Source organism: Amblyraja radiata, chromosome 20 (assembly GCF_010909765.2).
Source record: "Amblyraja radiata isolate CabotCenter1 chromosome 20, sAmbRad1.1.pri, whole genome shotgun sequence".
Taxonomy (NCBI): domain Eukaryota; kingdom Metazoa; phylum Chordata; class Chondrichthyes; order Rajiformes; family Rajidae; genus Amblyraja; species Amblyraja radiata.
In genome coordinates this window covers 19,488,907-19,633,085 of record NC_045975.1, presented here as the reverse complement: position 1 = coordinate 19,633,085, position 144,179 = coordinate 19,488,907, and the positions used below count along the sequence as shown (strand labels likewise).

The 144,179-nt window shown below is 40.9% G+C and overlaps 2 protein-coding genes across 4 annotated transcripts; one reads left to right on the top strand and one right to left on the bottom strand.

Moving 5' to 3' along the window:
* Positions 1–34,015: 34,015 nt before the first annotated feature.
* On the top strand, positions 34,016–94,335 carry LOC116984656 (choline kinase alpha-like). 3 transcript variants are annotated; one of them, XM_033038936.1, is made up of 13 exons: positions 34,016–34,254; positions 34,413–34,638; positions 41,877–41,985; positions 55,448–55,504; positions 74,399–74,512; positions 75,192–75,325; positions 78,592–78,696; positions 79,996–80,054; positions 80,277–80,361; positions 83,456–83,564; positions 87,509–87,615; positions 91,467–91,548; positions 91,698–94,335. In XM_033038936.1, the coding sequence occupies exons 2-13, from the start codon at positions 34,415–34,417 to the stop codon at positions 91,755–91,757; spliced, it is 1,245 nt and encodes a 414-aa protein (XP_032894827.1). In that variant the 5' UTR covers positions 34,016–34,254; positions 34,413–34,414; the 3' UTR covers positions 91,758–94,335. The 3 variants fall into 3 exon arrangements, with proteins under 3 accessions (XP_032894827.1, XP_032894826.1, XP_032894828.1); XM_033038935.1 differs by having other exon boundaries at positions 34,016–34,638; XM_033038937.1 differs by lacking the exon at positions 55,448–55,504 and having other exon boundaries at positions 34,016–34,638.
* A 33,692-nt stretch (positions 94,336–128,027) lies between these two features.
* On the bottom strand, positions 128,028–143,135 carry LOC116984398 (synaptotagmin-5-like). Its single transcript, XM_033038553.1, has 7 exons — positions 142,961–143,135; positions 141,365–141,492; positions 140,874–141,269; positions 137,760–137,879; positions 136,590–136,701; positions 130,087–130,170; positions 128,028–128,335 (listed from the first exon to the last, which is right to left on the bottom strand). Exons 1-7 carry the CDS (start codon positions 143,133–143,135, stop codon positions 128,028–128,030), a joined length of 1,323 nt encoding a protein of 440 aa, XP_032894444.1.
* Between the last annotated feature and the right edge of the window lie 1,044 nt (positions 143,136–144,179).

The following is a 144,179-nucleotide window of genomic DNA, read 5'->3' as shown; positions in this document are numbered from 1 at the left end:
ACGTTCCCCTACACACTTACTGATGATCTCTGTCACGGCTGTGGAGTACTCATTCAGTTTGGCTGCGCATTCCCTGAATAGGGACTCAAAGCAGTCCCATAGGATATTGTCCATTTCCGCACAACAGCACTGAATTATTTTCTGTACTGGATCTTCCCGCTTCACTTTCTGTTTGTAGGCAGGAAGAAGAAGCACAATTAGATGATTAGTTTTTACTAAATATGGCTGGGGAATGGAGTGGTAGGCATTTTTATGGATGTGTTGCCATGGTTGAGGGTGTTCTGGCCCCTGGTGGGACAAGGGACCATGCTGCTAATATTTTGGTACTACGCTCTTGAGATTGGCTTGATTGATGTCCCCGGCTACAATGAACAGGACTTCAGGGTGTTTAGTCTCATGACTATTGATCACATTGGCACGAGGAGGGATGTAGACTGCTGTCAGGATAGCTGAGGTGAATTCTCATGGCAGGTAATAGGGAAGGCATTTCACTGTTAGATACAGGACAAAATAGGCCTTTAAACCCATCATATATATGCCAAGATCATACCCACCTTTTTTTTAAATCTCATTTACTAGCACCTTTTCATGCCTTGGAATTTCAAGTGTTCCTTTGAACACTTTTTGATTGTTACAGTACCTGCCTCCTCCACCTTCTCAGGCAGTGCGTTCCAGATTGCAGCCACCCAGTGGATGAAAAAAAATCCTCATCCTTGTAATCTTTTTACTCCTCACTTTCAACCTATCATAGAATCATAAAAGAGCATAGCACAAAAATGGGCCCTTTCATGCCAAGTGTAATGCTAATCTATGCTAATCCCATTTGGTTGCATTAGGCATGTACTGTATCCCACTGACTTTCCTCTCCAAGTACCTGTCTAAATGCCATTCAATTATTGTAAAGTATCTGCCTCCTCTACTTCTATGTAGGAAGGAACTGCAGATGTGGTTTACACCGAAGAAAGACACAAAATGCTGGAGTAACTCATCGGGTCAAGCAGCATCTCTGGAGAAAAGGAATAGCTGATGTTTCTTCAGAATGAAAGTCAAGGGAAAGGGAAATGAGAGGTATGAAAAGGCACAGAACAAACCAGAGCCAGTAAGTATGACCCAGGAAAGGTTGAGCCCACAATGGTCCATTGTTGGCTATGGAAGAGGTGATAACAAAGGGATACGATCAGTGACACTAGCAGGATGACTAGGATGGGGAGGGATGGAGAGAGAGGGAATGCAAGGGTTACTTGAAAATCTGTGGCAGCTTGTTCCAGATATTAGTACACTCTATGTGAAAACCCTACCCCATAGACCTCCCATCTTACCTTAAACCTGTACCCTCTAGTGATAGACTACCTACACTGGTGTAAAGAAGTGTCATCAACACACTGTAGCTTTACTTCTTTTATTTATACTGTAACATTACAGAAAGCACTAGCTGTACGTGGTCTGTCACGGAAACTAGAGAGCGATCCGTGGGTGGGGAGGTTGTAATTATACTTGTGATATGGGGAGTGGTTAGTAGTGATGAGGTAACTATATTAAAGGTACATGCACATGTCATCTACATCCTTCCCCTTAGAAACGAAAGGCAAACAAAATAGTGACAGGGCGACCACGTCTCATGCGCTATAAACGGTTAAGCAAAGTCACCATAGCGGACAGGCGGCTTGACGACACGTCCCGACCGGGTTCGCATCTCGCCATCTTCCCTCCCTGCAGGAAGAAGTGGAACAGGTGCAGACGGCCGAGCCGGAACGGGGGAGCTGGGAGGGGATGGAGGAGACGGAGGTGAAGGAGTGGCTGCGGGCACAGCAGCGGGCAGCGCGCGGGCAGGCGAGGGAGGAAGAGCCGGGGGAGGAACGGACTGATAGAGCTGAGAGGGCAGAGACTGAGGCATGCGAGGAGCGGCGGGCGGAGCAGCGGCCGGAGGCCGAGACTGCAGCGGGGGAGCAAAAGGGTCCGCGGGCGGTGGTGGAGGCTCGTTGACGAGCCGCAGGTGTTGGCGGGACCGGCGATAGACGGTTCCTGCATGGTCGACAAGATAGGACCTAGGCGAATCAGAAGAGCCGATGATGGTGGCTAGCCTGGAGTGACCGGAGGGGGATTGCATGCGGACGACCTGACCGGGGAAAAAGCGCGGAAGGGGGCGGCAGGACTTATCATGGGAGCGCTTCTGGACATCGTGCTTGAGGGCAATGCGCTCCTGGACAGCAGCGGGCTTGAGGACGGAGGGCATGAGGGAGCGCTGGGCCACCGGGATCGGGGGTCTGGTGGTGCGAGACTTGAGCCACTGAGCAGGGGAGCCCATGGCAGGGTTGCGGGAGATGTTGCGAAGGTTAAGGAGGGCTAGATAAAAATCGGAGTGAGACAAGCGACACTGTTCCAGCAAGTTCTTTGCACTGCGGACGGCGCGCTCGGCCAGACCGTTGCTTTGCGGGTACTCAGGGCTGCTGGTGAAGTGGCGGAAGTTCCAGCTGGCCGCGAAAGCCCAAAACTCGGAGCTCGTGAACTGGCTGCCGTTGTCCGACTGCAGGCTGTCCGGGGAGCCGAAGGTAGAGAAGTGGCGGCGCAGCTTATCGACAACGGCCGAAGAGGTGAGGGAGTGCAGCTGGTCAACCTCGAACCAGTTGGAGTAAGAGTCGACAAGGACCAGGAAGTGTTTGCCTCGCCACTCGAAAATGTCAGTGGCAACCGCCATCCAGGGCAGTTCGGGAGCAGGCTGCTGCAGAAGCGGCTGTCGCTGTTGGTGGGGGGCGAGACTGTTGCAGGTGGAACATGAGGAGACCCTCTCCCGGAAGTATTGAGCAATACCAGGCCAGTAGAACTGGCTCTGGGCGTGAGACAATGTGGCCTCGGCCCCAGGATGACCGCGGTGAGCGGCCTGAAAATAGTGGTCGTGCACGCAGCAGGCACAACAACCTTGTGTCCTTTCACAACCACGCCGTCGTGCAGCACGAGCTCATCACGGACCAGGAAGTAGGGCACGGCACCAACCGGCAGAGCGGAACGACGGTCGGGCCAGCCCTGCTGGATGATGGCAGCAAGCTGTTGCAGGGCAGGATCATCGGCAGTGTGCTGGACCAGGGACTTCATCTGCTGCGAAGGGACAATATTTACATTGAGCACCATCAGGTCAGACATTTCATAGGGGTGGCGATCGGTGGACGTTAGCGGGGCGCGGGAAAGCGTGTCGGCCACGAACATGTCTTTGCCCTTACGATAGACGATCTCGAAAGTGAAACGCTGGAGTTGCAGCATCATGCGCTGCAGTCGAGATGAGGCAACATGGATCGGCTTGTTAAGGATGGTGACAAGCGGCTGGTGGTCGGTTTCGACGGTGAAAGTGTTGCCAAGAATGTAGTCCTTAAACTTTGAGCAGGCAAACACCACAGCCAGCAACTCCTTTTCGATCTGAGCATAGCGCTGCTCGGCAGGGGTCATGGTACGGGACGCGTAGGAAACAGGCAGTTGCAAGCCGTCATGGAGCTGTAGACAAGCGGCACCGAGCCCGAACTGAGAGGCGTCGCAGGTGATGATAATGGGACGCTGCAGGTCAAAACATTTGAGTGTGGGGGTACTGATCAGCCTGGATTTTAGGATGTCGAAAGCTTTCTGGTGCTGAGGGAACCAAGCCCAGGCCGTGTCCTTCTTTGTCAAATCCCTCAGTGGTGCGCTCAGCTCGCTGAGGTCGGGGATGTTCTGGTCTCCAACTGGAGGCGTGGGTTCGAATCCCACTTCTGACACCATGTAAAGATTGTCATCAACACACTGTAGCTTTACTTCTTTTATTCATACTGTAACATTACAGAAAGCACTAGCTGTACGTGGTCTGTCACGGAAACTAGAGAGCGATCCGTGGGTGGGGAGGTTGTAATTATACTTGTGATATGGGGAGTGGTTAGTAGTGATGAGGTAACTATATTAAAGGTACATGCACATGTCATCTACAACTGGGAAAACAATTCTGACTATTCATCCTATCCAAGTCACTCATTGTTTTATAACCATCTATGAGATTACCTCTTAGTAAATTTGCTTTCTGTGAGACTAAACTCAGCCTATTCAGTCTTGTTCTATAACCACACTTTTTAATTCCAGGCAAAACCCTGGTGAATCTCTTCCACCTTCTCTCTAATGCTAACACATCCGCCCTTTTGTGATGACCAGAATTATGCGCAATACTGTAAGCATGGAATAAGCAACCATTTTGCAGAGCAAAAAGGCAATCTTAAGCTTCTGGTTACATGGCAATTTAACTCACCTGCACAATCCCATACTGACCTGTCTGTCCTTAACTTTTTCTGGTGACTGTCATGGTAACACCTAGTGCAAACAGAAAGAGCAGCACCTCATACTCCACCTGGGTGGCCCAAAACCTAACGCTATAAGGATGACATTTTTCAATTCAGGTAACTCCCCTCCCCTGTGTTCCTTTCCCATTCCATGAGTCCACCCAGGGTCACTCTCTCATTTTGTTGACCTGTTCCATTCCTCTCCCCTTCATTATCAAGGCTCATTACCCTCCCCCACCTAGTTCCATGTACCTGTAATCCACATACTTAACAACCTGGGTTCCTTCTCCTTTCGTTCACCTTTCCTATCCTCTTTCCCTAAATATAAAAAATAGAATGTAGAAGAGTACAACACAGGAAGAGACTCTTCGGCCCACCACGCTATGCCAAACACGATGCCAAATTAAAATGATCTCATCGGCCTACACGTAATCCATATCTCTCCAATCCTTGCATATACATGTGCCTGTCTAAAAAGTCTCTTAAATGCCACTATCATGTCTGCCTCCACCACCATCGCTGGCAGCATTTTGCTTGCGTGTGTTTTTGTGTTTGTGTGTGAAAAAAAAAACTTGCCTTGCACATCTCCGTTAAAGGAGATCACATCATTTAACATCGCAATTCCCTGAGATAAAGGTTTTGTCTGTCTACCCTATCTTTGCCTCTCATCATTTTATACATTTCTTTCAGGTCTCTCTCAACTTTAAAAGTAGAGTTAATTTTGTAGGACCTGCAAACATCATAATTAAAGCCTTTTCAACAATACAACATTTTAATGTAATATTTGGCTTTATTGGAATTTGGGATGACCTGGAATGATCTTGAGTCCATAAATTGAAAATCTAAATATATTAGCTCTCAAAACATTTTTTTTCTTATGTTTTATTTTTGTTTGGGTTGTATTTAACGCATGATATAGATTGTACACAATATTTGGATTAAAGTTAAAAACTGTAAAACAGCTTTGCATTATTATGTGAATTACTCTTTACTCTGTTTTCTCACCTAATTATGCAAACTAACTGTAATTGTCAATGTGCTCCAGCACAATATCCTGGATGAAGGTTTTTCAGGATTAATATTTAAACTGATTAGTACTGAGGAAGACTAAAATATCAGTACTATCTATTCCCAAACTCCATTGGGGATCTGGTATCACTGTGAATCTGCCTTTGCAATAGAGGTGGTTCGATGGCAGGATTTTTATACGATAGGAAAATTGCAATTGAGTGTCAAGCCATCCATTTAATTGTTAATTGGAGAAAAGAGACAGTGGCTCTGTGGAAGATGTTAAAGGTGAGTATGAGTGGATGTCTGAAATTCAAGGCCATAAGGTCACTCATGTTTGTACCTCATCCTTCATTTGTGAAGCAGTTGACCACAATGACCATATCCAATGGGGATATGATTAAGTGCAATGCACTATGTTCAAGAGAGATTCGAGAGTGAAGAGTGTTTTCGTGTCATATGTCCCAGACAGAACAATGAATGGCCCGGTTGCCTTTGGGTCCATGAGGCATTAGATTTTTGTGCCACATGCATCACAGGTGTGTGCCCATCTAGACAGTGAGTTGGTACCAGTTTATTGCACATTGACAGCGGCTTCCTATAGTGGGTGATATGATTTTCTAAGAACTCTCAAAACAGGTTTTCCTGGAATAGGAATAGTAGTGTTGCTCTGCCTCTTTCACTGCAAAGCCTTGTGCTCTGAGGGGAAGAATAATGCTTGCAATACAGGGAGCCAGTGGATTGAACTGGTCTTGAGTGTTCCTGACTCTTCTCATAGTAGTGTTTGGATGCAGGCATTTGACCTTTCTGTGGCACTGCAAGGCCAGTTATAATCAACTTCAGGAATTTAATTTATCACATAAGTAACAAAAAAAGCTCAAATATGACACAGCTTTATCTAGGGAGCATCAATGTGCATGTTTATCCTATGAATCCCTTCGTGCCTATCTGGTTCTCACTCCTCACCCCTTATCTTGTGAGTTCGTTGGACGTCCTTTGGAATAAAACTAGTCTAGGCTCGCATAGCAGTGCAACCACCATTCCTTGAAAGGTCTGAGACCAAGCAAACGCCATAGAATAAATAATAAAATAGAATAGAATAGAATGCCATTTTATTGTCACTATGCACATGTACAATGAGATTAAAAGCAGCTCCTACTCAGTGCAGACATGTAATTAGTGCAAAAAAACAAAAAACAAAACAAAAGGGGGGGGGGGGGGGGGGTAAGGTGCACAGTTCTGCGGCGCTATATACATATCTATAAAAAGACAATGGATGAATAGAGTGAATAAATAGGATTCCTATAGACAGTATGGGTTATTGCACATATTTAAATAAAATTACAGTTACAGTACAAATTACAGTAGGTGGATAGATGGAAGTCCGGGGGTTAGGCTGTGAAGTCAGTACATGTTTGAGTTCAGGGAGGTTATGGCTTTTGGAAAGCAACTGTTCTTGAGTCTGTTTGTCCTTGTTCTGATGCACCTATAGCGCCTCCCTGAGGGCAGCAGGTCGAACAGGCCAAATGCAGGATGGGAGCTGTCCTTGATGATGTTCTTCGCCCTGCTGAGGCAGCGGGAGGTGTAAATGTCCATCAGGGAGGGGAGAGGGCAGCCAATGATCTTCTGTGCTGCCCTAACCACCCTCTGAAGCCTCTCCCTGTCTGCCATGGTGCAGCTGCCGTACCATGCTGTAATGCAGTATGTCAGCAGGCTCTCAATGGACGAGCGGTAGAAGGTCAGCAGCAGGTTGGAGTCCAGGTTGTGCTTCCTGAGGACCCTCAGGAAGTGCAGCCGCTGCTGAGCCTTCTTGATGACCGCTCTGATGTTGTCTGTCCAGGAGATGTCAGCGGAGATGAGGACGCCGAGAAACCGGAAGGTGTAGACCCTCTCCACACACTCGCCGTTGATGTATAGGGGGGCTAAGTCGGTGCTGTGCCTCCTGAAGTCGACAATGAGCTCTTTTGTTTTCTTGGTGTTCAGAGCCAGGTTGTTTTCTGAGCACCAGGCTGTCAACTTCAGGACTTCCTCTCTGTAGGCTGCCCCGTCTCCCCTTGAGATGAGTCCGACTACTGTAAAAAAGATGGCGGCGCGCACGGTCGCAGTGGCTCACGGCTCTCTGTCTCGGTGCTCTTTCTTGTTGTTCGTGTACGTTTTATTGTTCGTGTACGTCTTCACTATCGGTTCTGCGAACATCCGCTACACCCGCCAGAACCTCATGGACATCAGTGACCAGCATCAGACATCTGTTTCGAGTGTCTTTCATCGCACGCATAACACCCCAGACGACATAGCGAGACCATCGGGCTCCCCGTGGATTGTTGTCGGGTCTAGGAGGCGGCGCAGACGGAGGAGGGAGAGGAAGCAGAAGCGAGGCCGCAGGTCCGGTGTTTTGCTAAGGCTAAGAAAACAACCAGATAAGCCACCTCTACCGAGCCTGTATCTCTCCAATGCCAGATCCCTGGTTCATAAAATGGATGACCTGGAATTACAACTCGCTGGAAATCGATATGTTCGTGACTGCTGTGTTTTGATTATCACCGAAACCTGGCTTCACCCGGGGATACCATATGCTAGCATGCAGCTAGCAGGACGCTTTCTGCTCCGCGGGGACAGGACTATGGACTCCGGTAAGAGCAGGGGAGGGGGCCTCTGTATCTACGTGCATGAGAACTGGTGCAACAACGGGACAATCATAGACAAACATTGTCCCCCTGACCTCGAGTACATGTCTGTAAGATGCCGGCCTTTTTTTCTACCGAGAGAACTAACAGTAGTGATTGTCACGGCTGTGTATATTCCACCCAACGCCAATGTAAACACGGCGCTCTCTCTCCTGCTGAACACCATTAACGAACAGCAGCGGGCCCACCCCGAAGGTGTTCACATAATTGCAGGGGACTTTAATAAGGCCAACTTGAAGACTGTACTGCTGAAATTTTATCAACATGTCAAGTGTTCTACTAGAGGGGAGAACACGCTGGATCATGTCTACACCAATATCAAGCACACGTATAGAGCCATTCCCCTCCCACAACTCGGCCAGTCAGATCATCTCTCCCTCCTGCTCTCCCCAGCCTACACCCCCCTCAGACGCAGTGCCAGGCCCACCATAAAGTCTGTTACAACCTGGCCTGAAAATGCACTCTCCAAACTACAGGACTGCTTCATACAGACAAACTGGGACATATTCGAACACCAGGATCTGGAAACATTCACAGGAACGGTGCTGGACTATATCAAGTTCTGCATCGGAAACGTGACTGTGGACAAAAACATTCGGGTTTTCCCAAACCAGAAACCCTGGATGTCCAGCCAGGTCCGCACACTCCTCAGAGCCCGCGATGCTGCCTTCAGGTCAGGTGACAGAGCTCTGTACAGGGCTGCTCGAGCCGATCTGGAAAGTGGAATTAAAAAAGCCAAGGCGGACCATAAGAGGAGCATAGAGTCCCACCTGTCCAGCAATAATACACGGGAGGTATGGCGGGGCATACAAGACATAACAAACTACAGAGGCTGTGCCACAACGACAGAAGACCTGAGTGCGCCGCTGGCAGAGAAGCTAAATTGCTTCTTTTCCCACTTTGAAACACCACAACAGCAGCACTCATCTGCTGCAGCCCTGCTCCCACCCTCACCTGGCTCCTGTACTACTCCACTCACTGTAAGGGAGCACGATGTCAGACGGGTGCTCCTGGCAGTGAACCTCAAGAAGGCTGCCGGCCCAGATGGAGTACCTGGTAAGGTGCTCAAAGCGTGTGCCCACCAGCTCACCGTCATCTTCACCAGAATCTTCAACCTCTCCCTGGACCAGGCAGTTATCCCGTCCTGCCTAAAATCTGCCACAATCGTCCCAGTGCCGAAGAAGTCTCCCATCACTAGCCTAAATGATTACCGTCCCGTGGCCCTCACTCCGGTAATCACGAAGTGCTTCGAGAGATTGGTCCTCCAGCACATCAAGGACTATCTCCCTCCAGACTTCGACCCCCACCAATTCGCCTATCGCCCAAACAGATCCACAGAAGACGCCATCACCGTAGCTCTCCACTCTGTGCTGAGCCACCTGGAGCTGGGGCAGAGCTACGTCCGGATGCTCTTTGTGGATTACAGCTCAGCTTTCAATACTATCATTCCGGACATTCTCATCGACAAACTGGTCACTCTCGGCCTCCCCACTCTCACATGTGCCTGGATAAAGGACTTCCTCACCAACCGGCCCCAGACTGTGAGACTCGTCCCCCACCTCTCCTCCACTTGCATGTTGAGTACTGGCTCCCCACAGGGCTGTGTGCTAAGCCCCCTCCTATACTGTCTCTACACCCACGACTGTAGTCCGGCCCACAACAACAACCGCATCGTCAAGTTTGCTGACGACACTACAGTAGTCGGACTCATCTCAAGGGGAGATGAGGCAGCCTACAGAGAGGAAGTCCTGAAGTTGACAGCCTGACAAGCAGTAAAATAACGTAAAATATGGAAATGAAAATGAAAATTATTTGAATCATTCAACAAAATAGTATGTATTGTGTCTTAAGGGCCTGTCACACTTACGTTTCCTTGGCACGCAAATTACGCGACCTCGTGGTCACGTTGAGCCGCGATGGTCCCGCGAAGGTCGGGCGCGATGACATGCCCATTGCTTCTCTCCAGAGATGCTACCAGTCCCACTGAGTTACTCCTGCATTTTGTGTCTATCTTCAATTTTCTTGGCCTCGCTCTGGGAGTAGAAGTGGGGGCGGATCCGGACCGCAATGGCCGTGAGCCCCAGGCCGAGTTCGGCGATCGTTTGCCTGCTTCTGCTGCTGTTGAAGGTGAGACGTTGCGTTGCGCCAGGGTCTTGGGCCTGTCCCACTTCAGTCGTCAGTTCCGCGACAGGCCGTTGGCGCGCAAAGGTTTCGTTCACTACAAATATTTCAGAGCCCCGAACGATGTTGCGCACAACTACATATCCCTCCGCGCTTCTAAGTGGGACTGGCCCCGCACAGCCACACGATGCCCATGCGCCTCAATGTGACCACGAGGTCGCTTAATTTGCGTGCCAAGGACACATAAATGGGACAGGCCCTTCACTCACATGTACAGATGTGTAGGAAGGAACTGCAGATGCAGGTTTAAACTGAAGATAGACACAAAAAGCTGGAGTAACTCAGCGGGTCCAACAGCATCGCTGGAGAAAAGGAATAGGGTGATTTCACGAAAGGTCACTGGATCATAGATCCTCACCCACGTGACCGCAAAATCCAACTGGGGTACAAGCGTCACTTCCGGTACATGTTATTGATGCTGAAAACGCGCACTTTCACACCTGTTAAAAACCGCGAAAACGGCCCGTTTTTGAGTTGTAAATAACTGTGCCAGTCGGGGTGACCGTGAGGCACAGTTATCTTACTTTACAGTCCAGAAGATAGATAAAAACGAAGGTAAATACAAGAGGGAGCTGAAGGGGCAACAACAGCGGAAGTGGTTAGCGGACATTCGCCGTGGAGATATAAAGATCGAAAATATCGGGAATTATCGCGTTTGCTCGCTGCATTTCATCAAAAGTAAGGCATTATTGACGTTTTATCTTTATTCATTTGTTATATGAAAAGTTGTAAAAGTTATTGCACGTGCGTGGCGTTCTTGTGCACGTTGTTTATCCTGCTCACAGTGGGTGCCCAATCAGGATTGGTGACATCATTCCATGCTGCAGGCTTGTCTGTTATTAGTAGCAATGTCACAAAATTTTGAGTCTAAAAATCAAGTCTGCAATTTATCCCATCAGATAAAGCATAAAAAGAAGTTTAATTTGACACCTAATTCACTTTCATATCTCAAGTATTTAAAAAGTTATGGCCATTTTCATACTGGGAATCGTGGATCGTGGACAGTCAAAAGCACATAACTTTCTTAAAAATTAAGAGAACTGAATGAAATTTTCAGTTATCATAGATTAAAGCATTCTGAAACAAATATAAAATAATCTTACTTGGATGACCTGAAATTAAAGCATATAATTAGTTAGTAACCCAATTGTAGCTAATTTCAAACTTCAATTACTAGATCATCTAAACATCTATCCATTTCTTAATAAATGATTAACATTTTTAAATAGCCTAAGTGTCCAAATAATATTCACAAATAATTCACAATAAAACATGATTTTTAAATCTCATTTACATTAATTTATAGGCCAAATGGAAGGAATTTAGTGTTCAATTGCTGTAAATTAAAGTCCATTTAAATCAGCTTTCTAGTGGGTTCCTGTGAACGCGCTGTTTAGAACGTTCACATTACGGTAGATTTGTGCCCTCAAATGCCCAGAAAAACTGCGGGATATAATGGGCCCAAAATAGCTACTCGCAATATTAAACTTTGTATAAAGGGATCTTAAGAAGCCCTTTTTAATGTAAAAATAAACAGCCTACCTTCTGTTGTCCCCTGTATGAGATCCGGCCGTTTGCCGGCGGTCGCGGGTTTAGAGGTTAATTTTTAAACTACTATAACAATTAGATAAAGCCCTTAAAAGTAATAATAGCTAAAGCGACGGAATCTTCCAGCGATTTTTCGTTAATAATTAACTAGGCTGAACATCCTCGATTTGAACAGCCTAGGGAAAATCGCGTTTTAAACCCGCCCCCCTCTAAACGACGCCAAAATCGCGCACACGGGGGACAGATTTTCAGCGATGCTTCAGGTAGGCTTTGCAACATACCTATTATTAGACGATAAATAAATAAGTAGTTTGGGTGATTGTGCAGGCTTTAAACAAGAAACATTGAGAAATATATTTTGGCAAATAATTAAATGTCCTGATTTTGTCCAATTAACAGCTGACAATTATCCCATTCCTTAGCTTGCATCTGAGTAAAATTTATTTCAAAATGCATTGATAGTTTACGATTATTTAAATGGTAAATGTAGCTTCAGAAGCGTTTTCATTTTGCATGTTAAAACCCACCTGAGAACCATGGGCGATTTTGCAATTTTACTGACGGATTTTTCACTTTTACAACTTTTTATATAACAAATGAATAAAGATAAAACGTCAATAATGCCTTACTTTTGATGAAATGCAGCGAGCAAACGCGATAATTCCTGATATTTTCAATATTTATATCTCCACGGCGAATGTCCGCTAACCACTTCCGCTGTTGTTGCCCCTTCAGCTCCCTCTTGTATTTACCTTCATTTTTATCTATCTTCTGGACTGTAAAGTAAGATAACTGTGCCTCACGGTCACCCCGACTGGCACAGTTATTTACAGCTCAAAGGCTCAAAAGCTCAGAGGAAGGACATTCTTGCTATTGAGGGAGTGCAGCATAGGTTCACGAGGTTAATTCCCGGGATGGCGGGACTGTCATATGATGAAAGAATGGAGTGACTGGGCTTGTAGTCACTGGAATTTAGAAGGATGAGAGGGATCTTATAGAAACATATAAAATTATTAAGGGATTAGACACGCTAGATACAGGAAACATGTTCCCGATGTTGGGAGAGACCAGAACCAGGGGCCACGGCTTATGAAAAAAGGGTTGGCCATTTAGAACTGAGATGACGACAAACTTTTTCACACAGAGAGTTGTGAATTTGTGAAATTCTATGCCTCAGAAGGCAGTGGAGGCTGATTCACTGGATGCATTCAAAAGAGAGTTAGAGCTCTTAGGGCTAACGAAATCAAGGGTTATGGGGAGAAGGAAGGAATGGGGTACTGATTGTGGATGATCAGCCATGATCACATTGAATGGTGGTGCTGGCTCGAAGGGTTGAATGGCCAACTCATGCACCTATTGTCCATGTATCTATTGTCCTTTGAAGAATTTTGTAAGTTTCACTGAGATCTCCTTTCATTTTTCTTTGAGAGAATACCTTTAATCTATTTAATCTCTCCTTTTTTTGCAAACTGCCATCCCTGAACCATTGTTCCCCTACTTTTCAGTTTCCAGCTCAGGTTTAATGAGTACTGCAGAAAAACTTGAGTCGTTTATCACTTTATTCAACAGATGAAAACGACTTGATAACTGCCACTGTTAGCACTTGTTAACAGCCAGTAGTTAACACGTAGTTATGCAATGTGTCATCAATACATCGATCCACATTCCTCAGTAAATGTAATTGTGTTTTGACCATGTATTAATGACGCCGCGTTCCTTTGAATAAAATTCACGGGAGAATTTCTTAAACTCACTGTCATGGCTACCGGAACGCGAGCATGGGCTCAGGTAACGTCACGTTATTTTATTATTCCACGTTATTTTATTTGCCGCTCTGCCTCTGCCGCTGTGCCACTGTGCCCCTCTCACCACATAGGGAACCAGATGCGAAAGACAGTGGTGGAAAATATAATTCCAAAACAATCTAAAATGTCTATTATGATTGATGAATCTACTACTATTAATGGGAAAACTGTTCTAGTAGTCTGCTTGAGTGCAGCAGTTGGTGAATCTTCCCAACCTATATCATTCTATTTTGACTTAGAACATATGAACTTGGTGCAAATGTAAAATCTATATATGATGGGCTTCTAGGTTGCTTACAAAGAGGTGGTTTTTCAATACAGTACCTAAAAGAAAATGTGATATCACTTGTTACTGATGGTGCATCAGTAATGTTAGGATGAAATGCAGGGGTTGCAAAACTATTTCTTGATGATTTCCCTAATGCAACTGTTTGGCATTGTGCCAGTCACAGGCTTGAACTCAGTGTAGGTGATGCTATAAATGAAGTTGCAGGTTTGAATCATTTTCAGATATTTTGTGATAAATGTTATTCCTTATATCACAGGTCTCCTAAGAATCAGGATGAGTTAACTGCATGCAATACAATACAATACAATTTTATTTGTCATTTGAACCTCGTTGAAGTCCAAATGAAATGTTGTTTCTGCAGTCATAATCGCTGAGGCTCTTCACTGTCAACTGTTGAAAATTGGTCGTGATTTCAGTGTGAGATGGGTTGCTTCGTCTTACCGAACTGTAAAGGCAATGTGGCCGTCTTATAAAGCTATTTGGGAGCATTTTGGAAAAGCAAGCTGTGATGCTTCAAGATCTAGTGCAGAGAGAGCAAAGTACGAGGGGCTGAGAAAAGTATTAGAATCATCAGCTTTCGTAAATAATTTGGGCTTGTTGATGGACAGCTTGCTATAGTTGTCTGAACTGGCACTTGAACTGCAGAACTGAAATTGTACACTTAGGAATTGTACACTTAGGAATAGGCACATGAGGAAATTAAACAAACTATCAAGGTTCTTGAATGTCAAATAGAGAAGCCAGGAAAATGTTATACTCAAGTGGAGAAAGCAACAAGCCAGATGATAATTAATGGAATACATTTGAGAGCTGGTAAAGCACCTACTATACATAGACAACAGTTTTTGAGGAGTTTGGTCAATAATATGAAATCCAGGCTGCATGAATCTACAACAGCTTCCAATGATAAATGTAAAAAGTTAATAAACAAGTCGAAAGATTTAGATATTAACAATATTCCAAAAGATTCACTTTTTACCTTTGGGGATAATGATGTAGAAGAAATGGCAGAACAATTTGGCTTAAATGGTCAGCTTTGTGTCAGAGCCTTCAGAGAATTCAAGGAATCTAAAGGGAAGATAGTTTCTACGGATTTTCAGCAGCTGCTAATGGCTGTAAATACAATTCCGACATCAACAGTAGAATGTGAAAGAAGCTTCAGTGGCATGAATTTCTGCATGTCACCACAACGTGCAAGACTTCAAACTGATCATCTCTCAACTTTTCTGTTTATTAAGTTGGTGGGACCTCCTCTGTCAAAATTCAACCCCAAAGAATATGCGAGGACATGGTTTCTTTGTGGCAGGAGGCGTGCTGAAGAAAGGGCATGCAGAAAGAAAGAGGAGGTGACAGAAAAAAATGGAGATTATATACCATTATAGAACATTTTGTAATGTAAACACAGAGAGAGAGAGAGAGAGAGAGAGAGAGAGAGAGAGAGAGAGAGAGAGAGAGAGAGAGAGAGAGAGAGAGAGAGAGAGAGCGATAGAGATAGATCGAGAGAGAGAGAGAGAGAGAGAGAGAGAGAGAGAGAGAGAGAGAGAGAGAGCAGCTATGACATATAATACACAAGAAACTAAGTTATAATTACACAATAAACAAGTTATGCATTCTTGTACTCTTACATGGTTATGACTGCACATAAAAAAATCCCCCCCCCCCCCTCCCCCACTTCCTTCCCAATCTCAGCCTCACCGACCTTAGAGTGCCCCTAGTTCCTCAAACCCATTTCCATCACTGAAGAAACTGCAGGTGCTGGAAACCTCAGATGAAATGGAATAATGATGGAATTGTTTAGCAGGTTGGGCCGCATCTGTTCGGAGAGAAACATAGATACATTTCCAGATTGTTAACTTTTCCTCTAGGCGTTGTGCTTGCAGTAAAGTGGCTTTAAATTCCTGTGAAAAACCAGCTGCTAGAGTTGGCACAACCACAATAGGCTGAATATAGAACATAGAAAATACAGGAGGAGGCACGTTGGCCCACATAATGACAAGTTAAACTAATCTCATCTGCCTGCCTGCTCATGATCCATACTCCTTCATTGTTTGAACGCCACTATCAAATGAGGAAATATATAGGCCATGAGTGACAGTGTCCACAGTACATTCTGAGGGAACATAATTTGAAACTGCATCATGGGTGCTCTTGGCTATCATTGAGTACTTGGGTTTATCCCACCAAGATTATAATTCTCTCAGCTGCTTACAGACTGACAAGGGTAACGCCTGTCAAGAAATGGGCACAAGAACCAAGGAGTTCCCAGAAATATCACTGAGCCATTAGTTCATTTAAATAATTTATTTATTTATTGTATTTATTTATTTATTTATTCCGAACAAGTAAAGACATTAACGACATTAATATTAACAAAATCGAAATTATCAAACAATTGGACATTACAATCAATATTTACAAAGCAATGAGAAGAACAAAATCAAAGTTCCAATGTCCAACTCTGTGTCTGTACAAGCTCGAAAAGGAGTGAGAAGAAGAATAACTTATTAAATCTCACCCCTTTTCCCCAACACTTCTACCATATTTAAAAATCAATTCATTACTAATAATAATACTACCCTAGGCAATTTCCCATAATACCTACAGACATATATATACATACAACTATTATGTACATACAAACTTCATAACTGAAGTACCCAAACATAAGTAAACAATAGTAAAGCAATAGATAAACACTAACTCCCACTTGTCAACCATCCCCTCCATCCCTGTACCCCTTGAGAATTATTTTTTTATATATCATTTTAAAATGATTCATGTTTGTGCATTGCTTCAATTCCCCGTTCAATTTATTCCACACTCCTACTCCACAAACCGAAATACAAAAGGTTTTTCTAGTCGTACGGACTTTTTGTTTCTTAAAGTTAAATATTCCTCTTAATTTGTAACCCCCCACACGCTCGTTAAATAATTTTTGAATGTTTCCAGGTAAATTTTTATTTTTGGCCCTAAACATTATCTGAGCTGTTTTGAATGTAACCAAATCTTCTCATTTTAATAATTTTGACTCTAAAAATAATGGATTCGTATGACCCAGATACTTAGCATTATGGATAATACGAATTGCTCTTTTTTGCATCATGGTTAATGAGTGTATCGAATTTTTATAGTTATTACCCCAGACTTCTGCACAATAATTTAAGTAGGGTAAAATCAATGAACAATAAAGAATACGGAGTGATTTGTAATCCAGAGCTTGCTTGGCTTTGTATAATACAGAGATACTTTTTGACAATTTTAATTTTACATGTTTAATATGTGATTTCCAGCTTATTTTATCGTCAATTATAACCCCAAGAAATTTATTTTCATGCACTCTTTCAACTTCCACCCCATTTATCTTTATACTTACTAGTGTATTTATTCTACAATTACCAAATAACATTATTTTAGTTTTACTCAGATTTAATGAAATTTTATTCCTATCAAACCATATTTTCAATTTACCCATTTCTTTTATTATTTTATCCAATAGCTGTTTTAAATTTTCCCCAGAACAAAAAATATTTGTATCATCTGCAAACAAAACCAGCCTCAAGACATTGGACACATTACAAATATCATTTATGTACATGATAAATCATTTTGGGCCCAGCACTGACCCCTGTGGTACACCACACACAATGTCCAAGCATGTAGAATTATGACTACCCAGATTTACAAACTGTTGCCTGTTACTTAAGTAGCTTTTAATCCAGTCCAGTACTATTCCTCTAATTCCATACCTCTCCAATTTTTTTTATAAAATATCATGATTAATTGTATCAAATGCTTTTTTTATGTCAATAAATATCCCAGCTGCATATAATTTCTTATCAATGGCGTTTGTGATGTCTTCAATTAATTCTAGTATTGCAAGTGATGTTGATCTATTTGTTCTGAATCCATATTGACTTTCTGTGATTAATTTATTCTTTTCTACAAATTTGTCTAATTTATTATTAAACATTTTTTCTAATATTTTGGAAAATTGTGGGAGTAAGGAAACAGGTCTATAGTTTGTAAAATGATGCTTGTTCCCAGTTTTGTATATTGGTATTATTTTTGCTATTTTCATTTGAATTGGGAAAGTACCGGTTTGGAAGGATAAATTACAGATGAATGTTAAAGGTTTGGCGATCCCCTCAATGACCATCTTAACTAGCGACATGTCAATGTCGTTGAAATCGGTAGATTTTTTATTTTTACATGTTTTGACAATATCCAACAGTTCTTTTTCTTCTACTGCCGTAAGAAACATAGAGCAGGGATTTCTCTCCACTAAATTCTCAGGAGTTTCTCCAGATGTCCCTGAATCGGGGATTTGTTTAGCCAGGTCTGGTCCAATATTTACAAAAAAATTATTAAAACTATTAGCTATATCTTCCATATTGTAATTTTCCTTATCCTTATCAATAAAATACTTCGGGTAATTTGTTTTCCCCGGACCATTTCTGATAATGCTATTAAGTATGCTCCATATTCTTTTTATATTGTCTTTATTGTCATCTAATTTCTTCTTATAATAATCTTTCTTGCTTTCTCTTATGATGTAAGTTAATTTATTTTTATACTTTTTATATTTATTTTCTGTATCTTTAGTTCTCTCTCTTATAAAATCTCTGTATAGGGCATTTTTTTTTTTACAAGCATTTTGTAATCCCTTTGTAATCCATGGACATTTAGTATATTTTGATTTTCTATTATATTCTTTAATTGGACAATTTTTATCATATAATGACTTAAATATTGCAATAAATGTTTCATAAGCACTATCAATGTCTCTTTTTTGGTATATTATATCCCAGTTTCCCATGTCTCTGTTGCCTGTATTAACTGAAGTAAGCTTTATAGTACAGTTATGATTGTGATCTGGGTTTGAAGTCATTGTTTCCACACTGTATAATCATAGACTAATCGAGGGTGGGGGGGCAGCAGGAAGTATGGGGTGAGGAAGATCAGCAGTGGGATGACCAGGAAGATGAGGATCAGCTCTAACAACCAGCATCCCTAGATATTGGAGTTCCCAGAGAACAAACCATCCAAAACCACCTTGATCACCATCATTCTTACAGTTTTGACAAAGTGTCTAAGGCCTGAATCGTTAACTGTTTCTGTTTCTGTTTCTTCAGATGTCGCCTGACCAGCTGAGTAATTGCCACATTTCTGTTTTCTGTTTTAGTTTTAGATTTCCTGCCATCTCTGGAATCATTCCCATGAATCCTTGATGCATAACCACAAAGGCACGGATGTCCTTCCTAAGGTAAGCAGGATGTCCTTTTTTAGGTAACCAAGCTCACCGGTCTACAACGCTGACAAAAATCAAGAAACTGCAGGTATTAAGAAGCTCAGATGAAGACAAATAATTCTGAAATATTATCTGCAGTGGGTAGCAGAAAAGCAGATATGAATTATGAAATTCTTTGCCACAGGCAGTGTGGGGGCCAAATCATAGGATATTTTAATGGTATGGTACTTTATTTGTCACATTTACCGAGGTACAGTGAAATACATTTTTGTATACAGTTCAGAACAAGTTGATACTTAAGGCGGAGATTGACAGATTGGTGATTGTGTCAAGTGGTTATGGGGAAAAGGCAGGAGAATGGGATTGAGAGGCAAAGATAGGTCAGCCACGATTGAATAGCAGAGTAGACACGATGGTCCGAATGACCTACTTCTGCTCCTATGACATGGACTTATGCAGCAAACCTCAAAAATGTCAGAAGGAGCCTTCCCTGCGAAATCAACAATAATTTTGAGCACTGTGTCTCTGAACTTCTACCACCTGTGGGATAAAAGTGTACCTGCAATTCATCTTCTGCAATAAGCACAAGATCAAGCAGCAAGGCAGATTAGTTGGAAAAAAAGATATATTGTTTTCTGGGAGGAATTTGACTTTCACATTTTAAAAAATATTTCATATCTTCTTGTCGCCTCAATTCTATTGCTAATTTTTTATTGCATGATTTATTTCTCAAGAAATTCCTAAATGTGAGACTCCTAAGTGTGGCAGTGTGATTCCTTGTATGCAGAACCTGCTAATATAAACAGAATCAATTGTACCCCATGTCCAAGAAGATTATGATGAACTGAATTTTTTTTTTTAACAAAATAATATTGTCATAACAATTACTAATTAATTTGAAAGGCAGAGAAAGGAATTGATTGAAACACTCAGCACTATCTAATCCGTTTGTTTTTGCCCTCTAGATTTAACTGACCAGAAGCAATCTCAGTTAAATTGTTACATCAATTCCATTATCCATCTACTCAGTTCACATATAATGTTTTCAGAAAGAATCTTGCTAATGCCCAAAAAGATAATTTCATACTCATGTAGCCAGGCCAGCACCTGGCTAAACTCTAATGAATCCTTACTGTTAGTTTGTCAGCCAAACAAACAACACAGATGAACTTGGTATCTTTGTGGTTTTGGTACAGACAGGTTTTAACTTCTCAGGAAACAGTTTCTCACACTCATTATCTGAAATGCATTGAGAACAAACATATCTTTGAAGTTTACAGGTCTCTGGATACATGCCAATGGAAATTTAAGGCCACATGAGATTATTGTTGAAAAACAATTCTAGAAAAGAGATTATTAAACAAGAAGGGACAGAACAGCTATATATTGCTTGAATGGTTTGTGCAATTAAAATGGAACATTTTGATGAAGAATTTAAGATAAATGAATATTTGAGAAATGATAAAAGACAAAAAGATTCAATATTATGATCAAACTTTCATGTTGACTCCTGAGAGAGTACTTGAATACTTCCTCCCTGGTGTAAAGTCCCGAGCCGACATAAGTGCTGACATAAAGCCCTTGCGGCTTTCTTTTCCTTCCCCCTCACCCCACAATCAGTCTGAAGAAGGTTCCTGAATCGTCACCTATCTACATTACTTAGAGATGATGTCTGACCTGCTGACTTACTCCAACATTTGGTATCTATCCTTGGTAAACCAGCATCTGCATTTCTGTGTTTCTATATTTTTAGATTTTGTCTTGCTATTCTATAATTTGCGTATTGTAACTGGTTGATTTTAAATAAAGCATTCCATGAAATTTCCCTTACCATTGTAGTTTATTGGCAAGTCTTTGGAAAGTCCCAAGAATTAAAATGGTCAGTAAATATCAAAAACGCAGATGCTGGTAACCAAAATAAATACAAAATGCTGAAAGGAGAAGGTTGGTGAGGGTGCATTTGTGGAAAATAAAACAGGGCTAAGACTCTTCGACCCGAAACATCCATTTCTCTCTCCACCAATGCTGCACAACTGTAAGTGTTTTTGGCATTTTCTCATTTTAATTCAAATGGTGGGCAATAGCAAATCACAAATTATATTGAGGTTTTTTTTAACGTGACCAAGGAGGTTGTCGAAGGCAGTGTGGTTCATGTTTACAAGGCCTTTGACACGGTACCGCATGGTTAGCTGGGATGGGATCGAGGGCGAGCCAGCCTGTTGAATACCGTCTGAAGAAGAGGCCCAACCCAAAATGTGACCTCTACAAGTCCTCCAGAGATAATGCACAACCTGCTGAGTTACTTCAGCAGTTTGTCTTTTTTTGTAAACCAGTATGGACCCATGTAACTGCATCCAATTGCATCCATGTCCTCTCCCCCCTCCCCACTGTTCTACAATAGTTTTCCTTTCAGATACTTAGCCAGCTCTTTTTTAAATGATACCATTGAATCTGCCTACACAACAACTCCTGGTAGTGTGTTCTAAAGTCTAACTATTTGTTACATGTTGATTTTCTTATGTCACTTTTGGTTCTTTTGCCAATGTCCTTCATTCTATGTTCCCTGATTCTTGAAAGTTTAAAGTTTATTTCCATACGTTCTGTCTGTACTCTTCATGATTTTGAATGCATTTATCAAATCTCCTTGCAACCTCCTTTATTTCTGTCACTAGATTTCTTTTTTGGTCTCTGATTGGCCCCAATTTTCCAATTCAATTTTCATGTTTCTATGCCTGTATAATATGTATGGATTTCCTTTTCGGCTATCTGTCTTTTCTCATGATCTCCCAGTGTGTTCCTCATTTCTTTTTTCACTTTCCTCTGAACTTCCTGCAACTGGCCTTGGTTTCACATGTGTTAACAACCTGTCATACACTAATTTTTCTGCTGTTAGTTTACGCTCTCTCTATTTTTGATCTGCTCATGAGCTCTGACTTTAACGTTCCTTTTTTCTCAAGGGAAGAATGTTGATTAAACATCTTCATTGAAAGTCCCCCCCATTGCAGAATTACAGCTTTGCCTGCCAGGTATTGATTCCAGTTCTCTAGATCCAATGCGCTCTCATCCCATTGAAATTAACTGTTCAATTGACTGCGATTGACATCCTTTTTATGTACTGTTTTAAAACTTATGAGTTGATGCTTACCTTTTCTTGGATGTTCCACCACTGAAACTTGCATCACTTGACTTAGCTCATTGCCCAGAATATTGACTAGAAACATGCTAATCAACTCCTCCTGCTCTTTGCCTCTTGGGTTACTACTATTCCAGCCTATGCCTGGAAAGTAGAAACATGCATTGTTCCTACTTCATGGCCTCTGCATATCTCTCAAATTTTCCCCCATATTTGAAATATCAATCCACAATATCAATCCCACCAGCTTGTCAACTGTAGATTAGTCCCAGTAGTGAAATTGCGCATCCACTGATTCTAAACACTTTTAAAATAATTATTAAGTAGAGGTTCTGCCTGTTATTAAATGTACATTTGTATATTTTTATTCTGTTTATTTGGGATCTTATTTCTTTGTTTTACTTATGTGTAAATATAGCGTGAGCAATACTATACAAACCAAAAAATATTTGTATGGGAAGTTTTTCAAAAAATTGTTCAATGTGACGTGGTAATATGAAAAATGAAATTAGTGTGGAACTGTTGAAAGTTTTCATTTAAGGTAGGTTTATGCAAGAAACTTTTTAATATTTCTTATTCTGCCAATTGACAGTGCGTCTAAACAAGGCATTGGTCCTTGTGGATCTCTGATCATCGATGGTTTTGTTCATAGGAGTTGATATGCGCCATAACCAACCTTTCAAAATACTTAATCACTGCTGTTACTAGTGCCACCAGTTGGTAGTAATTGAGGCATATCGTCTTATTCTTCTTAGGCACTGGTATTAATGATGCCCTTTTAAAGCTGGTGAAAATCTTGGACCTTAGTAGTGAGAGGTTGAAGATGTCTGCAAAACCCCCAGTCAATTGGTCCGTGCAGGTTTTTTGAGAACACGACCAAGTACACCATCAGGACTGGATGCTTTCCAATGGTTCATCCTCGTGAAGGATCTTCTGATATTGGCCTCAGGGACTGATTACAATGCCATTGGGTGATTCGGGGGCCAAGCAGGCACATCAGTTCAAAAAAGCGACAAAAGAGCACATAGAGCTCGTCCAGGAGTTAAGCCTCACTGTCGCTTGAACTACCACTTGACTTCTTCTTGTTGAAAATGATGGCAGGCAAGCCCTTGTAACAGCTGCATAATGTCCATCACCCTCCAATTTAGAACGAACGTGTCTCTATGCCTTTCTGTTTAAGAAAGAACTGCAGATGCTGGAAAAATTGAAGGTAGACAAAAATGCTGGAGAAACTCAGCGGGTGAAGAACCGCTGAGTTTCTCCAGCATTTCTGTCTACTATCGATTTTTCCAGCATCTGCAGTTCTTCACCCGATGAGTTTCTCCAGCATTTTTGTCTACCTATACCTTTCTGATGGCCTTATTGAGGCTTAGGGGTACACCGGCTGGTATTTGTTGACTACAGCGGGCAGATCCTCCTATGCTAGACAAATGTCTGCCTGGGGTGGGATGTAGACCATGGTCAAGTAAATTTCCTCAAGAGATAGAAAGGATGACACTTCACTGCTACATGTTCCAGGTGCAGAATGCAGGTGTTAGACAGGAATGCTTCGTCTGAGCAATACGAAGAATTCATCATTCTTTGTAGCGCTCATGTGTAGTATTCGGTCAGTATGTTTCCTCCTCCTCCTCCTCTCCCTTTCCCCAATGCTGTTCAGTCCATTTGATGAACGGAGAAACCTTTGGACTCGTAGGGCTGAGTCTGGAGATCTGGAGGTGTACCATATATCTGAAGCATCTCTGAAACATATGATACGGTGCATACAGCATTCACTAATTTCCCCTTTGATGAAACACACTTGCCCTTACATCCTTAACCTTATCTTCTAGGGACTGTACAATGGCCAATAAGATGGTAGGGTGGGGAATCAAAGTCTCCTGCATGTCAATCTTATTTGCAGAGCTAAAAAAGTCAACAATTTGACTGAAATTAGGATCAGCCTACCCTGGCAGTTACTGGAGCAGGGAGAGGAGAGTTAAAGACTCACATGGTGGTATAAATCCATCCTGTTAGTATGTGTAAATGTATTATTTATTAGCTTGAGCATTTTCAACTTGATTTCAGAATATTGATTCACGTAAGTCTAATTATTCATTAATATTGCAGGAAAGGGCATAATTTAGGTTGAATTTTGCCTGAACAAGTTATTAACTCAACCTGGAACCAGAAAGGTAAATTACACTGAAGAAATGTACCGACCCAATGCAGTCTGAAAAAGAGTTCCGACCCGAAACATAGAAAATAGGTGCAGGAGTAGGCCATTCGGAACTTCGAGCCTGCACCGCCATTCAATATGATCATGGCTGATCATCCAACTCAGTATCCTGTACCTGCTTTCTCTCCATACCCCCTGATCCCTTTAGCCACAAGGGCCACATCTAACTCCCTCTTAAATATAGCCAATGAACTGGCCTCGACTACATTATGTGGCAGAGAAACGTCACCTATCCACGTTCTCCAAAAATGCTGCCTGAGCTGCCGGGTTACTCTAGCACTTTATGTCTTTTTAAGGTAAATTACAACCCAGGAACTAGTCACCCATCAGGCATGAAAGCTCTCTGAATTTTCCCCTGAATTTCTGATATTTGTGGAAGGACAAATGGGTCACTCTGTGCAGGTAGAATTGTTTTGGAGGGCGTTATACCTTTAAACAGGAGACCACATAGTTTGGTGTTGACCCTAACTGTGATCACATATAACAAGAGGCAATATGCTTTGTAACAGTACAGCCACAGTTTACCTGCTATGGATATGTGGCTGCAGCATTTTTGGTGTCAAAGAGCTCATACATTGCCTGATCGTTTTATGGAGAAATGCTAGCTTTGACAGCAAGCCGACTCAGTGTCCTTTTTAATGGCGTTTGTACATAGTACTTTTGGAGGCACCTAGGATAGGCCTTTTCAATTCTCTGTCGAAAGAAATTGTTCCCGTGCAATCCCATTTCACAAAAGCACTGAGATTTGCTAGCAAAGTTTAAGATTTGAGGACAGTTGAGTTATATCAGATGTGAAGCTGCCACAGTCAATTTCCACTCTGCAATCCAATACTCAACAAATAGGCCATCAAATAAAAGGGTGTCAAAATGATGCTGTAAATATATTTCAATTGGTTGCAAGTTCTGGACATTATAAATTTCCATCAAATGGGCAAACATAAGAACATAATGACTGCAATCGATGATAGATTACAAAGGCAAATAATGTAAAAATGGAGCTTAGAAAAATTATATTACTCAAAATTGAAGCAGAAACATTTTTGTTCGCTATTTAAATGAGCACACCTGCTTTTAACACGTTGTGCAAAGCAACTGATTGAAAATATCTTGAGTGATCCAAAATGTGTTAAATAATAGTTTATATTGTCATCAGCTCCCCTCATAACTTTCAGGAAGTTGAGGATAGACACAAAATGTTGGAGTAACTCAGCGGGACAGGCAGCATCTCTGGAGAGAAGGATTGGGTGATGTTTTCGGTCGAGACCCTTCTTCAGACTGGAGTCTTATTTAAATATGCTGGAACAGGAAGCCCTTTTTATGTTTTGTGTTTCAGTTCCTGTTTTTAAAATTTTAAATAGTTTTCAAACTTTTTTAACAGTACATTTAACTGTGAATATTGTCTGCACGTGTATAAATGTCAGAAACTGAAAAGGCCCTGCCTGCACTGAGAAGGCCTCTTTGATCAGATAGAAGCTGGATTTGTTCAGGAAGCTCTGTGAATTTGTCAATTCATACTGAAATTCACTTCACACTAGAGATTTGTTCATGATAACAACAAATCATTATAGTCACTGGTAGATTTATAAGAAGCAAAATGGATTTATTAAATGAATTACTTCCTGTACAAGGAAGTAATCCTTAACTCGGGAGAGTTTAAACTAGAGAGGCAGTGGTTGGGAACAGAGTAGTAGGTCTGAGATTGGAAGGAGTGATAGGAAGGTATAGGTTAGGACCAGTAAGTCTCTAAGGAAGGACATACATGGAGAGGTGAAGGAGTATGGCAAAGCTGATGGGCTGAAGTGTGTTTATTTCAATGCAAGGAGTATTGTGGGGGAAGCAGGTGAAATTGGAGCCTGATGCTTGCAAATTTGATGTAGTGACCATTGCAGAAACCTGGTTGTGAGAGACATGATTGGCAGCTCAATGTTCCAGGGTTTTGAAGTTTCAGATGTGATAGAGAGGGAGGGAAAATGGGTGATGGAATTGCTCTACTAATCACAGTGGCACTCAGAGAAGACATACTGGAGGATTTGTCCACTGAGGTGATATAGGTTGAACTTAAAAATAAGAAATGTGCAAGCAGTCTAAAGGAATTTTAGTATAAGCCCCCAAATAGCAGGTTGGGGAGTAGCGGAATAGATACTTAGACAGATTACTGAAAGAAGTCAAAGCAAGAAAGTTGTTTTAGCAAGTGAGTACTTTCCCCAATATTACTGGGTAAGTCCACATCTGACATTTGAGAGTTGTTTAAAGGCCGACTGATTAAAGTTCAGGTCTAGCAGGTTCTAGCAAGGTGGAAGGATAAGGATAGCAACGTTAGGGGACCTTGGATAACCAGAGGTTGTAAATATTGTCAAAAAGGAAAAGGAGATATATGCAAGGTTTAAGAAGATGGTGAAATCAGACAGAGCCTTTGTGGATATAAAGCAGGGTAGAAAATAATAAATGAGGGAACTTGTGTTTGGAGTCTGGATATGTAGATGAGGTACTAAACAAGTACCTGGCATTTAACTTCACCAAGGAGAAGGAAATGGAGAACAGTGGGATCAGTGTGGAGAATGCTAATATGCAAGGGCAGTTTGAGATGAAGAAGGAGGAGGTGTTGGGGCTCTTAAAAGGCATTAAGGTGGATAAATCCCCCGTTTGTTCTTGAGAGAGAAAAGACAGGAGATCGCAGGAACCTTCATGAAGATATTTGGGTCTTAACTAGCAATGGGTGAGGACCTGGAGAACTGGAGAGTAGCTAATGTTGTTCTTTTGTTCAAGAAGGGAGTTGGAGGTAATCCAGGGAATTATTGACTGGTGACCTTCACATCATTGATAGGGAAGCTATTGGAGCAGATTCTTCAGGATCGATATACTCACATTCAGTAGAGAATGAGTTAATTAGGGAGAGTCAGCATGGCTTTGTACATGCAGGTCATGTCTTACTAACTTGATTGAGTTTTTTTTAGGAGGTTTTGAAGGTGATATATGTCTATATGGGTTATAGTAAGGCATTTGATAAAGATCCCCATGGTAGGCTGATCCAGAAGATTAAAATGCATGGGATTAACAATGACCTGGTTGTATGGACTCAGAACTGTTTTATCGATAGAAAACAGATGGCTGTGGTTGAAGGACAATATTTAGGATGGAGGTCTGTGTCTAATGGAGTTTCTCTGTTGTTTGTGATATATATAAATGACTTTGATGTAAACATAGATGGGCTGGTGATATTTGAAATCATCAACAGTAAGTTAATTGTATGGATTCAGAACTGGCTTACTGATAGAAGACAGAGGGTTGTGTTACAATAACAAATAGATAGAAGTGGAAATGGGTTGTGTTGCTTGCAAATGTCACGATTGCTGGGATTGTGGACTGTGAGGAACGCTAATAAAGTATACAGTGGGATATAAATCAGCTCCAGAAATGGGCAGGGAAATGGCAGAAGGAGTTTAATCTGAGCAAGTGTGAAGAAGGGCATTGGGTATTAGTGTCAGGAAGTCACATTCCTGATTAAGTGGAGAGTGAATATGTTTAAGAATGATGGCTCTTAATACTATATGCTAATACGTATATACTGAGGTCATGCCATCTATGCAAACCAACATGGCCTGAGTTCAGTTTCAATTAACATGGAGTCCATCAATGACTTGGCACAGGGATTGGCACAAAGCCAATCCTTTCCACTGACTGTACTTGTGGGCCCCAGGTTAATCCAGCATGTGTAGGATGAGGGTGCAGCTTCCGTCACAGCACGTGGAAACCACCCACTATCTAATAGCTGCAGTGGATGCCCAGCTTGCTGAAATCATGGATAAATATTATTTCTCTTATTTTCTAATGACATTGAGGCCATGTGGCCCTTTGAGCCGATGCGGATCTCAGACATTTCCCTCGCCCATTTATGTCCATGCACTTTTTCACTTTCACATGCTCATCAACTCCTGCCACTGACCCAGATTAGAAGCTCAGCACATCAGAAGAAGTAGTGCACCAGCTACAAAACTATCCACCTGCCAAGCTCATAAGCATCCTGCCCCATGCAGGGCAGAGTCCATGGCTCACACATTGGCCTCACTTCAGAATCCACATAACAAGTGTCATCATCAAGCCAGAGTGTCTAGATTAAGTTCCCATGTATCCTCTGGTCCTGTCCATTATTCTCGCAGTGCCCGAAATGAGTGAGCCAGTGGTATGTCGATGTATTTGGTGGGGTAGCTGAGGAATTGTGCCACACCTAGTAATTTTTATGTACCTTTATTCATTTTCCTAAATATTTACCTGTAATACATGCACCTATTTATCCACAAAAGTGATAATTTAAATTAAAGTGTGCACACCTCTTATATGGTATACTTAGACATCAAATCAGGCAAATGCACTGCACTGCACTGCATTCTGAATTCATTATAGTTTGCAGTTTCCTGTTTTTGTTTTGTGAATCCTTGCGAATTTGGAAATTACTTTGACCATTTTAATGAAGGCAGAAGGTACGGCCAGGCTTTTGAATGTCTGCTGGTTTTGTGATGATTAGATTTGGAATTTTGATGGATTGCACATTTACAGTCATTTATATTTGTGTTTTATTAAGGTGAAATCTCCACATTTTGCAGCTCTATCTGACATGGGAACTGCACTAGATTTGGCTGTGTTGCAATCATTCCTTTGGTGTGCCCCACAGGGCTGAGAATTTCCAAGCTTATTCAACTTTGGAATTTGGAAACGATTAGAATAACAAAACATTAACTTCCTTAACAGATTTGGGAGAACAGCCAATTCAATGGATGACAAAACAATTTCTTCAAAATTAAGGGGCCTGCAAATTAATATCTTAAAAATCAAGCCCAGCTCAGATAATGCTGAGAAAGATCTTGTCAAATTCACCACCACACAGCAAGTTTAATTAGTGTTACAGTAGCTGCCAAATCCTGTCTGTGAAGCCTCATGAATAAATATTGTATGAGACGGGGCAGAAACTCCATTGCTGAATCATCCAGCATGGCTCAAGCTGGATTGATGACTAAATAGCCTTCTCTTGGTGAGATTATATATTCCTAAAGTGTCTCTTCATGCTTTTCACTATGACTCTGAAATCCCCATGGGATCTTTCCTACATCTCCAATGGTACATCCTGGTGCTTGCTCATCAATGCATCAAATGTAAATAAATGCAATTTGATGTATTATATATTTGCTCACGAGCATTTCCTTGAGTGCATGTTCACAGTCTGATACGAATCTTGAATAAACCACGTATATCTACTGGAGATTTTAAAAACTGTAGATGTTGGAAATCTGAAACAAAAACAGAAAATGCTGGAAACACTCATCAGGTCAGGCAGCATCTGTGGAAAGAGAAACAGAGTTAACATTTCAGGCCAAAGATGTTTCATCAGAACTGGGAAAGTTAGAAAAAAAATAAAAATTCTGGAAGTCTCTGTGTTTTCTATGTATTATTTAGCACACTCTATAATATATCAGTATAAACTAATACCCCACAGGTGCATAGGATGGGACGGAAAATAATTGAAGCTACCCAAAATAATAACGTTGTTGACTACATCAAGCAACCATATACTCTTGGGGGTATGGTAAATCTGAGAATTCAAGATGTGCAGAAATTGGGGGAGCTCCTTAAGAAAACAATGTTTAAACCAGGCCTCTGATCAGTTTCTAAGCAACATCAACGTTGTGTATTTTATTATATTCTGTATTAAAAGTATTGTTGTAAAATTATTATTTCTCAGTGAATTAATATTTTATGATAAACTATTAACTTTTAAAGGTACGATCATTATTCAGGTAAAGATCACAATTAAAATGATTTTAAAGTAGATCAGAGGACATAGGAGCAGAATTACGCCATTTGGCGCATTGAGTCTGCTCTGCCATTCATTGGTGGCTGATCTTTTTTTCCCTCTCGACCCCATTCTCCTGCCATCACCCCGTAACCTTTGGCTCCCTAATAAAGAACCTATCAATCTGTAGTTTAAAAATACCCAATGACTTGGCCACTACAGACGTCTGTGGAAATGGATTCCACAGATTCACCGCCCTCTGGCTAAAGAAATTATTCCCCATCTCCATTCTAAAGGTACATTCTTTTATTGTGAGGCTGTGCCCTCTGGTCCTAGACTTTCCCACTAATGGAAACAGCCTCTCCACATCGACTCCATCTAGGCCTTTCATTATTCAGTAAGTTTATCAGATCCCCCTTGATCCTTCTAAACTCCAGTAAGTACAGGCCCAGAGTCATTGAACGCTCCTCATAAATTAACTCAATCATCCCAGGATTATTCTCATAAACTTCCTCTGGACCAGCATATTCTTCCTCAGATATGGGGTTCAAAACTGCTCACAATATCCCAAATATGGTCGAACCAACACCTTATAAAGCCTCAACATTAGTGACTAAGTGGCTGAGTCCTGAAGGACATTGCTAGGTCTGCAGCAAGTAATGAGTGAACCAATATATCAACATGAATTCATCCTCACCAATTTATCTGTAGCAGATACATCTGTCCGTGATAGCTTTAGTATAAGTGACCACTGCACAATTCTGTGGAGACAAAGTCCCAACTTTTTCTCTGGGGTATTGTATGGCACAACCATTGTGCTAAATTTGATGGATAAATTTGATAAGATCCTATGACTCAAAACTGGGCATCCATGAGATTCTGTGGAACATCAGTAGAAACAGATATGTACACCGTCACAGTCTGCAACCTTATGGCCTGGAATGTCCCTCACATACCATTTCTATCAAACCAGAGAATCAACCTTGGTTCATAGAGGGGTGCAGAGGGGAACAGCAGGCAATCTAAAAGTTATGTGACAACATAGTAAAGCTGCGACAGAGAACATGCACTCTAAGCAATAAAAAAGGCATGTAATTAAAAGAGCAAAATGAGTCTTTAATTACAAAATGAGTTTTATTGTTCTATGTCCCAAAATGGAACAACAAAATTCTTACTTGAAGCAGCACAGAAGATATGTAAACATAGTACTCATTGGATACCATAGTAAACAGAAAATGTTCAATATATTTTAAAATACAATGTAGTGCAAAGACAAAAGAAAAACACCCAAGTTCCCAGTGCAATCAAGGCAGTCTGTAGTTTGGGGTTTAGTTTCAGTTCATGGTGTTCAATAACCTGATGGTTGATGGGAAGAAGCTGCCCCTGAACCTGGATGTTACAGTTTTCAAACTCCTATGCTCTCTTCCTGATCGCAGGAGTGAAATGATAGCATGGTCAGGGTGGTGTGGGTCCTTGAAGATGCTGGTTGCCTTTTACAGACAGTGCCTCCTGTAGAACCTTTTGATGACATGGGGTCAGTATCTATGATGGATTTGGCAGTGTTCACCACTTTTTGTAGTCTCCTTCGTACCTGGCGTTGAAGTTGCCGAACTAGGCCATGCGCAACCTGTCAATATGCTTTCTACCGTACACCTGTAGAAGTTCAAAGAAGAATTTGTGGCATATCAAATTTCCTCAATCTTCTAAGGAACAAGAGGCGTTGGTGGGTTTTTTAAATGATTGCATCAATATGCTGGGTTCAGGACAAATATTCAGAGATATGCACAGCCTGGAACTTGAGGTTTTTGATTCTCTCCACTGTCAACCCATTGATGAAGACAGGTTTGTCAATGCTCAGCCTTCCTCTTCTAAAACCAACAATCAGTCAGCTGATCGATCTCCCTCCTATACTCTGACTCATCATTTGTAATTCGTTCAACGACGATGATGTCATGAGCGAATTTAAAGATGGAATTTGAACTGTATCTGCCTATGCAGTCATGGGTGTAGAGTCGAGCTGAGGGGAAGGTGACAACCCAAATTGGAGGAGCAGCACCTCATATTTCGCTTAGGCAGCTTACAACCCAGCGGTATAAATTTTGATTTAGTTTAGTTTTGTTGAGAGATACAGCACGGAAACAGGCCCTTCGGCCCACTGGGTCCACGCCGACCAAATCCCCGCACATTAACACTATCGTACACCCATTGGGGACAATTTTTACATTTACTAAGCCAATTAACCTACACATCTGTAGAATGTGGGAGGAAACCGAAGATCACGGAGAAAACCCACGCAGGTCACAGGGATAATGAACAAACTCCATAAAGAGCACCCTTAATCGGGATTGAACCCGGGTCTCCGGCGCTGCATTCACTGTAAGGCAGCAACTCTACCGCTGCGCCACCGTGACTGCTTTCTCTAACTTGCTTTCCCTCTCTCTCTGTCCCTCTCCCACCCTAATTATAATTGTCTAATTATAATGGACAATTATCTGTCATTGTCCATTAATCAGGACAATGACAATTTTCATTGTCCTGATTAATTTTGCTGATTGTATGCCCACTGGTCACTTTCCCCATAGCTAACAATGAACCATTCTACATTTCCTTGAACATTGTCTGCTTTGATCTGTCGTTTTCACACCTTACACTTCCATACCTCTAGTCTCCCTCTCCCCTGACTCTCAGTCTGAAGTAGGGTCTCGAACCGAAACATTACCCATTCATGCTCTCCAGAGATTCTGCTTGTCCAGCTGAGTTACTCCAGAATTTTATGCATATCTTAGATGATTAAACAACTTGCGTGCTTATTTATGTATGGATTGATTATGATCTGGGCGTTGTTGGCAAGGTCAGCTTTTGTTGCCTATATGTAGTTGTCCTTAGATTGGAATAATAAATTGGGTGTTTGCTTTGCAGATCATCTGTGTACAGACCTTAGGGGTAATTCAGAGATTTATTTTGTTTTTCTCTTTAACTCTCCATCTGACTCCTCTGAGTCCCGACCTACCTGTTTGTGGCCTCCTACACTATTACAGTGAGGTACATCATATGCTTGAGGGACAGCACCACATTATCTTCTGGCTTGGCAGGCTGCAATCTTCCAGAATCGACATCAAAATCATTGACCGGAAAACTTGGCTTCTCTCTTTACATTGGAACTGGTCATTCTGCTGTAAACCACCCATCTGTGATAATGGCTGTTTTTTTTTGTTCCCTATTATCATAGGCTGAATTGCTGGGCAAGTCCTAGAGTGCTGCATTTTGCAACGTTTTCTATTCCTTTGTTTGGATTCACACTTTCTGACTGCTCCCATTTCTTTGCTTTTGTTCATTTTTGTTCTCTCCCTCGAAGTTCCCATTAACCAGATGACCAGTACAACGTATCCCCGCGTAACCCTGACCTAATCCTGTCAAAGATACTCCTTTTATTCTTCTCCACATATTTCCTGCAACACAAAACTATATTGTTCTTTTCGGGTTCTGACAAAGTCTTCGAAGTGAAATGTTAACTTTGTTTCTCTTTCCTCAGATGCCTCCTAACAACTTCATGTTCAGCACTTACTGTTTTTATTTCACATTTCCAACATCTGATGTTGTTTAATTCTCATTTTGTCAAAATTCCACACTAGCTTGCGTCATAAAAATCTCCTTTTCCTGCACGAATAACAAAAGCAGTGGACGAATCCTGATCACACCGGTCTGCTGAGGTGAGGGCGTCGATTAAAATGAAAGGCTTTCATCCATTGGCTGTTGTGAGGGCGGGGCGAACTGAGTTTCCAATCATGTTCTTTATGACTTTTGTTCCAAAGACGTGACGAGCGAGTTTTGTTCTGAGTCTCTCGGCGGGCTGCGCATACAGTTGTCTGCACTCCGAGAGAGCAGCAATCTCACTCATATTTGCAGCAATTAGGGAACAAAAGCACTGATTCTTTCAGGGGCCGGAGATTTTGCGTACACCGTAAAACTCCACTTTTCGGCATATAATTGAAAATCAACCTTGAGACATTTTTTGTTCTCCTCTTCCAGAGCAATAATTGCTCTGCTAGGTGTGGGTTACTTAAATAAGGTCCGCTATTTTTCTCTCTTTTTTTTTGTCTTTCAACTCTTGAGTTTCTCGACATTGCACGAGTAGGGGCGAGAGGGATTTATTTCCGTTGGGTTTCCCCCCCCCCCCCGTCCTTTTACAAACGCACTTTTGTTCTTTTTCCGAAACCTGATCTGTAGAAATGAAAACCAAATTCTCCAACAGCACGGAAACCACGGGGATGGGGCTCTTGATCGCACAGAATGGGCTCCGTGTTCAGCATGAAGAAGCCACAGACTACAAAGCGGGAAAACAGGACGAACCCGACCAACAGACCAAGCATAAAGCGTATCTGTGGTGTAAAGAATTTCTTCGAGGTGCTTGGAAAACCTTGACAGAGGAGGAATTCCAAATTAGTATCATAAGGTTTGTATGTACATGTGTATGTGTGTTTTCTAAACCAGTTTTTCCAGAACGTTCGGGGGATTTTGCAATGTTTTTTTAAAAATGAGGCTGCCTGCTGGGGTCTAAATAAACGGAATTCTTGACGGAGGATGTGAAAAAAGCACAAAAAAAAGAAACGAGTTTAAAAATGGAAGCTACGCCTCTCTGTCCACGAGTGATGGAGTTCGGATAAGATGGAGCCTAGAGTCGGAATACAATGCTGATCAATGATTTGTATCGAGTCCCAATACGTATTGCTATGACTTTCATACAATTAAAACATAGCGAAAAAAGAAACAATATTAACAGTGAAAAAGGTTTGGGATAATTGCGTTGTTATATGATCAGCCTGTCATTTTGTCCCGATCACGTATATGGTGAAGGAAATTAGATGTTATGGGGAGAGGAAGGGGGTGTTGGCGGTTTGGGGGAGTTAGGTAATAACTGGTATAGCAGGTGGAATAATTTGGCTAAACGTAATATATGGAACCCTTGTTATTTTTGCAGTGAAAATATTTAATGGGTGCATCGATGTAGCCGTAGATATTCAGAAACAAGAGCGGGCCGTTTAGTCAACTGTTCCATCTTCCAATGATATCTCAATTTATCAAACACCTTTGCTCCATAGCTCCCGACACACAGCCTAAAATAAATATTGTCTTTTGTGGTCTTAAACTGAAAATAGCTCGAGCAAACATTCGACAAACATTCATGTGAAATTTTGCTGTCTGATTTTGGTCATGAATTGTATTTCCATATTCTTGATAATCCTTTCAACGAGGGAAATTATTTTTCCACATGTACCTCTTGAAATCCTTTCAACATTTTAAAAGCATCTCTGATGTTTCTGAATCTTAGATATTCAAGGGGTTATGGACCAAATTAATCAAAGTTTTCATAATTTGACATTAATCCTCAGTAATTTATGTCATTTGACTGTTTAAAAAAGACCAAATTTGACATGCTCAATATTCATCTGGAGGTGAAAAGGGTTAAAACATCCATGCAATGCAGAATACATTGCAGCAAAATGCAGCAAAGGGAAGGGATTGGATTTCTCGATGGGTGTGGCTCAGTCTTCAGCAAATGGAACGGTTTAGTTTGAGGTTTGTCTGCTATAAAATAGTAACTGTACCAGTGTTGAATTAGTCCAAAAGATTTGCAGGTGATTTCTCAGCATTTAAATTTAACCTAATAGAATTTAATGCACATTCTTCTAGTGAAGGTCAAGGATTATGTTTTGACATTATTATAGTTTGAGTTTACTTCCAGTTCTTTTGACTTTTAGAAACAATAGTAATTCTCCCCATTGGAAGGTTAATTGTCCAATGAATTATAGTCTGCAATTTTAAGCCAAACCACAATTGCTTCTAATTTTGACAAAACGCCATGTGTATCTCCATTGTATACTCTTCTCGACTAAATAAATAACATACCACATAATCATAGTATTGTGTGCAGATTTTAAATAAAGTTAACCACAAATTAAAATGAAACATTGAGAAATAGTTTTGAGGGGCAGGCACTAATCAAAAATGTCAGCATGATTTTCGGGCATAAAGGTTTGATTGGTTTATTGTTGGAACTATTTGAGAAGACTTACTGAATAGACCGGGAGAGGGGTCAGTTGGGAGTAATGATGTTACCTGTCTGCATTTGAAACGGCTATTTGACAAAATCCCACTAATTATGGGCAACCGTCATGTTTACCCCTAAATTAAACAAATATTTGGCAAATGGGTGGGAGGTTTGCAGTACTAGCTTATGTTGAATATCAGTGTGCATTGGCGCAGAACAGATAGTATTCGCTGATTCATTGTAAAGGATATGGGTCTAAAAATCTAAATTGTTTTTTTAATTTTTAACAAGGTATTTGATTCTGGAGAAAATTGGCTTGAGGACTGATTGCATATTTGATGTTTTTATATTTCAACTAGTAATCTAGTAATTTGAGGGATTACATTTGCATGATTGATCCCAGATTTGGAGAGACTAGGAGGAGATGCACTGCAATGTTCAGATATGAAAAGTTTGGAGTAATTCAAAGAAAGAGTTAACACCCTTTTAGTCATAAATAAATCCTGTGTTATCTATACTGCAAATACAATAATTGGTGATTTTATTTGCAGTATTGATAACACAGGATATTTTGTTATTAGAAGGATACGGGAGTCAAGATCGTCCAGTCAACAGAGGGCTCGAGGCCCCTGATTGCGGGAGAGCTAAGAAGGGAAGAGATTTGAACTTTTTTTTCGCCTTCCATCACAGTGAGGAATGTGGAGGAGTCACTGTGGTGGATGTTTATGTTAAAATGTATTTTGTGTGTTCCGTTGCTTTTTATTTGTATGACAGACTTGGCAATTGAAATTCCTTGTATGTTGCAAAACATACTTGGCTAATAAAGTATTATTGTGATTGTGATCATGTGAAGTTGATCACTGGTCTGGGTGGTGGAACAATAAACTTTAGTGATCTTTATGAAGAAAGTGTTGCATGAGAATTTTTGGGGGGTTCTAGAATTTCCTGACCACAGGCAGTTTTCTGCATAATTAGAAATGTGCCAAGATAAACTCAAGAGTGGCTGGATAACCTGAATCTTTCCTTGCTGAAATGTTAGTTCGTAGATAAAAGGTAATGTAGCTGTTTGATCAAATCAGTGCATTGTATAAACTGCTGTTTCCTCAGCATGATGACTTAAAATGTATCTTTCAGCTGAAGTATATGAAATTTAAAAAATTCAAATAGTATTTATCCCATCTAACTTAAGGTACCAAATATTAACTCATAAATTTCCTTCATCTTTATTAATCACAGTCTATTTTTGAAATAGTTTTGCTTCATCTCAAACCAATTGTCCAGTCTTAATTAATGGATAACTGTAGTGACTTTTTTTGCGAATACATATTCTTCATTTTGAAGATAGACACAAAAAGTTGGAGTAACTCAGCGGGACAGGCAGCATCTCTGGAGAGAAGGACCAGGTGGCGTTTCAGGTTGAGACCCTTCTTCAGGCTGGTGAAGGGCCTTGGCCATAAACGTCACCCGTTCCTTCTCTGCAGAGATGCTGACTGTCCTGCTGAGCTACTTCAGCTTTTTGTGTCCATCTTTGTTTTAAACCAGCATTTGCAGTTCCTTCCTGCACATTTTTCCTTCATTTTTGTGTCTTTCATTTTGTTTTCAAGATCTATCTTCCTTGCTGATGCAGTTAAATTGGCTTCAAGTGCTTTCTGGCATGTAACCAATTGTCCATTATTAAAATGCATCGGTTTTGGCAAGCTTTTCAACTTTGGGGAAGATTTCAGCTGAGCCTATTCCTAAATTTATTAAACATGCACACTGTTCTCTTCCCACAGGACTCATCAGATATAAACAAAAATGTGAACTGTAGTTGATGTTCCTTCCATAATTCAGGCAATGGACAAAAGAAATGGAAGCAGAAGTATGCCATTTTACCACTTGTGACTGCTCTGTCATACAGTAGGATAATGGTTAACTTTTTACATCCATGCCCCTTTCCTGCACTAATCCTTTGTCCCTGATTGGCCTAACATACAAAATCTATCAATCTCATTTTTGAATATATTCTGTCAATGATGTTCCACAAACTTCTTGGGTGGAGAATTCCATGCATTTGCTAGAACTGGAATGCCCAACCCTTATTTTGAGACTGTGCCCCTGGTGTGGACATTGCAGCTGAGGCTATCTAGTTGATCACTACCACACTAGCCCTATTAAGTCTGTAAAATTAAATGAGATTACCTCTCATTCTTCTAAACATATGTCAGTGCAAGCCCGATATATTTAACCATTCTTGTACGACAAATTTGGCATCACAGGAATTGTCGTATTACTATTTCCATCTAGTCTGATACCACCAGTCCAATTGAGCTGTCTGCTTCTCCAACAAGCAGTGTTTTCCTGCACCTGTGAGCCACTACAATGGTAGGTCCAGATTGTACTGAACTGAGTGACTGGATGTTTTTCATGTTTGAGCCCAGTCATATCTGTTGAAGCAGCAACTCCCATCTATTTGAGAGGGGTGCTGAAATTCCTGAAAAGGTAAGATTAGATGAAGTATTTTTTCCACTTGCAATGGGCATTCATCATTCAAAATATCTTCAATTAAATTATTTTAATCATTTAAACTAATATATGAATATCAGTGGCATGTAAAATAATTCAAAAGGTCTTTTACAGTGTCAGACTGTTAAAGGCCATCAGGCTTGTGCTGAGGATGGGTCCTTGGTTCTACCGCCAGTCACCAATTTGCAACTCACATTGCCTTGCAGAAGGATCTGCAGGGCAAGATCTTCAGGCAGGCCCATCCCTCGCGTGTGGGTGGGAGCCGTGTGTGCACATTTTCCCTGTCGATGTTTGACTTTCTCCCAGGTTTTCTGGTTTCCTTCCACTGGTCAATGATATATTGCTTGGAAGGTTAATTGACTACTTTAAATTGCTGACTGGAGATGAGTGAGAGAAGGATTTAGGAGGGGAGTGGATGTAGTTAGATGGCAGGGTGTTGATGATTGGTGCAGATGTATTGGTCTTAATAGCTAGTTTTCATGCTGTTATGTCTCCATAATGAGTGCATAGAAACAGAAATAAGCCATTTGGCCCCCTTACGCTTGTGCTGGTCAAAAAGATCAGAGCTAATCTTTTACCATAGCTGTGCTTTCCAGCACTAGCCCCATGTGCTTTTCTTTCCTTTTATGTCCGAACCTATGGATCTGTCTTGGATATACCTGGTGCATGCCCCCACAACCCTCTTGGGTAAAGGATTTCAAAAATTGCATCCCCTTCTGAGTGCGGAATTTCTTCATATTTCAGTCTTTAATGGTCAACTTCTTATTTTGAGAGTGTGACTGGTCAAGAAAAATGTCATAACTTTGGATGTTTCAATGAGATCTCATTCTAAATTCTAGTCGGTGTATGCCAAAACAAACTTAATACAATATAGAAGGATGCTATTTAACTTGTTGGGTTAATGCTGGTTCCCAACAGGGCCATGCTTTACTCCCTCTTACTTCAGTTTAGTCTTGCATCATCATTATCGTCTATCAAGGATTCCTCTTTAATTAGTTTGCTACTTAACTGTAGCCAATTAGCCTACCAGCACATCATTAGGATGTGTGGACATAAGAAACTGCAGATACTGGAATCTTGAGCAAAACAATGCTGGAAGGTCAAGCAGCATCTGGGAATGCACAGGCACACTTTGGGTTGGGACCTTTCTTCAGACTGATTGGAATGGGAGGAAAAAGAGGTAGGTGGGGCAAAGCCTGGCAAGTGATAGGTGGATGCAGATGAGGGGGTTGGCAGATGGATGGAGTGAGTAACAAAGACTAGACGTGAATAGAGGGGCTATAAAAGTGAAATGGGAGTCCCAGGGATGAGATATGAGTGCAAAGTAAGGAAAAGAAGCAGGTGGCACGGAGGAATGGGAGCACACCAGAGTGGTGGTGGGCATGGGAAAGAAAGTTGGGGTATGACCTGAAGTCGAAGAATTCAGTTCATGCATTAGTGTAAGCTACCCAAGTAGAATATCAGCTGGAGAAACAGCGGGTGAGGCAGCATCTATGGAGCGAAGGAATAAGCGACGTTTCGGGTCGAGACCCTTCTTCAGACTGATGGGGGGGGGGGGGGGGGCTGGAAAAAGAAAGGAAGAGGCGGAGGCAGTAGGCTGTGGGAGAGCTGGGAAGGGGGAAGGAAGGAGAAAGCAAGGACTACCTGAATTCTGTAAACTACGCAAACGAAATATGAGGTGCTGTTCCTCCAATTTGCGGTGGGACACTCTGGCCATGGAGGAGGCCCAGGACAGAAAGGACGGATTCGGAATGGGAGGGGGAGTTGAAGTGCTGAGCCACCAGGAGACAGGTAGTCCTTGCTTTCTCCTTCATTCCCCTCCCTTTTCCCAGCTCTCCCACAGCCTACTGTCTCTGCCTCTTCCTTTCTTCCCCGCACATCCCCCTCCACATCAGTCAGAAGAAGTGTCTCGACCTGAAAACGTCGCCTATTCGTTCGTTCCATAGATGCTGCCTCACCCGCTGAGTTTCTCCAGCTTTCTTGTCTACCTTCGATTTTTCCAGCATCTGCAGTTCGTTCTTAAACACATAGAATATCAGATGGTTTTCCTAAAGTTTCCAAGTGGCCTCACTCTGGCAATGGAAGAGATCAAGGATAAAAAGGTCAGCATAGGAAGGGGAGTTCAAATAATTAGCAATTGGGAGATCAACTTAGTGTGAGGTGTAGACTAGGCAACTGTATCACCTTTGATCTGCCAATAAAGCTACTCTTGCTTGTACCCACCAGTCACTTGCTCAGCCTTGTTCCCCTCGCACCTCCTTTCACAACTTTTCTACCTGTTTTTGGAAGGGACCTGACCCAAAATGTCATCTGTCAATTCCCTCTCAAGATGCAGTCTGACCGACTGAGTTCCTCCAGCACTTTGCGTTTTGCTTAGGATGTGAGAGTAAACTGGAGAATACCCATATGGTCACAGGCAGAATGCAAACAAACCACATAGACAGCATAGAGGTCAGGATCAAAAACAAAGCTCCTGAAACTGAAGTAGCAGCATCAACTGCTGCATCAATGTGGGATTACTTGTGTGCTTCATGTGCTATTATTATTTTTAATAACCTCTTGTGTAGTATCTTATTAATTGCCTTCTAATAGTCCAGAATACAATAATTTCATATCTATTCAAAACGTAATGACCTGAAAAAAAACTAGTAGATTTACAAAACGTGATTTCTCTTTCATAATTCCATGTTGACTCCTGAATCAATTTTCTAAAGGTCCAACAAATAAAATCTACCTCCATTACTAATTCTTGCAGACTGGAAGCCAGTAAATAATTGGTGCAGTTTAATTAAAAGAAGCTCGACGTGCTCACAAAAACTCATGTCCAATGAAACTTGTGAAGATGATTAATTCCGCTTGGGTGTGGCCTTAAACATGAGCAGATTACTTAAATCCTAGACAAACTTGGCACAGAATTTGTGCACTTAAAAGTTCTCAATCTTAGCATGGACTATCCTGAAATTCTACTTCACGTACCTCAACCACTTTTTGGAGTAACTGCCATTCTGACTTTCCAATAACTATATAATGTAATTGTTCTACAAATTTTAGAGAAGTTGATAGAAATATTTAACTACTTTATTTTTTAATAAATGTATTAATTAAGTGGATTATTTATTTTGCTGATTATTTTTCAGGGGTGGCCTTAGTAATCTGCTTTTTCTGTGTTCGTTGCCTGATACTAAAAGCTGTGTAGAGGATGAACCACACTGTATTCTCCTTCGATTGTATGGAGCAATTCTTCAGGTGAGATTGTATTTCTGATGGTGGGATGTTAAACTGTTTTTGAGAGCCGAGATATTTTCATTCAATGGGAAACTAATGTTAAATTGGACTGGAGAAAATGATTGAATTATTTTCATTTTGGTAACTAAAATTGTATGTGACAAGATGTGAATTCAAGCCAAACTGTATGAACAATTCAAGTTTTACCATGTTGAAATTATATAAACGTTTTTGCATTGTTCTGAGCAAGAGCAAATAACTTTCATTCATAAAATTGGAATTAATGTTTCTCATAAAACCTAAGTTGCAAAACAATGTACCAACTATAGTTCAATTGTTAATTTACAATACCAAAAGAAATAGAAACGAGCCATAGCAAATTAGAGATACTGGTTACAACCTCATGAGAAAATGCACATCATATATTTCAGATTTGTTTAACCTAGTGAGCTGTGAAATGCAGTTTAATCATCATTTATAACATTCAATATTTTATCCAACAATTGTGGAAGGTATAGAATAGAATATAAGGTAAACTAAACTGAAGGTATGGAATTGGATATAAGGTAACCAAAAGCTTTTAATGAAAAATTAATAATTAACAGGAATTGCAAAATATTGTAGCTAATAAGAACTTTGCTTATTTTCAGAAAATGTACAAGTGAAAATGACCACTTACCCAGCAGATTATGAAACATTAATCATGGAATTGCATATAAAGTAAAATCACTTAATTATATTTAATTTTGATTACTGGAAACTGTTAGGCATGTCACTTGCTTTTCAAACTTCAGGTTATTACAAAATGGTTTGGCTTAGTTCATGCTCTTTAGAACAAATGTTAGAGTTTAGAAGAGACATCTGTTACAAATGGGTCAAAAGGTAGGATTCTACATTTGTACAGTCACATCTGTTAAACCTAATGGTGAGTATCCAAAACTTAATGATGGCTATGCACATGTCATTGGATATATATAATTGAAGATGATTCATTCATCTTATGAACTTTGTGTATTTCTACAGTAGTTAATCATTACAAAAAGTGCAATTGCTGTTGACATACAGTGTTTGTCTTGCAATTGGGAGCTAATGCCAACAGATGCGATTTCAGAAGATTTTGAATGTTCAACTTGTAGATTGAACTGATCCAGACTGCCACACATTCAACCCTTAAGTCAAACAAGACATAGATATGTCACTGAACCATATATTATCAGTTAATGTGATGATACTGCAATAATTGCATTATTTATTTGGACCTATCTAAACGTAACATTGAACACTTTGTTTTGGTTCAATTAACTTGTCAGATAAATAATGAACTAAATTTTTTTAAAATTATTTTGTAACTTTCATAAACAATGATCTGTTTGATATGTCCCACGTTATTTTCCAACTCTGAGGAAAACAGCAATAATCGTCCATTCATTCTTTGATCAACAGAGATATGGCATTGTAAAAAAAATAACTTTTGAGCATTTATTCTTTGTACATTGTTTTGACCCAATCTTATTACCTTTTAAACATGGTAACTTTTAATTCAGTGTGAGTGAAGAGAGTTTGTTTCCACGAATCTCTAATATAAATCAGATGATGGAAATTGGAACCTGTTCTCTAATGTTTTACGATATTGTGAAATGATTGTCACTTTATCTACACAAGGTTCAAAAGCATCATCAAAATAATTAATGCTATGATTGTTCCTTGCAGTTGATGCAATTTGATATTAGTACTCCTCCCTCATTAGTAGATTAGTAAATTCCTGTGCAATATTGAATTCACTGACATTTGCTCTTCAATCAGCAAAACCTAGAGTATTGCAAGACTTTAAAAACTATTATAGTACAAATTTTAAATGGCTGAAGTAAATCTCTTCACTTGAGACATGCTTATGAAAAAATTGAATCCCTTCTTATAACTGCATTGTCCAGCATGGGGATTTTTATAGATTAACTGGCAATTTATTTTGTAAATGACCAGTTCAAAAATAAATTATTTTCATGAGGGCATGGGATCCTTTTAAAATAAATGATCGTATTACATTGTGATTCAATTTCTTTTCATTGTGCTTTAAATATATAATTTATGTCAAATTTCTAGTGTAAATCTTGATTGCTTATTAATATGTACAGACAAATGTTGAAAGTGTGACAAAATACAAGCTTAGGGGTAAATTATTCAGCTCATCAAGCTTGTTCAATACTTCAGGTATGTCATTACTGATCTATATCATCTCTGGTCACATGCCAGGGTTCCATATTCTTCAATGTCCATGCCCAATCATAACAAATCAGACAAATTTTGGATTTTTTATTTGATGTACATTCATTGGTTCCTTTTGGGAAACACTTTCACTATTCTTTATGTGAGGACTTGTCAGAAATTTATCCCAGTATGAACTAGTTCTGTGTAAAAGTATGCACCTTTACATAGACACATAGAAAATAGATGCAGGAGTAGGCCATTCGGCCCTTCGAGCCTGCACCGCCATTCAATATGATCATGGCTGATCATCCAACTCAGTATCCCGTACCTGCCTTCTCTCCATACCCCCTGATCCCTTTAGCCACAAGGGCCACTTCTAACTCCCTCTTAAATATAGCCAATGAACTGGCCTCAACTACCCTCTGTGGCAGAGAGTTCCAGAGATTCACCACTCTCTGTGTGAAAAATTTTCTTCTCATCTCGCTCCTAAAGGATTTCCCCCTTATCCTTAAGCTGTGACCCCTTGTCCTGGACTTCCCCAATATCGGGAACAATCTTCCTGCATCTAGCCTGTCCAATCCCATAAGAATTTTGTACGTTTCTATAAGATCCCCTCTCAATCTCCTAAAGTAGCGAGTATAAGCCAAGTCTATCCAGTCTTTCTTCATATGAAAGTCCTGACATCCCAGGAATCAGTCTGGTGAACCTTCTCTGCACTCCCTCTATGGCTATAATGTCCTTCCTCAGATTTGGAGACCAAAACTGTACGCAATACTCCAGGTGTGGTCTCACCAAGACCCTGTACAACTGCAGTAGAACCTCCCTGCTCCTATACTCAAATCCTTTTGCTATGAAAGCTAACATACCATTTGCTTTCTTCACTGCCTGCTGCACCTGCATGCCTACTTTCAATGACTGGTGTACCATGACACCCAGGTCTCGCTGCATCTCCCCTTTTCCTAATCGGCCACCATTTAGATAATAGTCTGCTTTCCTGTTTTTGCCACCAAAGTGGATAACCTCACATTTATCCACATTATACTGCATCTGCCAAACATTTGCCCACTCACCCAGCCTATCCAAGTCACCTTGCAGTCGCCTAGCATCCTCCTCACAGCTAACACTGCCCCCCAGCTTAGTGTCATCCGCAAACTTGGAGATGTTGCCTTCAATTCCCTCATCCAGATCATTAATATAAATTGTAAATAGCTGGGGTCCCAGCACTGAGCCTTGCGGTACCCCACTAGTCACTGCCTGCCATTGTGAAAAGGACCCGTTTACTCCTACTCTTTGCTTCCTGTTTGCCAGCCAGTTCTCTATCCACATCAATACTGAACCCCCAATACCGTGTGCTTTAATGGATTTCACCATCAAAGATAGGAATGTCCTTCATATGTTTTAACTTGGTTAATTTGCAAACTTGATCTTCAGCAATCTCTACAATCTTCTTGTATTTTAGCCCTAGGTGCAGTGTATCAAGTCTCAAGGTCTTTGCTATATTTCTGAGGTGAGGTGCCCAGAAGTAATGAGGGTTATTTGTATGATCATATAGAAGTTCAGAATAGCTTGATATTTGTTGAGCTTTAATATTAATAATTTGAAGGCAGTTATAACTATCACAGACCTTAGAACATAGAAAAGTACAGCACAGGAACAGACCATTTGGCCCTCAGTGTCTGTGCCAAACACAATGTCAAGCCAAACTTATCTGCCTGTTCATGAAGTATACATCTCTAATCCTTGCACATCCATGTGCCTATCCAAAAGCACATCTCCCTTAAATTTTGCACTTTCACTGTAAAGCCATGTCCTCTTGTTATTAACATTTCCAGCTTGGGGGGGGGGAGGGGGAAAGGTTTTGCCAGTCCAACATGTTGATGTGTCTCATTATTTTATATACTTCTATTGGGTTTCTCCTCAACCTGTAATGTTCCAGAGAAAAGGTTCAAGTCTCCCCTTAGCCAATACCCTGGTAAACCACCTCTGTACCCTTTCCGAAGCCTCCGCATTCTTCCTCTTAAGGACGTGTTGAGAACTGCACGCAGTACTCCAAATGCTGCCCAAGCCAAGTCCTATAAAGCTGCATTATGATTTCCTAACTCATAACGGTCATATTCAATGTCCCAACTAATGAAGACAAGCACAGTGGTGCAGTTGGTGGAGCTGTTGCCTCGGCGCCAAAGACCCAGGTTCAATCCTGACCTCGGGTGTTGTATGTGTGGAGTTTGCACGTTCTCCCTGCGACCAAAGGTTTCTTCCCATATCCCAAAGGCGTGTGGGTTGTAGGTTAATTGATCTCTGTAAATTATCCATAGTGTGCAGGGAGTGGATGCAAAAGTGGGAAAACAGAACTAATGTTTGAGGCAGAGATTGATAGATTCTTGATTAGTATGGGTGTCGGGTTATGGGGAGAAAGCAGGAGAATGGGGTTGGAAGGGAAAGAAAGATCAGCCATGATGGAATGGCAGAGTAGACGTTATGTCAAATGCCCTAATTCTTCTATCACATGAATATATTTGATCCCCCAAGTCATTTATACATATATACATATCACAAACGACAGAGGCCCGAGCACAGATCCCTGCAACTCCACTGGTAACAGTCATTAAGCTTGAATAATGCCCTTCAACCACAGCCCCCTGTCTTCTATTAGTAAGCTAGTTCTGAATTCATTCAACCAAGTCACTGTGAATGCCATGCCCCTTAGTCTTCTGGATCAGCCTACCATGGGCGATTTGATGAAATGCCTTAAGTGAAACTCATGTAGACGATCTTAATTCGATGTTATGAATCCGTCCTGTTTTGGCTATGATTTCATTTATGCACTGCACTCGTCTGACTGCAATGATACATAGTTATGCAGTGGAACATGGACAGAAACCTCCAATGATAATAGCATTTTCATTATGCAGGCCTTTTAATCAAACTGCTGTCCTAATTTAAGAGAATTGATGTCCATCATGATGCAGGACAGTTGATAAAGGTAGTGCTCTGCATCTGTATATTAAAATAGTTGAAATATATTCATCTTAAATTTTTTACACAGTATAACATGACATTGGCAGTCGTATTTTTGTGGAGTGAGGGAAAGATGAATCAAGAAAGTTGTTTTTCTTGATTCTAATTGGTGCTTTATTCATTCTGTAAGATATAAATAGCCATCAAAATAAGTTAAATGAAAGTGTCCAGGTCACGTTGCAAGTTAAAAGGTCAAAAACAGTTTATTTTGGAATTGTCACACATTCCATCTATAAGAATAGCTGGGGTAGAAATTATTGGTAATTGCCCGGAGAATGTGTTAGGTGCATTTACAAGCTTAATAATTGCACTTTATTTTTTCCAGGTGTAATCTTGATCGTCACTTAACAATAATAAAGTCTATAGGTCCATTTCTACCTTTATGTAGAGACTTAAAAACTTACTCCTAATTGAGCTTTTACAATTCCTGATGTTTCCAAGTATGATTAGATTGAAGTGTTGCTTGTTAATTGACAGCTTCAATTGTATACCTATGCTACTTCTGCATTTTTGTAGAAATTGCAATGTAAATCTTTCTAAAACATTTCCAATAATATGTATCAATGTTATTTGAGCAAATGGATATGTTCGTTGGAAATTTAAATTTACATCTTAATACAAATCAAAAGCTTTCTCATTGGGAAGAAAAATTAACGTAAAATATATTGTTCACAAGAACTAATCTACATTTGACTATTTGCCATTTGGAATGGACCTTGTCAACAAACATACTCATGTACTAGCAAAAACCCTTCAATGACCACAGGCAGAGGAAATCGCCAGGTGAACTTAGTATGACTAGAGCTTTGTAAGAAGAAATTGTTGCGCATGCACGCCTTTACCAATAAGAAACTTAATTTCATTCTGACTGACACATTTTATGCAAGAATGTGACTTTTACCCCAGTTTGCTGCAAAATATTGTAACGAGTTTATGACATTTTCAAGGTCTAGGGTAATCAGTAATCCGAGTGGTTACAAGATCAACTTAAATTTGTAGGAATTTCTCTCAGCAGAACTCTATCGACATTAGTCTAAGTATAGTTAGTCCAGATTATGCTACACTGCTCCAAAACCAATGCCCAGACTAATTACTGAAAAAATGATGCGATGACCCAGCTTAATGGCTAGTTGGGGTAGAAGACAGATGCAGGTGCTTGAAATCTAAAACAAAAACATAATGCAAGAACATTCAGCTGGTCAGTCAGCATCTCTGGAAAGAGACAGAATTAAATGTTTCAGGTCCAAGACCCTAAGACAGCATTTGCAAAATGGTCTTGGACCTGGAATTTTCCACGAATATTGCCTGATCAGTTGATCATTTTCCATTTTTATATCAGGCTTTAATGATAATTGTAGAAGTCTATTTTTAGAAAGGACATTGACTTTTAAATTCTGCAGATATTAAGATTAATGACTATGATACTTGGTTATTTAAATTATTTTATTGCAGTGAATTAATTTTATAAAAATACATTTTAATTATCAAATGTTCTTGCACCAGTTTTGTGAAGTTAAATATCTCAATCTTCCTTTTACTTCGCAGTTTTTATCATGTCCACTTAAAACTAGGAATATAACATTGGCAGCAAAACAGCGTCAGTGCACCCAAACATTGTAATTGCAAGTCCATATTCTATTTCTTATCAATACTTATGATTGCATTCTCTATGGAATCATGTAGTGAGTATTCTACAAGTTTTTCTGTTTTGTTTCTCTGCAGAAAATCTGGATGGTATCAAACTTAATGTGCCAAAGCTGACATGACGTGGCATGTATGCTTGCAGTTCTAATTTTATAAGAGCACATTTATATTTTTCAATTTACCAGGGATTTGCTGTAAGATACTGTGGTTACCAAAAGGTGTGTTCTCATATTTTCTTTCAGTGAATATCTCATTTTAGTTGCTGGGATTAGAGAGTTGTAAATGAGAAAATGGATGATTGTTCAATAGAAGACATAAATGTAAATATCTATGACAAAGCACTTGCTTTGTAATCTAGTTTCATAAATGAATGAGACATGGGAATGAAGTGGTTGGCTGCCCTTCCACTCATTACATTGGTATGGTTGGATATGGAAAGAAATGTTAAGAAATTGATGACCTTTTGAGTAAAAGTACCCACAGAAAAAAATTAAAAACTAAATGTGGAAAATCACAATTGACACATGAAGTTGAGCATGTTCAGAATCATGTTACAGCTAGTATAGAAACTTTAAATTAGGCTGCGTTACACCAGCAATTTGTGCCTTTTATTTTGTTTGGAAGGTTTGAGTTAAATATTTAGTTGCCTGTTCCATATCAGCTTGAATTCCTTTGAAATGCAAATAGTGGCAAAATCTATTAGTTATGATCTTCCCTGTTGCCCTTAATAATACATTTAAAATTAGTTTTAAACTTATTATTTGGTTTACAGTCAAACATGAAAATAACCATAAGATGCCCATAGCTGCTTTTTATTTTACGATATGATTTTACTAATCAGCAGATTTTTAGATCTTCAGCCTGTAGAAAATAAACCTTTCAACTATTTTCCTCACCCACCTCCATTGGGACTTGTTTATGTGTTCACATGGTAAATGTGAAGGCTACCTCCCTGAGGGATGATGGTTGCATTTTCTTTGTAGAGTCTAATTTGGATCCTTGCCATTACCAACATGTTTTCCAAAAATATTTCTGAATGGGCAGATTCATTTTCATCTCTTTCAATCCACAACCCTTCTAAATTGACATTGCCACCATACACTACCATTGGGTTATTCTGGGTCACTGTTTAATTCAATATTCAAACGCCATTTGAGGTTCAATCAGCTGATTCAACAGAGTATGGGTTTTAACCTTCCTTCACTGTCTTATTACACCTGACTTAGCAAGCATCCACAGTTTACAGTGGAAAGTGCTTGATGTATTGATGGAATATCAAGCAATACTGTAAAGGTATAAAAGGGAGTAGTTTATACTTTCTATAAGATAAAGTATATTTGAGGAATGTGCTGGACATTATCATGCAGAATTTTAGTTCTGGCCATTTATAAAATTTGATTTTCTAATAACTGAATTTGATTTGTTTGTGTACGTTATTCTAAAAACTTGCACAGTGGCTGCAAAATCACAACCTCCAATAATAGTTTTAAAAGCACATTGAAAAACAATCGCATAAAATTGTAATAATGCAATCATATCATGTTTTCAGCTAATAGCCAAAAATATCCAGTATTTTTGTTAAACATGTTGAAGCAGCCAGTCGATACCTATAGTACAGGTTGAAATTGAAGAGTACGATTTTGAGTTTGAAACATAATCATCAGTTTTAATGTGTAACGCATCTAGTATTTCTTGTTAAGCCTTCCGATAGATTAATATTAAGTATATTCTCTAGTTGTTTCACACTCAAAGATGTTCCGTACTATAATGTAGCTTCTCATTGTTTGTCTTCAGGTTTACCTGTTTAATTTATTATTGCCGGCTGAAAACAATTAGAAATCGACAACTTGTTTAGAAATATTTGATTTTAAATAAGTCTAGTGTATTATGGAAATGAGAAGCATAATTATTTCATTTTGCATGCACATGCTGCTTCCTCGTGAGTAGCTTTGAAACTAAATAGTCACAGGAGCTGCTAAGAGAAGTAAAACGTATATATTATCCTAATTTATAATGCTTGATTTATCAGAGATTGTGCCAATGTGTTCCTAACATCTATTCTACTATATTCCCATAAATTCAATACAAGTTGTTTGCTTCCAGTGGCTTTGGACAAGTGTTGTCAAGTTTTAAACTAGAGAACTTGCAGACGAACACTGAGAAGCTTTCTAAATATTTAATGTTAGGAAACTTCAATTATGAAAATATACATCCATGTGATGGCTTTGAAAGCACAAATAAATATTTTACACCTTTAATTGCTAACATCTGGAATAGGATAGCAATAGGAGTACTACAGTCTTTGTTCAGGATGAAAAAGTTATGTTTTTGTTGAGCACTTGCAGAGGATTACTGATTGGGGAAGCGGTGTGATGAGACTTGATCCACAGTCCTGAAGGGTGAGTGAGTTATGTTGCACTGAGGTCCTGTGTTGCTTTTTATTCCAGAGATCTCAACTCAGGTAGTAAATTTTATATTAAACCTGTAATTATTTATATTATGCAATGACAATGAGGATAGCCATTTGTTTTGTTTCACACTATCTAATGAACAGTGGTTTAGATAAAGCTTAAAATCACAGAATCCATGTCAAATCTATGCAGGATTAACTGCTTTCAAGTGAAGCACACCTATTGACCACAACACTTAAATTAAGACGGGGAAACTTTACATTGTACTTCATCATTGCCCTGTCTTCCCGCCTGGAATAATATGAATATGACATTAGGTGATTTTTAGACCTGATCAATAGTTGTATCCCCCCCCCCCCTCCCCCCCTCTCCACCAAATGATTTGCTGATTACCAAGGTCACCACGTGGTCTCTGGCTATTGGGCAAAGTATCAGAGGGACTGATGTTTGGAACCATTTTAGGAGGAAAAATTACAATTCTAGTTTTTTTTTTTTAATCCTGAATTTAAGTTTAACAGTCTCACCTGGGGTTGCAAAAAAAAATGAAGCACATTTGTATTTAAGAGATTCCAATGCAAGGTTAACAAATGCAGAAAAAAAGTTAAATATCTGGAATTAATGCGAGACATGCAGCCAAAAATACTGAAATATGAAATATAGGTGTAACAATGAAGGTATTGTCACACAAATGTTGCTTTCTGAAGGCAGGAATTCAAAAACATTTGCCAGTTTAATCTCAATTTTTTTAATTAATAGAAATATTGCTGAAATGCATCAATTTGACATCCCTCTATTTTGCTGCTGTATATTGTATAATGAACATGGGAGTTGTAGAGATTCATGCCCCCCAAAATACAATATTGGATGTCACTGAATAAAACTAGAAATGTGTCTGGAATGAGCAAGACTGACCATTAAACTTAATCACTGGTATTTAGCATCATTGATCTTCGTGTAGCTGAATAGAAAGTGGGTTGAATAATTCAGGTAAAATATCACTGTCCATAATTAATTTCTCCTTCCAAAATTTATGGAGAGCAAATTGAAAGACTTTTGTGTAAATTCTTATTTCTTTAGTATCTTGAGGCTGATGTGCAGTGGAAAAAGGTTGGGCAATTCTCTTTTTGCTGTTGCCTCAACTATTAGAGCATTGAACATTGTGTTCCATCATTCAAAACAGTTACTGTGATAGTATGCACAGCTTCTTATTTTCAAATTAAACAGTGCAAGTATTTAAACAAAGATTAATCAACTTGGACAATTGTTGACATTTTCAGAGTTCAGTACAGTATGATAATGAACAAACTGTAAGCCTACATACAAGATGGAAATTATTTTGTAACAATTTAATCGTTTACAGCAAAAATCACAATATCTTATTACTTTTTTATTTGCTTATGTTGGCAAAGCATTTTTTAAAATAAAATTTGTATAACTTGAATTTAATTTGCTTTAAAAAAATCTCTCTGAATTCATATATAAGGCTGAGGTAGCCCCATCTAATGTGAATATATGGTAATAATTTTTAAACATATCTTGTAAATTGTTAATACATTCAGAATTGTCTTTTGTGCAAAAAGCTAGATTTTAAACCTCAATTTATGGTGAGGCTTTCCAGGAATGTGTTGTGTGGAGTTGAGTATGTTACGGGGGGTTCTATACCACCTTGGCTGTACTTGCATATGTTCTTTGCTGCAGGCTTACCCATGCGATCGTGCCTTTGCGATCGTGCCTTGAGCACTCTGGTTTCCAGGTGACAGACACGATTCACGGTACAGTATCTGATCTCTGACGTCGCAGCATCTTCTACAGATGTAAACAAATACTATTCTATTCATTTTTGTCTATATCTAACTTGGACTTTTAGTTCGTGGTAAAATATTTTGCTCATCTAGAAGAGTTTTCTTTATTTTTGGTATTCTATATGGGCTTCATTAAAGCTGGTTGACACAAGTTTTGTAACGTGCTCATTAGCAGTACAGTGCGGTTTAGTATGGAAAGATGTCATTTTTCTGAAATTTCAAAAATGGCCAATGTAATGCAAAGTATTGACTAGTTAAAGGGTGTATCTCAGTGTGGTTGGATGCAGGGCCAACACCCGTGATTGCCAGATTAACTCCCGAACATAGAGAGAAACACTGTCAAGTAAAAGAGAACACTTCCTTCAGAGATTTCATTGGAGAGCTTGATCTGCTCTTACAACTTGCTTGTGGATGAACTAATGTGGAATCAGGAGAGCCCTGGGAGCGGGGCGCTTGATTGCACTCAGTCTGAAAATAACACAAGGATCAGAAAGAGAGAATAATGACCATTTTTATCGAAAAAGTGAAAAAGTTAATTTTGTTTAAAAAGCTATGTGCCACCTAGGAAATGGCTTAACATACTAACATTGTACACATAACAATCGGTAATTCATTAAAATTATACATGTCAATAAACAAAATCTGAAAATTGATTATAATCCTGACAGATTGATAAAACATTAAATATGCTTTAGTAAATCTTGCACGTAATGCCACTCGATTAGAACCTATTTGATTAGAGAAGTCAAACTTGTCCATTGGCAATTGCTATTTACAATTTAGTGAATTTATCTTGGCATTCTGATACTGCAAAGCATGACAACCTGGCTGCTGCTGTGTCCATTAGACTAATTTTACTCTCCACATTGTAATGCAAAGCCATAAGAGTAACCTTGTGACGTAATAATTTTTTTTTTTTTGTGGCCATCTAGTTACTGTGTTTGAATAAATGTCAAATATCTTAAATGAATTACTTATCTTTCACCATAAGTCTGCTTCTATGAATGTTAATTGAGAGGCCGTCAATGAATTCTTTTAAGTTTTTGGATTTGATTAACATAGAACAGTACAGCATAAGAACACCTCCTTCAATCCACCATGTCTGTGCCAACCAAGATGCCAATCTAACTTATTCTGTCTGTCTGCGTACTGTCTATATTTCTCTATTTCCTATCTGTTCATTTATCTGTCTAATGCCTTTTAATGTTGTTGTTGTAATATTTGCTTTTGTCACCTTTTCTGGCCGTGTGTTCGAGGCACCTCTCTGTTAAATAAAAATAAACCTGTCCTCATTCATCTCCTTTAAATGTTCCCACTCTCACCTGAAAGTTAGGCCCTATGGTATTTAACATTTCCATCCTGGGGAAGAGACAATCTAATCCTGTTATAATTTTATTTATTTATTGGGTTGTCCCTTGGCCTCTGACCCTCAGAGAAAACAATCCACGTTTGTCCAATCTCTCCTTGACGTACCGACTTTTATACTCCCAATTGGTATGTGTTGCCACTTTCAGGGAGCTATGAACTTGCACCCCAAGATCCCCATGTATATCTTCTATTTATGGTATACTTTCCTCTGGCATTTAACCTCCAATTATGCACAAGTGAACACTTGTCGAGTTAAACTCCATCTGCCATTTTTCCGCCCAAATTTCGAGCTAAACTCTATCTTGTTGAGTCTTCTGACAACCTTCCTTGCTATATATACCACCAGTTTTCATGTAATCAGCAAACTTCCTAATCACTTAATTTTATATTACAAACTAAGATCAGTTCTCATTAATTAAGGTAGTTATTACTGTCCCATTAAACATAAACAACATAAATAGATCACCAAAATGGTCCCAGTGTATGTCTCCCTTTTGTGTACTTTCTATGTCCCTATCCTTGAACTCTCATTTGCCTCTCTCCATAGGTTTATGCATGCTTTTACTTTGCTGTAACATAGGCATTTGATAAAAATGCCCTTTTCAGTGATCTTTTAAATTCTAATATTAAAAAAACGTGAATCTCTAATTCCCCCCCCCCCCCGTCTTGCCTCGCTCCCCGCCCCTCGCCTCGCTCCCCCCCCCTCCGCCTCGCCTGGCTCCCCCCCACCCTCACCTCGCTCCCCCCTCTCCCCACACCCCCTCTCATAGTGAATTTTTTTGATGGAAAGTGCTGCTTTAATGTTCGGCAGAACTTTAAATCACTGCAAATACACCATAACCAAATTCCAGTTATGTCTGGTGGCACAGCAATGTATGTACCCTGTCATTAGATTTAGATTTTGGATCTTCAGTCGGTTTTTATAAGGTATTAGTGATTTTTCTGGGGTAAGGAAAGGACCAGTTCATAATAGAACTTGCCCTTGCAGTGTACTTATTTTTTTTTTAAATGTGTTGCCTTCTGTCTTGTTGATAGATGACCTGTAATAAAGGGGAGACAAAACAGAATAACGAGGAAGGATTTAATGTTCGGGTAAGCTTGTCTTGATTCGAGATTATTTTAACAATGAAAGTGAATAATATTTGCATATTTGTAAGGGAAGCAAAATGTTCCCCTCAGCCAAATGTTGGGAATACTGAAACCATTTTGTTTGCTCCCTGTCCAAACTTTCAAGCCGATTTCATCTCTGTCTTGGGCAAAGGTCTGAGATTGCATCAGACTACCTGCAGCCTTAATATCACATGTGACCACAAATTTGTCTAAGCAAAATTAGGAATGTGACATTGAAGGCTCGAAATTAGAGCAGGTAAAATTGATCTCAGACCATTTTATGCATACATCGAGCATTGAAGTTTGTATCAGGTGCCTGCTGAGGTCCCACCTATCAGAAAATTGAATTTGCCACTTTTTGTTGATGTTCACCCTTACTTGAAGCCCTTTCCTTGGATTACTTCCTGAATGCGAATCAAATTGTATGGTGCTCAGATTTATTGCTGATAAGCACCAAGAGCATCAACCTAAAAGTAACTAAACATAATTTAGTGTCCCCAGTATTGTTGAAATTAATTTCTGTATTTTTAATTTATGTAGAATTTACATGCCAGCAGTACTTTATATGGACCAGGCGTCCTTGATCTGCAATGTGAAGTTCCTAGATACCTTGATCTGTGATCTAATGCAGTTGCTGCTGATTGAGTGGCCTTGGGACCATCTATGATTGCGGGGCATAATTCGCCTGCTCCATGTTCAGGTGTAGCGATGGCGGGGTGTTAACATAGAACAGTCACTTTAACAACATTACCGATTATCAGTGTGCAAATGCACTTGCTCGTCTTGCAAACAGCATTATCTGAAACAAACCTGTTGGATTTTTTTTATCAGTGATTTGGCAATGTGGGGAAACAAAAGCACATGAACCCATTACACTGGCTGCAATTGCAGATGAGTGGCTGCAGAAGAAAATAGAATGAGCAAAGTATGATTGTGGTCATGCGCTTCAGGAGGAATAATTTTTTTTTAATGGAAAGCGGCTAATAAATTTGTGTGGCAAATTTTTGCTCGTAAATTTATGCAGAATCAGCTGAGATCGTACTAATTGTTGGAGCAGCCCAGAGGGACTATAGTCTTTTCCTAGGATCTTGTGTTCTTTTCTTAAGAGAACATATAAAGAGCAATGGCATACAGCTCGCTTAATCTGATTTGATAATAATCAGAGGGAAGTTCATTATTGACCTTGTAGATGAGATTGGAAAAATGCAACTAGTTTACAAAGTCAGAAACTTTAACTGAATTGTGAAAGGAAAATGTAGGGTTAATACAGGCATGATATTCTTCCGATTTAAATCGGAATCCCGGTTTTTTTTTTTTCTTTCTTTTTTTTTCCTAACAATGAATCAGGTTTTTCAATTTTTTGTGCCCGTTTTTGACACAGTTTAGTTAGCAAGGTCGTAAAATAAAAGGGTGAGAGAAGGAGAGTTAGTCTGGATGCGGGCAAGCTTGTGATTCATGATGGCAGTCAGCAAGGTCAGCCAATAATTGGGGGGGGGGGTGGCACACGGGAGGCCGTGGGCGGAGGGAACACAAAAATGCTCTTTGGCTGCTGAGCGGGAGCTCGGGGTGACCAGCTAAGACGGGGGTGATTGCTGCGGGCGTTGATCCCCTCCTCCTCTCTTCTGGGGACAATAAATAAATTAACACGACAGTGTTCTGTGTTTCCCATATGGAGCTGCGACTGGAAAGGGAATGAATAGTGGGGGTTAGAGAGATGCGAGGCCCTACCTCCCGGGCAGCGGCTACCCCCTCCCCTTTCTGGTGATTTTCTGTTTATATTGTGAATTTTTGTTTTCATTGTTATTGGCAGAAGTTTTTAGTTTTCTACCTTCTAGGCGTTGTAGATGTGACATCAGTGTATTGACAGTTAACTGTGCCTTGCAGTATTGTGCATAATTATGCCTTGGTAACTAACGAAGGTGATCTGTAGGTTTTACTTTGTGTTCTTTTGGCATCTCTACAAATAGTTCATTTAGAAATTCAGGTGACATTTTTTGTAAAGATTTTTTTAAGCTGTATGAAGTCAATTATTTCATGAAATATTTATCTTTTGGGGTTTATTTTACTGATTATGCGTTCGAAAAATTCTAAGCTTTTGTTATTTAAAGTACCAGCAGAAACCTTAGGAATTACTTTCAATTTATTGAAAATGCAGGAGCCCCCTGAACCCCCACCAGGGCACTGCCCCTGGACCCCGCTGGGGGCCTAGCCGGCCTCTAGGACCCCCGGCCAATACTTCTGGAGGTGATAATCATGCCTGTTAATAATTGACAGGGCAATTTTCTGCACAGGCCATAGTAACACTGCCCTGATACCATCAACAGCTCTAAATTTGGAAACCATACCTAATTCTCATTCTCTCTCCTGCTCCTGTCAGTAATAGTTCAATCTATGTGCTTGCAAATTTTTAATATATTCGTTGGTAAGTGTTATGTTGGCACAATGAGAGTGCTTCAATTTTATTACCAATATGGTGTCAGGTGGCTAATGCTGTTCTTACCTTTATGAAGCCATTTCCTTTTCCATTGGGGTCATCTGTTGCTGAATTCCCTTCCAACTCTGCGTTTTGTTAGAAGTTTGGAAATACTTCTTTCAGGATATTCTGCTGCAATAGCTTTTGTTAATGGAAATCTAGAAATATTTAATGACAGTAGTTTGATGATATCACTGCCATATATTTATTTCCCATTGGTTCAGAACTCTTGGGTTCTTGTCAACTAGAGAACAGTCTCCTAAAAATCTGCCTACTCAACAGCCAATGTATAACTGAGAAGTATCCCTTAATAATGATCAGTGAACAAGGTCATTGTTTCAAGGTGATTAAATGAATTACTTTTAATTATATTTGTTTTAAGTATTAGCACATTGCGTTCATATTTTTGCAATAGTTCACTAGAAAAATTGTACCCCATAGGGTGGTGCATGATATATGTAACTAAGTAACTATAGTAGGAAGGAACAGTGAGAAAAGAACTTTACATTACTTGCCCTCAGTGTCCTATATTGTAGTATTGAGAAATATAACCTAAATCTACTGTTGTTTTGGTAGACTTCTGTTAAAATATTGCTCTGGTACATTATGTATTTTCTGTGGCAGTCAGGAAATGGGTTTTCTCTGAAAGGTTATACAGAGCTGCCAAGCAGGGCTCTCGCTTAACTTTTTTTCCCTGTTGCCAGCCGGGCAACTAGGCAGCTTTTTAGGTTGCCAAATGACTGTTTAGGTGGTCATTTAAGGCAGCTCGCATGACACGGGCGATAGTGTGCTCGGACGAAGTGCGTAGTTACCAGTCAGAATTGTGGGCAATGAAGCATTCGCATATTATTTCTGCTTCAAATAAAGTCACAAACTAAACATATTCACCAATCAAGACATGATATATACCACAATGACATGCAGCAAAATTACAATACAGTATCTCATCTCCTTTTACACGTTGCAATGAATGCAATTTCTATTATTTCCAAACAAAATTCTTGGATTATTCAGCGTATAATCAACCCCAGTGAGATCAAGTGCAGGCTTGGCGATCGCTTCGCACAACACCTACACTCAGTTCGCAGTAACCAACCTGATCTCCCAGTGGCTCAGCACTTCAACTCCCCATCCCATTCCGAATCCGACCTTTCTGTCCTGGGCCTCCTCCATGGCCAGAGTGAGTCCCACTGCAAATTGGAGGAACAGCACCTCATATTTCGCTTGGGTAGTTTACACCCCAGCGGTCTGAACATTGGCTTCTCCAATTTCAGGTAGTCCTTGCTTTCTCCTTCTTTCCCCTCCCATTCCCAGCTCTCCCACAGCCTACTGTCTCCGCCTCTTCCTTTCTTTTTCCCGACCCCTCCCTTCCGACCCCTCCCTTCCGACATCTGAAGAAGGGTCTCGACCCGAAACGTTGCATATTCCTTCGCTCCATAGATGCTGCTTCACCCACTGATTTTCTCCAGCTTTCTCTACCAACGGGATCCCACCACTGGCCACATCTTCCCATCTCCTCCCCGTCGGCTTTCCGCATAGACCGCTCCCTCCGTAACTCCCTCGTCATTTTGTCCCTTCCCACCCAAACCACCCGCTCTCCTGGCACTTTCCCTTGCAACTGCAGGAAATGCTACACTTGTCGCTTTACCTCCCTCCTTGACTCCATTCAAGGACCCAAGCCATCTTTCCTGGTGCGGCAGAGGTTCACCTGCACCTCCCCCAACCTCATCTATTGCATCCGCTGCTCTAGGTGTCAGCTGCTCTACATCGGTGAAACCAAGCGTAGGCTTGGCGATCGCTTCGCCCAACACCTCCGCTTGGTTCGCAATAACCAACCTGATCTCCCAGTGGCCCAGCACTTCAACGCCCCCTCCCATTCTGAATCCGACCTTTCTGTCCTGGGCCTCCTGCCAGAGTGAGGCCCACCATAATTTGAAGGAGCAGCACCTCATATTTTGCTTGGGCAGTTTACACCCCAGCAGTATGATAATTGACTTCTCCAATTTCAGGAAGTCCCTGCTTTCTCCACCGCTTCCCAGCTCTCCCTCAGCCCACTGTCTCTGCCTCTTCCTTTCTTCTTTCCCCACCCCCACCCCCCACATCAGTCTGAAGAAGGGTCTCGACCCTAAACGTCGCCTATTTCCTTCGCTCCATAGATGCTGCCTCACCCGCTGAGTTTCTCCAGCATTTTTTTCTACCCATTCACACAAGTTTTGTTATCCCACTCTCCTCACCCACTCCCTACATATTTGGGGCAATTTTACAGAGACAAGTTAACCTACAAGGCCAATGGGACTTTGGGATTTGGGAGGAAACCTACATGCTTGCATGGAGAATGTGCAAATTCAACACAGACAGTGCCCAAAGACAGGATCGAACACAGATCTCTGGCGTGTGAAGCAGCAAGTCCACCAGCTGTGCCACTATATTTTATTTCCCAACACACAAAAAATTATATGTTGATCACTTTGGTTACTAAAAAAATAAAATAAATTTCAGTCTCTAAGTGATGCTATGTCCCCCTTTATAGCTAGGGTATGTTTTAATTCAGTTCCAGGCTATGGGGCAGTACATTGGCCATAAAGTTGCTGCCTAAAATTGCCAGAGACCTGGAATTGATCCTAAATATATGGGTGCTGTCTGTATGGAGTTTGCTCCTTTTCCTTTTGATCGCATGGGTTTTCACCGGGTACTCTTGTTTCCTTCCACATTCCAAAGGTGTGCAGGAACCTTTTTCAGATCCGACCCAAAACGTAATATTTTCCTTTTGTCCAGAGATTCTGTCTGACCTGTTGAGTTACTCCAGCTTTTTGTGTCTATCTTCAGTTTAAACCAGCATCTGCAGTTCCTTCCTACACACACGATAATATACGATAGAACTTTATTTATCCCAGGAGGGAAATTGTGTGTGTTTTGTTTTCTCGTTTATAACATTGTTTACAGAGTACTATGTTTACATACTCTTTTGTGCTGCTGCAAGTAAGGATTTCATTGGGACGTGAGAGAATGAAACAGTCTTGACTTATGTCGCTAACGTGTGGGATAGAACTAGTGTACGGGTGATCGGTGGTTGGTGTTGACTCGGTGGGCCGAAGGGCCTGTTTCTAAGCTGTATCTTTAAATTAAACTAAAAACACTAAAACCAGAGGAAATCTAAAGAAGGGTCTCTACCCGAAACGTCACCCAATTTATTCTATCCAGAGAAGCTGGCTGCTCCATCGAGTTCCGCCGCACAATTAAAGCATGGAATAGTCTTCACCCTACCAAAGGTACCCAACCAGAAGCAATTAAATTTAAGGCAGCTCTTTTTTTCCCCTCAAGAACCCTTTTTGTTTAAGTCCAAATCAAGAGTCAAGAGTTTTATTGTCATGTGTCCCATATAGGACAATGAAATACAGAATACAGTTTCGAATATTTTTGGATGACCAGGAAACCAAGAAGCAAAGGTTACTCCAGGGAGTTACTCCAGCTCCAGCGAGTGATTCTGCGTTGGTTTTCAGCGGTCGCGGTGAGGCTGCGACCGAACCGCAATTGCGGCCAGATCTCCCACAATGCAAAGGGAGGGAGAAAGTGGCCGACGCCGACCAGTTGGTGGCAGTGCGCATGTGCAGGGCGGCCGATGATGTGCTGGCCAAAGATCCTCGCTACAGGAACTTTGGTGCTGGCCGTGGTTGTGCACATGTGTAAGGCGGCCTGCCATACCGGCAGACAAGGAGCGGGCGGAGACCCGAGACATGGACACGGATACAGGTGGCGGGCGGAGACGGAGAGTGACAGAGAGAGATAGAGAGGCGTCCCGCTCAGAATTAAACGATAGGTGTCCCGGGTGGTTGCCAAGCCGGGCAAAATGGCATAGCTTTTAGGTTGCTCGGCGGGACTGTTGGTTGCCATTGGCAACCGGGCAACCGCTAGTTTCAAGCCCTGCCAAGTAGTACGGATTTTCTGTATTTTGTAAGGAAATGCGATAAGAATACTGATGTACAATTTTGTGTTGTTAAATACAGATTTTAAATACGGAGTTCAGTTCAGTCTGAAGAAGGGTCTCGACCAGAAACGTCACCCATTCCTTCTCTCCAGAGTCGCTGCCTGTCCCGCTCCAGGTCTAAACAGAGTGCTGTCAGTTTAACGCGTGGGAATTTAAATGAAGAGCAGTCGGCTATAGAGCTGTGGGTTCTAAAAATAGCGCTACTGGCTGGAGCGCTATTGGATTTAAAGATAGTACTATGGGCTTTACACATAGCGCCATGGCCACAGCGCTATGGGTCACAGACTGTTCAGGAAAATTCTCATATAACAACGAGTCTTTGGAATTCTCTGAGCCTTTGATTATTTTTCGGGCAGTGGTAGAATTCTGGATAAGCCTAGTGGGATTGCAGTTACATTGGGATTGGCCTTGATTTTACAGAACGGCGGGTGGGCTCAAGGGGGAGAGGGAGAGGATGGGGAGGGAGGGGGGGATTAAAAAAAAGAAAATAGGGCGGGGAGGAGAGAGTGAGGGATGGGGAGAGGGGGAGAGGGAGGGACAGGGAGGCTTCCAAAATGGCTTCTACATCATCATCATCTGATGCTAAAATTAGGAAGCAGCCGTTCAAACAGCAGCATACAAATAAATGCCAATAAATGCACTGTCAAGTAAGATGCGTAGAAGACATGTCAATTAGAAACATAGAAATTAGGTGCAGGAGTAGGCCATTCGGCCCTTCGAGCCTGCACCGCCATTCAATATGATCATGGCTGATCATCCAACTCAGTATCCCGTACCTGCCTTCTCTCCATAACCTCTGATCCCCTTTGCCACAAGGGCCACATCTAACTCCCTCTTAAATATAGCCAATGAACTGGCCTCGACTACCCTCCGTGGCAGAGAGTTCCAGAGATTCACCACTCTCTGTGTGAAAAAAGTTTTTCTCATCTCGGTTTTAAAGGATTTCCCCCTTATCCTTAAGCTGTGACCCCTTGTCCTGGACTTCCCCAACATCGGGAACAATCTTCCTGCATCTAGCCTGTCCAGCCCCTTAAGAATTTTGTAAATTTCTATAAGATTCCCTCTCAATCTCCTAAATTCTAGAGAGTATAAACCAAGTCTATCCAGTCTTTCTTCATAAGACAGTCCTGACATCCCAGGATCAGTTTGGTGAACCTTCTCTGCACTCCCTCTATGGCAATAATGTCCTTCCTCAGATTTGGAGACCAAAACTGTACGCAATACTCCAGGTGTGGTCTCACCAAGACCCTGTACAACTGCAGTAGAACCTCCCTGCTCCTATACTCAAATCCTTTTGCTATGAAAGCTAACATACCATTCGCTTTCTTCACTGCCTGCTGCACCTGCATGCCTACTTTCAATGACTGGTGTACCATGACACCCAGGTCTCGCTGCATCTCCCCATTTCCTAATCGGCCACCATTTAGACAATAGTCTGCTTTCCTGTTTTTGCCACCAAAATAGATAACCTCACATTTATCCACATTATACTGCATCTGCCAAACATTTGCCCACTCACCCAGCCTATCCAAGTCACCTTGCAGTCTCCTAGCATCCTCCTCACAGCTAACACTGCCCCCCCCAGCTTAGTGTCATCCGCAAACTTGGAGATATTGCCTTCAATTCCCTCATCCAGATCATTAATATATATTGTAAATAGCTGGGGTCCCAGCACTGAGCCTTGCGGTACCCCACTAGTCACTGCCCGCCACTGTTAAAAGGACCCGTTTACTCTTACTCTTTGCTTCCTGTTTGCCAGCCAGTTCTCTATCCACATCAATACTGAACCCCCAATGCCGTGTGCTTTAAGCTTGTATACTAATTTGGTAGCAAAGTTACTCTTACATGGGTATGACCCCACATAAAAAAACATTTTTTTTCAGCAAAATGGCACTGCGCAAAAATACTGATTTCTTCAGCAAAATACTGATTTTCAGGTACTAGACTACCGAAATGCTCTGACAAAACTTGGCGGCTCTGATTCAAGCCAGGGTTAGATAGAGCTCTTAGGGCTAGCGGAATCAAGGGTATGGGGATGATCAGCCATGATCAAATTAAATGGCGGTGCTGGCTCGAAGGGCCGAATGGCCTACTCCTGCACTTATTGTCTATGTATATTAAACCTTAACAAATGTTGAAATTACGACAGTTACTATCCCCAACTTCTGTCACAAATTGTATTCCTTGGACAGTGATTCCTTCTTTGCTCTGTTTTGAGACTTGGTTTCATGTCTCACTGAGTCAAATGTCTGACCCTGTTTGTCACTAAACTACCTTGTTCCATTTCTGTAGTATTGGCTTTCCCTACCCTTGCTTCAACTCATCTGCTGCTGAAACAGTAATTACAATAGATTTTATGACAGCAGCATGTCTGATCAATGGAACAAATTATAATTATGTAATTTGTCCACCCTCTTTTATTTCAGGAAAAGTAACTAGCATTTTTTCTAAGGAATTTGTTAGTTCCATTAAACTTGGAAAATAGAGAGCCAATGTACATATATCTGCTAAATTTGTATAAGATAATTACAAGCAGTTGAATAAGGGGTGGGAATTAATAAGCTTTGGCTTCTTCCTGATCCTTTTCGGACACATTTATTTATAGATATTGTTTATGACACTTTATAAATATTTTTGTTTTGTTTTTTGTATGCTGTTTCACACTTGCTTTTTATTCTTTTATTCTGTTCGAAATAAATAATAAAATAAAATAAAATAAAAATGATAAGGGGCATGGAGACAGCTTACTGATTGCTGATTGATTGCAATGCAGGCCACACACTAACTTTGTTCTGTCCACTTATTATATGTGCTAAATTCTCTAGATGTACACAGTACAGCTGTGGACAGGGTTGATTTATGGCAACACAATTCAAATGTGCACAAGTCCCTGGGCCCTGCACCATAGGGCTTCCTCTCATAAGAAACTTTTCTCGCCCTGCCTTATGTTTTTTGGCAAGAGGGATGAAATGTAGGTACCTCTTTTTGAATGGAGAATCTCAGCGAAAATGCTAGCACAACAGTGGACTTTGTTGTGATTCATTTATTGCTGCTTTTCACTTGCAAACCCCTGCAAGGAGTTGAATGCCAGGTATTGAATAATTTGTTCCTATTTTGAATCTTCTGCATAAACTATTAATTGCTACAATATAGTGCATTTGTAGTCATTTCTGTAATATAGTATGACTGGGTAAATGAACAGAGGATGTATAGATGTACAGAGGATGGCAGTATATGGGAAGGAGCAGAGGAGGAATTCTCAACAGGAAGCCATATTCACCCAGACTATTTAGGAAGCAACTTTGTTAACTGAACGTGAGGATATTTATACTGCAATAAGTATGCCCTCCTTGAAATCTCCCGCCGAGAGTGGCTGCAACAGCAACCTCAAAGTAAGATTATCGGCAACTGTAGCCTTGAATGAGCTAGATATGTAATATTATTGCATGGCCTCTGTCAATACATTCAAGCTTGAGGTTTTCGTTGAATTGTTTAATCACTGACCTGTATGACAGTGTATTCCAAACTGTAGTACTTTGAAGCTATTACCACGAATAATTCTGATTACAGTGGATCACCATCAGATCCAACTTGTTCATGGGTAGTACCAGAAAGAAATTTCCCACGGGCAAGGCAACTTGCATCTCTTAAGATGAAGGAACATGTGGTGGAATGAATTGAGGGCTTCGGAGCTTACTAGGTAGAACTAGGCCAAGAGTGGATACCTATAAGTCGCTTTAACAATTGATGTGCACCAATTGTGTCAGGCTAAAATATTGGCTCAAGTCCTGGTGAAAAGGCTTACACCCATGACCAGATTTGAGCAAGAGTACCATTATTGCCACAGCATTTGGTTTTTATTCTCATTTTTCATGGAAGTATATTCCAGTTAAGAACTAATTCCAAACCTTGTATCTCATTTGGAACATGAAATATACTCTGAAGTGGACTTCATTTGAAGATTAATGATCCCTCTTCCAATCTAAGGGCAAGTGCCAACTGAGTCATCCAAGCTGATCAACTCTGATGATCAGCCAAGTCCGATCAGACCAGTGATCAACACTGGAATCTTGCAGGCTACACATTTTGCTGCTTCAGTTTGCAGTTGCTGAGTCATTATAAGTAAAATCATTTGCATTCTTTAATTATCTTCTAAATTTATTTATTCATAAAGATGGGTATTTTGAGTGTAACAAAATATGTTTAATTGGAACACTGGAGCTATTGGAAATACAGATTTGTTTTATTGTGATCGGTTTGGCACTTTATAAGGCCAATGATTCTCCGTGCATTTAAATTAATATAAATTTGTGCATAGACTACACCATATTTTTGAGCTAGATATTAATTTCTATTTTTTATCAACGCAGTAAAAATGAACAGGCTAGGAGAGTTCTGTTTTCAAGGTTAAATTTCAAAGCTGGTATTTATGGCATGATGAACAGGATATTCTGGGACACTAAATGAATGAGATTCTTAGCAAAATAACTTGGCACAAAAACAATTGTAGATATCAGAGACTTGGGTTTGGTGAGAATGATACTGAATAAAGTGCCTGGAAGAAATCATAAAACTAATTAAATGTTCAGAGAAGAAAACAAAATGAGTGATTGAATAGAGATTAGTGCATAACTAAAATGATTCTGAAAAAACTGTTTTGATTACTGTATTTCCCGGCAATGAAGATGCTATTTTTATCCTAAAATAAGGCCCGAAAATTGACCTGCGTCTTGGAGGCTGAAGGTTAGATTGTTAGCCAAAAAAGATAGACTTGGCTATCCCTCAGTACAGCAACATCAAGAACGATGTTGCTGTATTGAGGATAGCCAAGTCTATCCCTCATTGCTGGCAACTGATTTACATTCTCTATCTGGGTGGCTAGCTTCAGTGTCACCCTTGCAGTCACTTTGCTGATGGCGACATTCTACCAGGACTCAGGTCTGGTCCCCAGGGCGGGAAGAGAGAGCAGCTTACCACTGGGCAGCAGGGACACTGGGCGTCCGATGGCGTGGAGTTGGCCGAGCAATGCTACTCTCGTAGAGATTGCTCCGCGGAACCTGCCACGCCTTCGACCCTGGGAAGCGGCTGTAAAAGGACAGCGCTGCTGCGGGTGGGGGGGGGAGAGAGAGTTCCTTTCACAATGTGTGGGGAGTCTGGCCCGGGTCAGCACGGCCTGGGTTGCTCAAAGTAGCAAACTTGGCTGGGCCGCTAGGAGTAAAGTTGCGGGGCGGGCAGGAGCACTGAGAAGGAGGAGGTCGGGGATCATGTCAGCAACTCACTCAGTAGCTCGGGTGGCTGCGAGTGGCCACCGGGACCGGACAGTGGAACCGGCCGCCACCTCAGCACCTTCTGCCGGCCCGCCCGCCAGCTAGCACAGGCGCAACCGGTGGAGATGGTGGTTGGTGAGTAGCTACTGGGCGGAAGGCTGGCTGCTCCATCCCAGCCTCCGTCTCTCCCCCTCCCCCTCCCTCTCCCCTCCACCATTATCTGAATAGTGTCAGATTAGGAAAAGGGGAGGTGCAACAAGACCTGGGTGTCCTTGTACATCTGTCACTGAAAGTAAGCATGCAGGTACAGCAGGCAGTGAAAAAAGCAAATGGCACATTGGCCTTCATAGCAAGAGGATTTGAGTCTAGGAGCAGGGAGGTCCTACTGCACTTGCACAGAGACCTGGTGAGACAACACCTGGAATATTGTGTGCAGTTTTGATCTCCTAATTTGAGGAAGGACATTCTTGCTATTGAGGGAGTGCAGCGTAGCTTCACCAGGTTAATTCCCGGGATGGTGAGACTGACGTATGATGAGAGAATGGATTGACTTGGCTTCTATTCCACTGGAATTTAGAAGGAAGAGAGGGGATCTTAGAGAAACATATAAAATTCTTACAGGATTAGACAGGCTAGATGCAGGAAAAATGTTCACGATGATGGGGGGAGTCCAGAACCAGGGGTCACAGTTTAAGAATAAGGGGTCAGCCATTTAGGACTGTGATGAGGAAAAACGTTTTCACCCAGAGGTATTGTGAATCAATGGAATTCTCTGCCACAGAAGGCAGTGGAGGCTAATTCACTGGATGTATTCAAGAGAGATTTAGACATAGCTATTGGGGCTATTGGAATCAAAGGATAAGGGGGAAAAGCAGGAGCTGGGTACTAACTTTGGATAATCAGCCATGATCATAATGAATGGCGGTTGTGGCTCGGAGGCCTGAATGGCCTACTTCTGCACCTATTTATGTTTCTATGGACTGACGGTAGAAGGGAGTTAGCATAAAGAGGTGAGATGGCACAAGAGCTGGCAAGCGATAGGTGGAAATAGATGAGGAAGAGTTGAACAAATAGTCAGGTTGGAGAAGAGGGGTGGAGATAACAACACAGGCTGGGAGAAGAATAGTGGGTGCCAGCATGGGCAGCAGGTAATGGAATTTGATACGAAGAGTGGAACCAAATAAAGAGATGATGTTGGGCAGATGGAACTGTGAAGGAGGAGGTAGGAGATCCAGCAAGAGCAGTGGATAGATAGGTTAGGTGGGGGAAGGGGTAGGAAAATGGGTGGTAGGTGCTGGGAGGGAGTGGTTGAAAGCAAAGGGGTTAAGGACCTGTCCCACTGCGGGGACCTAATTTGCGAGTTTAGAAGAGTTTAGGAGTGTTTTAAAAAAAAAAGTGTCATGGTCTTGTTGTATCGCCGAAGTAGAACACCTCCTGCGACCCCCTTCAACTATGTAGAGAACCTCCTACGAATATGTAGAAGACCTCCTTCGACTATGTAGAAGACCTCCTTCGACCTCCTTCGACGATGTTGAAGACTAGCTTCGGGAAAATTAGACACTGAATAGTGGAGAGTGAAGCCGATCACCTTCAACTACCTTCGACTATACTAACACAATCTATGATTAACTTCGATTGCCTTTGATTACCTACGAATAACATGCCGACCTACTTCGACTAAACCTAGGAGTAAAAAATATCGATTTTTTCCCATGCCGACCAATTTTTACTCGCGGACAATTTTCAGCATGCTAAAAATGACTCCTCGACCAAATTGAGGCCTCAAGTATGCCGGAACTTCTCTCGAGCATGAAGGAGAATTACATAGACCTCCTAGGACCATGCTGCGAGTTTGAGTCGAGGGCAAACTCTTCTAAACTCGCAAATTAGGTCCCCGCAGTGGGACAGGCCCTTTAGAGGACCTGGGTAGATCAGAAGGGGAGAAAAGGGGACAGAGGACGAGTGAGCTTCTTTAAATTTGGAGAATTCAGTGTTCGTGTCATTGGGTTGTCAACTACTAGGCACTTTTTTCTAGTATGTTTTCAGCCTCACTCTGGCAATGGAAAGGCTGAAGACAGACAGACCTTTTTTTTAAAATAAGTCTACATAAATTGTCCAATGAGTAGGAAGAGGCCATTTAATGACCAGAAACTCGAGTCTGAATGTTACAGTTGCATTGACTTAAACAGTTAATTTTAGAAAGAATCCAAGTCCCTAAAGGACACCATATTCAAAAAACCAGCTGTGCATCAGATGTACCTTTGCAGAGAAAGGCAGACTGCTCCCATGACTATCCCCTCTGGTAAAGGGGATGAAATTTAATGTTTAACAGGAATGCAAAAGGAAGTTTAATGCTTTAACTATATATCATTTGCATCGTATATGTTGGAAACCGAACACACAAAATTTGCCAAATCACTCAGTGGAGGAATCAGTAATAACAGCCAAAAAGCAAAATACTGCAGATGACTGGAAGTATGCAGAATGTCAGATGGTTTCGATAGAGAAACAGCTCACATTTCAGGCAGCTGCATTTTCATTGGAACTGGTGAAAGCCTAATATTGATGGATTGATAATTTGATACGTGATGGGCAACGTTGTGGCTGGAGAACTTTGACATTCCTCTGACTCCCCAGTGTACCTCAACAGTATTGGTCTGAATAGCCACTCTTTGAAGCACAATGCATGTATGTAACCTTCCTGTAAACAATGAGATGGTCAATTTCATAAACAATATTTGTCAGGTGTGCAGTAGATAGTCTCTGGATGTTGAGGAAAGACGAATAAACCCTTAAAACATCTTTGCAATCTTGAACTCTATTTTAATTATCGCATTGTAAGTAATAACTCCCGTGTGCAATTTGCATGAGGAGCTAATTTTTCATTATTAATTTTTCAGAGGACTGGGAGTTTTGAATGTGCTGTGCTTTCTACTACACTGCAATTCAGACTCCCTGTTCCTCGTCTGGCTCTGAAAGAAACATTGTTGCAACATGAAGATTAATAATTCTCAAACAATTGTAAGCTTACAGTTTCATCAAATATCAATTGCATAGGTTTTTAATCTTTTCTGTAGAATGTGTTCACGTGGGAAATTTGTGCACTGCTTTTTGCTTTGACGCATGAAATATAAGGGTGTATATCTTGCTCATCTGTATGTTTTCTGGCTTATTCAGTCTCCACAGGAATTGATATTCATGAATGGAAAAAAACAACAAAAACCTGCAAATTTTTTTTAGCTATCATTAGCAATTTGTATTTGTTTAAGTAACTAGTATTTAAGTACTGGAAATTCAAAAAAATATTACAGATTTTGACCGGCATTTAGAAAACTGGGCTGTTTTGATCGCCTAGATGAAAGCTGTGTAAAATGAGACAGATATTTGTTCACATTCTGCACATCAATGGTGAATTTATGGTGGTTTTAACAAGGCCATATTCAGTCCTTGGAATTCAGTGTTCTGATAGATCTCTGGAAATTGTCCATACTACATGCTTATTTTGAAAGTCTTATATCTGTGTTATGGCTCTGGTAAAACCTTGAATTAAGAATTAGTCATTATTAATTGCTTTGGAGTAGCATATTCTGTGGAATACTTCAGGTCTTATTTGTGTCAAGATCCTGTGAAACCATGGGGAATAAATGATGTTTGCACAGAATCTCATTTGGTATGCTCCAATAAACCACAGTGGAAAAACACTGTCTGCAAGTAGACGTGAAAAATATGCACGGTTAAGCAGATCAAGGGTGACAATCTGGCAATGGGTGCCAAACTTCAATTGTTGCTACCAAATGTTAATCCTTTTGCAGTTTTAATCTTTTAGTATTTCGTTGAACTCCAGATTTAACCGTTACGTGAATTGTTTTACTGCTAAAATGCATGATTATTAATGTAAGATTTAGTAGCTAAAAATATTGGATTAAGTTTTAAGACGGTGGCATTGTGCCAAGTATTCCACTTGCTCAACACATTCCTTCTTGTGACATGGTATTTTTGGGGCTTTCACTGATTGAGTTACTTTTTTTTAGCTGTTGAATATCATTGTAATGATTAGAATAGTACGATGCTTTGGCCTTTTCTATTACCTGCTGGGTTTTTATTTTTACAAAAAAGCTGAAGCTCCTGACAATGGGGGAAAAAATAAAGAAAAGCTACATAAGTTGCAGAAAATATGTATGATTGAAATATAACCAAAATACCAGTCTTTTTTTTAAATGAAGAACAACATTTCCTGTTCCTCCCTTGCAATACTAAAACAAATGGTGTCAGATAAATGTTTCTGGATGATCACTTGCGGTACAAAAAATAACTACAGCCTGAGGACTTGTAATTTTGCTTGCTACCTGAACCTGATACAGTAGGTTCCTTTGAGCTCAAACAGGCAGCATTGCAACCTGAGCAATCCTAAACTATGCTTGGGACTTGACAGTGCAGAACCACAGGGGTGTATTTTTGCCGTGCTGTGATTAAAACAAATATGACATAAGTTAACTAGCAGATATTGCAAATACATGAGGAATGAGTATGGACAAATAGATTTGAATTAGGGTGTTGCAGCAGTGAGATTTAAAAATAGCTGTGTGAACAATAAAACAATCTGGTGCAAAAATTATAGGTGACTTTACCGTATTTCTTTCCTGTGACCACCAGGCCACAAACCATGTTAAAATCACTTTCATTATCTGCCTTCGGAACAGTGTAGTAGTGCACGTAGGCTCCAAACACCGGGGCAATGTTCCATTCCCCCTGCCCTGGCCTCAGTTCATTCATTTGCAGCTTCACCATAGCAACTCCATAGTGGAATGTTGTGTCCAATGTCTGGTGCGTCACCACAACCACAAGAGCCAAGCTAGATAAGCAGCCCAGCTGCAGTGCAAAGTAGCTCTACAAAATGACAGAGAATGGAGGGCAACAGTAACCAGCTCTACACTGGCATCTCCATCAGGAAAACATGTAGGCGCATGTAATGAGTAATACAACAGTCGTGGTGCCTTTGATCAGCATAGAAACATAGAAACATAGAAATTAGGTGCAGGAGTAGGCCATTCGGCCCTTCGAGCCTGCACCGCCATTCAATATGATCATGGCTGATCATCCAACTCAGTATCCCGTACCTGCCTTCTCTCCATACCCTCTGATCCCCTTAGCCACAAGGGCCACATCTAACTCCCTCTTAAATATAGCCAATGAACTGGCCTCGACTACCCTCTGTGGCAGGGAGTTCCAGAGATTCACCACTCTCTGTGTGAAAAAAGTTCTTCTCATCTCGGTTTTAAAGGATTTCCCCCTTATCCTTAAGCATAGACTGGCCACACTAAACTAGCAGTAATAGTGGAGGATGAATTTGTGGAATATTTGACATATTTCCTCTGCATACTAATCTAGAAAACCAACCAAATAGTATGTCATTTTAAAATCTAGAATGAGAAGCTATTAATAATCTGATATTCATGGAAGAATGGTTATAATATGATATATTGTACATAGGTTAAATGTAATTTACATTAATCTAAAACCAGTTTTAATTCTAATAGGTAAAGAAAGCATTTGAATAATTAATAGGAGGTTTGGAACAAATACCTATCCCTTTTTAGCCACTAAACCAACAGGAAAAGTCCCCTACCCGTGAATGATCAGAGAGGTGAAAGATATTGTAAGATCAAATTAAATCAATTATAAGGTTGCCAAAAAAATAGGCCTGAGGGTGGGGGTGGGGTGGGGGGGGGGAGGAAGAAGAGAGATTCAGGAAAGTAAAGGGAAAGTAGAAGACCAGTGCAAAGCACAGGAATACATATCTAAAGCAACCTTTGAAATGTCTAAAGAAAATATTTTCGAAAGTTTGATATTAAGCCCTTGCATGATGAAAATATATCTTGGAGAATAAACAAATGGCCAAAAAATGAACAGATATTTTGTCTACTTTCATGGAAGACCATCTGGAAACTGAACAATAAATCGAGGGTGAATGAGTGTCTGAAACAAATCGGTACTGGTAAAATAAAAATGCTGCGGAGGTTAATGGGGGTTAAGAGACATTCTCAGGACTGATAATCTGCATCCCAAGGTTTTGCAAAGATATTGATTCTGGAATGGTTTATACAGTAAGATGATAGCAAATATAACATTACATTTAAGAAAAAGGGGTGGAGACAAAACAGACTGAGCCCATATCAGTGGTAAGGAAAACGTTCTGGAATCTATCATATTGGAGGTGGAACAAGACACTTAGAAAATGATAGGATTGGGTAGATTGAACATGAATTTATGACAAAAAATGACATTTAATACATTTTTTATTTGCAACTAGCAAAGTAGAAATGAACATACAATAGCTGTTCTGCATTTCTTTGGCAAATTACTTTGAGAAGGTATTACGATGGTTATTAAAATTAGACTACATGGATTGGGATACTATTAACAGAAAAACATGCGTGAGATTAAAAGTTAAATTGTTAGGTTGGCATCTTCTGAGTAATGGTGTACTGCATCAGTCTCAGTTTACCACGCTGATTAGCGTACAACCCTGTACTTGTTTGTGGTATGGAGGTGTTGCTCCTGGAGGAAACCCATGCAGGTCATGGGTAGAACATACAAACACCATACAGTCAGCACCCGTAGTCAGGAACGAACCCGGATCTCTGACGCTGTAAAGCAGTTACTTTACCGCTGTGCAGCCCATATGTATTAGATTACCAACTGTGACGCGCTATTTCACCCTAATCCCAATCATCTCTGCCATTTTAACACCTTGATGTCTACATACTAGATTGTAGTCTCTCTGTTTAAAGATGGCTGTCGTTCAGGGAATGGCTGATGATTATTGGTACTATTCCACTGATGTAGGAGGATGGGTTATTCATAGAATTTAGATCAAAACATCTGCTTAGGTAATACCGATCCTACAGTTCCCATGTAATGTGACTTTTGACCTATCTTTCTCTCCTTTTGCATCCCTTAAACTCTAACTTTTGTCTTGCACTAATATCCTTTTGGTCATTCAGTGACCCTCTCCTTCCTCTTTCTCAAAGTTTCTTACTGCCAGCTATTTTCAGTTCTGGCTCAATTAATGTATGCTTTAATATGTACTTTATTTTTAGGTAATTAAAGATTAATCTGGAATTAAGAAATGATGTACTTATCTCTTACAGGGAACTGAAGCCATGGTTTTGGAAAGTGTTATGTTTGCAATCTTGGCAGAACGATCCCTTGGACCAAAGTTATATGGAATCTTTCCTCAGGGTCGTTTGGAACAGTTTATCGCAGTAAGCCTGATTTAAATGATTCTTGTTGTGAATTGTTGATTGTGTTCTGCAGCGAATGTGGAAATTGAAAGTATAATGTCATTTGTGTTCTATTAATGTTGTTATTAAATGCTTCCAAGTAAAAATTCTGCATCTTTCAAAAAAAAATCTTCATGTTACCTACTGACTTGTTCTATGTGAGCTGTTATTAAGGCCATTTGTCCTGTATGCATGAGGGAATAAACTATCTCCCAACAAAACAAGTATCCTCTAAATGCTAAAAATGAAAATTATTGCTTCTTAATATCATTAATTTACATTTAAATTTCATGGATTTTTACTCTTAAATCCTTGCTGCTACAAGTGTTTCCAAATCTCAAGCTTAGGGGGAAATTGTTTAGCCTGTCTGTCTTTTAATTGATTCAGGGTTGCTTTGTCCCTATACAGGTAATGTACAGGGGAAACGGTATTAGATATTTAAACAACTATACAGAAACTAGAAAGAGTTTTGACGAGCCAAGAAAAATAGAAATTTTGAATTTAAATATATAAGGAAGGCTAAATTTGACAGTACAATAAGTATGTACTGACTGGAATTACCCATTTTAATGCATAGTAGTTTATGTTTAGATACTGCATGATAGTCTAAAACAATTGCTGAAATCTGACACGACATGAATGTTGTATCACTCTATTCCAGAGTCGAAAATTGGAGACTAGAGAATTGGCTATTCCGAGTATTTCGACAGAAATAGCAAAAAAGATGGCCACATTCCACAGAATGACAATGCCGTTTAACAAAGAACCTAAATGGTTGTTCTGTACTATGGAGAAGTGAGTACTTGGGTGTCATATGTACCATGTAAAATGCATTCAATGTGTATTATATATATTTTAATCCACTAGACTTTTCTACCTGAAAAGAAAGTATATTTTTAATATGATTGGTGTATATCACTTTTAGATAAAAACTTGTGGGAAGTATAGTAGTAACTCTCGGGTAAGTGCAATTCATACCATTTATCCTGGCTATATTTATATTCAACATTGAAGTGTATAATCATTCAAGCACTTTACTGTCCTTTCTGTTCTGGGCCCCCTCCATTATCAGAGTGAGGCCCAGCACAGATTGGAGGAAGAGCACTGCATGTTTTGCTTGGGCAGCTCACACCCCAGCGGTGTGAATATTGACTTCTCTAATTTCAAGTAACCGTCTCTTTCTCCCTCCATCCTTCCTCCTTCCTATTTCTCCAACCAGTCGTACTGTCTCCGACTATGTTTTTTCTCTGTTTCCTTTGTTGCTACCTTCTCCCAACTAATAATGATCTATTCTACATTTCCATTGAACCTCTTTCCCTCTGTCCTGCTTTCACACCTTGATTCTGTTAATATCAAACATAATACATTGTTCTCTGCTTTGATTATTGAAAATGGAGTTTCACCTCTCAGGATGAGAATTTTAAAGATTCCCTATCCTTTGAGCAAAGAAGCTAATGTCAATTCCAAATTCCAATGGCTTATTTTGACACTAACACTCTGGTATGAACAGCCAGCTAGAGGAAGTATCATCCCAGAAATCCTTGTAAAAATGTTGCATGTTTCAGTGAGATCCTCCATCATTCTGCTAAACTGAAGAGAATATATGCCCACTATGCCTAATTTTCACAGGGACAACCTCCTTTCTGTCGTCCCAGGAATCAATCTAGTCAGTCTTCCTTGACCTACCTCCATCAGAAGGCTGCCCTTCTGTGGGGAAATCTGGCCTGTATATGATATTCCATGGGCCGCCTCGCCAGGGTTCTTGAAATTGCACCGAAGGCCAACCTAATGTTTGCATTCCCAGATGCTTGCATGTCTGCGCATTTACTTTCAGAGATTGGGTGTTCTTTGAAACTTTCTTATAAAACTACCATTTAATTTAACTTTGATTAATACGCTTTCATAACAGAAATGACAGTTTGTATATATTTCAATGTAACAGTTTAATTTACTGATGTGATTTAATTATGTTCAAACAAGTTTAAAACTTTTTGGTTAATTTTGCTTAAATTGTTAATTTTGCTTCTGTTCAATATTAATAAGCGGATCTTGTTTGCTTATTATGGTATAGTATTAGTAATCGTCATCTGTGACAAATTGGGATACAAGCAGCCACATCCATATGAAGAATAATTCAATTATTCATGCATTCTATTTTGAAGTAATTATACTTGGCACTCCATCACCCCTCAAGTAAATTAAGATGCATGGCATCCAGGATGACTGAATCATTCAGAACTGGTTTACTCATAAAAGAGAGGAAGTTACGGCAGAAGGGTGTTATTCTGGCTGGAGTTCTGTGACCACTGTAGTTCCACAGGGATCCGTGCTGGGACCTCTCGTGTTGTGACACCTACACGGCAGGAACTTGGTGGGCCGAGGGGCTAATTTCCGTGCTGTATCTCTAAACTAAGGTTTAAAGTAAAGAGGTCTGTTAACATGAGGGTTTATTGTATTGTGTGCAGTTCTGGTAGTCACATTACAGGAAGGATATGGAGGCTTTGGAGAAGTTTACCAGAATCTTGCCTGGGCGTCATCGGGTGGCGCCGCGTGCGGCAGCCTCGCCTGCAGCTGTCCGTCCTTTCATCCTTTTTGTTATTTTTAGTCTGTCTAAAAGTATGTTTCTGGAGGTCTTTTTTATGTTGGGGGTGGGGAAGGGGGAAACCATTTTCTCAGTTATTACCTGGTAGAGGATGCGTCTATTCTCCGAGCCGCATCCTCCCCCCCCCCCCCCCCTCGCGGCCTACTATCTGGATTGGCACGGCCTTTCCTGCCGGAGACCGACCAGAGCTTCAGCAGCGGCGCAGCACTGAATTCCATCGCGGAGCGGGACGATGCCTTGCTGTGTATCTCCAGAGTGTTGGGACTGCTGATTACATCGTGGAGCTGTGCTTTGTGGAACTTCCAGCTGCAGGCGGCGCTGACTTTTAACTTCGCGGAGTCCTGGGGACCTCTTGCCGGGGGCCGCCAACGTTGAATCTCCGCCCAGCTCGGACCAGGGGCCGCGGTCTCCGGTAGAAAGTGGCTGATTCGGAAACTCCAAGCCGCTGAGAGTGTTCTCCGTTCCGACGCCAGAGCTCCGATCGTCCCAGCGAGAGGGCCTGAACATCGGGCCGCCGTAGCGGCAAATGTTGATTCTGCTGTGTGGGGATGTTCATGTTAAATTCTATCGTGTATTGTGTTTTTATCCATATGGCTGTATGGTAATTCAAATCTCACTGTACCAATTGGCGCATGTGACAATAAATGTCTCTTGAACTCTTGATTCGAGGGTTTTGCCTATATGGATAGGTTGGGCAAACTTGGATTCTTTTCACCGGAACATCAAAGATTGATGGGAGACACGAGACAGTATATAAAATTGAGAGGCATAGAAGAGATAGAGGGTCAGAACCTTTCTCTGGGATGAAAATATCAAGGACTAGGGGGAGGAACTTAAAGGTCAAAAGGGGAAAGTTTAAAGTAGATGTGCAAGGCTGGTTTTTGATGGATGCCTGAAATGTGCTGTCGGGCATGGTGATGGAAACAGACATGATGGTGGCATTGAAGAGCCTTTTAGATGGACACATGGATCTGCAGGGAATGGAGGGATATGGATCACGTGCCGGAGAGGAAATTAGTTCAACCTGGCATCAAATTGGACACTGACATTGTGGACCGAACAGTTCTAACTGATAGTATATAATTAGCAAGCATTCGGAAAGCTGTAAAGCTCATAGTTACTGCTACATGAATAACATAAAATAGTGGCTATCCTTAATAATTCAGGCAGTATCTGTGTAGATAGAACAGGTAATGATTGAAATCTATGATCTTTATCAGATTAGGTCATCAATCTGAAATGTTACCACTGTTTCTCTACACAGCTATTGCCCAATCTGCTGATAATCAGATTTCCACTATCTGCTATTTTACTTTTCAAGCTCTTTGCTTATTGTTTTATGTATATGGAGCAAAAGAAGTTCAGTAGAAGTGGGGCTTTTATCTTGAACTTATTTTCTGTTTATCTTCAGTCACGATATTATCTCTAACAATGTAATATTCTTTATCATTAATGACAGATATTTGCAGCAAGTGATGCGAATTAACTTCACAAAGGAGTCACACATTGGTGCATTCCACAAGCTTCTTAGTTACAACCTGCCTCAGGAAATTGCGAAGCTACGGTAAGGCATTGAGATTATGAAAGCACAAATAAATATTACCACGATTTGCATTTCAACAAATGAATCTGACATGTTCATTGTAAACTGCTCGTATTGCTCGAATCAGTGAATGCCTTCACTTTAATTAGCATATTAGTATCTCCTGTGATATGAAATCCGTCTCTACTGACTAAATACTATGGAGGGCGAACCAAAAACATAACCAGGGATTGTAATCAAACTTTTATTGTCTTACTGCCTATGTTCACTGTTTTCATGGTAACAAATTTCAGCAAAAGCAGGTTGACAATAGTGAATCAGCAGCCCATTCTCCACAGCATTTTATTTATTTTCTAAACAAAATCTGCCTCAAGCTCTCCCATCTCTTTTTGTAGGTAATTCTGTCAAGCTGCCACTTTGAATTGCATACTTCCCACTGAATATTGGTGGCTGTTGTATGTCTGTATGATCAGTGGTTTTACTTTCCTTTAAGTACAAATGAAACCCTTTCCATTTCAATTGGGATAATGAATTAAGTTTAAGAATTGCAATTCAGAGTTGATTTGGTGACGGGGTAAATGATGTCAAGCATACAGATGCCAAATTAGTTTTAGTTCTCGAGAATAATGTATTTCAGTGATTTATTTCCGATTTGCACCCTGAAAATAGATGCTGGAGTAACCTGTGAAAGTAAGGTATGCCCAAAGAGCAAAACCAATAAAATACTACTAATGCATGAGTGAAATTCTTAATATTCTGCAAATGTATTGATAGGGTTGGGGTCTAGAGTATTTAATTGTCACATGTACCAAAAACAGAACAATGACATTCTTGTTTCAACAGCATAACAGGTCTATAAACGTAATACTCATAAAGGGAGAGGGTGAAATCACAATAGATAGAATAGGGAAGATTAACAATATTTTGATTGTATTTGCGATTAGGTACTGCAAATACTCAGCTGGTCGGGCAGTGTCTGTGGAAAGAGACATGGTTAATGTTTTGGGTGACAAATTTTTGGTCACCAGTTTCAAATATTAACTTTCTCTAATTGGCAACATGGCATTTTGTGAGAAACCCGAGTGTTTTAATTACCAAATACTTTTAAAGAGTGCACTTTCAAACAGGAAAACTTTATATCCATATAACCATCCATTCTCAAATTAATCTGTACAAGTACATTTTGTTTGGTGGTTAAAATAACGTTTTTCCAGAGGTTTAAGAATTTTCCAAGGAAGTAGAATTGCTTTAAGAATTCCAGAAGAGGAAGTGTAATCTTTACCATGTCACTTACTTACCAGATTTTTCCTTCTACTTTAGGTCTTTGCTTCAAGCAACTCCTTCACCAATTGTTTTCTGCCACAACGACTGCCAGGAAGGTCAGAATTTATCTTGAACATTATATAAAAATGTTTAATTTGTCAAAATAAAATATTTAGTATTGTGTTAATTTGAGGATAAATCCATTTAATTTTTCATTTACATTTGTGGATAGCTGTTATGGAAAATTGATTTTTCCGCAGCAATTGCTGTGGAAATTATGATTTATGACAGATTATTGGGATGATGTTGTTTTCTAATATTTGAATTTTCGATCCTAGGAAACCTTCTCCTGTTGGATAATCCTGAGAACTCTGATAACAAACTGATGTTGATTGACTTTGAATATAGTAGCTACAACTTTAGGTAATTGTATTGCTGTTTTAAAAGTAGCTGTGATTAATTGAGGATTATTGTTTTGTAATTGTAGATATTTATAATATTCTGATGTCGATAACCAGCTATCATGACATTTGGACAGATGACGAGAACCCAAAGTCATTTATTATAGTAATTCATGACCTTCAGAAACATTTGCCTAAACTCGTCTGTTTATCTCATGAATCGGTAAAAATAATGGGTATTTTGGCATGATTAACATCTATTGTTTATTCCCTTGATTACGATGTCTCTGATATTACTGCACAAGAGTTGAGTTAATTGCTTTGAGAATATTGCTGGAAGAAAGCTTATGGTTTCAGGGATGGTGTTTGCTAAAAGTCCTATGGGATCAAAGTTTTGTTTGGTAACTTTTCTTTGGCGCCATCTGATGTGGTCTAAACTGACTAACATCACAAATGCACACACTCACATTTCTCATGTATTGCATGCCAGCTGATCCCCCAGCCCGTTTTCCTGCTAGAAGCATGGAGAACAAGCAGATCATGCTGACTGATGTCATGCTTTTCTCATGTTCTGCTAGTGTGCTTCAGTCCCTGCACTCAGTGAGGTTAAGCAGAATGAAGGGCCTTGTGTCAATTTTGGTTGAATTGATTAGCAATTGCCAACTTGCTGGTTGATTTATTTCTTTCCAATGTTGCCATGATTCTCAAAGTCACTTGCTGTTTGTGTGTTTTGAAGTTACTGGGGATGATGAGAAAGTAAATGAAATAGTACCTTTGTACAAGGATGTGCGCAGAAAGCTGTTTCTTACTCATCAGTATTCCTTGTTCTTGGTTTTGACCACACTGAGAAAGATCAGAACAGGAGCAGAGGTTATTTAGAGCAAGGCAGGCTGTTAGAGCAGAGGTGGGGAAGAATGAGAGCAACGAGAGGACATCTTTACATGGTTACCTTGCAGCAAATGTAAAGAATAGATTTCTGGAATGCTGATTTATCCATGAAGTTAATTTGCTGTGTAATCTAAAGACGATAGCAGCAGTGCAAGTTTGGCATAGTGGCAAACCTCTACAGTACTACAGAGAACGTACTACAGGGAAACTTCCAAACACAGCTGTCAATTTGGATGGATGTTGCTTGTCTTGCAATGAAAGTTAAAGAAACAAATATCACATGGTCTATGAGTGTACCTGTGAAATAAACTTGCACTTTTGTTCTGTAAATGATAGGCTTCCTGTACAAGGCCCACTGCTATATTCCTCAAAGCTCCTTGCCAGAAAATCTATCCTTCATGTCACATTATCTAACTTCACTAAATGGTTGCTGCACACAGCATTCCACCGTCATCATCCCCCCCCCCCCCCCCCCAGGCCTGGCTGGAGCAATAGAAGCTTGTGCCACATTAGCTGTAAATTCTGCCATTATTTGAGCTTGTGGCTGCAAGTGTGAACCATAGTGCTGGTACATTTTCCTCATTACTGCCTTGCTCTGTCACGACAGGATGTTGTATTGTGGCTAACTGAACGGTTTAAAAAGTACCAAGATCTGATGGTGCGGAAGTCGACATCCTGCCTGTGATTCACTGAGTGGGTGTGTGTTAAATATACATCGTGATATAAATTCTGCTTTTTGGTGATTAACTAGCTTACCTTACTTGACTAACTCAAAACATACGCCTTAATTTCACTATCCCAATTTCATTAAAGTAAATAGGTGACTGGATGTAAATTGTATGGATTGTTGCAAATAGGAAATAAAAATATGTTGAAGGTGTAAAGCAATTATTAATATTTTGTGGGGAAACTCACTTCAAATTAATGCATCTTCCATGTACATGCCATATATAGAAACTTTGTGATATAAAAGCTGTTAATATGTTAAAGTAGGCGCATTTAAAATTCTTTTTTATCATTGTGTTTACAGTTACAACTCAATTTTCATTAAAAATATAAAAGATTTGACAAAATTAGAATATGAAAACATTGAAATTGAAAATTTGTTAAAGTAATTGTGCACTAAAAAGAGGCATTTTAAAAAAGAAAGTAATTCTAGTTTAGTGTTACATGTCAAAATCTTTTTCCAATTATAAAAGCAAATGAGAATGAAGTCACAAACAGATAATGGAGATGCTATTCCAATGCAAGAACTTCTGAACTTGAAGTTAACTGATAACACTTTTAAAGTTGGGTCATTAATAGATTAAGGCGAGGTTAACAAGAATGATTGCAGGAATGAGTGGGTTAACGTATGATGAGCATTTGACGACACTGGGCCAGTACCCGTTGGAGTTTAGAAGCATGAACGAGCACCTCATTGAAGCTTACCGAATAGTAAAAGGCTTGCATAAAGTGGATGTGGGGAGGATAATTGTACTAGTGGGCGAGTCTAGGAATGGAGGTCATAGCCTCAGAATTAAAGAACTTTCCTTTAGGAAGGAGATGAGGAGGAATTTCGTCAGTCAGAGGGTGGTGAATCTGTGGAATTCTAGCCACAGAAGACTGTGGAGGCGTCAATTGATATTTTTAAGGCAGAGATAGAGATTCTTGATTAGTATGGGTGTCGGGGGTTATAGGGAGAAGTCAGGAGAAAGGGGTTTAGGAGGAAGAGATAGATCCACCATGATTGAATGGCGGAGTGGATTTCATGGGCCGAATGGCCTAATTCTGCTCACTTCACTTATGTCCAAAGATAAAGGGCCAGCCATTTAAAAACAAGGTTTATAGAATAGTGAACCTCTGAAATTTCCTGTACCAGAGTTAATGAGGCTCGCATATTAAATTGAAAGTAAGATCGATTTTGAAATTGGGGGATTGGGGGCAATGAGGATCAGGCACAGAGAAATATTTGAGACCTGGAGCAGATCAGTCATGATTATGCTGAGTGGCAGGTCAGGCCAGAGTTAGGATTTCTTGTGAGAAAGACCCCCCCCCCCCCCCCCCCACCCATAGGCTCGCTTCATCTTTTCACATGAAGTGTGTATTTTATATAACTCGCTGCTGAAGCATCGAGAGACCTTATAACTGCAAAATATTACTATTTTAACTTTCTCAGATACTGTGACTAAAAGTCAATCTGCATGAGAAAATGATACATTTCAGTTACCATGTTTTTGTTATTATAGAGGGTTTGATTTTGGGAATCATTTCTGCGAATGGATGTATGACTACAACTGCGATGAGTATCCGTTTTTTATTGCTGACATCAAGAAATACCCCACCAAAATGCAACAGGCAAGTTCTATCAGTAATGCATTTTCAAGCATGCAAGTAATGCATTTTCACCCCCCGGACACTTCTATGGCCGCTTCGACAGGGACAATCTAGAGACAGCCATCAAGGCTGTGCTACCTGTCGATCACCAACCCCTCACACTCACCCCCTACGACGTATTCGTGGCACTGAGTAGGACTAATGCACGTAAAGCTGCTGGCCCTGACGGCATCCCCGGGCGCGTGCTCAGGGCCTGTGCTGCGCAGCTGACAGACGTCTGGACTGACATCTTCAACCTGTCACTTGCCCAAGCAGTTGTCCCCACGTGCCTTAAAACTACCTCCATCGTGCCAGTGCCAAAACACTCCACTGCGGCAAGCCTCAACGAATTCCGCCCAGTTGCACTTACCCCCATCATCACCAAGTGCTTCGAGAGGCTGGTCCTGGCACACCTCAAAAGCTGCCTACCCCCCACACTGGATCCCTATCAGTTTGCCTACCGCAAGAACAGGAGTACGGAGGATGCCATCTCAACGGCACTTCACTCCGCCCTCTCCCACCTCGACAACAGAGACACTTACGTAAGAATGCTGTTCATCGATTACAGCTCAGCATTCAACACCATTATACCATCAAAACTGATCACCAAACTCGGTAACCTGGGCATCGACCCCTCCCTCTGCAACTGGATACTGGACTTTCTAACCAACAGACCCCAGTCTGTTAGGTTAGACAAGCACACCTCTTCAACCCTCACCCTGAACACCGGCGTTCCACAGGGCTGTGTGCTGAGCCCCCTCTACTCCCTCTTCACCTATGACTGCACACCTGTACATGGTACTAACACCATCATCAAGTATGCAGATGATACAACGGTGATTGGCCTCATCAGCAACAACGATGAGTCGGCCTACAGGGAGGTGGTCCAGCACTTAGCAGCATGGTACGCTGACAACAACCTGGCCCTTAACTCCAAGAAGACCAAGGAGCTCATTGTAGACTTCAGGAAGTCCAGGGGCGGCACGCACACCCCCATCCACATTAACGGGACGGAGGTGGAACGTGTTTCTAGCTTCAGGTTCCTGGGAGTCAACATCTCCGATGACCTCTCTTGGTCCCACAATACCTCAACTCTGATCAAGAAGGCTCACCAGCGTCTCTTCTTCCTGAGGAGACTGAAGAAGGTCCATCTGTCTCCTCAGATCCTGGTGAACTACCGCTGCACCATCGAGAGCATCCTTACCAACTGCATCACAGTATGGTATGGCAACTGCTCTGTCTCCGACCGGAAGGCATTGCAGAGGGTGGTGAAAATTGCCCAACGCATCACCGGTTCCTCGCTCCCCTCCATTGAGTCTGTCCAAAGCAAGCGTTGTCTGCGGAGGGCGCTCAGCATCGCCAAGGACTGCTCTCACCCCAACCATGGACTGTTTACCCTCCTACCATCCGGGAGGCGCTACAGGTCTCTCCGTTGCCGAACCAGCAGGTCCAGGAACAGCTTCTTCCCGGCGGCTGTCACTCTACTCAACAACGTACCTCGGTGACTGCCAATCCCGCCCCCCCCCGGACACTTATTATCACTTATTATTATTTATTCAAATCATTTGCTATGTCGCTCTTCCAGGGAGATGCTAAATGCATTTCGTTGTCTCTGTACTGTACACTGACAATGACAATTAAAATTGAATCTGAATCTGATATATTTTAATCCACTGCATAAATATTCAAATGATTGTACCCAATTTAATTAGTTCCTAGGTATAACCTGCAGTGATTCTACATCTTTAACTTGGTGTTAATTTAGAATGTTGATAATAGTTTAGTTAGTTATTGATGATGATCCTTCGATTCCTTCAACATCCAGAAATATGTTGCTCTGTTTTGAATGAACTTGATTACTGATAATTCTAAAGATTCATCATCCTGAGTAAAGACATTTCCTCGCATCTCCTAAATGCCCTTCCCTTTTTGACATTTTTGGTCCTCAGAACATCTCCTTGCATTTGCCCTGTTGATTCCCTTTAGAAAATGTGTCATTTTTAATGAGATTGCTTTCTTCTGAACATTAACAAAGACAAGGCCTACCCTATTAACCAAAGACGTGCAAAGGACTTATTTTCTACAGGGACAAGCACATTGTTCCTGGAAAAACTACAACATGCATTGTTTAGCCCTGTTGAATGTCTAGTCCAAAAAGCAACCCGATTTAATATGCTGTTGATGTGCTTAAAGGCAGAGGTAACCCAACATGAGCTGTACAAGTGTCCTACGATTTCTAAAGTTTAGCCTTGACACCAGTAAATGAGGTAGCCAAATGTGGCCATGCAAGGAAGTACATAACCCCCCCCCCCAGTAAATCATGATTTTAGATAGTCCATTTCCTTTAAGTGGCAAGTGCTGGAGTAAAACACAAAATAATGGAGGAACTCAGTGGGTCTCTGGCAAGGAATTCTCGTCTACCAGTCATCATCCCTTCCGTCTACAACATCTTTCTCCTCCTGTACTCCCCCGGCCAGCCTTCTACCCTCTGGATCTTTTTATTTCAAACTGTCAGCTCAACAACAACCATCTTGATTTCTCCACTCGTCTTGCCCACTTAAATCTCACCCCATCTGCACACTGGCGTGTGTTCACGCAGTAACAATCCAGATATTGTTATGAAACTCATCGACAAGGGGTCTGGCAGGCTGACTTCCACTGGGCTGAGGCCAAGCACCTGTTCTCGGACACTTTCCCTCAAGACCCATTGACCATGGGTGAACACCAGACAATCATCTCCCAGATCGTTACTAATGCCATCACCTCTACCCTGCTTCTTGCAAGGACAGCATCCCCTACTCCCAATTTGCCGTCTCCACCACGCTGGCACCCATGGTGAGGCATTCCACTCTAGGACATGCAAGATTTTAGTAAACATGTTTTCCCCTTGGTGTTGTGGGATGGATCCCTCACCCTTATCTCCTCTGTGTTCTGCAGTTATGCTCTCGCCCCCTTCCCCCTGTTCCTTCACCTTTCGGCCTCCACATCCAACACATTATTCTTCAACATTTCCACCACCTGCAACATGATCCAACCGTCAAACACTCATTCCCATCCTCAATCCTTTGTTCTCTCTGTAGTGACCACTCTTTCTCCAACTCTTTAGTTCACTCATCCCTTACCATCCATGCCATCCCTCCTCAGGTAATTATCCCTGCAGCCAGAGGAGATGTAACATTTGTCCCAACACCACCTCCCTCTCCTCCATCCAGGGACTCTGGTAGCCCTTCCATGTGAGACAGAGATTCACATGCACCTCCTCTAACATGTACAGCATTCAATGTTCCCGATGTGACATCCTGTACAGCCAAGACCAAGTGTAGATGAGGAAACCGTTTTGCTGAACACTGACACTCGGTCCGCCAAGGCCTGCTGGATCATTTTCCTGCATCTAGCCTGTCCAATCCCTTAAGAATTTTATGTTTCTATAAGAGACCCTCTCATCCTTCTAAATGTCAGGGATCAGACCTTGCCACGTTCAGGCAGTCTCTGTGGTGTCGGATAGCACAACTACCTACTGTTTTTTGTTTTTTTTTTAATTGTGGTATAGACATCTGTGGAGTACTCTAAAATGTATCACCACATATCCTGCAACAGGCAGGTGCAGTATTAATCTCACATTGAGCGTCAAAGATCCGGTTCGTTCTTAAATATTTGTTAAGAGGTGCACTTCAGCCTCAAATTTGACTTTTGTTATTTTGTACCCATGTTCCTGTCTTGCAATTATAAGTTAAAAACATAATATATTGTTAAGGAGTACCTTGCTTATTTTGTCTCAAGCTGCAGTTCTCAATGGACCCAAATGGTGTGATATTGGAATATAATTATCAGGCAGAATAAAAACAAACTATCCATGTATGAAATGTTTAGGTTTAATTTAATATGTATAATTTTGCTGTTATTTACCGTATTACATTTTTTGACAGCTCAATTTTATTAGAGTTTACAATGCTGAGCTGCAGAATGCCTTTGAAGTCTTGGATGAAAAACAGATTGCAAAAATGGAAGAGCAAATGCTGGAAGAAATAAATAGGTAATGCAACATTTTTTTCTTAGTTTTTAATTGACCTGTTAAGCACAACATTTCAATATGTAGTAAACCCTTGTTATAATGGACCAGTGGGGGTGGGGGGGTAACTGGTGTCCGTTATTGCCAGTTATCAGCTATTACCACGTACCGTATTAAGGTATGTACTTGAAATAAAGAACTGCAGATGGTGGTTACACAAAAGGACCCAGTGCTGGAGCAACTATTGTTGCAGCTCACATTGTAGCCCCTGGGACAGCGTTTAGTTCATGCTGCTGCCAACGACAAGACACATTCAGTCATCGTGGGGCTCCCTCCCCTCTAACCTGCTGCTGCTTCCATGGTGACGCGGTGACTCTGAAGGAGGAGGAGGAGGCTGCGGGGGGTGGGGGGAGTGGACGGAGCGACAGGAGGATGCGACGATGGTCGAGCAGGTGCAGACAAAGCAACAGCCGACAGGAAGAAGCAGCAGCAGGTGGGGAGGGGAGGTTTAGGGTTGACTGAGCTCGTCCTGTCGGTGGCAGCAGCCAAAGAAACGTCACAGTTGGCTAGGGGCTACAATGTGAACCGCAACAACAGCCACGTCAACTGCACCAAGGGGTGGGTGAAGAAGGGCTCGCTGGGGCACCTTGTAATTCCCGGGGGAGGGGGGGGGGTTGATGTTGGAATCCGGGGCTCTAAGCAGCCGGGGAGATGGTGTGAGCCAAGGGTGGCATCGGCAGGTCTGTCTGCTCTAACCAAATCAGTTATAAAGGGGTCCGTTAATAAGTGTTTACTGAAAGTAGTTACGAAGGGTCTCTATCCATGCTGTGTGACTTGCTTATTACGAATCGTGATGGATATATCAAAATGTTTCATTAACACAAACTAATGACCAGTCTTCAGACATTTGTTAATACCACTCATTTGTTAACATGTTATATGATAATCTGCATACCAAAACTAGGGAAAATTGACAAATTGTATATTTCTGGTTTATTATATTAAATTAGTGGACACAGTGTTGAAAGTAGGGAATGAACCAGTCCCAAAGGTTTTTGTACTTTTTCCAAAGAGTATTTAGTAATCTAACTTATAGAAACTGGATATGTCAAAGGAAATATCATTAAATTGTATAGCAATTATTTAAGACTACTTCTGCACCCTGTAGTTGACCACTTGGAATTTTAACCTGGTCTTTGATGAAGGATACCAATCCAAACCCAAAGCTTCTGGTTTTTAGTTTCCATCAGTTTCAGCTTGGTTGTCATGGAATAAGACCAACCTGCCAATATATATTTTTAGTGTTTTTAAATTGCCTTCTAAGGCTGTGAGTAACAAGAAGATTCATTTGATGTGCACACTGAGCAGAGCTATAATTCTCAATTATTGCTTTCATTCACCTAGACGTGCTGGCATTCACGTCTATCCTCTTCTCACCATCTCCACCTCTTTCCCCACTACCCCACTGTAATATTATCCCTTCCAGAACCAGGGGTTGCAGCTTAAGAAGTCCAGAACCAGAGGTCACAGTTTAAGAATATGGGGTAGGCCATTTAGGACTGAGATGAGGAAAAACATTTTCGCCCAGAGTTGTAAATAAGTGGAATTCTCTGTCACAGATGGCAGTGGAGGCCAATTCACTGGATGTTTTCAAGAGAGTTAGATTTGGCTCTTGGGGCTAAAGAAATCAAGGGATATGGGGGGAAAAGCAGGAATGGGGTACTGATTTTCGATGATCAGCCATGATCATATTGAATGGCGGTGCTGGCCTATTCTTGCACCTATTTTTCTATGTTCTATGTTTACAAAGTTAAAATCTCAAGTTGTTTCCAGCAGCTGTATTGTAGGTTCAGAAATAAGAATGCTTGTTTACTCATTATATTCACTGAGGCTCTTAGAGTTAACTCCAGTTATCTATTGCTGTGTAGTCATCTGTGTTTGCAGATAGAGCAATTGACCTGGTAGGTCATTGTAACATGCCTGTAGCATTAGTGCCAATTTCATCCAACAGCCATTCTCTTTCCTTCTGAGTATGAATTAGTGTTGTACTGTTGAAAGGGTGCCCTCAATGGCAAGCCAGACTATCTTACATGCTACCATCATATCTCATTGCCCACCATCTTAGGGATGTTAATAATGATTGATTCTTGATGCAATAGTTACTGTGCTGGCCACTAGTCTTTACAAAACAACCTGTAACCAAAATGGGTTTTATAAGTATTAAATATTAATTTCAGTACAGAAATAAATCCTTTAGTTACTTGGCCAATAATTATTAGGGGGCTAGACCTATTTTTAAGCATCATCGATGTGCAATTGGGCATTACCAATGCTATGCCCGCAAAGGGTTAGTCAACTACAATATTTATGTGTAATTTGCTCAAAGTGAGCAGAATCATTGCACCAATAATCAGATGGGGACAATTAGTTCATTCTGAAAACTTGTAATATTCATGAAAATGCACTTGAACAATAAATACTAATCCTGTAAAAGTTAATATTTTCTTCACCAGCGTGAGCATTTCCATTTCTCACACTCCAAATATTTTTCAGGGTTCTGATTTTCATTGATGCTCTGTTGAATTATGCTGTGTGGTAATATGTATCAGTCATTTGGGAGACTTTTTGTGATCAACAGAAATGGGGTCATTTCATTCAAATTGATGAATTAGGAACTCTGGTCTGTGCCTTGAAAATACCAAACAATTGATTAGAGAACTTCAAAAATTTTCATGATCACTTCTCATGTCTGTTCTGAATGATCAAGCCCTTCTTTTGAGTCTGCAACCTATTTACCCCAGCTAGGGAGGCATCATCCTTTCATCTACCTTATCAAACTACAGCAGAGTTTGATTTCAATAACTGCAGTTGATGGAAATTCATGTGCAGCTGGGCAGCTTTAGCTGGAATTTATTTTTAATTGATTTTCATTCTTTAGTTCAGATCTGGCATTAAGATAGAGAAATCTGGGAGAGAAGAAAAGTTTATTTTAAGTCAATGCTACAGTCCTACATCTGCTTGGAATAGTTATTAATGAGCTCTTAATGGTTTTGTAATGAATTGTTTGGTACATTCAAGGTATGGAAGGTATATATTCAGGTATGGAGTTTTTAAAATCAAGGATTATAGGGTAAACACAAGAAAGGGGTACTGATCTAATTAAATGGCAGAAAAGGAATGAGGGAACCACTTTAAAATATTTAAAGCAGACTGTATTCTCTTGTAGACACCCAATCTATTTTTAATGGAAGCATCAAATGACAGTTCAATGTGCCAGAAAATTTGAGATCATAATGAGCTTGAACACTGCCTGTTCAGCAAAAGGTTTGAATCTAGTTTATCGAATGGGATGAAAGCTACCTAATTTCTGTTCATCACAAAGGGTCTCCCAAATGACTGATAATTTTATCACGGAGCGTAATTTAGCAAAGCATCATCTAAAATCAGAACCAGAAAAAATATATGGAGAAATGGAAATGCTCACACTGATGAAGCAAAAAAGAACTTCTAAAGGAGCCTTTATTTATTGTTCAAGTACGTTTTCATGAAGAATGAGCGATTCATTGTAACACGGAACTGTTTAATTGATCAGCCACAAGTATTTGAATCACGTCCTTTAAAAATATTTACATCTGCCATATTTATGAAATACATTAGTGGCAAAATTATTAACTTTTATTAATGCTTTTATAGCAACAGCAGATAATACAAGTGAAGGGATAGTTAGATGCTTCAGTGTTAAATTTAAACTGGTGAAATGGCCTGCCATTAGTTCTTTTTGGTCTTTTTTATTTCTACATTGTTGTGTTCAATATATTTCTTCGTAGTCTTGCAGCAACTAATGCATACATTGAATTATCTATTTAAAACCGCAGATATGCACTTGCATCTCATTTCTTTTGGGGCTTATGGTCTATTATTCAAGCTCGGATTTCAACTATTGAATTTGGATATTTGGTAAGTGCAACATTGTCATTTTTGGTGAAAAGTTAATTAATGGCTTTCTTTGACTTTTATGCACTTAATACGTTAGCATTAGACTAAAACATATTTTCTTTAATATGTGGTGAAATTTCAATCGTTGTTTTCAATTGTTTCTTCCATAGGAGTATGCCATTGCGAGATTTGAAACTTACTTTGAACAGAAAAGGCAACTGGGTGTTTGATTACAAAGCCTATGGGATGAACCAGTGGTATGAAGTAAAGACAAAGGCAGAAGAGTAATTTAACACTGTCAGGGCCAATTATGGAAATCCACAACAAGGTCCAAGCAGAGATCTGACTGTGGGGATTTGATTCATGTGGGTTGAAGTTTAGAATATGGATTTGTAGAGTTTAAAAGAAAAATCAAATTTATGGAATGCAAAATGTTATGTTTACCTTTTTTAGAGATGCTTTATAAATAGAATTTCAAAAAGCACAGTAATATGTTAAACCAGTACGAAATAACTAATCCTTCAACTGGAGTAACTTTATTTGTTAGATATTCAATGAACAAAATATTGGATAGTGTACATCAAAATATTCTCCCATCTGGAAAATCTGACATGTATTTTACGAAAGCTTTTTTACATTACTCTTCTGTTTTTTAGTAAAAATATTTTTTGGTTAAGTGATATCACAAATGAGCAACAAGTTGATTTATTTGCTGAAGCACTTACCTATAAATATAGATTGAAACAGTTTAATCATTTTATCTCATAATATTTGGGAAACTAAAGCTACTTAAGTTAAATTTGTATATACAACATAGTATCATTTTGCTTTGTTAATGATAACACACTTGTCGAAGGGAGGAATAGAACTAGATGCTTTCAGTAATCTGACTGATACCTGAGCCATATAGGGCATAAGTACCTTAACCCTATTAATGATTGAATAGCAAGCATAGTTAAACAACCAAGTGAGATTGTTCTTTCATCGTGTCCTTGAATCTTCCCAGTCATCTTCAGATAATCTTGCAATAAGATGGTCCAAGCTGCTAATGAACCAGGATGCCTTTGCAGTGTTCTTCGCTGGTATTCACATTGTTCAGTCATTTGAACGCTAGAAGTAGCCCTAAACAAACTTGGATAAGTCTAGTTCTTGGGTAGTACATCTGTACCTACATTTATTTTAATCTCGAGTATTGGGATTAGGGGATGTGGAGGGAGGGTATTATGGAATCCCATATAGAAGGGTGTAGTGGATTGAGTTTGATCTCTGATATGGGACCAGTTTCTAATATGTTGAGTTGATATAGTTTTTTAAAACTATAGTTTACGGTATCAAATTGTAGCAGTTTTGATTTTTCTTTCATTCTGACGTCATTACATCGTGAAGACTATTTTTGGAGGAATATGTTCAATCTTTACTGTTCCTTTATACTCAATAATAATGTGAATAAACATAATATGATGTTATATCTTCTTTTTTTTTTTTTGAATGAGTTGAATGTTTGAATCTTGTATTAATTGCAACCGAATCACTAAATTAAATTGACTTTCTTTGAAGTTCAACATTGACAAGAATCCATTAAGGATGAACAGGCAGGATTTTGTAAAAGGCAGCTGGTCTGCAGTCTTGCCAAAGTTGAATTTCCAACCCTGATGTTGCTTTCTATCATCTATTGAGATGATATCTTTTGCAGTTTCATCAACACTCTTTAGTTTCCAAGCCAACTAGATTGTGAATTTCAAGTTCTGCTGTTGTCAGTTTGCTGTACCTGAGGTCAAGTAAGAGTAACTAATATTTATCAGTAACTTAGTATTCTATTATTGTCTGTAATTCAATTGATGTGCCCACATGAAGGCAAGTAAGCTAACACCTGAGCCATTTTCTTTGTCTTGTACAGTATAATGTGCAAGTAGTTTGATTGAGCTCTGAAATTAAGACCAAAGGCAAGATTGATTGGAATGGGTGGGAAAGTTTACAAATCAACGTTTATTTGATGAGCATTGAAGCTATTCATTGAATTATCCAGAGCAAATTATTATAAATGAAGTTAATGCAAATATAAAGCTAATCTGTACATATATTTTGTACATGTTTGAACTTTGTCACCAGATTAGGGCTTTAATTCTTCGTACCAATCGAATATCTTACCAAGATGCAGATAGAAGCCAGTCCAGTAAAGCTCTAATTCCTATTTTTAAAGAGTTTTGTACAACCTATTTGTTTAAAATACGGTGTGAAATGCTATAGCCAACTTAAACTATGCCAACAAAAGTTGAAATGTAAAATGTTAGTACTGTATTTCATGTATCACTAAATACATTTTGGTTTGCAGTTACACTGTTAATGACAAAAGACAACAATGTTACCTTTGTGTCATGCTTCAGCTTTACTGGCTCGGTCCTGCCTTTTTAGTAAGATAGCGTAATTGCACTGGTGGAATTGCAGTATAAGCAATCAAAATTTACCTTGTATGTTGAGGTATTGACTTTGTTTATGACTGTAAAGAAAATGTGATGAATGCTTTTAACTTTATAATGCAGTGATGTGGTGTGATATGTTTATGTTAATGCCAAATCAGTTGTATTTTTGTAAAACGTCATTGCACAGTTTATGTATGGCATCAAATCTTTTAATAAAGCTTTCCTAACAGCATAAGGAAATATGATTGAAGAGTATGCACTTGACTTTCTCAGTGTGGCCAAAGATGATATATCAAGATAATGACAATTTCTGGATATAAATGGTTCCATTTGGAGCAGTGCTTATGAATGATTTGCTTTCAAAATAAAATTTCTTAACTGGATGCAACTTCATTGTTCTTTCCTGCCTTGTAATAAACTATAAGTCGTATAAAACCTGATGCAAATGTCAAGTTCCTGTTTGGGTCTTGCTGCTGATCTGTTATTAAATAGGATGTGGGAACAAATTTAAGAAATCATAATCATTCACTTGATTAATTTTCAAAATGGTGTCAAAATCTGATAGGTACAATAATAATTTTTACTGGTTGTGAAATTCATAACTATCAAATGTTTGTCCCAGTCCTGGTGACTATTTTCATTGTCGTTTGGATGTTGCCTTGAGAAAAAATGTTGTATTTTGCCTTCGTCTGAACTAATGTTTAGTAGTTGACCAATGTTGGGAAAAGTAGCATAGCAAATATGTTGCCCCTTCATCTTTCAGGGAAAAATTTAACTTTGCGATTTAATGTTAGACTATGCTGTGATTTTTAGTTGACTGCAACGGGAACCATCTTAGTTCCACTGTGTTTAATAGGCAGCACAGATGGAAATTACGTTATTGTATTCCCAACTATGATCTAAATAACATTCTCTGGTTCAAATGACAAAGTTTACAACATAATTGAAATTTGAGAACATGCTGTAGCAATGTCTGATAACTACCTATGAAGAGGGAATTTGTGAGGAACAATTTCATAATATGTTAGACAATTATAACATACCATCCAAGAACCTTTCTGCAATCTGCATTCTAAAACAATGAAAGGAAAATGCATGCAACCCTATCAGTCATCTAAAGAATACATTTTTAGGAAAAGCAAAATTGCACAACCAATGAGTTAATCGAGTGGGATACAACAAATAATGTATGCAAAACAAAGATGGCAATGTCATTTTCAATTCCAAACTACTTCACATTTTGCATGTATCTGCAATGACAATTCTGATGGTTAAGATATTGATGTTTATGCTTTCAGAGCAAACATTTCTCATTCACCCTCCACTGGTTGCAGGGTAAAGTAGCTGGGGAGAGGTGGTTTGTTGGGTAGGCAGGTGAACCAAGTAGGGAGGGAGCAGTCTCTGGAAGACAGAAAGGGGTGGGGATAAGAAGATGTGACTGGCAGTAAGATCACGTTGGAGATGGCGGAATTGTCAAAGAATGATTTGTTGGATACAGAGACTGATGGAGTGAAAGGTGATGATTAGGAAAACTATCCTTGTTCTGTCTGGAGGGAGCAGTACAAAAGTTTACAGAGGAGACATGGGTGAGGAATCCATTTATAACAGCAGGGGGGGAAACCAGATTTACTAAAGAAAGAGGACATCTCGGAGAAATTGAGAGTAAGGGATAGCATCTTTGTAAGAAGCAGGGTGGGTTGAGATATCTAGATAACGAGGAGTCGGTGGGTTTGCACTATCATCGGTCGATAGTCTGTGCTCACTTGTACTGACTAACAAAAAGGCAGGCTTAGCTGGGGTCCCCATGATCAAGGGGCAGGTATGAGGATTTAGAACTCTCATACAAATACCTTGGATTATTTCCTTCCCAAAATCCACAAACGACAGACCCAGTTATACCTCCAGTCAAAGGAAAGATTATGCATGAATAGAATCAGGCCAACCACAGTCCGTAGAAAAAGGGTACAATATTTAGTCTGATTGGAGACCTTTGAACAATCATTAACTATCTGATTAGAGGACCTTTTACTTGCCTGATAACTGGGGGGGAATAAGCTGCCCAAACTTCTGTACCTCTTGCCTGATGGGAGAGGGGATAAAGTGAGTGACCAGGGTGAGACTGGCCCTGGGTTATGCTGGCAGCCTTGCGGAGGCGGCATGAATTGCAGATGGAGTCAATGGAAGGAAGGTCGGTTTGCATGATGATCTGGGCTACGCCCACAACTGCAATGTTTTTACGGTTTTGGATGGAATTGTTCCTAAACCATGGTGTGATGCATCCCAATAAAATGCTTTCCAAGGTGCATCTGCAGAAATTGGTGAGGGTTGTTGACATGCTGAATTTCCTAAGCTTTCTAAGGAAGTAGAGGCATTGGTGTATTTTCTTGGTCATAGATTCGATGTGGCTGGTCCAGGACAAATTGCGAGTGATATTTATTCCTAGGAACCTGAAGCTTTCGGCCATCTCTACTTCGGCGCCATCGATGTATACTGGGTGGGTGCACTGATTTGCTTTCTGAAGTCAATCACAATCTCCTTTGTCTTGCTGACATTGAGGAAGAGTTTCTTGTCTTGGCACCTAGTTACAAGGTTCTTAATCTCCTTTCTTCTATACTCTGATTCATCATCTGTAATTCATCCCACAACGGTGGTGTCATTGGCAAACTTGAAGATGGAGTTTGCATGGTGTCTGGCTACACAGTCTTGAATATAGAGTGAGTAGAGCAGAGGGCTGAGCACACAGCCTTGAGGTTCTCCCGTACTGATTTGGTTATCTTTACAATGATGCAATACAAAAGTCATTTGTTGTGCCTGTGCAAGCTCATTGAGAGAACTACCCAACTGTTTGTAATATTTATTAATTATTTGGATGAAAATGTAGATGGTCTAATAAATAAACTTGCATACAAGAAAATTGGTGGTTAATGATAGTGAGGAAGGTTGTCAAAGGATACAGCGGGATATGGATCAATTTTAAATTTGTGCAGAGAAATAGCTGATGGAGTTTCATCTGGACACTTGTGAGTTACATAGAAAAATAGGCGCAGGAAGAGGCCATTGGGCCTTTCGAGCCAGCACCACCATTCAATATGATCATGGCTGAGCATTTTTGTATATAAGCCCTCTCAAAATACAAGTTATATGGTCTGCTTGCTTGGTCAGGGCATTGATCATATAAAAGTTGATGCATCCACACAGGCACTGAAATCGCTATCAAAACATGGGGAGGGGGGGACACAATTTCTTGGCGCACACACACACACACACACACACACACACACACACTAACTATCGGCCTGTTCGCGGGGGCTTTCATCGGCCGGCGGGGACTTAAACATTGGGAGCCTCGATCACCTCGATGCAGCAGTTTCATTTTAAGGCCCCGCGAACGGGCAGATTCAACCCTTAGAAAGTGTCTGATAAAGTTGCATTACAAAGCATGGGGGGGAATTGTCCCCCACCTCTCAAAGCATACGGGGGGGGGGGGGACGTGTCTCCCAGGTCCCCCGCCCCCCCCAGGATTTCCGTCATTGCATCCACGCATCCCTCTTGTGGTGATGCAACCTGCCCTGCATACAATGTTCCAAATGCTACCGGATCGGTTTCATACAGCTGCTGGCTTTGGAGAGAATGTCGAAGAGATTCACCAGGATGCTACCTGGATTGGAGTGCATTAACTGAAAGGAAAGATTAAGCAAACCTGGACTGTTTTCTCTGGAGCATCCAAAGCTGAGAGGTGAGGATAGAAGTAAACAAAACTATAAAAGGCATAGACAAGGTAGAGTGTCTTTTCCCCGTGGTAATTAATATTAGAAGACATAGGTTTGTGGTATTTGCCAAGTAAGTCCTGCCCTGGTTCAACTTACCAAAATCTAAGACCTCAAACTTGTCCAAGTTGGTTTTTACTCTGTTGTAACCTTAACTAACTTTCTTTATATCACCAATTTTGAGGTCATCCGAAACTTACTAACCAGACCACTGATGTTGGCTTCACCAGCCTGCAGTTCTTGGCTTGTCTTTACAGCCCTTCTGAAATAAAGCTGTCACAATGTTTTGGGATACACTTGATCAGGTCCCAGGGATTTATCCTACTGTATTTCCTTTGAGCATCAGCACCAGCTCTTTTGTAATGTTGATATTTTTCAAGACAACACTATTTTCTTCCATGACCTTCTCCATGGTAAGTACAGACGAGAAATATTCATTGAAGACCTGGCCCATCTCCTGTGACTCCACATGTGGGCCGAGCATCGAAAATGTGTCTAGAATTTAACTTTCGTGAACAATGTCTGGTATCTACTTGAAATTTGGCACAGATTTAGATTAAATAGAGTTGAGAAGGAATTCATAACTAGTCAGTGCCAAAAGTTGCACACTAATTAATTAAGCTAATTGGAAAATTAGATTTAAAAAGTAACATCGCCATCTAGTGCTCAATGCTCATGTTACTCTATGGGGAGCCTAATTCCATGCTGCGGTCTATTTAAACTATATATATATATATATATATAATGTGAATATAACTAGTTGTATATAATTATTTATAATTACATTATATAAAAATAATATAATAATATAATGAATATAATTGTGAGTCCGACTGGAGGTGTATGTTGTGTGAGACTTCCGCAGAGGTCCCGGGATTCACCAGCTCCTGAACCCGCCTAATTAATGGGTGAGGGCAGATCCTGTGCATTCCCCAGTTTACTGAACCCCACTGACTGCCAGTGTGCAGAGTGGGGGGTCATGGCCATAGTGGAACTGGGGCAGTGCAAGGCTGGGGGAAGGCTAAGGCATCTTCCACTGAGCGGAAAATCCCTAATCCTAACTCGACCCCCTCCAGAGCTGCCCATGGCTGGAGCTGGACCGGTTTTGGGACCGGCTGCGGGTTCCGTACGTGTGGCCGCTCAGTGCGTCCACCTCGGACAGGAGGCCCTTCTGCATCATCAGCAGCAGCCCACCCGACGCCACGATTCCCAACTCTCAGTCATTTCTATTGTCATTAAAATATCTCGGTCCCATCCATACCCTGAGTTCAGGTGGTTTATCTGTCAGGCTTCTTTCACTTGGGTAAATACAGTTTAGTCTATTAGTCCTTTCTTGCTCCCTTCCCTGCTCCTGCCTGTTCTGCCAACTGTACTTGCTCATTTTAACTTATGCTATGAGTTTCTCATCTACCACATCTCTGCTTTGGGCCTCACCCCCTGACAGACAAGTTTAACCGTTCCCATTTAGCACTAGAAAATCTCCAGACCAGTGTTAATTCCCCTCCAGTTCAGGTGCAGCCCATTCGTATTGTTCAGGTTAGCTCTGCTCCAGAAGAGATCCCAATGGTCCTGGAATCTGATTCCCTTCCTCCCCCACAGCTCCTCAGCCACACTCCATTTTACATATCCTCTTACTCCCATCCTTACTAGCATGTGGTACTGTAATTAATCCAGAAATTACAGCCCTTGAGCTCCTGCTTTTTAACCTTTTGCCTATCTTTCACTCTGCAGGATCCAACCTCTTTTTCTATCAATATGTTTCTTGGCTTTTGGCTGCTCACTCTCCCTCTTGAGAATGTTCTGCATCACAAAGAGACATCCTTGACTCTGGAATCTGGGAGCCACCACACCTAGAGTTTACTGCCACAGAATCTCCTGTCTTTCATCGAGTCATACAGCACAGAAACTGGCTCTTCGGCCAAACATTCCCATGCCGACCAGCATGGCCCACCTATACTTGTCCCACCTGCCTGTATTTGACTCATTTCCCTCTAAACCTTTCCTATCCATGTCACTGTCCATATGTCTTTTACATGTTAGACAATAGACAATACACAAAAGGTGCAGGAGTAGGCCATTTGTCCCTTCAAGCCGGCACTGCCATTCACTGTGATCATGGCTGATCATCCACAATCAGTACCCCGTTCCTACCTTCTCCCCATATCCCTTGAATCCGCTTTCTTTAAGCGCTCTATCTATCTCTCTCTTGAAAGCATTCAGAGAATCGGCCTCCACTGCCTTCTGAGGCAGAGAATTCCACAGATTCACAACTCTATGGGTGAAAATGTTTTTCCTCATCTCCATTCTATATGGCCTACCCCTTATTCTTAAGCTGGGGGCCCCTGGTTCTGGGCTCCCTCAACATCGGGAGTATGTTTCCTGCATCTAGCATGTTCAATCCCTTAATAATCTTATAATTTCAGTGATACCCTCTCATCCTAAATTCAAGTGTATACAAGCCCAGTCGCTCCATTCTTTCAACATATGACAGTCCCGCCATCCCGGGAATTAACCGCGTGAACCTACGCAGCACTCTCTCAATAGCACGAATGTCCTTCCTCAAATTTAGAGACCAAAACTGCACACAATATTCCAGGTGTGGTCTCACCAAGGCCCTGTACAACTGCAGAAGGACCTCTTTGCTCCTATACTCAACTCCTCTTGTTATGAAGGCCAACATGCCATTAGCTTTCTTCACTGCCTGCTGTACCTGCATGCTTACTTTCGGTGATTGATGTACCAGGACATCCAGATCTCATTGTACTTCCCCTTTTCCTAGCCTGACACCATTCAGATAATAATCTGCTTTCCTGTTCTTGCCACCAAAGTGGATAACCTCACATGTATCCACATTAAACTGCATCTGCCATGCATCTGCCCGCTCACCCAACCTGTCCAAGTCACCATGCATCCTCATAGCACCCTCCTCACAATTCACACTTCCACCCAGCTTTGTGTCATCTGCAAATTTGCTAATGTTACTTTTAATCCCTTCATCTAAATCATTAATGTATAAATAGCTGCGGTCCCAGCACCAAGCCTTGCGGTACCCCACTAGTCACTGCCTGCCATTCTGAAAGGGACCCGTAATCCCAACTCTTTGTTTCCTGCCTGCCAACCAATTTTCTATCCATGTCAGTACCCTACTCCCAATACCATGTGCTCTAATTTTGCCAACTAATCTCCTATGTGGGACCTTATCAAACATGATTTCCCCTTTGTAAATCCATGTTGAGTTGGACAGATCCTGTTACAGCTGTCCAAATATGCCGCTAATTCATCTTTTATAATTGGCTCCAGCATCTCCCCCACCACCGATGTCAGGCTAACTGGTCTATAATTCCCTTTTTTTTTCTCTCCCTCCTTTCTAAAAAGTGGGATAACATTAGCTACCCTCCAATCCACAGGAACTGATCCTGAATTTATAGAAAAATTGAAAATGATCACCAATGCGTCCACGATTTCTAGAGCCACCTCCTTAAGCACCCTGGGATGCAGACAATCAGGCCCTGGGGATTTATCAGCCTTCAGTCACATCATTCAACCCAACACCATTTCCTGCCTAATGTGAATTTCCTTCAGTTCCTCTGTCACCCTAGGTCCTCTGGGAGATTGTTTGTGTCTTCCTTAGTGAAGACAGATCCAAAGTACCTGTTCAACTCGTCTGCCATTTCATTGTTCCCCATAATAAATTCACCTGTTTCTGTCTTCAAGGGACCCACATTTGTCTTAACTAATGTCTCAACTTAATGTTGTTATAGTACCTGCCTCAACTACCTCCTCTGGCAGAACATTCCATATACACATGTGTGAAAAATTTGCCACTCAAATTCCTATTAAATCTTTCCCCTCTCACCTTAAATCTATGACCCCTGGTTCTTGATTTCACTATTATGACTAAAATATTCTATGCATTTACCCTATCCATTCCCCTCAGGATCTTATACGCTGCTATAAGATTACACCTCATCCTCCTGAGCTGCAAGGAATAAATGACTAGCTTGCTCAATCTCACCCTATAACTGCACCTGGACACAATTTTCACAGATTTAGTCATCAGAAACCAGCAGTTTCCCTGACTTCCGACATCCTGCAAGAGGAACATTTCACCATTCTACTTACCATGACTACTACATAAAAACTAAGATGAAACCACGGCTGCTCGCAATAGGCCGCTCCACTGCACCTTGCCTTCATACCTTAAATTATCTGCTCAATTAGCCAAATTTGATCACTCAACTAATCTACCGACTGCCTTTTGGAATCTCCTGCTGCTGCATTGACACTGAAATAGATCCACCCGACCAATCCAAATGTCTCTTATAACTACAACTCTCCTTGTCTGCACCCTCTCCAGCTATGCATCAGAAGACAAAGTACATCATACAACAAATGTCACTGTAATAATGGAAGTTCCTGTATTTGGGGTTTATCTGGATTAGAGTAGGAGAGTATCAAAATAGTGGGCTGTTATAATGCAGGCAAGGTAGATTCTGGTCTGATCTGGAGATTTGTCAGGTTCTGCCATTGTTTCCGATGGTCTCGACATAAAACGTTTCTGCGCACTTCACTGCTGTTGGAATGAAATGCGGATGCCTTGGAAAAATTGGGAACCAAATTGTTCCAAGAACCAAAGTTGATATTCAGAAAAGGTATTTAGAAATGACTTTGTCGTAACATAGATACGGGTTGTTTAGTAAGTTTGCAGATGACACCAAAATTGCTGGGTTTGCAAACTGTAAGTCTGTCAAAATATACAGCAGGATACAGATCTACAGAAATGGGTGGAGAAATGGCAGATGGAGTTTAATCCGAGCAAGTGTGAGATGTTGCATTTTGGGACTTTAAATATAAGAGGGAAATTATACCATTACTGCCATGAACCTTAACGCCATTGATGAACAGGGGGCCCTTGGGGTCAAAGTCCATAGCTTCCTGAAAGTGGCAACACAATTAGACAGTATAGTCTTCTTATTTCGTGTCCATCTTCCATGTTTCAAACGTTGACATCGCTGTCATCGTCTGTCTGGAAAAGGATGCAAGCTTCCGGTGACAATCAGTGGGAGCCACCACTTGTTGCAATAGATGATGGTGGTATCAGAATTAGCTCAGGATATTTCCTGTTTCCAGCCCCGTGACATGGACGCTTATGCTATGGGGCTGATAGTGTGGTAAAGAATGCATATATTGTACACTTGCTCTCATAGGTTAGGGCATTGAGTATAAGAGTCAGCTAGTCATGATGCAGCTTTATACGACTTTGGATAGAACATTTTTGGACTATTGTGTGCAGTTCTGGTCACAACATTAGAGGAAGGACTTGGAGGCTTTGGAATAATGCCTGGATTAGGGGATATTACCTATAGGGAGAGGTTGGACGGACTTGGAATGTTTTCTCTGGAAAGACAAAGGTTGTGGAGAGACCTGATAGAAGTATATAACATTATGAGAGGCATTAATAGGTAGACAGTTAGAATCATTTCCCAGCATGGAAAAATCAAATACTAGAGGGCATAGATTTATGGTGAGAAAGGCGAAGTTTCAAAACAATATGCGGGTGAGTTCCTGGAACAAATTGCCAGGGTTGGTGTTTGAAGCAGATATGTTAGTGATATGGGTGATATCTGTGATGGGTAGATATGGGCAGAATGGTGGCGTGGCGGTAGAATTGCTGCCGTACAGCGCCGGAGACTCGTGTTCGGTCCTGACTACGTATGGAGTTTGTAAGTTCTCCCTGTGACCGCGTGGGTTTTCTCCGAGACCTTCGGTTTCCTCCCACACTCCAAAGACGTACAGTTTTGTAGGTTACTGGTAATTGGCTTGGTTCAAATGTAAAATTGCCCCTAGTGTTGTAGGATAGTGTTAATGTGCGGGGATCGCTGCTCGGTATGGATTTGGTGGGCCGAAGGGTATGTTTCCGCGCTGTATCTTTAAACTAAACATAGACTTTTGGATAGGCATATGGATATGCAGGGAATAGAAGGATATGGATTATGTGCATTAAGATAAATGATGATCTTGGCATCATGTTCGGCAGACATTGTGGTCTGAAGGGCCTGTTCTTGTGTCGTACAGTTCTATGTTCTTTGTTGCACGGCAAGTAATGGTGGTCTGGAAAGCCTTACTTGAAAAACAGATTCAGGTGTAAACTTTAAAAGAGAATTGGATACATTGTGAAAGAGTGGAGTTATTTAGTTAGTTCAACTAAAAAGTCAACGGGAGCAAAATTGGTAGAATGGCATTGATTTGCATTGTACTTTTCTGTAATTCTATGAAAAGTTGAAGGTTTTTGATTTGTAATCTGAGCCCAGTTTATGAAACATTGAAAATATCCTCTAATATTTCCTCACAAGAGACTATTCGAGTCCATGCCAGCCATCAGAGCAATCACATACCCCCACTTGTTTGCCTGTAACCTGTCATCAAATCCCCCTTGAATCTCTTACCAACCACCTAACTAGGGGTGATTTGAAATAGCCTATTGCCCTGCTAAGCCATACATTGCTGGAATATGAAAGAAAACTGGAGCATCTGAGGAAAACCCACCATTAAAGGGAGAATGTGCAAATTTCACACAGACATTACTAGAAGTGAGGATCAAACCCAAGTTACTGGATCTGTGAGTAAGACCACTTATTATTAAAACACTTGGAAAATGTGCGTCATGTGTTAGTGAAAGCTACCTTTATGTTTGAGTGTTTGGGTTTCTGTTAAATCACATTAAAGACTGTCAGGTAATCCGTATTTAAAAACAAATTTTATATTTGGTAATTTTAGTAACTTTTGTGCATTTTCATTTGAACCTCTTTTGCAAAAATGTTCAGTAGTTTTGCATTAATGCAACTGCTTTATATAAATATGTATGGACAGCAATTTCCTTTACTATGTGTGAATTACAATCGTGATTATGCCTGTTATAATGCAAATATTCTACATCAACCTTTTTCTTTATAACAGGAATAGTGTCCTAAAGACAGATTGCAGAAGAGCAGCAAGAGAACTAATCTGCTGAAATTATGTATAACAGTTGAATCATTGTTCAGCAATAACGTGATATTTCTGGTGCTGACGTTTTCATGAGGAAACGCGATCACTTATGAAAACATTGTGCAACAAACCAGGTCAATGTCATATGAGTTGGTAAATAAAGATTACAGGTTCAAAGTTTATATGTTTGGAGAAGGCACGTCTCATCAAATTCCTGTTCAATCATTGCACAATCAAACATTTGTTTCTTATTTTGAATGCAAAGGTTAAGATTGTGACTACTGAGAGTAATTTTTTGGTTACAACAATAGCGATGAACAAAATATGAATGATATGGAGCAACGAAAAATGTTTGTGGGAATCAGTTCCATTTTAATGCAAATGACTAAAGTTCTGCATGGTGGGATGCTCTGGAAGGTTTCCTGCACATTAGATCGAGGGAGAGTTCACCGATTGGATGGAAAATTGGCTTCATGGAAGGAAACAGAGGGTGCTTGTGGAAGGTTGTATTTTGGACTGGAGGCCTGTGACTAGTGGTCAGAGTCATTGAGTGATACTTGCCCACACCGGCCAACATGTCTCAGCTACATTAGTCCCACCTGACCGGGTTTGGCCCGTATCCCTCCAATCCTTCCTATTTTGGGCAGGACATTCACAGTGAATAGCTGGGCCCTGGGGAGTGTCATGGAGCAGAGGGATCTAGGAATGCAGGTATATAGTTCTTTGCAAATGCCGACCCAAGCAGATATGGTGGTCAAGAAGACTCTTGGTACATTGGCCTTCACAATCAGGGTATTGAGTATAACATTTGGGAAATTATGTTACAGTTTTACAAGTGCGGCTGCATTTGGAATATTGTGCTCAGTTATGGTCATCCTGCTATAGTAATTATGTTGTTAAGCTGGAAAGAGTGCAGAGATTCACAAATATGTCGTCAGAACTTGAGGGCCTGAGCTATAGGGAGAGATTGGGCAGGCTGGATTTTATTCCTTGGAGCGCAGAAGGATGAGGGATGATCTTTTGGAGGTGAAAAGATTGCGAGAGGAATAGATAGTATGTATGCATAGAATCTTTAACCTAGAATAAGGGAATCATGAACCAGAGGACATAGGTTTGAGGTGAGAGGGGAAAGATTTAAATGGAATCTGAAAGGCAACTTTTTCACATATGGGTATATGGAAAAAGTTGCCAAAGGAGATAGTTGAAGCAGGTACTATAACAACATTTAAAAGACATATGGGCAGCTACCTACAGTATATAGGAAAGGTTTAGAGGGCTATGGGCCAAACACGGGCAGGTGGGACTAATACAGATGGGGCATCTTGGTCGGCATGGGCAAGTTGGGCCGAAGGGCTTGTTTTTGTACTGTATGACTCTTCGACTCTGAGGCAGACTAATGTTTGTAATTTAAGTGCTCTCTCTGTTTCCCCACTCTTTCTCTGTTTCCCCATTCTTTGCTTTCCCTCTCCCTCTCATTCTCTTTGCACTCCTCCCCCACCCCTTGGTCTCTCTGCTTACCCATTCTCTCTACTTTCCCACTATCTATGCTTGCACCATCCCTTCCCCCTTCCCTCTATTCACTCACGGCTCCATCCTTCCAACTTTGGTTTCTTGGGCTTCTCAAATTCTATTGTTTTAACAATGTTTGCCATACCTGCAGTTGCCAGTAGCCTAATCTCTGGAATTCCTCTCTAAGACCCAGATGCCTCCTTACCACTTTTTTCTTCTTTCAAAATCTCCTCAAAGCCACTTCACTCGGCTACCCCACCATATCCTGACATGGCTTTGTTTCAAATCTTGTTTGAATCTGTTACTGTGAAACACCTTGGATGTTATACTTAATAACAAGTGTTATATAAATATATTGTAATCTTTCACATAATATTTAGTGGACCTGTACATAAAATTAAGGAGTAAAAATTATTGCTCGTCACCTCTTATCCTCGGATTGAGTATTTATATGGAAAGCTATTTCCAAACAGTCACATGAAAATGAATCATGACCGGTTAATGTACAGATCAACCTAAGAAAAGTTTATTTGTCCACAAAAGGCCATGTAGCTGGTCATTTATTTGAAACCTTTCTAAATATACCTTATGCCAGTCGACAGCAAGTTAAATATTATTTATTCTTTACTGCCTTATTGCCTCAGATTTAGTAAGATCTCTTTGATGTTTTCTTTCAGTTCACACCAAACCTGACGGTTTGGAAATTTCAATTAAAAAATCAGCTTTATTGTACTCGATGTACATAAAAATACCAAGGAAGGTGAATATGTTCAAAAGTGATGTGCTTAGAATAGTATTCATTTGTATTGATGTAATGTGGATGTAGTGACACTGCTGACATGACACGTAAACATTATTGGGTAAACATTATTAGATCAAAATGCCAATAAGATAAAAATAATAGCTTTATGACTACTTATCGCAGTGAACTGATGGAATACAGGACTATTATATATTTAGGAGAAGGCAAGCCACTGTGGAGGTACAAATTCCACATCACTGTCGCATCCCCTTCCCATCCCTCCGCTGATATTGTTAAATTAGAAAATAACAAGTATCTTACTCTGACGAGTTCCATTCAACTCCTACTCAGTAAAGCTTTTTCCTACAGCGGAGGTTTAAGTGGAGGACACAAACTATTGCAAGCTTGTGGTAAACTAAATGCACGTCTCCCAATTAGGGGAAGAAGAAAAGAATGGGGTGGAAGTAGAGAGGGAAGAGAAATTTCAAGAGGAGCAAGGGAATGCTGTTAGATGGGTTAGGAATACAGAGCAAGTGAACAAATGGCAAAGGAGTTAGGGTGAGGATGAAGAAAAAGGAGGAATTGAGAAGATACATAAGGAGAAGCAGGGAGTAACTGCCTGCAATTTAACACCCTTTGGCTTATATTTTTATTTGTTAATTGTATTTATCGTTGGTTGCACACTAACTTAGATAGTAGATCTACTTTGAAGAAATTAGTTCAGTATTTTTGGAAGTAATTAAATTTACATTTGAAAGACTTTTGTGTTCCACTTCAGATATTCACCAGTCACTCCCCCTCTTCCAAACACGTCGACTGCTCTCATTCACAAAGTTTACAGCTTGGGATAACCTCCCCTCCACCGCAAAACAATATGTTTCCTGCCAGAATGTGCCAGTAAGAAGAAAGTAACACCAGATGTGTGTAGACCAGAGTTCATATCAGTATGGAGAATGACGGCAGGAAGCAGTAAATAACTGATCAAAAATGTCCATTACACGAGATTCACACTCATCTTTAGATTAGGCTTTACACTCTCATTTTACACTCCAGGTTTTAATGTCTGCAGGTGGAATGTGGCAGTTTGTGGCTGATTGCGTGCGGATAAAGTTATTTTTTGGCATTCAGAAATTAGCTCATATTACTAACCTAAACATTCTCTCAACTAAATGTTTTATGAAACATGATTAGTGCCTGTGTTTTGAGATACTTTGTTTTCACTGTGGTTACAGTAGCAGAAGTTAGTAGGCTATTGATAAATTTGTCAAGGGAATTGAATAATGTTTAATTCTGCACCCTACTGCGAGTGCCAGTGTGGGCCAAACCGAGCGTCATCTCTGATGCCACAAGGGATATGGGCTAGAAGCAGGAAAATGGGACTAGCTTGGTGGGCATCTTGGTCAGCATGGATAAGTTGGTCTGAAGTGCCTGTTTCCAGGCTGTATGACTTTGTAGCAGCAATCTGCTTTACAAAGAAGAAACTGCAGATGCTGTTTTAAACCAAAGATAGACACAAAAAGATGAGGTAACTCAGCAGGTCAGGCAGCATCTCTGAAGAGAAGGAATGGGTGAGATTTTGGGTCAAGACCCTTCTTCAGACTGGTTAGGGATAAAGGAAATGAGAAATGTAGACGGTGATGTGGAGAGATAAAGAACAATGAATGAAAGATGTGCAAAAAAGTAACGATGATAAAGGAAAAACGTTGTGTGGGTGGCGCCGTTGAGTATGGCTGCCCCGCCTGCGGCTGTCCGTCAAAAAACTTTGTTTAGGAAGTCTTTTAGTCTTTTTATGGGGGGGTGGGGGGGAGGGAAGGGGGAAACTGTTTTCTTAGTCACTACCTGGTCGAGGATGCGTATGTCCTCCGAGCCGCATCTTCGCCCCCTCCTCGCGGCCTACCATCTGGGCTGGCGCGGCCATTCCTGCCGGAGACCGTCCAGAGCTTCAGCTTCAGCAGCGGCGCAGCACTGAAGTACCATCGCGGAGCGGAGCGATGCCTTACAGGGGGTCGCCCTGTTGGAGCTCTGGTGTGCTGGGACTGCTGACTTTAACACCGTGGAGCTGTGGACTGCGGAGCCTCCAGCCGCGGGCGGTGCTGACTTTGACAACGCGGGGCATGGGATCTTTCGCCGAGGTCGCCAGTGTTGGAAATCCGCCCAGCTCGGCCTGTGGACTTCGGGAGCCGCGGTCTCCGGTAGGAAGCGGCCGATTCGGAACTCCAAGCCGCTGAGAGTGTTCTTCCGACGCTGTAGTTCCATCATCCGGTGTGAAGGCCTGAAACATCGGCCCGCCGTTGCGGCAACGGCAAGGCCTCAATTGGCCCCGACCACGGGTTAGCATAGAGGCAGATGTCTTCCCCCACAGTGGGAAACATTGATTCCGCTGTGTGGGGATGTTCATGTTAAATTCTATCGTGTATTGTGTTCTTTTTATTTGTATAGCTGTATGGCAACCCAAATCTCGCTGTACCAATTGGTGCAGTGACGATAAATGTAAACTTGAACTTGAACTTGAAACAGGCCATTAGGGTGAAAACGAGAAGCTAGTGCGACGGGTGTGGGAGAGGTAGAGAGAGAATGCCGGGGCTACCTGAAGTGACAGAGAAGATTGCTGATGGTACATTGTGGCTTGCAATACTGTCCTTGTCCATGGAATTTATAAAACAAAAGGAACAACATGATGGACCCCACATCATGGAGCTGATATCAGAGCGCAGCTTGTGCTTAAGACCAGTGATGGACAGCAGAGTAGGTTACATAGACTGAAGAATGACATCCCACAGGGATCCGTCTTGGCTCCACTGCTTTTCAACGTGTACAACCATGACCTCCCGGAGACCATTGCTGGAAAATATGGGTATGCTGACGATCTAGCCATCCTGTTGAGACACAAAGAGTGGAAGACAATCAAAAGCTCCTTGAGTCAAGACATGGGGACTTTGGCAGTATACCTACGACAGTGGTGTCTAAAGCTGAGCGAAGGCAAAACAGTGTCAACAGCATTTCATCTAAACAACATTGAAGCTAAGCGAGAGCTAGCTGTCTTCATTAACAACAGGCCCTTGGTCTTCCAACAAACATCCACTTACCTCGGCATAAAGCTGGACAGGTCGCTTATATTCCGTCAACACCAGGATGGTCTCCGTGACAAGGTCATGGCATGTAGCGGCCTCATCCGACGCCTGGCAGGAACAAGTTGTGCAGCCAGTCCATCAACTCTTCGCACCTCTGCCTTAGCTCTTGTGTATGCTCCAGCTGAGTACTGCGCTCCCGTATGGAGTAGTAGTGGACATACTAGCCTGGTAGACACGAACCTGAACAGCAGCTTGCAAACCATCACTGGATGCCTTCAACCTACTCCAGTCGAGCAGCTCCCTATACTTGCAGGCATTCCGCCTGCAGGGATCCGAAGGCAAGCAGCAACTCTAGCACTATCTTGTCGTGCCATGGACCCAGATCACCTCCTCCATCAGGCTATCAGCAGAGAACAGAGGCCACCCCGACTGAAGTCCCGTCACCCCTTTGCTCCACATGGAAAACAACTCCTAGCATCCATCCAGCCAACTGTGACAATAGCATACTGGATAGCCACCAAGTGGTCACAGGAGTGGAAGGCAACCTCATCTCCATAATACAGCTACATCTCTTCACCAGATAAAAGCTGTCCAGGGTCTGACCTCCCCAGAGGAGCATGGGTGAAGCTCAACAGACTTTGTCCTGGAGTTGGGCGTTTAAGTGCCAGCATGTGGAGATGGGGGCTCCGCTAGAGCCCAGCCTGTGAATACGGAGCAGAATAACAGACAGCCAACCATGTCATCTCTGGGTGCCCGCTCTACCACCCACCAAACGGAGCTCAGAGCCTGGCAGACATTGACGCAGAGACAACAACCTGGCTGCTCAACACCCGACTTGAGATCTAACTATTTATTTGGTTTATTTATGTTTCATTCGCAATAAGAAGAAGACCCCAACTCCATAGTTTGGAGGGTTCTCCTCATAGGAAGGAACTAATGGGACATGAGGTATTAACAATCTCATACTGTGATTCTTTCCATTTCACCAATGAGAATCCCTTAATGGATCTACAAAAGGTATGAGACACTAGCCATCTTATCCTGCATGCGATTAATGCCTATCTGGGAAGATACACACTGCACATGGTCAAAATGTTGCAGGTTGCATTTCAAAGTGATGAATTTGCTGATCAGGACTTTCCTGTAGCAGAAGTTATGATCTTGATAAGACATTCGCAGGGATGGGAAGAACATAATAATGACATTCTGGCAATAGGCTTAATACTGGAACATTAATAGTGCAGACCATTAACATTTTAAAACATCATTTCAATGTCAGAAAATGCCATATTCAACTTGTGAGCTAAGAAAATTAATAAAACAAAATATCTGAGTATAAATGTCCATTTAGCTATTCATTTTTTTTAGTTTTGTTATTGATGAATTTCCATTATATCTTTAAAAATGAAACAAATACATAAATGGGACCCATCAGCATTTCAAATGTTATTGTAAATGCCTCATTAGTTCAGAATGCTTCTGAATGTACTTTGAAAGCACAAGCAAAATGGACAACCATTGCATAACTTAGATTGATCTTTAACTGTAAGAATGTGTCTACAACGTTTTTTGCAAGCAAAATGCAAAAGTTTAATATTTAACAATGCACTAGCAGTGAGGCAATATACTTATTGCAACACCTTTAAATTAATAAATGTTACAGAGTTTTTGATAAATCAATGTAATGGGGCAAGGTGACTCATAAACTGGAAAGCTAGATTAACGAGTCCGCTAGTAGATAAACAATGGCAAACATTAAAAAAAGTTGACATTCTAGTGTAAAATAAAGCCTCCATGGAAAATGAGATCCACCTTTGGCTAACTAGAGGTGAATGTGAATCTATACATAACTAAAATTCTGATCTTGTTATCTCCCAGTTTTGCGCAAAAACGGTTCGCGATAGCGCTACAATTTCTTGCCAGTTCACTCACCTTTCTCATGTGCTGCGATTGCACCGTTTCGTTCCGATCAGTTGAATGTCGTAAAAAACGCGTGTGCGCAGATTGATCTCTTCTCCTGCGAGTCAGCGCCGCGCAGATTAGTCTCTTCCACTGTTACTCCCCGGGACGATCCGCACCTTCCTGCGCCATCGCGTCTTTACTGGAGCTGAAGATGGCCGGTGGAGGTTTTCAACCGGACCTTCGGAGGCACCCGAAGCAGCCCTGCAGCAGCCCAGCCCCAAGCAGCAGCCCAGCCCCAAGCAGGGCAGCAGCCCAGCCCCAAGCAGCAGCCCAGCCCCAAGCAGGGCAGCAGCCCAGCCCCAAGCAGCAGCCCAGCCCCAAGCAGGGCAGCAGCCCAGCCCCAAGCAGGGCAGCAGCCCAGCCCCAAGCAGCTGCCCAGCGTCGGAGACCCGACCCAGCCCAGAATCGGAGATGTCGCCGATGTCGCCAAACGGAAAGCGGAGACTCTGATCCCGGCGGAGAACAACGACCAGTGCCCACTGTGAGTCCCCATTGCACTGCCAATTCCAGCCACTGCCCCTCTGGTTCCCCTCGCTGGCTCCTCCCCCCCCCGCCCCCCCCCCTCCGTGATGCCTCCCCTTCCCCCGTCTTTTCTCTAAGCTCACTCCCCCCCTCCCACACACCCCTCTCCCACCACAATTCCCCCCTGCGCACACACCCCTCCCCACTACCCTCTCCCCCCCTCCTACACCTCCCCATCCACACCCCTCCCCACACCCACCGCCCCTCACACACACACCCCCGCTCCCACACCCCATACCCCCACAAACCCCCCACCCCCACAACCTCCCCCCTTTCCCACAACCTCCCCCCTTTCCCACAACCTCCCCCCGCCCCCACAACCTCCAATCCACAACCCCTCCTCCCACAACTCCCCCCCAACTCCCCAGCCCAACCCCCCTCCCCGCACAACCCGTACCCACACCCCCTTCCCACACACACACGCTCCCCCACACACCCCCCCTCCCCACTACCCTCTCCCACCCCCCCTACACCTCCCCATCCACACACACCCCTCCCACCCCACCACCCTCCCCCCCTCACCACACACCCCACTTCCCTCCTCCACTCTCACACATGAAAAGGAGGGGGAGGGAGTGCTCGGGGATGAGGGGAAATGAGCCGCGCCTGCGCAGTTAGGGGCTATGGGTGAGTGGTGGAATATTGCGTTGGGGAATGGGTTGTGTTGGGGACCAGGCCTCCCGTGAGACTGGGACCCAACGGGTCCCACTTAGTCTAGTACTATATTAAAGGCACTTTGCTCAAGACTCCAGCATCTACAGCTCCTTGTGTCCTGCAGTTCATTCCATGTACCCATCATCTTCCGTGTGCTACTTGTTTTGTTTTCTCTTTGACTTTTGGCTTTCTCAGGAGATGACATGTGGTGTGGGAGTGGAGAAGTCAATATACATAGTCAGAATTGCTCAGTCATGGTATCCATTGGTCTAGACAGGTGTAACTGTGAGAGATTTCCAAAATGTTTAGTAGACCTGAAGATCAAGAGCATTTTGGAACAAGCAAAAGAGGACAAAAACAAAGATAAGAAGACAGAATAGAATATGAGTAAATCAGCAAGTAATGTAGAAGAAATTGTAAAGCCTTCTACACGTCAGTAAAAAGAGAACAGCAAAGGTCAATGCAAGTCCCTCAGACAGGAGAAATTACAACCGAGAATAAGGAAGTGAGGTATTATTCGCAGGTACACATCTTGTACACAGGTGAGGTATTATTCGCATCTGTCTTCAAAGTAAAAAATACAAAAACACTAGAGATTGTGGGACACTAAGCAACTATTGAATCTGAGGATCATATAGTAGACAATATTAATGAATAAAAGCATTGGCGAATTGAGAGCGAAGGTCACTATATCGTGGAGCACATGCTGAACATCTAAAAGTGTCGGATTAAAAATGGCAGCAGAGATCATGGATACGTCTTTGAAAATTATTTTAATAATTCAAATGTGATAAGAGACGGATGTAGAAGAAGTGGGGACGTTTATCTACTAATCAGGGAGAATGTCATGGTAGCACTCAGAAAGAACATACTGGAGGGTTTGTCCACTGAGGTGATATGGTTTCAGTTCAAAAGTAAGAGAGTTGCAAAGACTCTAGTAGGATTGTATTATTGGTCACCCAATAGCCGTCAGGAGATAGAGGAATAGATATGTAGATAATTTACAGAAAGATGCAAAAACAAAAGGGTTGTTGATGTGGGCGTTTTTAATTTTCCCTGATACTGACTGGAATTTGTTTAGTGCAAAAGGTTTAGACTGGGAAAAATGTGTTTGGTGTATCCAAGAGAGTTTCTTGAAACAGCATGTGGATAGTCTAACTCAAGGAAGGACCTTGTACTGGGAATCGACGGTGGCCAGGTCACTGGTGTATAAGTGGATGACCATTTTGAGAACAGTGATGACAACTCCATACGTTTTACGACAATTATGAGAAAGGATAACATCTGGACTTTGGGGGAAGGTCCTAAATTGGAGTGAAGTTGATTATAACATTGTTAGGCAGGAGTTAGGCTGATTAAAATACGAGCAGTTGTTATTGAGTAAATCTATATTTCAGATTCCACTGATTCATTGGACTCGTAAAACACCCCAAAACTCACTGAACTGGAAAAGAAACACGTTATCCTTAATCCTGAGGGATTATCTAACGAGATGTTTACTCTCGTGTGGTTGCTGTTCTGGAGAAGGTAGCAGGTGATGTTATTTTGGGCACTGCAGCTCACACAACTCATCGCCTGTTTCCTTTGTCCAGGCAGCACTCCCGGATACATGTCCTCATCTACAGAGAGCGGCCAGTACTCGTCGACCATATTTAATCTAACATATTTCAGAGTTGGAAGGCGATGCCGGAGACCCGCAGATGAGTGGGGGTTGGCGGCAGGAAGGCACAACTCCAGCGACTGTTGTGTGGAGCAGCGAGAAGCAGCCAGACCCTGGTTGGCACAAGGGAGCGAGGGGCTGGAGCCTGAAGACGCTGCCGACCGGCAACGTTATAAACTGCTCGATGGGCAATATTTAATAATGGTTACAGCGTTGAAAAATGTTACTTAAAATGCACACGTTAAGCGTATCGAAGTAGAATAAAACACGAATGCACGGGGACAGAACATCAAAGAGGGGGCCCTGTAATCAGATTATTTAGTTGGAATCAGTTCATGTCTCTTACATGATTTGTGCTAAAATGGGCAGTGAGTGTTGCCGGTGTGGGTGAACCCGTCCCTGTGCTCCGACTAAACGCGGCCGTGCACTACCTCACAACAACACTGGTACCGCACCCCGACGAGGCGCTGAATCAAGGGTGACGAATGCCATAACAAAAATCATTAAAGCAAAAAAAAACCCACCACGTGGTGGAGTTGTGAATTTCTAGCACGAGTGCGAAGGTTAGTTCCAACTTCCAAATGACTTTTGCACTGTTTCCTTCTGAGCTGGAACGCACGCTTTACTGGATTTGGCAAGTTAAGGGGGAGGGAAAGCTCTCGAGTTACTGGCGCGGCCGATCCAGCCCAGATGCAATGAATAAAACCTACTGTCTGCAGAGACCCACTTCACGTCCAAAGAGCTAGGGCGAAGCTATTAGAGAAAACTGAGATCGGGTGGTTTTATTTCAGTGGTGCCATTCTCACAGTCCCATTGTATTCGTTACATTAAATCATATATCACGATATTGAAGGTTAAAATCACATGCCCAACTTCAGTTTGTAAACACAGCTATGTATTTGGCAACAACACGTCGAATCCCAATGGGCAGATTTAATTATCTGACAACGAATCTTTGTCGTGTAAAGAAATAAACATTATACGTTTAAAGGCACATCGTGCTTCCTGTGATTCAAGATATCTTTGCCACGCTTTATAAGTTTGTCATCTTTTCTAAATAGGGGGGTTGCATGTAAGGTAATCGGGTCAAAGGGCGTGACGCATGGAGCAGCTCAATCCTCCTGGAGGACTTTGCAGCCTCCGGCATACACTGCTTTCTTATCTGTTAAAAACCGCCGAAATAGTCAATTTTTGCGTTGTAAATAATTGTGGAGGGTGACTGAGCGCTTTGAACCAAATGCTCTAGTATTTTTGCTCTGAACCCGAGCACCAAGGTGCAAGCGGCCGAAGGGGCACATCCCTCGGGGCAGCCCCCATTCTCCCCCCGGTGTCAGCGCTGTCCGGCCACAGCCGCCATCGCCCCGTCTCCCCCTGTGCGGCTGCAATGTCACGGGCTGTGGGTCGGCAGCGCCCACACACGGGGCCGGGTGGAGCAGGGCTGCGGCTCCGGGCAGGGGACACATGGGGATGAAAACCCGGCAATGTCCCCGTCAGATGCAGCAGAGTTGGGGACAGTCTGGTCCTTCCGCCCACCCAGAGTCATTGTATCGGCACTGGCACCCCCCCCCCCCCGACCACCACCCCGGGGGGGGGGGGGGGGGGGGGGGGAGGGGGGGAGTGGTGGAGTGGTGGAGTGGAACTTCGAGCAAGTGATAGGTGGATTTATGTGAAGAGGGGTTAATTTGCAGATGAATTAGGTGGAAATAGCAACCAAGGCTGGAGATGATAAATGGAGAAGACAAAAGGATGCATGTGGTGGAACCTGATAAGTAAGATAGGAATGTGGAGAGTGAAATATATACTAGATAGATGGAACAGGGGGAAGGGGGAAAGTAAAATGGAAGACTAGAGTAGGTAGGGGGAGGTGATGAGCAGATGGAGGAGGTGAATGAGGGGGAAGGAACTGGGGGACTGGATATGCATTTATGATCTTTATATTGTTGGATTGGATGGATTGTTACAGCAGTGTTTAAAATTCTGAAGAGTTTAGTTAAAATTAAGAGCAACTCTTTTCAATAACGCTTAATAACTGGAGAAGCAGGTTTAAACTGACTGGCATGAAAACTGATTGTGACACGGGGAAAACAATTTCACAGCAAGTGGTCGCATCTTCAAATATGCTGCCTGAACAGGTGGTGGAAAGTGATTCCATATTAGACTTTTAGAAGGTAACTGAATAAATAATACAGGTATATGATAAAAGATCAGAGGAATATTGTCCTTTGCAAAGATAGACACAAAACGCTATGGTAACTCAGTGGGACAGGCAGCATCTCTGGAGAGAAGGAATGGGTGGCGTTTCGGGTCGAGACCCTTCTTCAGACCAAGACTTAACTAAGATTCGATGAGCTGAATGGTGGCGTCCTGTGCTTTGCTTTCCAAGAAGGTATGGCAGGAGTCATAAATTACCATGTCACAAAATAGCATCGAGGAGTTGTGCCAAAAAGCAAATCCACAGCAGATAGTGCTCAATGTGGAGCCACAGTATGTGAAAGACAAATAGGGATGTTGATGGAGAAGTGAAAAGATGTTGATGATGAGGAGCATCGGCGGCGGCAGCGGGAACCTCGGTGGTGGTGGAGCATGAGGGGAGAAAATGGGGGTCCGGCGTCCGGCGTGGGGGGATGGTGGGAGGACAAAGGGAGACCTGGGGAGGCGGAGGGGAGAGCACTATAGTTTTAGAATCCTCTGCCCAGGGGATAAGTCTGTGGATGTTTGTTTGTTTGTTCTGGTTCGTTCCAGTTTAGGCATTGTGCACATGGCAGTCAGCCAACCGTTGCTTGTCCTTCTCTTTTTTTCACTTTCATTTCAAGTTTTTGTGTACCTTGTGTGTTGTGACTGTTGGCAAACCAATTTCCCTCCGGAGATGAATAAAGTTTTTCATATCGTAACATATGTTCTTGTGCACAAATAATTAAGGGCACCGTAGTGCAAAAAGAAATCATCATTAATGGAATGCTGACTTTTATTTCAGGAGATTGGAATACAAAAGTAAGGAAGTAACCTTCAGCGGTCCACGGTTTCTGAAGATTTATGTTTGATTCTTGCCATGAATATTGTGGATGTGAGAGTGACGTTTAAGAGGCTTTTGGTTGGGCACATTAATATGCAGGAAATGGAGCAAAATGGATATTTGGAAAAAAAACAAGGAGGTTGTTTGCACATAAATGGTTGTCAAACTGAAATCGTAGACAGTGAGATCATAGATTTTTGTTACAGAAGAATAATAAAGGACAAGAAACAATGGTGAACATAACGAGTTGCTACTATGGCTCAAATTAATGACAAAACAAGTTCAAGGTGGTCAGCAAGGGTGGCACAGTGGCATAGTTGGTAGAATTGCTGCCACACAACATCATAGAGTTTGTAGGTTCTCCCTGTGCCCGCATGGGTTTCATCTGGGTGCTCTGGCTTCCTCCCACATCCCAAGTACGTGTGAATTTGTAGATTAATGTGCCTCTATAAATTGCCCCTAGTTTGTGGGGAGAAATAGCGAAAGTGGGATGATAGAACTTGTGTGAATGAGTGATTGATGGTCAGTACTAGTAGACCTGCTGCCTCACAGTGATCTGCCCCACAGTGATAGAGACCTAGGTTTGATCCTGACCTCGGGTGCTGTCTGTATGGTGTTTGAACACATGGGTTGCCACAGAGTGCTCCGGTTTCCCAAAAACATGTGGGTTTGTAGGTTAATTGGCCCCTGCAAAATTGCCCCTAGTGTGTATGGAATAGATGAGAAAAGGGGATAACAATGAAATATTGTGAACGGGTGATTGTTGGTCGGCGTGGACTCGGTGGGTCCAAGGACCTGTTTCTATGCTGTATCTCTAAACTGAACAAAATATGCGTTTGTGCCTCAGCTCCTTAAACGATGGAATCAAATACTTTGAAAATAACAGACCAAGATTTCTAACACACATAAATGTTCTCAAGATAATTTCCTGCAGAGTATTTGCAGGGCTAAAATATGCCTTTGTTCTGTTGCAGTGACACTTGTACCTAAAATAGAAGGCACTTCCACCTAGTGTTCATTAAAGGTTACTGCATGAGGCATCTGTAAAAGCAAGGCTCGAGTGTCCACACCCTGTAATGTATTTTATGCACCAGGCCATTCAAGAATTCTTTTCCCCAAGTTATATTTCAATTGCACATGTTATAAATTGGATAGACGGTTTACTTCAAATGTAGCTGTTTAAAAGCTGTTAGCTGATTGATTGTGAAATGTTGTAATGTAATTTCTCTGTTATAAAATATCAGTGGATAGCTTTTAAAGTTGACGGCAACAAAGTACAATAACAATGGAGCGGTGATGGGAGGTCGCTCTGTGAAGAGGCCAGAGTCAGAGGAGTGCAGAGTATGGTCCATCTGCAACAACAGGTGGAAACCACGTTTTGTAAAGAGAGAAGACTTCTCATATGTCCGAAAGTGGATAGCCTCTTATATTGGAGCAGATGTGGCACAGGTGGTGAAATTGAGGTCTGACGCATCCGCTCCCTCACTTATTACTTGTCAGGTTTGGCCTGACCACCCCCCACCTTATTCCCAATAAAACTTCACCTATCCATGTCTTCCAGAGAATCTAACCAACCTGCTGAGTTACTCCAGCACTTTGTGTTTATCTATATAATTAAAAGTCTAAACTTGACCACTTCCTGTTTGCACTGTATATTGATTTTAGAAAAAAAATGCTACCACTTACGACTGTGATTTTTGGCCATCTTACTCAGAGTCCCCCTCCAGCTGTCAGGACCAGAGGATTTTTCCCATTGGTGAAAAATAAAAGACTTATTAATGTTTAAAAAATGTTGAGATTCTCTCTCTTGTCAATAGCACCATGAAGGCCACGCCCCTTCCGCTGGGAGGGGGGATGGACTATAAAACCCAGAAGTGTGAACGTGCCTCAGTCTCGGAAAGTTGGGGGAGCGAGAGGTCAGTCTGAGCTGTGAATAGCACTGAATACATGTCTACTAAACTGTGTGTGGTTTTACTGACCTGTGAGTGCCCTTAATGTGGTTTGAAAATGAAAATGTGGTTTGAAAATCTATATAATTAAAAGTCTAATCTTGACCACTACCTGCTTGCGCTGTATATTGATTTTAGAAAAAAACGAATTTGGTGGCCTTGCACCCTGCTTGAAATGGTATAAAACTGCACTTGAATTTGGTGGCCTTGCACCCTGCTTGAAGTGGTATGAAACTGCACTTGAATTTGGTGGCCTTGCACCCTGCTTGAAATGGTATGAAACTGCACTTGAATTTGGTGGCGTTGCACCCTGCTTGAAGTGGTATGAAACTGCACTTGAATTTGGTGGCCTTGAACCCTGCTTGAAGTGGTATGAAACTGCACGTCAGTTTGGTGGCCTTGCACCCTGCTTGAAAAGGTATGAAACTGCACTTGAATTTGGTGGCCTTGCACCCTGCTTGAAGTGATATGAAACTGCACTTGAATTTGGTGGCTTTGCACCCTGCTTGAAATGAAATTTCAAGTAATAGCCGTGAGTCAACTGCCAGCCTACCAGCCGTGAGTGAGTGAGCTGCCAGCACACCAGGCTTGAGTGACTGAGCTGCCAGCCCAAGAATCCATTCGGCCCACAATGTCCATACTAGCACTCTGAAAACCAGTCCCTTCAGCCCACAACACCCATACTAGCGCTCCAGAAAGCCCCCCCCCCCCCCCCACTGGCCACCAATATTGGAATTGGTGGAGAGGTGGAATATTGCGCTGGGGGACCAGCCCTCCCGTGTGAACATGGGACCCAATGGGTCCCACTTAGTCTAGTCTTTGCTATTTTTAATTTGTTTTGTGCTTTCTTTTTAATAACAATAAATGTTTACATATCTTAATAATTTACTTTATTTTCTTCAATTTGTAAAGCTTTGAATACCAGAGATGTAAAACGATTAATATTCAATTTCAGTTCTAACAGCTGGCAAGGCATGGCAAGATTTTGCTGGCTGTGAAGCCCCTTGGGGTGATTTGGGGATAGAATCTCCCAGAATTTAAGAACATAAGAAATAGGAGCCAGAGCAAGCCAGTCAGGCCCTTAAGTCTGCTCCACCAATCAATAAGATCCAATCTTGGCCTTGACACCATTTCCCCACTCTCATGTCTCCCAACAACAATCTCAGAAGTCCTCTGTAAAACCGTACCACCAGTGTTCTGGCACTGCGATCAATATTAGTATTTCTTGTTGTACATGCATTGTGTTTCACATGCCTGGATATCCCCCCAACCACCTTCGCGGTTTGACTCCAATTTAATAATAATTTGCATCGGTCTTAAGTGGATAATCTCACATTTTCTAACAATGTATTGCATATGCCAGCTTCTTATCCACTCATTTAATATAGGGCGTGTCCCACTGCGTCGACCTAATTCGCGAGTTTAGAAGAGTTTGCCCTCGACTCATACTTGCAGCATGGTCGACCCGAGGTCCTAGGAGGTCTTTGTAACTCTCCTTCATGGTCGAGAGTAGTCCCCGCGTACTCGAGGCCTCGGCTAGGTTACGGCGTGTTTTTCAATATGCTGAAAAATGCACGCGAGTAAAAAAAGGTCGCCATGGAAAAAATCAATATGTTTTTACTTGTAGGTTTAGTTGAGGTAGGTCATAGTAGGTCGTAATGCTATCGTAGGTAATCGAAGGCAATCAAAGGTAGTCAAAGGTAAAGCTCGTTGAGAAAAAAAGTAAGTAAACCAACCGGTAATGTTAAATGCCCGCTAAACTTCATTAAACGTTGTCTTGCTTCTTAAAAGTGTCTCCACTCCTCCTCCCCCGCCCCCTTCTCTCCCCCCCTCACCTCTCCGCGCTCTCTAAAGGACTTACCGTTACTGTGCCAGCCATCTTTTACCATCCTGTTCATCACGGGTGTGAATTTCAGACAGCGCTCCCCCGCTTTCCCTGGCCCCCGCCTTTGCGGTGTGTGTGTGTGTGTGTGTGTGCGCAGACAGTCGATCCGGCTCGCTGTTTCATCGCTGACGGTTGATCCGGCTCGCTGTTTCATCGCTGACTGTTGATCCGGCTCGAAGTTTTTCAGGCGAGTGCCCTCGAGCTTGAAGGTCGAAGACTGTCACTGAAAAGTCGTGTTAGTGGGACTTGGTGAACTCTCCATAACTTACTAGTAAACCTAGTTTTGTATCATTCGCCCACTTATTTTGTATCGTCTCTGGATTGTGAAGGCCCAATGGAGTCATCCCTTTACACCTAGATAGTGTAAGTAGAGGCAGGGGACAGTGGGCAGTTCTTCGAGCAAGATCTGACCCATAGTATCTGCATGCATGCAATTCTGTGACTGCTGTAAGTGAAGCCCTGCTCCTCCGCAGGGTGCATTGTTGAGGATATTACGTAGGCAATGAGTGCTTAATCAATCATTTGAAATTAACACCCTCTCACACCAATGGGCTGTATTATCCAACCTCCTGATGCCATGTTTTTGGCACCAGCGCTCCTGTTCCTGGTCTCCTCCTTCGACATTTCCTGATTTTCTGGCCTCCCTCCAGACAACTACTGAGACTTGCGATCTGTCTAACCCAACCCAAACTCACGATCCACCTGTTCGTCACAGACCAGACCATTCACACCCTTGGTAACTTGAACAAAGAAACTACAGTGTACTGAGGAATGAATTGAAACTATAATCCCTCCTCACTGACAGTTAAACCACAAAGTGTTCATATAGTTCAAACTCTTTTTTCAAAGCAAATAAACCTTGCAAATTACACTACCAAAAATCTTTTCAGCTTTTGCAGCAGATATTTGATGATCAGAAATATTAGCAGGTATAAAAATGTTTTATATTATACAGAATATTGTGAGCAATTTTGGGCACCATTATCTGAGAAAGGAGGTGCTGGCTCTGGAGTTGGTCCAGAGGAGATTTACAAGAATGATCCCAGGAATTAGTAGGTTAACCTATGATGAGCGTTTGTCGGCACTGGGCCTGTACTCGCTGGAGTTTAGAAGAATGAGGGGGGACATAGAAACATAGAAACATAGAAAATAGGTGCAGGAGGAGGCCATTCGGCCCTATGAGCCAGCACCGCCATTCATTGTGATTATGGCTGATCGTCCCTTATCAATAACCCGTGCCTGCCTTCTCCCCATATCCCTTGACTCTACTAGCCCCTAGAGCTCTATCTAACTATCTCTTAAATCCATCCAGTGACTTGGTCTCCACTGCCCTCTGTGGCAGGGAATTCCATAAATTCACAAATCTCTGGGTGAAAAAGTTTTTTCTCACCTCAGTCTTAAATGACCTCCCCTTTATTCTAAGACTGTGGCCCCTGGTTCTGGACTCGCCCAACATTGGGAACATCTTTCCTGCATCTAGCTTGTCCAGTCCTTTTATAATTTTATATGTTTCTATAAGATCCCTCCTCATCCTTCTAAACTCCAGTGAATACAAGCCTAGTCTTTTCAAATTTTCCTCATATGACAGTCCCGCCATCCCAGGGATCAATCTCGTGAACCTACGTTGCACTGCCTCAATCACAAGGATGTCCTTCCTCAAATTATTAGACCAAAATTTTACACAATACTTCAGATGTGGTCTCACCAGAGTCCTATACAACTGTAGAAGAACCTCTTTACTCCTATACTGAAATCCTCTTGTTATGAAGGCCAACATTCCATTAGCTTTCTTCCCTGCCTGTTGTACCTGTAAGCCAACTTTCAGTGACCGGTGTACAAGGACGACCAGGTCTCGCGGACCTAATTGAAACATATAGAATAGTGAAAGGCTTGAATAGAGTGGATGTGGAGAGGATGTTACCACTAGTGGGGGAGTCAAGGACTAGAGGTCTTGCCTCAGAATTAAAGAATGTTCTTTTAGGAAGGAGATGAGGAGAGATTTCTTTAGTCAGATGGTAATGAATATGCGGAATTCTTTGCCACAGAAGGCTGTGGAGGCCGTCAGTGGATATTTTTAAGACAGAGATAGATAGATTCTTGATTAGTACAGGTATCAGAGGTTATGGGGAGAAGGCAGGAGAATGGGTTTAGGAGGGAGAGATCAATCAGCCATGATTGAATGGCGGAGTAGACTTGATGGGCCAAATGGCCAAATTCTACTCCTATTCCTTATGACCTAACCAGGAACAAAGACCGCTCACTTCTAGGTCCCCACATTTTAAATCTTTTGAACACACTAATTCACAATTGGAATATGGCCTTCCAGACACTGAATGCCCACCAGTACTTCTTCCAAACAGATCATATACGTCTATGTGCCAAAATCATCGATGGTAATACTTTAACCTATCATTGTAAGGATTACAGAAAAAAAAATCGATCCAAAAACCAACATTGGTGTGGACACATCTCTGAATAGCAGTCAGTCAGGTAGCCTTGCTATTAGTTTATTTTCCTTCATAACTGAGCAGACTGTTGTGTCTGTATCGTTTGCCAATTCAACATTAATGGAGGGATCCAACCCAGGAACTATTTGCTCATTCTTACAGTCTGTGTTGTACTTAGCAACTGAACCATTTCGATTAAACAAATTACATCACTCTCTACATAAGCTGTGAATATTGGAGCAGAAATATTGCTGTACTTCATACATTATTTTACACTTATGACAGAAATTTAAAAGTCAAAAGAGGGGTGTAATTATAAAGATCAAAGCAGTTCAAAATTCAGGAACAATGGATTTGAGTTTGTGAGAGTTGCGGGGGCGGTGAGATTATAAAAAGGCAAGACGATATTGGGATCAGCTCAGAAGTCAATGAGGTCAAGCAGTGTTTGCATATTACTCCAAAAAGTGACCATATTTACAAAGCATTAATGTTGGTGTCTGCTGGTTTTCTCTATATCTTTGTGGAAATTATTTCTGGTAACCTGCATCATTGCATTGGGCCAGAGTTTTCTGGCAAGCATATGTTTTATCTCCATAATGTTATTGGTGCACAAAAATTCCATTAAAGTCTGGAAAGGGAAATATCATGGATTATAAATCTCCACAATTTAGCAGACGATTTGTTCTCAACTGACCCATGAGCCTCACAAAATTGTCATAGAAAGTTGACACTGATATTTTATACGGCTTGGACACTTTTAATTATGAGGTTTATGTTGCTGCAATGCTACTGTAGCCCAGTAAGCAAGCAAGTGAAAGTCAGTCCAATAAATTAATCCCAAAGTTTTAAATATATATTTATTCCTTCCACCTTTCTTTTTGTCTTTGTGGTAATTCAACACTTCCTTGCTTTATTTAACTCCTTGTATCAAAGTTGTACCCTGTATCAGCAAGTCGAAGGAGCTAGTTATTGACTTCAGGAAACAAGGCAGTGCACATGCCCCAATCAGCATCAATGATGCCGAAGTGGAAATGAGTGAGAATTTCAAGTTCTAAGGTGTAAATGTCACCAACAATTTGTCCAGGACCAACCACATTAAAGCTCTAACAACAAAAACACACAATGCCTCCACTTCCTCAGAAGACTAAGGAAAGTCAGTATGTTTCCAGCGATTCTTACCAACCTCTTGCCATGCACGTAGAGAACATTTTATCAGGGTGCATCACAGCTTGTTTTGGCAACAGCTCTGCTCAAGGCCACAAGAAATGACAGAGTGTTGTGTATGTAGTGTTGTCAATCACACAGACCAGCCTCCCCACCATCGACTACATTTACACTTCATACTGTCTCTGGAAAGCAGCCAACATAATCAAGGACCTTTTTCATCTTATTATCCGCTTTTCTCACCTCTTCTGTCGGCCAGATGATACAAAAGCATTTAACCATGTACCACCTGATTCAGAAACCCCGCACTTATCAGATTACTAAACAATCCTCCGTAATACAGGGCCTAGTCCCAATCTTCCAACCTACCTCATTGTGGACCTGGGACTTTTTCTCTGTAACTAACACTATAATGCTGCAACACTTTATTTTTCACTCTGGTATGTTTCTCTTTGTACTGTTGTGCTTATATATGGGTAAATTGTACTGATGCAGAGTATGACACGATTGGATAGCTCGCAAAGTTTTTCACTGTATCTCCATACAAGTGACCACAATAAACCAAACCAAAAGTTAACTCTGATTTAGTTGGTTAATATGAATCTATCTGTCTCCATTAATGGTTTAAAGAAAATTACTATTTTTTGAACATTGAATTCTCCAATTTTAGATTACTTCTACAAACACCTCCCTTCCCCCTCCGTCTTCCTGCCACCCCACCCCCTTCCCCCCCCCCCTTCTCCACAAAAAGTCTGTTAACCAGCTCCACAGTCCGCAACTATGTATCCCTCTTGGGCTCACGCCTGTCTCCAGCCAACAATTGGCTTATGAGGGAACCTCCTTGCCTGAGGTCATTTGATTTGTCCTTTTATTTTCTTGTTTCCAGTTTTTTTTCCCCACTCTCCTTACTACAATCACTCTGAAGAAGGGTCCTGACTTGAAATGTCACCTATCCATTTCCTCCAGAGATGCTACCTGACCCGCCTAGTTACTCCAACCATTTGTGCCTATCAAAGAGAATAACTGTTGGCATTGTTTAAGTAATCCAGAGTATTGCAATCAATACTGCTTTATCCATTTTCACCTAGCAATTTGTGTAGTGGTTAATTGGAAAATGAGGAAAGAAATCCAACCTTCATTTTCCAGTGCAAAATGTCTTGATCCTAAAAAATGGTAATGTTTTCACATTCCTATTTTAGTGGGATATTGAGTATCACAAATAAAAATGAGTACAGTTTTAAATTGTGCTTTAATTGTATTCTTTCAAGTAGTCAGAACCCCCAAACACCCATAATTCTGTAGCCATTTTTTAGGATTTTATCCAAAGGTGTATTTGCATGATCATGGCATATACGTAAATAAATGAACACTCAATGATTCAAGGAATACAGAAAAAGGACAGGTGAAACAACCTTAGTAAAAGTGGAAATACAAATAGACAGTCTGGCAATTTTATTGAACCATTGTAAAAATGGAAAGTTTCAGTCAGGATGCTCAGAAAATTAATTCCCTCCGACTAAAAGGCTAGGCTTGTAATCACCGGAGTTTAGAAGGATGAGTGGGTATCTTATAGAAACATATAAAATTATAAAAGGACTGGACAAGCTAGATGCAGGTAAAATTTTCCTAATGTTGGGTGAGTCCAGAGCCAGGGACCACAGTCTTAGAATAAAGGGGAGGCAATTTAAGACTTGGGTGAGAAAAAACTTTCTTCCAGAGAGTTGTGAATTTGTGGAATTCCCTGCCACAGACGGCAGTGGAGGCCAAATCACTGTATGGATTTAAGAGAGAGTTAGATAGAGCTCTTGGGGCTAGTGGAATCAAGTGATATGGGGAGAAGGCAGGCACGAGTTATTGATTGGGGACGATCAGCCATGATCACAATGAATGGCAGTGCTGGCTCGAAGGGCCGAATGGCCTCCTCCTGCACCTATTTTCTATGTTTCTATGTTCCTATCTATGTTAAAACACAGCTGAAAACCCCCAGGAGAAACCTTTGTGGTAAATATTTTTGACTAGTATTGCATTAATTTAACAAAGTTGATCTTTATAAAAACTAGTATTTCATCCATCTTCACAATGGCTTGAATCCACACTTCTTAAAAGATCCCTTACTCTTGTTTCTAGCTGTTTGGCTCAAAATGGTGAAATAAAAATCTTGTTATTTAATTTCATCACTCAGATATTAAAAAAAATAAAAATATTTTCAACTCTCATCTCCGTTTCACTAAACTTTATTCTTCAAACTAATGAAGAATAGTTATAAAATATTAGGGCTCCGATAGTAACAGAACTACCAAACAGATGTCACCAGTGGAGGCTTTTCTACTGTTGCTCAGTTGTGTGTTTGTATGACTGACCCTGAAACTTCTAAAAGCTGCATTAACCAGCTTCAATGTTTGGATAGAATGATGGAATGCGTTTGTGCCATGACTATTTTAAGCATGTAAGTAGGTGTCGACGTTAATAGGTAGGCTGCTGGATAGGTGGATCATTAGGTTCTCAATATTCTATTTTATATACCGCAGAATCATGTACAAATTTCATTTTATGTGTCCCATTAGCTTTTCTGAGAATTTTAGCATACTTCAGATGAAACATATGTCTTACAGAATCACATTTTACACACAATATTGCATTGCACTGGTTTGAAAAGATGACACAGTGCTTTAGATATCCACTGCTATATTGCCATTGTCTCCAAGAGGTTACGAGCAGAGTTGGTAACACAAATTGCAGAGAATGGACTTAGATTAACAGTGGATGCCATTCTGACACAGGTTGTCGCAAGGACTGCAGCATGGACAGCCAGTGATCACCCTCTTTGGATGTTTCCCTCCCTATGTATGCACGACCTAAAAGCTGCCTTGTGCTGACTTTGGCGAGTGAAACTTCATACACAGAAGTTATAATCGTGGACTGATTTATAACATACTCTGATACAGTGAAAAATATGACCTGATTGAACACTGTTATTTCAGACTTTGGATTTGCTGGTGTTTTCTGGTGCCTCATCTTGTGTTGATTGATGTAGAAATCTACTCTTATGTAAATATCTGAAATAGAATAAACAAGGTCATATTGAACCAAATGGGATTTAAGGCAAGTTACAACAAACACTGGCAATTAATGCAGCCTCACTACTGGCAAGGATATGCACTCTAGTTGATAATTCACAGCATTAGTTATTCATAAATGCAATTAATATTGTTCTGGAATGAAATGCTTCTGTTGGAATTATTTAGATTTTAAGAGCAAAATTAGTTAAAACTAGCTGCAGAATCAGTCTGACTAGTCCATGATGTTATTTACATTTAAACAAATACACACCTGTAGGACAGACATAACTGGCACGTATGCTGTGCCTTTGTTGAGAATAGACTAACGTCTTTCACTACACTGCAATCAATCAAATGTTTACATGGAGGCAAAGGACGGGAGAATGGGGCTTCATCATTCTGAGGCAGCTCATGGGTCTGGTAATACCAATGGTGGACTAAAGTCTATAGTTTGCAGCAAAGTGAGAGGAGGTGGGTATTGCACCCAGGAAGGTGGGATATTGAGTGGCTTAGTGTAGGAACCAGGGTAGAGTTTGATCGCAATAGGGTCACAGCAGGAAGAAGGGAAGATGAAAGTGAGTTTAAAATTAATAATAAAGTACTGCAGAAGCTGGAAATCTGAAATAAAATGGAAAGTGCTGAGAAAACCTAGCGGGTGAATAAGCTTTCATTTACACAGATGTAGTTTCAGGCTGAAGATAGACACAAAAAACTAAAGTAACTCAGGGGGTCAAACAGCATCTCTGGAGAAAAGGAATGGGTGACGTTTCGGGTCAAGAACCTTCTTCAGACAGTTTCAGGCTGTTGATCTTTAGATAATAGTAAGATTTAAGATGCAGAGACTGGGAGATAGCTAGAGAGAGGATGAATGCCTGTGATAGGAAGTGGAAGGAGAGATTAAATTATAATAAGGATTATTGCTATAGTAAGAAGGGATGTTAAAACTATTGGTGAATAGAGTTAGTAGTGGTTTTCTTCTTGCTGTTATAATTTCCCTACATTTCTTTATTCTCCCTCTGCTGGATTCATATTCAGCTCACTGTCACCATTGTGATTCGCTGATCACTTATTAATGTTCAGATAAATATATTCCTTTTTCCTACTTTTATGTTCATTTTTCCTATTTTCTCTCATTTAGCAAAGCTTTCTTTAATGTTCCTATCCCTTTAATTGGGAAAATCATTTTAGATTTTATTGTAGAGCCTTTCTATAGCAACAGAACAGGACAATCCTCTCGTTCCTTACAATTCTTTGCTTTTCAGTTTTATACAACCTTACAGGATCTTCTGGTAATCATCAGCTTTCTCATACCTGGTGCTCAACAGCGTAATATAATGACTAAATAGATAAGTAATTAATTCTAATTAAGTTCCACTCAGAAGAGTGTTCTTTACTTGTTTCAATTATTTTTTAATTGCTCCAGTAGTTATCCTTGCATTTCAATACACTATTTGGATCACGAGAATGAAGACCAGCATGACCTGACATAGCGCTGAGCCAATGCAAATCTTCTCCAATCTCCAACATCAATTGCTCGCCTTGCCAATTCAATAAATACCTTCATCTATGTCAGAGTGAGAGGTAGAGGGACATTCATTAATCAAAAATGACCTTTTTAACATTTTTTGTTTAAAATATAATTTTATATTATAACGTGAGCCTTTTCTGATAAACATGTATTACTTTGATAGGCCTTGCTTCTCTTTGGTGTGCTATTAATTATGTCCTTATTGGGCTGACAGGATTACCTTGATGCATAAACCTAGTCCTCAAATCCTTGTGATTGTCCTCCTCCATTACCCAGTGGTCACACTTCATCAGTACTTCACTGGCTAAAAGAAGTGGTTTGATGTCATGAAGGGAGATGTGAGTAGCAAAAATGCTCATTTTTTTATCACCTAATCAAGATTTCAGTATATGACCTTGGCACTATGCCTGCAAGAACATGAAACTTTAACAAACAGCCCAATCTTTGTTAGCTCTGAAAACCACTGCTCTTAGACTCCAGAAAGAAACCAGTTAGCCTATCATGTCAATAACATTGAATAAGACACATCTGGCCTGTCTCATTATTCAGCAATCAGTGCATGACTCTGCAGGTCAGACCGTTCACACAAACATCAGACTATTTTTAACATTTAATGAGTGTTTCTGCCACTATTCCATTATCAGCGCATGTTCCAGACCCCTATCACCCTCTGGATGAAAAACAAAATTTCCTCATAATTTGACTAGTTACTTTCAATCTATACAATACCTTTTATTTGTCATTTGAACCTCACATGAGGTTCAAACGAAATTTGGTTTCTGCAGCCATACAAGAAAAGAACCAAGACACACACCAACACAATTCACATAAACATCCATCACAGTGAGTCTCCTCCTCACTGTGATGGAAGGCAAAGTCTTGTCTCTCCCTGCTCTCCATTCCTCTCCCGAAGTCGAGGTCAAAGCCCCCGGCGGGCGCTAGCAAGTCCGCGGCCACTCAAAGCCACGCCGGGCGATGTAAGGCCCTGCCCCGGGTCTCGATATTGGAGCCCCCGGCGGGCGCTAGCAAGTCCGCGGCAATTTACAGCCGCGCCGGGCGTTGTAAGGCCCTGCTCCAAGTCACTCTCAACCCCGCAATTCGAGCGGGAGAAGTCGCCGTTGCCGGTGCCCCGCAAAGCGGTCTCCCACCGGGGACCCGAGAGCTCCCGGTGTCACCATCCACTGGAGTCGGGTCGCAGCAGCGCGCCGCCGCAGCTCTCCACGCTCCGAAGCTGGCCAGCTCCACGGAGGTAGGTCCGCAGCTCCGCAGCTCCACAGCTCCACAGGCTCTGTGACTTGAGCCTCCAGGTCGTTCCGGTTGGAGGCCGCTCCACGGTGCTAGGCCCCAACGGCAACGGAGACCCGACAGGGAAAAGGTCGGGTCTCCATGCAGGGAAGAGATTTAAACGTTTCCCCCACCCCTACATACACATACACACTACAAACTATACCCTCAACGGGACAAAAAAATAAAAAATACACAGACAGACTGCAGAGGCCGCTGCGACGTCGGTCGCGCCACCCACATCTCGATGCTCTATGCTCCTACTTTGAGCCCTATGCTAGAAGAAGTAGGACCATCTTACATCCTATTTGATTTCAAATTGCAGTTGTACAAAACATTAGTTAAACATTAAATAGAGAAATTGGATAGACTGGGACTGTTTTCCCTCGAACGAAGGAGGCTGAGAGTGATCTTATGGAGGCTTATAAAATTAGGAGAGGTAGAGATAATATAACAGTCTAAACATAGAAGGCATAGATATAAGGCGAGAGGGGAAAGATTTAAAGAATATCTGAGGAGCAGGTTTTTTATATAGAGGGTGGTGGATGTATAGAACGAACTGGCAGAGGAGGTATTAAAAACATTAAATGGATATCTTGGTTGGTGTGTATGAGTAGGGGCCAAAGACATGTTTCTGTGAATCAGAGAAAAACATCCAGTATCCCTTTTAAAGCACTGTTGACACTCCTATTGCGACTTTTAATGATCTGTGGATCTTCCACATCTCTCAATATCCTGCCATTCATCATATTTTCCCTTGCCTCTACAAATGCATTACTTCTTATCTTGATGACATCTAAGGACAACAGACCAAGACCACTATGGTCTCCTCCGACGTTATTATGTATATGTAGGTACAATGTACTTCTGTCTTTTCTTTTCAAAGTCAGATGCATAGCGTGTTTGATATTGGGCATAAAGAGGGAGACCATTGCTTTAAAACTGCTAATTTATGAAACATTATAATGTCATTGGATGCTGCCCGGTTTGAAACAGAGGCCAGTACAACCAGTTTCATGCAATGAACAGTCACGGTCTGTTGAGCTCTGAGTTTGTGAGTCTCTTTAGTTCTTCACCAATAGGTTTTTCAAAGAATTCAGATCACATCGCTATTGTCGGTGAACAATTAATCATGTAATCCTTTGAAATATGTATAAATAAATGTCCTCAGGTTTTGAAGATGAGAGACTGATAGATTTTGTCAAACAAAAGTAATAGGAGATATGTGGAACGTCAGTTTTATGGTGTTAGGTCAAACATTAGACATGATCTCATTGAACAGTATTGTGGGTATTGCCGGTACAGCTGTTCAATGTTCTAATGTTCTATCTCACAAACCACAGGCCAATAATGACAATAGGTTTCTGTCCTTTATTTGCACTTACCACATTTCAGCTAAAATGATCTAACTGGATAAACTTGTTATTGCAGATTCCATAATGGTTATTATGAGAGTTGGCAGCTTTTCCCATATTGCTCTGCTGCCAGACTACAGTGCCAGACTGGCTCATGCCCATTCTCAATCATGATTTGGTTGGGGTAAAGTGTGGGTGACGAGGAATGGTGTGCAGCAGTTAGTGCTATATGACTGCGTCATTGCCCCATGGATTTGTTCCTGTCGCCATATTAATTTTGCTTCCACCTGATATTTACCAATTAGCTCCAAAAAAAATCATAGAACCACAGGATTGATGCAGCAGGAATGGAGGTTTATTGGCCTATCTCCCCCATGCTCATTCTTTACAAAGGTATTTAAGTCAGAACTATTCCCTAGCTCTTTCTACGGGGTCCTGCAGCTTTTTTAACCTCAACTATTCAATTCCTTTTTAAGGAATTATTGAGTTTTGTGCTTTTCAAAGTTTTGGAAAGGCTGATTTGTACTATGTAGATAGATTATGTCATTTGTTGACCCTCTTAATGATCGTAAAACCTATTCAAAACCTCTTATAACCTATTGTTTTTCATACCTTCAAAAAATTCTCACATGCATAAAAGAGCCAAATAGAAATAAATCTTTAGTTGTAAGGTTGTAAATATTTGTACAAAATGGGGTTAAAGAGTTTTGAATATTTATGGGTCTGTCTTAATAATAAAGTGGAGTTGGGGAAATTAATAAAGCTATTTTTAAATGACTGGTTCACCTCATTATATGGCTATCATTCCGTGGTGTTTTCATTTGATGATAGATATCAGTGGTTAATTCTTCATCAATATTGAACAATTAAAAAAAAAAGATAATTTGAAATGATTTTCTATTGAATGGTATAAAAGCATTCTTCCAGGAAACAAACTGTAAATTAACATTCACTGGTTAGGACTCAGCTGGAATATTGTGTACAGCCATGGGCATCATGCTGTGGGAAAGAAGACAAGAGATTGCGGATGGTGAAGAGGAGACTTATTAAAGTAATAACGGGAATATATAGAGTGACCTCAGGCACAAATATATCTCCAAAAACAGAGAAGGTACAGTTGAGGCATTCAAAATCTTTTGATTCAAAAGGGTTTTGATTGTGCAAGTAAGTAGAAAATATTTCCACTGGTAAAAAATTAAGGAATCAGAGAGCACCAGATTTAAGGTAATTGGCAGAGGAACCACAGAGAAAATGGGGACTTATTTTTTGTCTGAGTTATTATGGCCTGGACTGCACAGGCTGAAAAAAAATTCCAAACATATTTGATAAAAAAGTCCCAAAAGGAATTGGAAAATAATTGAAACCAAAAATGTGCAAGGTTGGGCTCAGCAAGCTGAACAATCTCCTTCTGTGCTGCACAACTCAGTGGAATGGTATTGTCTCAAATTGTCTGATTCAGAGGAAATTGCTATGCCTGTATTACTCACTAAACCGCTTAAATGCCAATGCTAATGCACTTCACTTCCTTGAAATGTTTCTCTTCAAGTTAATCAAAGATAGGCATCATTATCAGAAGATAACTACAAATGAAAAAGTCCTACGTCCACCTTTCACCTACAGATCATCTCGTCCTCCCTTTCTTTATAATGGCTACCTTCCCTCTCCAATCTCAGTTCTGATCTGGCCCACCTCCCCCCCCCCCCCCCCCCACGAGCTTCCCTTGTTTCCCTTTCCCCTGACTCTCGTCTGAAGAAGAGTCTCAACCCGAAACGTCACCCATTCCTTCTCTCCAGAGATGCTGCCTGCCCCGCTGAGTTACTCCAGCATTTTGTGTCTATCTTAGGTCTTTGACTTCATATTCAAACCTGCCAAAGAGATTTATGCAAGTGATGATTATTCTGCACGGTTGTTTTTCATGAGATATATCCTAAACTGTCTTTTCATGACAAAGTCATTTTTTCATGACAAAGTCATTTTTGTTCCAAGTTGTATGTTTCCCTTCATTCAATATTTCCAATTATTTTGGACCTTGTTGATTTTCATTCAGTACTTGCAGTACCTGTCCCAGCAATCCTTTTTCTTCTCAGACGGTCCCTTGAGATTGAGGATAATTTGCTTGGTTTTGCTCAATTTTGCTCTCTGTTTTTGTAGGGTGGTGCTAGAAAGCTGAGATCAATGTGGGAACAGCAGATTCCAGCCTCTTCCATGGATTGGGCTGATGGGGTGGCAGGGTGGATAGTTTGTGCGATGGCCCACTCCTGCTTTATTCACAGGCCTTTGTGTGATTCTAATCGTGTATTGTCTTGCTGCTGACTGGTCCGCACGTAACAAAAGCTTTTCACTGTACCTTGATACACATGACAATAAACTAAACTGAAACGATCTTCTCTAGTTTAAGCAGTCAAAGGCCAGAGATTCCCAAAAGACAGATTGGATGTTTCATGCCATCATGGAGGCATGGAGTTTGGTTAATAATCACTTCCCCTGACAGAACTTGGAATGGTATACCTATTTTGGAATTATGTGGCTTGTGCAATGTTGACAACAGACATGAAAGATATGTGCATAGTGTCTAGTAGAGATAGGACAAAGAAATACAAGATGCTCCATTTGAGATTTGTCACAAGTGTTTCGCAATTTATTTTCCTCTTATGACTCATTGTTAAATGTTCATTTATCTTTTCTCCTTTCAGAAACATATGATTATCCCCGTTTCCACACTACAAATGAATCAGGACTTGGGTATCTATATGGGATAGTAACTGGAATGAGACACTGACAATGATTGACATCCTTCTGGTTAAGCCAATATTGCAGCTTTCTGGCTAATGACAAAGAGTCTACCCAGACAAAAAATCCTGACAAATGAATTAAAAACATCATAGATAGACATAGATAAACATCATAAATAGATTCCAAATTTGTTCTTTCACTTTTTACACTCCACTCCGTTCCTTCCATGGATTTGATGTTTTTAATTGCCCCCTTAAACAATTAAATAGAAATATTCCATATAGCATAGACATCTTCTAAATATAATGTTTACCAGAAGAAGCAATGAAATTATAAAATGTTGAATTATAAATGGGACTAATTCTTGAGTTGATAAAATACAGTAAATGTAGGATATAAAATACATATTGCCATTTGTGATTTGTATTTTCCATTTTATTTTGCTAGCTCTGAATGGTGATTTTTACCTTTGCAGTTCCCAGATGTACAGCCACTAGATGGTGCACAAACTGCAGTGGAGCACCCTGTGTTTCTGTGCAGGACCTCTACTAAAGACTGCTTTATTTCATATTTCAAATATTTGTCATGCTAATAGGAGATCATACAGACCATCGAGTTTATGCCATCTCTCAGGGCAATCTTATCAATCCCATTGCTGCACTTTTCCCCCCCTCATCTATTCTATCTCACATCCCCATCAAATGTCTATGATTTTCCCACTGTCCAACCACAGTAGGGGTAATTATGTGAATTAACCTGCCAAGTAACATATCTTTGGGATGTGGGAGAAAACTACAGCACCTGGAGAAAACCTAGGTGATTATCAGGAGGGTGTGTAAACTCTACACCAAGGTCACTGGAGCAGTGAGGCAGTAGCACTATCTGGTGCACTACTGTGTCACCTGGTCCAGGAATATCGTTGCAACACACAAGAATATCACTGTATCAACATAATAATCCATGATTCTGCCCCTTATCCACTCAATGTAATACGAAAATACCCTAGAAAATGTTGTAACTTCAGCAGATCAAAATGTTTCTGTGGAGAGAGTAAATGTTTCAGATTAGAAAAAAAAGTAATTGAGCCGTTTGTTGCTTGACTTGTTGAGCATTTTCAATATTTTCTGTTTTAATTTCAGATTTCAAGCATTGTGGCATTTTGAGTCTGAATGTTTAAGCTTCCAGATTCAAACAGAAAATGCAACACTTTTGAAAGACCTGTCAAGGTGTAAACCTGAGGCAGAACATTAATTGAATGAAAACTTTAATGAAAACAAGGCTGATAAATTCTATGTTTTTCTCTCAAAATGGCCTTGGAACAATGTAGTTTAAGGATTAGAGCTTTGTATACCTGTATCTGGACTGTTGCTCAGGCAACCAACTTTCACCTTCAGTGGTGTAACTTCCAATTTCTGGGCTGTTGGAAGGTATTTAAGAGATACAAATATTTCTCCAATGACATCCTGAGGGAACCAAATGCAATTAAAATTATAGTAAATTTGCTGTTTACACATGCACCTTAATTTTTCCATCTATTGTCAGTTTTAAATAATTATGAACTCTTTTGCTAAAACTGTTAGTTAAGTATGTTTCTGTTACCAGATTCTTAAAAGAGTAATCTTTGCAAGCAACCTCTTTTTAGCTAACTGATTCTTGGAACAAATGTTAAGTCATAGTATACTACAGTGAGTTTGAGCTTCGTTTGGGACTATTGGCCATTTATGGGCCATGACTCTTTCACAAGTGTCTCATCATTGATTTGCTACTTTTTTTGGAGTGTAGGAGGGTGAGGGGTGATCTTATAAAGGTGTATAAAATCATGAGAGGAATAAATAGGTTAAACGTACAGTTCTTTACCCAGAGTAGGGGAATTAAGAACCAGAGGACATAGGTTCAGGGTGAGAGGGGAAAGATTTAATAGGAACCTGAAGGACAACTTTTTCACTCAGAACAGTGGTTATATGGAACGAGCTGCCAGAGGAGGTAGTTGAGCCAGGCACTATAACAACAGGGGTAGCACAATGATGGACAGGTACATGGATATGAAAGGTTTAGATGGATGTGGGCCAATGGCTGGCAAATGTGACTAGTGCAGATGGGGCATCTTGATCAGCATGTGGAAGTTGGGCTGAAAAGTTTGTTTCCAAGCTCTGTGACTATGACTCTTTAATCTGCTGTAAGATATTGATTTTATATCTCCACCTTTTTGGAAAGTATGAATAACTCAGCTCCCATTCTAGAAATGAAGATGTTCAAAGAGAATGGAAGCATGAAATGAGACTGAAATAGGTGTTTTGTTTTCCTCTCCTTCAGTGCAAAATTCCTGATATCATCTCAAAAACACCTCGAAGAAACAAATTAAACTCTGTAGCAAATTGTGGGTACAGATTATTATTACTTCATTCCAAATTTTTCAGTTACTCCATTTTCAGTTACTAACATATTTCTTAATTAATATTGAATAGTACAGGAATAAATATACTAATGTCTTGAAAAGCCACAATAGTAACATCATTTATACCTTTTGGATCTTCTGTAAGTCCTCACAGAATTCTGTTGCATTTGATAAATTTAAGTTGCTGAATGATATCCGTACTTCCCCAAAAGCATCAAATCGTGAATATTTGTCAAAATCCAAGACCTGGCAAGAGATTATTTGCAAGGAATCATATTGTACAAAGGACTAATGTTAAAAAAAAAACAGACAACTAAATGTCAACAAGAGATGGTTAATCCAGATTTTAGTTTGTTAGTAGAATAGTAATGTTTGCTTCTATCCTGATAGTGAAGTGAAGTTTTGCCATTACATAAAATAGTGAATATGATGTCCTTGCAGGCTTGATGATAGATGCCGCCATCTAGAGGCTGTGCCTCATGTAGATACTTTCGATGGTGAGGAGGGCAGTGCCTGTGATGGACCGGGATGAGTCCTCCAGCCTCTGACTGCTAGGGAACTTTACTAAACACTTTCCTTCACTTAAAAACATAAGATTTCATCAATATTCTCTGCTTCCTGTTAACTAGCCAGCTTTCTGTCCATGTTACTCTAACACCTTTTATTCCATTACCATGTATCTTCATCAAATATCTTTTGGAAGTCCATATATACCACCTAAACTGCATTTCCCTTACATTACCTCTATGTGCATCATATTAAACACTATTACATCAGTCAGCCATGATGTGCCTTGAACAAGTTCATGCAGACTTTCTCTAATCAGACAAGCCAATAGCGACTGCTATTTTTGTCCCTGATCTATCTGTCGTTACTGGGTTTATCCTTAGATCCTTTTTGAATAAGAGTGTAATATTTTCATTCTTCAGTCATCACCCACATCTTTGGAAGACCTGGCCAGGGCTATACAGTATATCTTTGGTGCTTTAAAATATAATTATCTTAGAGAAGTTTACAATCTCTTTATTATTGTAAGATCTTTAAGTACGCAAACTTTTTGGTGTCATTCCTAGGCCCACGGATCACAAGGCAAGATGCTGTTTCTAAATTTAAGTGATTGACGTTTTAACTCTTGCTACATTAGAATACAATAACTTCAGTTAATTTATCCATCTAGTGGTTAGAGTATTTGAGGATTTGAATTAAATCAACATTATCAGCAATCAGAGCTAATTTTAACTAGGGTTTTGATTACTAATCTATTTGTCATCATGCAATAATAAGTAAATATTCAATCACTCACTTGGTATATGTTAAATCCCGTTAAATGAAATGTATATATTAAATCCAGCCAAGTTGCTGGAATTGTTGCCATTATTATTCAAAACTATTATAATAGTCATAATCATACAGCATGGAAACAGGTCCTTCGGCCCAACTTGCCCACACCAGCCAAGTACACTAGTCCTACCTGCCTGCGTTTGGCCCATATCCCTTAAACCTGTTCACTGTCAAGTTAATATTTTTTTACTATTGGCCACAACACAAGTAAGTCCTATCCATGTACCTGTCTAAATGTTCCTTAAATATTGCGATGGTACCTGCGTCAACTATATCCTCCGACAGCTCGTTCTGTAAACCCACCACCGTTTGAGTGCAATAATATCTTTTAATTGTGAATTGATTTGTTTATATAATATTCAACTCCTTGTAAATAGTTTTAGTGTACTGAACATGCACAGCACTCATTAAAAGTTGGAGGAAGTTGTTAAAGATGTTTAGGATTAGCTAAAATTAACAAATTTCAAAACCAAACCATTTGTTGTACAGGGAATAAAAACATTCCGAAGCGAACGAGCACCAGCATTCTATTCGTTCATCCACAATTGGCTGTGATCAGCTTTGGTGAATGATATACAGCCTCTACCCTTTCAAACGACAAGAAGGTGAAAAACAAAAGTGGCAGAAAAATCAAGGGCAAGAAACAAATGCAGTCACAGAGCAAAATAATACTCAGGAGACTAAGAATTTTAAAAAAAGGCAACCTAAATTGTGAAACATTCCCAATAAGTGAATTAATCAGGCAAATAGATACAAACAGGAATTACACAATTGGGAGATACTGAAGGGGACCAAGGATGGGAACTGAACATACAGTGGTAGTCAATGTTTAGGAAGCACAGGTAATATTCAGTGAAGTGTGAGGTGTTGCATATTGGAAACTTGAACTAGGGCAGGACCTTCATGGTGAACAGTAGGGCTCTGGGAAGTATTGTAGAGCAGAGGAATCTAGGAGTACAAACACATTGCTCACTGAAAGTGGCGACACAGGGAGTTAGGGTGGTGAAGAAGGCTTTTGGTACTTTGTTCTTCATCAGTCATGAAATTAAGTACAGAGGTTGGGACTGTACAAAACATTGGTGAAGCTGCATCTACTGAACGTTTTTCCTTCCATTATTTATTATGTAAAAGAATATGTGTGTTATGATTGTGTTTATAGTTTGTTTGGTTGTTTGGTTGTTTGTCTTTTGCACAAAAGTCCGCGAGCATTGCCACTTTCATTTCATTGCACATCTCGTATGTGTATGTGACAAATAAACTTGACTTGACTTGACTTGATTTGGGGTATTGTGTTGAGTTTTGGTCACTGTGCTATAGGAAAGATACCATAAAGCTGGAAAAAGTGCAGAGAAGATTTACATGGGTTGTGGCATGACATGGATTTACAAGGGCCCGAGCTATAGCGAGAAGTTGGATAGGCTAGGACTTTGTTTCTTGGAGGGCAAGAGACTAAAGGGTAATTTTACAAAGAAGTATGAAATCATAAGAGGCATAGAAAGGGTAAATGCATTCTTTTTTCCCCCTATGGTAGGAGAATGACGAACTAGAGGGCATTAGTTTAAGGTGATAGGGGAAATATTTAATAGGAACATGAGTTGCAACCTTTTCACACAGAAGGTGATGGGTATATGGGCCAAACTGCCAGAGGAATCGTTGAGGCAGATTCAATAACAACATTTAAATATCATTTGTGCAAGTAGATGGATTTTTATTCTTATTCCAATTTTTTTTTTAAATTTACTTCTTTTTTTTCCCCCCTATCCACTTTTTAAAAAATTTTGATTGCTGTTTTTCTTACTTTGTTTTATTTATGGTGATGGTGTTGCACTGTTTTGTATATATCTCTTAAAAATAAAAGTATATAAAAAAAAAAAGGACTGGAAGAAAGGTTAAATATACCTCAAGTTTTAAATTAGCCTTCTTGCGGATATTGCTCTCCACAGAACAGGTAAAGCGTTCTCCAAAACAGGGATTTCTGGTGTTCTTCACAATCTTTGTGTCCCATTGGTGAAGAATACATTGGTATCGAGGTAAACTAATAAATAGCTTTATCCGAAGGAAAGAGTCGACACTCTGTTTGGCATGTCGAGCAGGAAGATTAGATGCTTGCAAAACTGTCAGTTGTAGCTTTGATTGTTTTTTATCGTATGATAGAGAAAATTTCAATTTTCCTGTAAGTTCATCCTTTGATTCAGCAACAAGGTCTTCGTTTGATTGTATCAGCTTAAGGCCAACACGATCACAACATTGTTCAGAAAGATTCAGCTTTTGTAGACTCTCCTGGGGTCTGTACATCTTTAAGAAAAATCATGTACACATGAATCAATGCAAAATATACATTTGTCATCAATTAATACAATAAGTATGTTCAAATCCTGACATTCACTTGCCTTGTAATTGTGTATTTTCATATCTGAATACTTGTCTTTATCTGACGAGCTCAGAAAGTCTGAATAGTTATTTTGCGATGACAAGTTGCTTCCTTCTGTATATTGTTTCTTGGGTTCAATCTTTGTAACTATAAATGTAACAATGGTTACAAGGTTTTTAGGAAATGTACATTAATGGAGTGGTTAAAATGATTTGGTTATTTTGTGAGAACTTGCAGATTTAAAGCCGAGATCTAACTTTCACCAATGCAGTATTTTGGAAGATACGAGTGTCTTGGAAAAGTCAACAACTCACAGCATTGTTTTATACACTGTAATGTGTACCCTTGCATTTGGGGAGCATTTAATAACACACACAGGATCGTAGGATATTACACTCTCTAACATAATTCTTGCCTTCATTAGTGCCCAATGCAAATCATTCATGGAGGGGACTGTATCCAATTGCAGCAAGATCTGGATTACTTTAATCTTTTTTCAGATAAATCCTCTCTCCAACAATGATAATTCTAATTATGTTATCCTGTCATTTACTAACATTACCATCACCCGATTCAGTATGCATTGTTGCCTCGTATCTCTAGAAACCTGGTTTTGATCCTGAGCTCAGATGCACTCCCTCTGATGTTTACACATTTTCTCCATTACTGTCGATTTTCTATGGTGCTCTGTATTCCTTCCACATCCTAAAGACATGGTAGGTTAATTGGCTAATATAAATTACGTGGTAGAGATGGATGCCAGGAGAATTAGAGCAAGTTGCTAAACACGAGAGAAAATAGGTTACAGGGAAATATGTGGGGAAAGGGGGCCGATGGAAATCCCCTGAGTGCCACCAAAGACTCAATGGCCTAAATAGCCTTCATTAAAGTTATAAGAAAATAATGAGAAAATTATATTGACAAAAATCCTAACTGGACCATCCATGTAAATACTCGACTGCATTCACATTGGGTCAAGGAATAATAATTTATATAAATTGTAGTGGATTCTACAGTACTCTGTACTAATCTTGTGTACATTTCTGACCCTTTTGTAATTTATGTAAAGGTCTTGGAAGAAGAAATTAAATAAGTCTGCTTCTCACTCAACCAGCTAAATTTGTTAACTAAAGATTGGTGCTGCACTATTTTCATTTTCTACAATTTTGCAAATGTCACAAAAAGCCAAGCATATGGATACTTGTGCCCCCCCCCCCCCCCCCCTTCTGGTGTGAAACAGCATAACTACAGCACCCCCTACCTTCCAACTGTTCTGGGTGTTTAACACGTGATTAGCTTAGGACTAATAAAGGTGGTGCTGTTGTGTCAATGCCTCCAAGGTGGAAGCTCAGATAAGGCTATGGCGCATAGTTGGAAATGAAGTTAGAGCATCATGTAAAAAATTATTATTACTTAAAAGAAATATTAGTCTGTATGTCACTGATCCCTGAATATGATCTCCCTGTCCCATTGTGCCACCATATATAATCGAATGCTACCACTGAGGAGAGGAGATGTTGCTTTCCTTAGAATACATGGATTTCTGCCAAGTTGTACAAAACATACTAGGCACTGAACAATCTTAAAGCCTTTTGAAAGCTTATACAGAACCTACCTCTTGTTTTCTTTGCATTTTCATGTTCGTAGTAAAGATAGATCTGCCATCCAAGAATTATCATGGATATCAGAAAAAAAAGAACAGCTGCACCCAAAAGGCCAATTGTTATTGTGTTGCCCAGATGAATGTTTAAACTCTGAGCAAAGGCCAAGATTATGCCAGTTCTTGTCATGTTCCACCTTTGTATGAAAGATAAAATGAAAAAAAGTAAGGAACATACTGTAGCTGGCTTGCTTTTGTTGAAAGATTTAAAAACTACACAGTGAAAATATTGTACAGAATAGTTTAAAACACTTTTAGTTGGTGCAAACTTTGTAGTTACATGCAATTTCAAAGACTTGAAAGACATTGATTGCAGGCCACTTTACACCAACCAACAATTCAATCTGATTGTCAGTTGCAGATTATGATCCATAATATCAATGTATTTATGATAGTCTCATTCATTGATTCTGAATGCTGCTCAGTGATGTGCTGGGAGATATGCAAAAGTGGATGCAGTCTGGTTGGGAATCATAAAGCTCCTATCTCAACTCTTGTTTCTGGTGTAAAGCACTCTGGTATCATTTCAAAATGCTGGAGTAACTCAGCATCTCTGGAGAAAATGAATGTGACGTTTCAGATCGGGACACTTCTTCAGATCAATCCAACATGCTGTGTCTATCTTGGGTTTAAACCAGTATCTGTGGTTCCTTTTTATTACGTTAGTATCGTTTCAAAATGGATTTGGGCAATTTATAATTTTTTTGTGGCTGATCTGATTAGATATTATTACTAAATGGAACCATGTTTTAGTGCATCAAAAATACATGCAATCCAAGTTCTGGGCAGTGGTGTCCAGCTTTTCATTGTAAAAGCTTCCATTTGGTTAATTATAAACCAGCTTTTTATAAAAAATCTTGAGAAGTCATTTTGGAAAGGATCTTGCCAGAATGCAATTTTTGGCACATTTATAACTCAATTAAACTTATAAAGTACTAACAGTGGATTTAAATTTTTTTTTAAAGCTGCAGTAACTAATTGCATTTTGTACATACTGAAATGTCTCAATTACATTGTCATCAATAATGAGAAGCGAAACCCTTGTGTGGATTCACTTGGATTGCTCCACTTCAAGGTGTTTGCATCATTGGATAATAAACATAGAGGTCTTTGAGAGAAGCCTTTAATGGGAAGCTTGAAAAGTTAAATTTTGAAAGGTTTGCATTCAATTTTC

Excerpts from the sequence above, each read along its gene's own strand:
- LOC116984656 (XM_033038936.1), top strand. The coding sequence starts at position 34,415 with ATGAAAACCAAATTCTCCAACAGCACGGAAACCACGGGGATGGGGCTC. Across the intron at positions 74,513-75,191 it reads GTTTGGAACAGTTTATCGCA|AGTCGAAAATTGGAGACTAG; the intron begins GTAAGCCTGATT and ends ACTCTATTCCAG. Across the intron at positions 78,697-79,995 it reads CAGGAAATTGCGAAGCTACG|GTCTTTGCTTCAAGCAACTC; the intron begins GTAAGGCATTGA and ends CTTCTACTTTAG.
- LOC116984398 (XM_033038553.1), bottom strand. The coding sequence starts at position 143,135 with ATGACAAGAACTGGCATAATCTTGGCCTTTGCTCAGAGTTTAAACATT. Across the intron at positions 141,270-141,364 it reads TGAAAATACACAATTACAAG|ATGTACAGACCCCAGGAGAG; the intron begins GCAAGTGAATGT and ends TTTTTCTTAAAG. Across the intron at positions 130,171-136,589 it reads GAGCAACAGTCCAGATACAG|CCAGTGAAGTACTGATGAAG; the intron begins GTATACAAAGCT and ends CACTTCTTTTAG.